Source organism: Pelodiscus sinensis, chromosome 25, assembly GCF_049634645.1.
Source record: "Pelodiscus sinensis isolate JC-2024 chromosome 25, ASM4963464v1, whole genome shotgun sequence".
Lineage (NCBI taxonomy): Eukaryota > Metazoa > Chordata > Testudines > Trionychidae > Pelodiscus > Pelodiscus sinensis.
Genome location: NC_134735.1, coordinates 12,119,425 through 12,255,072, shown reverse-complemented (window position 1 = coordinate 12,255,072; position 135,648 = coordinate 12,119,425). Strand labels below are relative to the sequence as shown.

The window sequence follows — 135,648 nt, the reverse complement described above, 5'->3', positions numbered from 1 at the left end:
TCCCCTCAACCACGTCTAGAAATCACGTGAGCCCCAACACTGGTGGTTTAACCCAAAACAATTACAACACAGTGTTGTTTAGTCAGTGCGTTTTGATTTTCCCTGCCGATTTTGATCCCTTTCCTGTGAAAGGGCACAAGCTTGTCTCTGACGCAAAGGTGTTTGTCTAATCCAGCCGGGTACAGTACTGCATGCTCTGTGAGCTGAAGCCTGGAACAGTGCCTGGAACTACTGTGGAATTGCTTCTGGTTTGTGTTCTGTGAAAGCAAACATTGCGGTTGTGTGGGGGGTCTGGGGGCCTGAGACTTCCCTGCACCACATTTGGCCTGATTTTCAGCCGAGGGGGGAAAGGAATGCAGCTGCAGGCAAGAATCACCTGACTGTGTAGGTGTCTCTGCTTCCAGGTGGGAGCAATTAGGACAGGGGTGGGCAAGAAGCTGCCAATGTAGACATAGCCTTAGTGTAAAAGAGATTCTCCATTCGATGTTAGCAATATAGGGCCTATGACATGCACCATAGCAGTTCCAGTCCCATTCAGAAGAGAGTGGTGTTAAAAGATCTGCACTCGCTTCCAGCCACCTTAGGAGTCTCAGCAGAGAGATCAGGAATGGCATGGGCCAGGAATAAATACTTTTAAATAAAATCATCTGGGGCTGCGTGGGACTGATGACAAAACACTGGGGTCATTGTTCTCAGCACCTGTCTTGGGATCAGCCTCTTAGTTTGCAGTCCCTTCCCCATTGCGTTGTGCCAGCCCCATGCATTGTGGGAACTGTAGTTGGAAGGCAGAAGCAGTTTTCCCTCATTCCAGGAGGTGTCAGGCCTAGGACTTCTGTCTTGCTTTTTGCTGTCTCCTGATGGTCGCTGAGGCTTGCAGCATTCGCCTGTGAGGCGTAATGACTGTAAAGACCAATGATTGATTTGTTGTGGCTGCTATGCGAGCCAGGCGGAGAGGACACAGCTTAAGAGCCCAGAGCGAACAATCTTCCTTTGCCTCGCTCAGTGCCACCATTCCCACCCATTCGGCTTTTAGCCTGGAGTCATTTCCAGCACTGGCTGCAGTTGGATTGCCAGAGCCATTCCTAGGAAGGAAAGAAACCCGCACCACAAGTCTGGGAGCCACTTTCCTTTCCTGCCTCACCACCGTCTGTTTCCCTGGAACAAAAGACAGGACTGTGCAGCACTTTAAAGACTAACAAGATGGTTGTTTATTAGGTGATGAGCTTTCGTGGGCCAGACCCACTTCCTCAGATCAAATTGTGGAAGAAAAGTGGCATGACCATATCTACCAAAGGGATACATTCAAAACAAGTCAACACGTATAAAATTGACAAATCAGATTTTAGAACAGAGAGAGGTTGTGGGGGGGAGGTTAGTGTCTATGAGATAATGATATTAGGGGTGATAATTGGAGAAGCTATCTTTGTAATGGGTAATATAATTAGCTTCTTTGTTAAGGCCCATTTGTAAAGTGTAAAATTTAAGCATGAATGTCTTTTGTGTCAGCAAGACCAGACTAACACAGCTACATCGCTATTACTATTTGTCGTACTTAAATAGACGCCTGTAACATGAAAACAGCAACAGGCCTGCAATTTAGGCCTGCCGACTCCATGTTACTGACCCTCAATTACTACACTATTTTACGGCTGTGTCTAGACTGGCCAGTTTTTCCGGAAAATCAGCCACTTTTCTGGAAAAACTTGCCAGCTGTCTACACTGGCCGATTGAATTTCCGCAAAAGCACTGACTTCCTACTGTAAGAAATCAGTGCTTCTTGCGGAAATACTATTCTGCTCCTGTTCAGGCAAAAGGGCCAGTGTAGACAGCTCAGATTTGTTTTCTGCAAAAAAGCCCCGATGGCGAAAATGGCGATCGGGGCTTTTTTTTTTGCAGAAAAACGTGTCTAGATTGGCACGGACGATTTCCCGCAAAAAGTGCTTTTGCAGAAAAGCGTCCGTGCCAATCTAGATGCTCTGTTCCACAAATGCTTCTAACGGAAAACTTTTCTGTTAAAAGCATTTCCGGAAAATCATGCCAGTCTAAACGCAGCCTCCATGTTTCCCTGAAGTGATTTGAACCAGATCCAGGAATCCCTTGTGTGAGAATAGAGCCCCCTAAATTACAGAGGTGCTGGGCAGCTGGAGGGCCGATCTACTGCATTTGGGGCACCTCTGAAAATCAGGGGTCCTCTCTGTTACTGCCCAATGCCCACAGGAACGTTATTGTACCCGGAGCTGCCTAACGTGGGTGGGTGTAACTAACAGGCGGTGATAGCAGAACACCTCGCTCTCTTTTCGCGTGTTTATTCTCACTGCTCCTCAGCAGTGGCGGGGGGAGGGCTCTGCTCTGGCGAACTCACTGGAGTGAAACAAAGAACCAAACATGGTTTTCCCACATCTTCAACTGGGGCTCTGCTCATGGGCCTATCACCTATTGTAGACGCAGCCTCCCCCCTCCTTTTCTTGGCACGTTCCCTCCCCAAGTGCTAAAGCCAGTTACAAACTACAGCCCAGACCAGGATATGCTGACGTCTGTTTTACTCCCTCCACACTGGAGCAAGGCTGCTGAAGGAGTCCAATGATCAACCCAGGGGCATTCACATTCCACTCACGCGGAAGGTTCTGCCTGAGCAAAACGGGAAACTGAATGGCTCCGGCATTTGGGCTGGTGTCTGTGCAGCAACCTCCCTGCAATGCACCTCCCTCCGGCTTGGAGGGTGGCACCCAGTCTCTGCACAGCTTGCTGCATGACAGGCCCTACAGAGGAAAGGTTAAATCCACTCCCCTGTGAAACTCTCATGCCCACAGAGAGCAGGCAGGTCCTTGGACTTTAGCCTCATTCCAAAAGACCCCTTCAAGCAGTTAACTTCGTGACACTGGGAGGAGGATAAAGTGATGAGCCTACTTTGCTGGGATTTGAATCAGTGGCTGTAGCATTTCCAACCTGATGCTAGAACAGCTAAGCCATTTCACAGGTGCAATGCTGCAAACTGGCCTGTTCTTGAAATGAGAGGGCCCAGAGCTCTTCAGTGCTCTGCAGTTTCCAGATGCCCTGGAGATCAGAGAGCTGTTTGCAGGAGGAGAACATCTCAGCGCCAATCTGGTTCTGTTTAACCCCCATGCTTCCCTGGGGGCTGCAAAGAGGGAAATTACCCCTGTGTCTCTACCGCCATCCTATCTAGGGACCACACACCAATCTCAGACAGTGGGCAGTGGATCTGTGTGCAGACTGCTCCTGTCCAGTGCCACCTTTCCCCCTTGTCGTTCTCGATAACTGCTCAGTTGAGGGCGCAGTCTGATCCTGAGCAGCGTGAGACCTCACCTTTGCTTTGCCACTCTGGCTCGCAGAAGTTTCATCTTTGGTACGTAAGAGCTTTGAAAATTAGGAGGACTCTGAATTCATAATCATAGAATCATATCATAATCATAGAGCTGGAAGAGACCTCAGGAGGGCATCAAGTCCAGCCCCCTGCCCAAGGCAGGACCAATCCCAACTAATTGGACCCAGAGATCCCTAGATACCCTTCTCCCAGCTAAATAAAAGGCACCTATGCCAGGAAGAACTTCCAGCTAACATGATGTATTGGGCAGCAGAAATGTCTCTTAGGAGGATTGTTACTTGGGCTTTTTTACAAGATTGGTCAAAACACAAAGGCTGTGTCTACATTGGCGCGATCTTGTGCCAAAGCGTCCGCTTATGTGCAAAAACATGCTGCCTGTCTACACTGGCGGGGAGTTCTTGCGCAAGAACACTGACGTTCTAATGTGTGAAATCAGTGCTCTTGCACAAGAACTATGATGCTCTTGCTGAGGAATAAGCCCTCTTGCGCAACTGTTCTTGCGTAAGACGCCAATATAGACAAGCAACATGAATTTCTTGCGCAAGAAAGCCCGATGGTTAAAATGGCCATTGGAGCTTTCTTGCACAAAAGAGCATCTACACTGGCACGGATGCTCTTGCGCAAAAGCACATCTCTTATGCAAAGGCACATGCCAGTGTAGAGTCTCTCTTGTGCAAATACGTTAATGCAAGAACTCTTGCATTAAAGAGTATTTGTGCAAGATCATGCCAATGTAGACACAGCCTAAAAATGTGGCATAGGGAAGAATCTTGAATTGGTTCCAGAGAGATGGGCTGTGGGGCTCTGAGAGTTCTTTTTGTTCTCTAGAGTCTATGATGAAGGTGGCATTAATAGGACCCAAGACTTTATAATGTATCGAGGGTGAAGCCATCTCTTTCCAGTTATTTCCCTAGCGCATGGTGACCTTTTATTCCCCTCTGACACGAATCAAGCAGCCACGCATTGTATCACAAATTACCTTTATTTTATGATTGTAAACAAGAATACAGTACTTTCCAAATCACATGGAACAAGAGTCTGTGCAACAATGCAGTGAGCTTTCAATTGTCTAAAGCGCGTACTCCGTTTGCGTCCTTTGCAGAGTCATGCAAACCTGAAGAATGTACAGTACACTGAATAGCTGTCCTCAGACTCCGAATTTTGAATTTGGCCAACACACAATCTATCTCCACTGAGACAGAAACTTTAGTTCATTGAAGAGTCTCTAGTAGTGCAATGGTTTAGAAAGCAATTCTGATCATCTGAGCCCTTGGGTTTTTATAGGCACAATCTAGTATTTCAGCTTCCCCTTTTCGCCTCCAGTCGTCTATGCATGATACATGATTCCCTTATTACCTAATACCACCCAGGGTACTCAACATGCAAAAGGAGCCTTCATTTTTATTTTTATTTTTTTTGTATTAAAACATAGTGAACACTAGAGGGCAGCAAATTACAGAGTTCCAAAAAATCTATTGTCTTGAAAAAGCTGGTCATAAATAAAAAATAAATTAATAAATAATGCATAAACATTTTTTTAAAAGCTGGTTTAGTTCTGGTCCACTGTTACATGGAAACAATGGACCTTTGATGTAGAAAATAATATCTGAAGATCTGAGGTAATTAACAAGGCTATATAAAAGCCAAAAGAACTAAAAGGCAGTGCCTCTCTTTTTAAAAAATGCACTGTAAGTATTGTCAAAGAAAATACTTATGGAGGATCTCTCTCACACACACCTATGTACACACACAACTATTCTTATTTATTATGGATAAAAATAAGTATTTTTTTCTTCCGTAAATTCTGAAAGTGGAAAAATAAAGGAAGAGAGCAGCTCATGCACACAAGGGAAGGGGAATCGGAGGAGACAGACTCTTTAAGAGCTCTCACAAAATCTCTGGGGTTGTGCAAAAAGGGGGAATGTCATGTGCAAATGGGTCTTTGGACCAAGGTCCGGTGAGTCAGACATCGCTTGGAGATCTGGACCTGAAAGGCATTGTGGAAGAGAAGCACCCACAGCATACAGTCCACAGCACTTTCTGGATCTCTTGGTTCCTGAAGGCATAGATAACAGGGTTAATCATGGAGTTGTAGGTAGCAGGGAGGATGGTCATGTAGGTATAGAGGGCTGGGTAGGTGTAATCCCCCAGGAGGCAGTAAATGGCAAAGGGCAGCCAGCAAGAAGCAAAAGTCCCCAAGATGACAGCTAAGGTGGAGATGCCTTTTCTGGTGGTGACGTAGTGCGAGGTGGCCAGAAAGTGCCTCTGCACAGCAATCTGGTGGGCGTGCCTGCAAACTATCTTGCAGATCTGTATGTAGAGCTGCAACATCACTGCAAAGACCATGAAGAAAGAGATGGAGAGGATGATGAGGTTGTTCTTGGTCAGGGGCTTCACGATGCTGCAGGTGGAGATGTCTTTCAAGCAGTTCCAGCCCATGACGGGCAGTAGCCCAAAGCAGATGGAAAAGCCCCATGTCAGGATCAGCATGATGTAAGTCCTGGTGACTGTCCTTTCTGAATAGTAAGTCAGTGCATTGTAGAGGGAAAGGTAGCGGTCTATAGTGATGGCCAGCAGGCTGCCCACGCTGGCAGTGAACGAGGTCACCAGCAGCCCTACAGTGATGAGGTTCAGCGCCTGCGACTGGATGCAATAGACGAAGGCAAAGTGGAATATCAGCCCCAAGCCGGCCAGGAAGTCAGCAGTGGCAAGGCTCCCGATGAGCAGGAACATTGGAGTCCGGAAGGCAGGGGTGTAAAATAGGATGGCTACCACAATGGCATTCTCACAGGAGATGATAGTCCCAGAAATGCAAAGCACCACATCCCAGGGATTCAGGGCAAGAGGTTGCCCCACAGAGTCCAAGTTCAAGGAGCTGCTGCTGTCATTGCTGGCTGCAAACCAGCCTTGTTGGCCTTCAGTGGAGTTGTGGGACATGTCCTTGTTCGGGACGTCCAGGCGTGACCTGCAGAGACATAGCATCAACTACCCTTTAGTGTGGTCCTGCACAGGCTCTGATGTGCAAACTGACTTGTACCTGTTAATTACACTTAGCCCTAATCAGTTTCCAGTCTCTTTTGGTGATGGACTTTGTGGGGGCACTCACCCACCTTGCTTCCCATTGGCCTTCTCCAAAAGCTAGTGCCCATCAAGGCTCACAAGCTACGCTACAGAGCAGCTACCCAGGAGTGCAGCATGCGCAGCATTTGCTCTTAGAGGGGATAATTTCTGCTCCTTTTTGCACTTTTCTCCTCTATTGAGCAGACAAAAAGGGAGGGGGGGAGAAGACAGAAAACCCCCTCCTCCACTTGTCCCCTTACCTGTTCCTGCTTCCACCCAGCTGCTTGCATTGCACAGTTTCAGTGGATAAATACTCTGTAGCTGGAGCTAGGTGTTTTCCCCTCACAGGGGCTTTTATGAACCTAGCCCTAAGTGCTGACTCTGTAAAGTGCACAGAGCAATCTCAGCAATCTCAGGGTGAGCACCGCATCCCTGTCCATTAGCCTAGCTACGTTTTTTTTTCTTTTCCCCTTTGAATGCTGCATCCCTTGCTTGGGCTCTAGCAGATCCTACCCCTGAGAGCTATCGCCTGCCAAAGAGCTTCTTTCTCACTCCTGCCTCTTGATGTGCATTAGTATTAGGGAAAACACTCAGTTACTGCTCCTTGGTGTCTGCTCCCCTACCCCTACCCCCGCCCCCCGCAGTGTCCTTTGAGTTGATACTGCAGTTCTCTACAGCGGCAAGCGGCTCCCTCCCATCCCAGTCTAACCAGTGGGGGGGGGGGGGGGATCTTCTGCTCCGGCTAATGGAGCAGGACTTTGCTTTACATTTAACCCCCCTTTACAATATCTCACCCTCAGCTGCTCTTCTGCCAGCTCCGCTGCACCCGTGGGTCCAGGGCGTCTGAGCCGGGGCTGGCTGCAGTGGAGGGGGATGCACCAAGGGCTCGCCCACCCCATGCAGAGGGGCGCCTCACCTGGGGTGGCGGGGCAGGGAAGTCCGCCCGGGTCCCTGCGGCGGCTCTGCGGATGCTCGGGTCCTGCGGGCAGGATGCAGGCGGAGGGCTCCGTTCCATGTGCTGCTGCAGTGAGACGGGGCTGGGGGAGACGCCGCGGAGTTATAGTCAATTTGCCCCTTTTGGGGGTGACTCACGCCCTGGGTTTTTTTTTTTTTTTTTTTTTTTTTTCCGCTGCCTGTGCCTGCGTCTCCTCCCGGCTCGCGGCTGGGTGACGTCAATGAGACGCGGGAGCCAATCACCTGTGGGGCCTGGCCCGGCGCGCGCCGCGCGGCATAGTAATCGGGTTCTCACAGGAGAATTCCATTCATAAAACCGTCCCTAGGGCTCGCCGGAGCGGTCAGATGCCTCCCGCCTCGCCTGGCAGCGCCCGCCGCTGCAGTGAAAGCAACGGGAGGGCGCGGAAGGGGCAGCCTCCGCCGTTGCTTTGCGCTCCCTCCACTTGGGGGTCCCTGCCCCGGCCCCCGCAGCCGTGGATTCCTGTTTGCTGCAAACTTGGCCTAAGAGGGGCTGGGCTGCCCGGGCAGGGGGGCAGGGACCCCAAAGCCTTCGGGGGGAGCATGGGCGGGAGAGGCCGGGGCAGAGCTGCTCTGTCCTGTGGCAGGGGCCAGCGCCCCAGGCGGTGCTGGGGAGGCAGGGGGGCGCGTTCCCGCCGTGGGCGGGGTTCGTGGGCGCATTCCTAGTGGGTTGAATTAGCTTCCGGGGCCCACAGCGCTGGGGTCTGCAACCAAGCCTGCCATGCTGCCCTCACATCCGGGGAGCCTGTGGTTGGGGGGGGGGGGAGCGAAGCACGCCCCTCCCCACCCCTTATGCCAGAGACAGAAGTGATCCTCTGCCCCCCCCTCCCCCGCTAGGGTTTCACAAGCAAGCGCTAAATAATTCATCTCCTGGAGAGCAAGTGATGCCAGCCTAGGGCTGGGAACCCGAGCTCCGGGCGGACCCCCCTTCCCGCTAGTGGCCTGGAGAGCCGAGAAACGCCCCGCGGCTGCAGGGAAGTGCGCCTCGGTCTCAGACACCCTTATGGGGGGATTCTCCTCTCCCTGTTGTGTGTGTGGGGGGGGCATCAATCAATTCGGGGGGAAGGGTCTTCACAGGAACCCCCGCCCCCGAGCGGAAGCAGGCTGGGTGCGCAGTGTGGGAATTGCACTCCCAGCCTGCTGTTGGGGGGGGGGGGGGCGGGTTCCTTGAATCGCTCTCCCTGCGGGAGCTCTTTACAGGCAGCTGCTGCTGCTGCGCTGGAATCCAGGCCTGGCTGCATCCGCTCAGTGCTATCGCCCCCCCCCCCCCCCCCGAGCTCCAGAGGGAGGGTGGGTGGGGAAATGAGATACATTCATTTTGAGGAGCAGGAGCTTTGTCGTCCCCCCCCCCACACACACATTTATTTGAAAAAAAACAAACCTTAAAAATAAGGAATAGTCTTGCAGCACCTGCCAGACTCACAACATTTGTAGGTGGTACCTTGTTAGTCTCTAAGGTGATTATTCCCATGCCTACTTCCTGTTAAGTTTTTCCAGTTACAGACTAACACGGTGTCATGGAGTGTGGGGGAGTCACTGAGCCCTGCACCCCCATCCGCAGTCACATGACTCTCAGCCCACAGGTAGACCAGAAGGTGTATTGGTTCACAGGGACACCGCCTAGCCCAGATTCATTGTTACAGGAACCAGGAGCATTCAGTACAAATCTCCTTGGGGAAAGAGGGGGCCTAGCACCCCAGCTATGGGCCCTGTCCCCACAGGCCAGCCAGCCTCCCTTCTCCCTCAGCCAGCCGAAAACTAACTCACACTCACAGCCACTGCTCACAGACCCCCTGGGAAGCCTGGTCTTTTGCTTTGTCCTGCTTCCAGGCCCAGGGTGATATTTGCTGTCACCTGGTCCTCAGGGCTTGAATGACTGACATACTTCCACAGTGAGTCATGGCCAGCCTTCCCTGCCTCATGCAGATAGTACTGCAGTGCCCAGGGAAACTGAGGCAGGCAGACACATGCACGCATGCACACACACAGAGTCACTGCACAGCCACATAGGACAGTAGGAATCACGCACAGCACAACAAAGCAAACAGTGAATGCAAAACCAGAGTGAACACAGTGGATTACAAGAGTGGACAAAATCCCCCCTACATCACACACGGCTCCCTCTCTGAAACTTTTGAACATGCAGGACACATTTAATTGTTCGGTGCTTCTGGGCTGTGGCCATGGCACAGGGCAGAGGACGCACAAACTGAGGATGGATCCATTCCCTTCCTCTCCTGCAGTTACACCTTAGCTCTAAAGCCCTGATCCAATGCCCAGTGTGTTAGATGGAGGGCAATGGTATATCAATGTACCTATGGGGATCAACACCCGCACCATGGGTCCAGCCCAGGCCTGCAACAACATGGGCTGTATCTCATTCAGTGCATCAGCTGGCCCAACCACTGCCTGGTGGGTGAAACCAGGCAATCTACCCATGCAAAGGAACTCATGGAGAAGAATGATAACAAACACCCTGTCACCTGTGGGCAAACCCTTCCACACAGCTGCCCCTCTATTTTGCATTGCTCCAGCCTTGCCCTTAAAGGAAACCTGCTCCAGATCTTAAAACCCCAAGCCTGAAATCCATAACTCCTAGAATTGGGGGCACTGATTTTATGGGCTACTGCAATCATGTGCAACACCCACTGCTGCTGGCCAGCTGACGGCTGCCCCCCACTTTGGAGATGTGAATGGCCTACTTCCTGTTAAGTAGTCTCCTGCTACTCCTGTGAACCCTTCTGCTTAACTATCTGCCCCACCTGGTATTCATCTTGGGCATTCCTCAGACCTGAAGAAGAGCCCAGAGCTTCTGTGATGATCAAAAGCTTGTTCCTACTAGCAGGGTAAGTTGGTGCATTGCAAGAGATCACCTCTCCTAAGACTGAAAGAACTGGGCTTGTTTAGTTCAGAAAAGAGAAGACTGAGAGGGGATGTGATTGTGGTTTTCAAGTATCTAAAAGTGTGTTATAAGGAGGAGGGAAAAAATTGTTCTCCTTGGCCTCTGAGGGTAGGACAAGAAGCAATTGGCTTAAATTGCAGCAAGGGAGGTTTAGGTTGGACATTAGGAAAAACTACCTAACTGGTTAAACACTGGAATCAATTGCCTAGGGAGATTGTGGAATTTCCATCACTAGAGATATTCAAGAGCAGGTTGTACAGACATCAGGGATGATCTAGAACAGTGGTCACCAGATTGGGATCTACCGGTAGATCTTGGAGCCTCTGACGTGATCCTGACCGGTTTGGCCAAGAGGCTGTCAAGTGCAGCACTTCAGCTGCCCCTCTCCCCCACTGCTGCACACCTCCTGCCCTTTGCCTTGGGAGTCTCCATGCCCTGGGAGCCTCCTGCTTTCTGTGCAGAGCAGGGAAGGGAAAGGAGGGGGTGTGGATGTCAAGGTGCCCCCTCTCCTACCCTGTATCCTATCATCACAGAATGGGGGAGGGGGCGGGACAACAGGGCTTGGGATGGAGGGAGTTTGCTGGCTGCTTTTGAGAGTGGGGCAGGGCCAGGGCAGGGGTGAGCCTGCCTTAGCCCCACTGCACCATCACCCAGGAGCCACCTGAGGTAAGCAGGGCCCAGCTGGAGCCAGCTCTGAACCCCTGCCCCAGTCATGAACCTCCTCTTACACTCCAAGCCCTGAGCCCCCTGGAGTCAAACTCCTTACAGAGCCTGTACCCTGGACCCCCTCCTGCATCCCAACTCCCTGCTGCAGGCTCAGCTGAGAGCCCCCCTCACATTCCCAAGACTAGAGCCTGCATCCCAACCCTTTGCCCTTGCCTGAGGAAAGGGAAGGAGAATGGGGGAGGGAGAGAGGGAGGATTGAGTGAGCAGAGGCAAGGCCTTGGAGAAGGGGCAGGAAGGAGGCCTGGCAAGAGTATTTGGGTTTTAGGTAGATCTTGGATTGCACTTACATTAAAAAAGTGACCTTGTGCTTAAAAAGGTTGGAGACCCCAATCTAGATGGTGCTTGGTCCTGCCATGGGGGCAGGATGACCTCTCGAGGTCCCTTCCAGTTCTGATTCTATGATCTCCCCAACCATGTGTCTCTTAGGCCAGCTCCACACTGACTGATGTTGCTGTAACTCCATTGCTCAGGAGAGTGAAAAATCCACAACCCATGTAGACAGACTGATCTAACCTCTGGTGTGGACAACTCTACATGTCCCATCAATAGAGCTAACACCTCTGGTGGAAGTTGATTAACTGCAACAATGGAAGCCCCTCTTCCTCCCCACCACATTGTAGCATCTTCACTACAGCAGACGCATGCCACACCTCTTCAGTGCAGTGCTGTCTGTGTAGACAAGCCCTTAGTAAGAGTTTGCAGTTGTGGCTGTCTAGCGGGCTTCCTCAGTGGCTTTTGGGCGCCTAGCGCCTGTTGAAATCTATCCCTGAGACTGAGATCAATGGGCATGAGGCATCTAACTTTTCTGAGGGGCTGGGCCAAAGGGCCTACACTTTAAAAAGGACCCTTCTTATTTCGCTTCCTTTCTATTCACATGGGGAGGCTACCTTGGGTGATTTGTTGCTCATAGGATGTGTCTACACTGGCCAGTTATTCTGGAAAATCAGCCGCTTTTCCGGAATAACTTGCCAGCTGTCTACACTGGCCGCTTGAATTTCCGGAAAAGCACTGACGATCTAATGTAAAATCATCAGTGCTTTTCCAGAAAAACTATGCTGCTCCCGTTCAGGCATAAGTCTTTTTCCGGAAAACTGTTCTGGAAAAGGTCCCGTGTAGACAGCAGAGATTTCTTTTCTGCAAAAAAGCCCAGATTGTGAAAATGACGATCGGGGCTTTTTTGGGGAAAAGCGCGTCTAGATTGGCATGGACGCTTTTCCGCAAAAAGTGTTTTTCTGGAAAAGCATCCTGCCAATCTAGACGCGCTTTTTCGGAAAATACTTTTAACAGAAAACTTTTCTGTTAAAAGCATTTCTGGAAAATCATGCCAGTGTAGACGCAGCTGGTTCACTGAGTTGGCTTTGTGGCTCTGGCGAATCGGGAAGGAAAGAAGGGGCCAAGTGGAAATGCAGGGGAGGCAGTGGGTCCCATCTGTCGGAGGAGGCTTAAAAGGCAACAAAGCGCCCAAACATTTGCTGCCGGGTTGACAGCGCTTCTAGTGCACTGGAAGGTGAGGATCTCAAAGCGCCTTACCCAGGGCAATGGAGCCTGAAGGACGTGGCCGGCCAGTGGCTCACTGTTTGTAAATCTGCAGGCAGCGCCTAGAAATTGGCTTCCCGGCCTCAGCGCTGGTCCCACGGCTGCCCGGTCGCTCACGTTGCCTCTTGGTGGTGCGTTTCTTGGGAAGGCTGCTGGGATTAAAGCGCGTGTGGGTTTTCCCACGGCGGGGGGGAAGCAATTAAAATACAAGGACGTCTCCTGGGGGGTGGGGAGGCAAACCCCGCCCCCCACCTCCAAGGAAACCCCACCTGCCCAAAAGACACCGCAGCGAGCGAAGGCGGCTGTTTCTCCCCCGTGCACGGCTGGACCAGCGAGCGGCCGGCGTCACATAATAGCCCAGGGCGAGTCACGGGTCTGAAATCGGACCCAGCCGGGCGAGCGGCGCTGGAAGGGGCCTCTTGGGAGGGCTTGGGGTGACCTCTTGGGTTGCAGCGGCTGGATAACGGATACCTAGGCCGGCAGGAAGACCAGGGAGGCGCATTTGATCCGGCCACAGGTGCCACCTCCAGGCTATGTGTGGGCCCGTTCGAGGTCAGGGCCGGGCTCGCGTTACCCCGGGGGGCGTTGAGCGAGGAGCTGTTGGTGGTGCTGAATCGCTCCTCCAGGCTCGCGTGTCTGCGGGCCGAGGCTGGCGCGAGAGCCCCGGCCCCCAGGAGTTGGGTCTGTCCCCCCCCTCCCAGGCCTCCCCGCCCCAGGGCGGCCCGTTCTCCGACAGGCTGTGTAGTGAGAGGCTCGCACGCGCTTGTGATCCTGGGCCGTGGCTCTCAGGTCCGCCGTCCGGCTGGCATGTGAGTCCCTGCGCCCCTGGGGGGGGTGGATGCACCCTTCCCCCCCGTCCAGCCTCTGCCCCGGCCCCGCCCCCGCTCCCCCCTCGCCCCCTTCCCACAAGCGTCCCTCGGGGATCACTGGTTAACCCCCCCTCCCCCCGCAGCGGTGGGAGCTGCCTCTGCTCTGCCACCGTCTCCCCGGCCAGCCCGTGGGAAGCCAAGTGCCCCAGCCCCGGTGTGGACTGGCGGGGGAGGTGGCAGCAGAGCGGGCGGCTGCGTGGCTCTGCTTCCCCCCACGGCTCCTGCCTCTGCGGTGAGCGCTGGAGGGGGGGGGGGGCTGCCGCAGGCTAACCTGGGCATGAGGGCCCGTCCCATCCATAGGACAGTTGGGAGCAGCCCCAGGAACCGCCCTCTGATGGTCCTCAGGACTTGAGTGACTGGCATACTACCACAGTGAGTCATGGCCAGCCTTCCCCTCCTCATGCAGATAGTGCTGCAGTGCCCAGGGAAACTGAGGCAGGCAGGTGCGCCCCTGTGCACCCCCCCCCCACACACACACACAGAGTCACTGCAGAGCCACATAGGACAGTAGGAATCACATACAGCACAACAAAGTAAACAGTGAATGCAAAACCAGAGTGAACACAGCTCCACACAGACCTCCCCCCAGGACACAGGGACATGGCAGCAATAGCACAGAGCCAGCACCAGGAGTCCCTGGGGGAGTTAAATTGCCTCAGAACAGCAGGCAGAGCTGGGAACACCTGGGGTGTGTGTGTGTGTGGCCTGGCAGGTAGGGGCAGGAGATGCATGGAGGAGAATGCATGGAGACACCCCTAACCCTGCCAGAGGCAGGACTGGCAGGCTACTGGCCCTAAGGCAAATTGAATTGGAGACACTGGTCTAGCGACACAGGGCTGCTGGTGGTTGGAGCTGCACCTTTGCAGATCTCTGCCCCGAAGATCTTACAGAGCGGTGGACCAGATGGGCAGGGGGGAGAACAAGAGTTAGACAGAAAGCTTGTGTGGGCTGTGAGCAAACCCTTACCAATGTCTACACTGCCCCCTCTTGTGCAAAAACACATGCAAATGAGGTGAAGCGTGGAATGTCACCACACCTCATTTGCATAATTAATGAGGCTCCGTTTTTGCACAAGAGGCTTTTGCGCAAAAAGGAGCCATCTACACAGATCCTTTTTGTGCAAAACCCCCCACTTGCGCAAGAGCTGTTCTTACACATTTTTTTCAGGAAGAATGGCTCTTGCCCAAAAGGGGGATTTTGCACAAAAATGGTGCCTCATTAATTATGCAAATGAGGCACAGCAATATCCCACACTTTGCCTCATCTGCATATTTTTTGCACAAAACGGGGACCACATAGACATAGCTGTAGTAAGTTGAGGGTCAGTAACATGGAGTCAGCAGGCCTAAGGCCTGTAACATGAAAACAGCAACAGGCCTGCAATCAAGTGAGCAAGACTTTGGTTCAGTAACTCAGATACTCATAACTGTGTAATTGTGTAAGTTAAGACAGGGAGGCACGGAGAACAGACTGTAAGCCGTAAGGGAGTAACAGAACATCTTAAGGAATGTCCTGGTACAAAAACCCCCTAAAATCGAATGCACATACCGACCTAGATTCAGGACCAGGTGAGAATTCACAGCATGAAGGATAGTAAGTAAGCCCCCCTCCTGTAGGGTGAGGGGTGGTATATAAGCAAGCGAGGGTGGTAACTTGTATGTAAAGAAATGATGCAAGTTGTTTGTATCTGTCTATAAAAGGACACCACAAAAGGTGCTCTCCGGCCGACCTGGGGGGGGGGGGTACTAGGCTCCTGAACAGCAGGTGTTATTGCCTAAACTTACAGAATGCACAGTAGCTTAACTTTGACTAACTGCTGTTAATATCTGATCTAGGGCAATAGGCCTGCCCGGTGTTGGTACCTTGTCATCGCGGGCCATAGTGCCCAGTGGTGTCACATTGTACTGATCTCTGTTACCGACTGGTAGAGCTTCGCATTTGAGCATGTGGGATGGTTTTAATTGTCCCTGCAGTTTGCACGTGGAAAAGAACCTGGGATGGTTTTCGTTGTCCCTGCCCTGCCTGCCATGTTGGGCTGAGTTCAGCTGGTGCCGCAGCTGCTGTCCCATCCCAGAGCTGGCTGCATTTCCAGGGAGAGAGTCACATGGGAGCAGTTTGTACAGGGGTGACACTTGCAAAACATCTTGGGAACCACCTCAAGGCCAGATGCTCTGGTAATGTAAGATCATTGACACCATTGGCTGGGGCTGTGCTCAGGGGCTTCTCTGAACCACTCCCTGTCACCCCAGGATCTCTGCTTTTACAGCAGTGTGAGATTTGTCAACGGCAGGGGGTATTTCAAGCTAAGTTGCCCTCTTCATGTGCCTTGGTAAGAGCTGCCTGTCGCACCAACATGGACAGACAGGCTACGTCTACACTGGCCCCTCTTCCGTAAGGGGCATGTAAATTTCAAGAGTCGTCGTAGGGAAATCCGCGGGGGATTTAAATATCCCCCGCGGCATTTAAATAAAAATGGCCGCCGCTTTTTTCCGGCTTTTAAAAAAGCCGGAAAAGAGCGTCTAGACTGGCCCCGATCCTCCGGAAAAAGCGCCCTTTTCCGGAGGGTCTTATTCTTACTTCAAAGTAAGAATAAGACCCTCCGGAAAAGGGCGCTTTTTCCGGAGGATCGGGGCCAGTCTAGACGCTCTTTTCCGGCTTTTTTAAAAGCCGGAAAAAAGCGGCGGCCATATTTATTTAAATGCCGCGGGGGATATTTAAATCCCCCGCGGATTTCCCTACGACGACTCTTGAAATTTACATGCCCCTTACGGAAGAGGGGCCAGTGTAGACGTAGCCACAGGCTGCTCTTTGATGAAGCTGTGGACTGGACTCAGGAGCTGTGGGTTCCATTCCCAGCTGGGCCATTGACGCTCAGCCACGTTACTTCCCCTTCCTGGGCCACCCAGCCTTTGTCAGGCCTGCCTGCATGGTTACTCTGGGGCTGAGCTGTCTCACTCAATATCCCTCCTTTCCTGGTTGTGCTGAGTTTTCCAGGTCGGAGTGTGGACCTTTTCCTGCCATCCCAGCAGCCTCCATCCCCAGCCTCCCGCCGGGCTGCCAGAGCTAACTCAATCCCAGGCCTTTGCGACGAGGCTTTTATCGTTTCCTTTGCATGTCACACGCATCTCTACAGAACCTCCCGCCTCCTCCCCCCGCCCACGTCTGTAATGGGATGCGCTCGGCATCAGTACATGGGTGTCTGGAGGCCGATGTGTGACTCTTTCTGCTCACGGGGATTGCATGCAGAGGCTGTGCAGCTGCTGACTGGTGAGGCAGGGCCCGATCCTGGGCCAAGCTGAGTGCAGGGGGGAGTTCTGTGGCGGTAGAAGGAGAGGGGATTCATCAGAACTCCTAAACTACAGCATCATCATGCAGCTGCTAGCGTAACGTCCATGCCTGCTTTCTCCAACCCTCTGCACTCAGCAGAGGGTTGGCTGCTGTGGGGTTGTGTAGCCAGGGGCCTGAGGGGGGGGTCCCTTATTTCCCCTGTTCCCACCCTCCCAGGAGGGCTGGGTTAAGGCAATCTGGCATCCTAGACATGCCATGACACAGGGTCTCCTCTGCCCCTGCCAGCATCATCACAACCCTCCCAACCCAGCAGGAACCCCCCTCCTTTGGGGGCAGCAAAGATTCCTCCCCATCCTTCCCCACCCCCCAAGGTAAAGAGCTGTACTTACCTCTGCAGTGCAGGGAGTGGCAGGGGGCTCGGCTCAGCTCCTCCCAGAATCAGACCCAAAGTGTCTAAAGTTGGGTACCCAAGAATGGCGGCCGGCCTACGTGACTGACCCCAGAGCCTGCTGGAAGCCAGGGAGGGAATGGAACCAAGGCCTGAGGCCGGGCTTGCTGCACCCATGTGTTAATTGCCCCATGGAGCATTCACAATTACCTGCTCCTAGGGAGGGGAAGTGGACCTGTGGGGATGTGAAGTAACTAAACCCTCATTGGCCAGTCTCTGGCCCCCGGTGACCATGGCAACAGGGTGGCCTGGAGATGGACATCCCCCGTCATCCCTACAGGGGATCCCAGCAGGGCAGGACTGAGGTGCATGGGCAAGACCGTGTGGGAGAAAGCAGCTCTGTCTTTGTGCTTACAGTGAGGAAGACGACTTTCAAGGCTGCCCATCCGGCCCTTTTCGGCAGCGCTGTGATCACCCTTCACCCACGGCTTCCCTGGAACTGCCCCCTCAGCTGCAGTTTGTATCGTGGACCAAAAAACCAGAGTCTTCTTGTCCTGTCCTTCGAGACATTCCAGGCAATTAAAATGCACTTGCTAGTCGATTCCCCCTCCCTCCTCCAGGGAGGGGGGGGGGCTGGAGAAGCCGCTCTGCCTACGTGTGGGTGTACGTAAGGCATCAGGCTGACCTTGGGAGACAGGATTCAATCTGATTGTCTTCCTCGCTCAATTGCCTCGGTGCTTGGCCACCCACACAGGCCCAGGGCAAAGATGGCCAGCTTGAACGGCTATGCTAGGAATTTGAAACGGCCCTGGGCTAAGGGGAGTGGGAAATGAATTGGAAGAGGACCCTGCTGCATGGCGCGAGGAAGGCCTGGATCCAGATACACACACCAAAACTGAACATGCAGCCTATGACAGCAGCACCGAGATGCTGTGTGATGAATCAACCTGCGTAGGATGCACCGGACTGGTGACTCACTTTGCTGCAGAGACAGTCATCTGCCGACGTGCCAGAGAGCAAAACAGCTTCCACACACAATCCACAGTGTGTTCTGCATCAGACGCTCCCCACACACCTTGTATCCCTCCTCCTAGGTGGGGCCAGGGGGGTGAAGAACAGTCTCTACTCCTTGGACAATATGATCAGGGGCTATTTGTCCTCCCACATTACCATTAAAAGCTTCAAGGTGGAGTTTGTGATGGATTCGCTCACAGGGATCCCCTTGTGACTGTCACCTGATGTGTTGAAATACCACTGAACTGGCCTTCCTGGGCAACCCCTTTATCTGGTATTGCAGAGCCAAGTGCTCTGGCCTCCTCCGGCACTGGCACAGTGATAGGGTCACAGCCCTCAGCAGCATACAGGCTGTCCTTGCTATAAGTCCAAGATCTGTTCCAAAAAACTTGGACTTATAGGCTACGTCTACATTGGCCCCTTTTCCGGAAGGGGCATGGTAATTTTTGAAATCACAATAGGGAGATGCGCGGGGGATTTAAATATCCCCCGTGGCATTTAAATAAAAATGTCCGCCGCTTTTTTCCGGCTTTTAGAAAAGCCGGAAAAGAGCATCTACACTGGCCCCGATCCTCCGGAAAAAGCGCCCTTTTCCGGAGGATCTTATTCCTACTTATTCCGGAATAAGATCCTCCGGAAAAGGGCGCTTTTTCCGGAGGATCGGGGCCAGTGTAGACGCTCTTTTCCGGCTTTTCTAAAAGCCGGAAAAAAGCGGCGGACATTTTTATTTAAATGCCGCGGGGGATATTTAAATCCCCCGCGCATCTCCCTATTGCGATTTCAAAAATTACCATGCCCCTTCCGGAAAAGGGGCCAATGTAGACAAGCCCATAGTGAAACAACTTAAAGTGGGGAATTTTTTCCCCATGGCTGACTTCCATTTGTGCAAATTGGTTTGGGGTTTTTTTTGCGCGTGGCTTAAGAGCGGGAAATGGGAAGATTTATAACGCATCAGTTCCTACAAGCGCCAACAACTTTAGTGCGGAATGGATGTATGCCAGGGCGACGGATAATGGGGATGCCCCGTAAGACAGACACCGAAACACTGAGATCAGCTCAGCTCTGGAAAGACAGCCTAAGGAACTTGCCTCAGGACCCAGGTGCATAGCCCCAGTAGGACCCAAACCCCAGATAAATCCTCCTTACTCTGTATAAAGTTTTATACATGTTAAGCGCACGGTGTTTTTCCCCTTTCCCACATAAAGCTAGCTATACACCGCTGCTTGCTCATCTCTCCCCAGGGGACAATTAATTACACTGGCTTTATTAATAAACAAAAGTGATTTTATTAAGTATAAAAAGTAGGATGTAAAGTGGTTACAAGTAATAGCACACAGAGTAAAGTCAGTTCCTAAGTGAAATAAAATGAAACATGCCAGCTTAGGTTTAATACACTAAGGAACTTGTTCCATGTAATGCCTTACCCTAACAATAGTTGAAATCACCTTCTGAATGTTCCATTTGTTGTGTCCAGCAGACCTCTTAGATCAGTGTTTCTTAAACTTTTTAAGACTGAGGGATACCAAACAATATTTTTTTTTAAATGAGGATTTTTTGTTGAGCAAAAAAAAAAAATTTCAGGGTGGGGGAGGGTTGCCTGCCCCTTTAAGGGTGGCCATTTTGAATTCCGGTGTTCCTCATGGCACACCAGTGTGCCGCGGAACACAGTTTAAGAAACACTGTCTCAGATGGCAAACGGGTGTTCTCAGGGCTTGCAGCCCCACTTGTAGGGGCTTTGCCCTTAAATAGTTGTGTAGGAAGCAGGAAGGCTTTGTTTGCTGGCAAACCTCCCCCCTCCCTCTGTGTGGAAAAATACCAAATTGGTGATGGACTCCCAGATCAAGTGACCTAAGCACATGTGCTTGTGAGGTCTTTGGGACCCTCCGATGGGCTGGATCATAGGAAAAACAAACCGATTCACAGATCATTGTCCTTATCAATGATATGATAAATTAAACTAAAGATTTGATAAATCAGGTTTCTGAAAAACCCTTAATGGCTCCTTCTTAGCATGTCTACATCAGTAACACAGGTTAATACTTCATACTCCTAACTTCAAATACAGGAACGGTGTACATACACCATAGAACAGACACAGTCAGTGAATTATAACTTTTCAGATGATACCTTACAAAAAGTATTTTGCATAAAGCGGTTTTGCATATTCATATTCATACGCATATTTCCATAAAGAATATGTCACAGAGTTAGTACACACTGGATAGATACATCTCCTACATTTGTCAGCAGGCTTTATAAGGCAGGGAAGCCAGGACGGGGCAGACTAGAACAGAAAGTATCATTGAACAGAAGGTTCAGTGAACTTGAACATCTAGTTAGCCATCAGAACTCGGGGATACAAGGTAATTATTGGCAGAAGCAGGTGAGCAGGGAAGGGATTAGTGAAGGGATTAGCTGTCAATGTCATTAATAAGAATCTCACCTAATGTGTCAGTGATGTGAGGCTATACATTGGTATCGGTTCTCATGCTCCAGCCAACTGCTGGGGTTAGAAAGAAAATTGTCAGGCCTTCGTTATTGCCAAATTGTCCATTTTGGGAATCTTGCACATTCATGAAGGAAATGCGTATGTGATCAGAGGCAGAATAGTGTCTTACATGGGTCCTCTGGGGTGCATTTCAGTGTAGTGTGGTGCAAAGCGCTTCCTGTAAAGTTTGTACCAGCACTTTGGGCTCTTTGGAGAACAGACTCTATGTAAAATGTTGGCTGGTAATTCACTGCATTAGGACAACAGCGTGCAGGCCCAAGAGATTTTGCTAGCGTGTTGTGTGGCTTTGGACAAGTGCCTGAGCTTATTCTGACTGGATACCATGAACCCTCCCATCCCACCCCCTGAAAATAAAGCAAAAAAAGAGGATAAGGTTTCTTAACATCCCTCGTGGGCTCCCTCCACTGACTTACAGCAAAAGACTGAACTGGGCAGCTGCATTAATCTCACCTCTGCAAAGCCTGTCTGGTTTCACTCACAATGCTTATACTTTGGCCATAAATGTTTGTTACGAGACTAATTTGGCACCAAAGGTCTCTGCCTAAAAACACTACAGAAGAGCTGGCTATCTGGATTCTACTGCTCCTCCCTGTCTATCTTCAGAGCAATCAGGTCGGCTGGTTTGAAGCTGGACTCTAGTTTGCAGGTGTTTTCAAGACAGACCTCCATTTGCTGAGTGATGTTGGATGCCTCCATTTTGGGATGCCTAGAGGAGGGATCTGGATTTTAGCCCTGGATTTTCAGGAAGCACTGAGCTCTCCCCTCCTCCCAAAGTCACATGTCACCTTTGAAAATGTAAGCCCCAGGATCCGACCTGATCTTTCTATAGCACTTTTCAGTTCGAACTCTTTGCAGGCATCTTTGTTAATGAGCCTTGAGCCTTCCCCTGTGGGGCAGTGTTGTACCACAGCGGAGAGGTGAAATGACTCCCCTAAAGCATCACTGAGCAGATTAGAGATGCACAGACAGAGAGGGATGCAGGACAGAAAGTGGCTGAGTGTAGAATGATCGTCAAGGTTGTGAAGGAGCATGGTCCCCGTTTTGAGCAGAAGGTCCAGGGCCTTGGCTGCCTTCCAACTGTGCCCATAAGCCTAACAACTCCCACAGTCAGCTGTTCTGCAGCCTGTGGGAGGTGCTGGGGGGCAGGGTTTGGGGCTGAGTAGGAGCCAAGCACCTCGGGTAAGGAGGAAGCCAGTGCCTGTGGGTGTATTTTGGCTGGAGCACCAAGGCTCAGAGAGACTATGACTGAGCTATGGTCACAGAGGAGATCTATGGTAGAGCAGGGCCTAGAACCTGGAGCTCTCGAACCCCTGGCCCCCACACTAACCACAGGACCAACCTTCCTCCCTGCATCACGGCCTCTGGGAAGCAGCTTGGGATGGGCCAATTAGTGCTGCTCCGCTGTGTGCAACCCTGTGGTTTGCCCTGGCTCACGGACCTCTCGCAACCTGCCCTCGGCACTTGCTCTCCGCCTGTCTCAGAAATGAGGGCTCAGCCGTCTGGTGGCCATGACGCCCTGCCCTGCATGGCATTTAGTGGAGCCGGAATGTGGGAATTTCCACCATGGAGCATCCCGCTGTGCTCTGACGCCACTTTGAGTGCCTAACGCACGTCGGTCTCCTCCATCCCTGCTGCCGCGGATTTGCCTTGCTCACGCTGAAGTTTCATCCCTGCGGTTGGCTTCCCTGTGATAGGTTTGCACTTGGCTTTGGCTGGGCATGGCTCACCCAGTCTGGGTCAGAGCCAGGGTTGTAAAAGAGCAGTCGATTAATCCAGTGGTGCTCAACCTCTTGTAATTCACGACCCTCAGGGCTAGGAACATTTTGGTTGAGCAAAAAAAAAAAAAAAGGCTGGCTGGAATATTTTGTTGCGGCCCTTTAATTTAAAGCACCGGTCCACTCCCCTGCCACTCCCCCTGCCCCCGCTGCATACGTTGGGCAACCCCCCAGGAAGACAGCCGCGACCCCGATCCATGGGTTGCGCACCACTGGATTAGTCGACTACCCAATAAGCCTAGGCATTCCCCTCCACCTTGCTGCCTCTATATCACAGGCATCAGGAGTAGGGGAGTAGAGGAGCCAGTGCTGGAGGGAGCCAGCTTAAAAGCTGCTTGCCCCCCTCCCCGCACTGCCTCCATCAGAGGCAGCAATACAGGGGACCAGGAAGGCTACTCTGGCAGCAGCCTCGGTCCACGGGAGCTGGGACCCCCCCACGGACAGGGGCTGCTGGCCCTGGCCTGAGCTGGGATTGAGTAAGTCTGGCTCAGTCCTGGCTCATGCCGGGTCCAGGAGCTAACCCCGCTGCAGCTCTGCAGCTTAAATGTAGTAGGAGCCGGGCTGCCTGCCCACCTGGCTTTTACTACATTTAAACTGCAGAGCCGCAGCCAGGGTAGCTCCTGAGCATCTTCCCCTCTCCACTAATCGTACAGTCGATCCAAATTGCATTGACTACACAATCACCCAGTTACCTGCCTCTTATCATCCTTAGTCAGAGGCATCCATCACCTCTGCAGGGGGCCCCCAGAGCCCTGAACCTGCCTGGCTGTGGAAAGCCTGTTTGCCCAGGTCTGCTGGGCTGACCAAGGGATGTGAGGTCTCTTAGCAACCAGGGAAGTGCCTTGCTGAGGCTGTGCTCTGAGGAGGAAGGCCTGTCTGCATCTCTGTCTATTGGACTTTTTCTCCCCTTGATTGATTCCCAACCCGTAGGCTGTCCTGGTTAAGCCCGTTCCAATGTCTAGGGATAATTGTGATATGTTAAGTACCAATTGGGTGTTAAGGCAGCTATTAAAATGTAGCCACCCTCTAATAAGTCTAATTACGCAGCCATTCAGCCTCCTCCAACAATGCCTTGCTTTTGATAATAATAAATAATAATTAGAGTTTCACTTTTACACAATGGCTGCTTCCCACCCTGGTGTGTTGTTTCACGCTGGTGAAAGGTGCCAGATTGGCAGCTCTGGTGACCATGGGTCTCTGTGTCGTGTGCTGTGGAGGAGCCGGGGGAGATCAGTGTCCGGGGAGGCTTTTCAGTCTTTGGCTTTGGAATTGGGAGTGTCATCCGGGGGGAGGGGTGGGAGGGAAGTTCCAGTTGTGATGCTGCGTGTTTTACGACTCTTTTGCTGTAGGGACTGGACTGAGGCCCAACAAACTCATTTCACACAGCAATGGCATTTAGGTGCCTACGTTCCTATGAGGCTCTGGGTCTAAGGAGCAGGGTGTGATCCGACAGCCTGGCTGGGAAAGCCATTCCCAATGGCCAATGCAGCCTGATCTCCAAAACTGATGGATGGAGCTGAAGGAACCCGGGTCACCAACATGCATCAAGTGCGGTTGGAAGCTCCCTTTGGGTATGTCTAGTTCGAACTAGCGGGGTAATGTAGGCATACCGCACTTGCAAATGAAGCCCGGGATTTGAATTTCCCAGGCTTCATTTGCATAAACTGGGTGCCACCATTTTTAAATCCCGGCTAGTTTGAACCCCGTGCCGCGCGGCTACACGCGGCACGGAGTAGCTAGTTCGGATTAGGCTTCCTAATCCGAACTAGCTTTACTCCTCATTCCACTCCTCATTCCACAAGGAGTACAGCTAGTTCAGATTAGAAGCCTAATCCGAACTAGCTACTCCGTGCCGCGTGTAGCCGCGCGGCACGGGGTTCAAACTAGCCGGGATTTAAAAATGGCGGCGCCCGGCTTATGCAAATGAAGCCCGAGAAATTCAAATCCCGGGCTTCATTTGCAAGTGCGGTATGCCTATATTACCCTCCTAGTTTGAATTAGGAGGGTAGTGTAGACATACCCTTTGTGTCCATCAGACGCGCCATTAAATCCAACCCTAATCCTGTGTCTGGCCCCAGCTCCGGTTCTCTCTTCAGGGCTCTGACACCGATGAGCCAGTGCTAGAGAGCACAGCAGCTGCGCGGCCAAGTCCCACACAGACCCAGCTGTGCAGGGTCTGGCTCTCTTGGGGCAGCGCCTTTGCCCATGGTTCATGCGGGCAGTGATCCCATGGGATTGTGGGTATGGGAGGGACTGATCCAGGCTGACTTGTCAGAGGTGCTGAGTGGCTCTCTTCTACGAAGGGTGACGGGAGTGGTGGGTGCTCAGCTCTAGGGAGAACGGGGACAGCAGGCTCTGGATGTGAATGGAGCCAGGGCCCTGGGAGTGGAAGGGGAGATACACTGGCCTGTCTGTTTCCTCCTCTGTCCTAGTGGTGTATGTGCCCCTGGGAGCTCTGCTGCACCCTCCAACACCTGCCACTCCAATGCCGAAAGTCAAACCAGGGAGTGGCCCACCTGGATGACCCTCCTTATGTTCCCTAGTTTTCTCCCCCTCAGGAGGCCGACGGGGGGAGGGAGAGGAAATCTCGAGATTAATCTCCGTCTCCACATGGCAGTGGCCTACGAAGTGTGAAGGGAGGCGGGAGAAGTTGAGGAAGGGTCCCTGTCACGCAGGGGTTTTCAAACAACAGGTCGCAACCCAGGACTGGGGGGTGGAATATCGGGCCCTGGGTCTCGTTGCTGCAGGGGGATCGGGTCACCAGTGGGGGAGCTAAGGCAGCTCCCTGCCTGTCCTGGCACTGCAGACTCCGCTGCGCCCCAGAAGCAGCCGAAGCAGGCCCGGCTCCTAGGTGAAGGTGGAGGGCAGAAAAGCGCACAGGATTCCATGCACTGCCCCTGCCCTGAGCTCTAGCTCTGCACTCCCATTGGCTGGCTGCTTCTGGGACGCTGCATGGTCTGCAGTGTCAGGAGAGGCAGGAAGCTGCCTTAGCCCCCCCTGCTGCACTACTGATCGGGAGCCACTGAGGTAAGTCCCTCCTGCCCCAGCCCTGACACCCCCAAAGCTGAGGCCCCCTCATACACCCTAAAGATCTAATCCTCAGCCCCTCTCCAGACCTCACCCTCTAGTTAAATTATGTTGGGTTGTGGGAATCAATGATTTTCTTTATCTGGCTCACAAGAAAAAAAGTTTGAAAACCACTGCTGTAATGACATGTTTATTTATTGTACCTTATTCAGCCATTAGGTGTCTCCATGTGCTGAATAAACTTCCAGGCAGATGATAGAGCCTGGTAAACAAGGGAGACAAAGCCTGGATTTAAGCTGTGTGGGAATCTCTTTGTATGTGGCTGCAGTTGTAGCTGCTTTCTTTCACAGATGCCTCCTGTGGTGCTATGTAACAGCACAGCCTCTTTCCTTGTTTAGTGACAGTGTCACAGGAGAAAGAAGAGGAAGAAAAAATCTCACTGTTTCTTTCTTTAGATCAAACCAGGCCAGCAGGGGCCACTAATGCATTGGCTCACTCTGCTGTTCCAACTCACCCTGAACAGCAAAATGAAAGGCAAGCGAGGCCAGGATCAGTCTGGGAGAGGCTGCTGCAATGCCTGCTTCCGTCTGTCATGACCAGCATCAGGCTCTGCCTTTCGCACACCTGGGGTTGTGCCCCACTCCGGAAGATGAGAGGTGGCTTTGTGAATGTCAGTCATCCCACCTTGACACAGGCTTGTCACTGCACAGAGAAAGCAGCAGCTTCTCCGATGCCCAGATTCCACCTTGAGGCCACTGGGGCCCCAAAGCGACCCAAGCTAGGAGTGCACAAGCTAGTCAGTGTGCCTAGTCCCGGACATGCTCCGTGCTGGGAGATAATGGGATGAGAGGAGGGGAGATCCTACCTACATAGCCGCTGCTACCCCCCTTCAATCCAGTGCTGGCAGCGGCTTAGACGGGAGAACATCCAACAGCACCTCCTGCTGGGAGAAGTGCCACTGGGACCTTACCTCCAATGAGATCTGCAGCGCCTCCTGCTGGCAGAAGCAGGGACAGCAGTAGCTGAGCACTACCCAAAGCCAGCCCTCCTGCCCCTCTCATGCATTGATTTCCCCTGAATTTCCAGTTATCTGTCTGCATCTCTCTTCCCTCCTAGCCCTGTCTCTTTACTCGGCCTCCCCAGCACACAGTAAAGGGACATGGCAGGGGTGTGATTCTTGCAGGCCCAGCCTCAGGCTGGCTCTGATTAGTATTCTGGGCAGCAGTTTCCCTTCCCTGCTGACGAGCTCTCAGAGCAGCATTAGCAGCCAGAAAAAGTCTGTGCTGGCCCTGCTTGCGGTAGGGGTTGCTTTCTTCCTGGGCCGGTGTCACCAGGGGCAGGTAGAACAGCCCCTGTGCCGTCAGCACCTCACTCCTGGGCTCACCAGCTAATTAAATGATTCTGGCTCCAGGTGACAGCCGGGTGTGCCCAGAAGCTGCAGCAGCCACCTGAGAGGGCAGCTGGTCCCAGCCTGGTAACAGTACCATGGTTCTGCCCCTAGGTGACAAATTCAAATGCAGCCCAGAGATCTTGATGGAAATACAATAGGCTGGATTCCGCTCTTCACCGGTGTCACTCCTCCGCCAGCCACACACACCCCAGCTGCAGTGGGGCTGCTCTGGACATACCACAGCCTCTGGGAGGGTAGGTGCTGCTGTCTTCTGGGCTGGTAGCATTTGGGTCCCATTTGTTTCCGTATCAACAAGGAACCAAAGGATCCAGACAACAGGGCGCTGTCTTTGTGCGCCAGAAGTGCCTGATTCCCCCACAAGCAATGCTCCCTTTTTCCCCCATCCACATGTGCAAGACATTTTGTTAGGCGCACCAATGCACGTGTGGATGTGCACCACCAATAGAAACACATGCCATTGGCTGTGGGAAGCTGTGGGTGCTCTGCTTATCAGCTGGGCAGCATTTGAATCTCTCCTGGGCAGCTGTCCAAGCGCTCTGCTTACAGGAACACTACTGGAGAGCAGTGGGAGGCACTGTCTATCTCAGGATGGAGCCGATACCACAGCATGCCACCTAGACCAGCTCTTCTCAACCTGGTTTGGACCTGAGGACCCAGGTGAAAACCCTGATGGCCTGTCACAACCCAGTAAATAGCCTCAGTGCCAAACACATCTGGTTTATGAAATATTTCTTCCTTGTGATCTATTCTAGGCCCGTTACTGTAATGAGTATGCCATGCGTGACAGACTAGCAGCCCCCGAGGTGCCTGTCCCATGGGGCTGGCTAGATTTGGCTCCCTGCTCTGGGCACTGCAAACCCCAGGGTCACAGTTCCACTCGGGTTTGAACCAGCTCCCCCAGTAGGAGATCAGGGAGGGGGGAGGAGGAATTTGTGTGAGTGGTGTTGTCTGGAGCGAGCGCTGAGCCCAGACGCTCCGGCTGCAGGGTGATGCTCCCGGGAGAGGTCTCCAATGCACCTGGGTCCCATGCTGGAACAAAGCGAGCCCAGTGCTGCAGAGAAGAGGCCTGCGAGGCTACCTCCTGCCCCGGAGAACTGGCTTGTGGGCTGCTATTCCCCTTGGTGGCAGTGATACGACAGAGCACCCTCATCAGAGGCTGCTTTCTGTGAGCAAAGAGCTGGGCTGCGGGGCCAAGCAGGATCTACTGATGCCAGTGGGGAGGGAGGGGGTCCAGCAACCCCCTCCCTCCTGCCCTGTGCCAGGGTTTAATGAGCCCAGCCATTGGGTGCCAGCTGGGGTGAGCATCTGTCAGCCATCTGGCTGCTGTGGGGAGGGGCCCTTATCCCTGCTTGGGGGATAAGCGGGAGGGTGTTTGTAACGCCCAGCATGTGACCAGGCTATGGAAGAAAATCAGCACTGGGCCATAAAGGGGAAAGGCCCCTTGGCATCAACAGGGCTATTGACACGCATGGAGCTTCGGGGAAATCAGGGAAATGTCTCCTCCTCCATCGCTCTGCCAATGCCCCTCAGTCCTGGCCCACAGCCCCCCGCTATCCCTGTTCAGAGCCTCTCCCGAGCGGCAGGGCCCGTCATGCCACGTTACGTGCTGGTTCAAGGCCAGCAGCGGACTTCCAGCAGGAGGCTGGTGCGCGAGAGGCCGGGATCTCCTGGCCTTGGCTGCGGGCGCAGTGGCTGGTGCAGCTGCTGGGACAGAAAGGGGCTTGGATTTGGGGTGGGGTGGGATGGGCTGCACCCCGACAAGGAGGCTGTCTCCCTGGCAACCTGGCAAGAGCCAATGGAGGTGGAGCATTTGGCCCGACTTTCCAGAGTTGCTCTCAGTCCTCTGGAAGCTGTGTCGCCATGGCAACGGTCCTTGAGTCTGGCTCTGCTCGCTGCAGATGGGTTGCCAGGGGCCTTATCGGCTGATCCAGCCGCGTTTCTCTCCAGCAGCCAATGTGCCTGGGTTACCTGAATAGGCAGCTCAGTGAAAATGCCCCCCTCTGCCCCGGCAAGGCTGCGCTTCCTGAAACCACAGTTTGGACGCTGGCCTGAATCTCTTGTGTGAGCCTCTGGGGGGGCACTGAGGGCCCATCTCCCTTGCTCATGGGCAGGAAGCAGCCTCCCGGGAGCGTTCCAGCAATGCTGGGGTTAGTTGTCTTGAGCTCAGCATTATACCGCACCAGACTTAGCTGGGTCAGCACTATGGAAACCGGCCTCTCTTCCCTCAGTTCTGCAGGTGCCCCTCAGCCCTGACCTGCGTCCCCTGCTTTTCTTGGGCTCCCCAAACCTCGTTCTGCCCATGTACCCCTGTGCTAGCCTGCAGCCCCCCAACAATGCAGCTCACACCTCACCTCTGGCATCTTTTACTATTCCAGCCCTGCAAATCCGCAGCTCCCCTGCTCCGCCTTCCCTCTCGCAGCCCATCAGTGCAACTCCGGGCATGTTGCGTGCAAATGCCCGCTTTCAGTTGCTGATCACGTTCTCAAAGCTACAATGCCCCCTGCTTGAGAAATCTTTGGGAATGGCTGGAGACGGGTCCTGCCGTGATTTATATTTTTCTGAATGAGCAGAGCAAGGAAATCAGGCAGGGAGGAAATGTGTTCCAAAGGGCTTCAAAGCAAAGTGTTTGCATGACTCAATTAAACACCAGCTTTGTTTTCAGAAATTCGCCCTTGGCCCAGATGAGGCCCTCGCCTTACCCTATGGGGAGGAGGGTACTTTGCCTGGCAACACAGCTACATTATGAGTGTTTGAAAACAGCCCTGCTCGAGGCTGGGCTAGCAACTGGGTGAGCTCTCAGGCCTCGATGTCTTACGAGTCTTCGGCAGGACGGATGCCCTCTTTCAGCATGTGCCAGCCACTGGAGGAGATAGGACATCGGGCTGCCCACTCCTGAGGTCCCAGCCTGCAGTTCCATCTGTCCTCTCTAATGGGATGAGCAGTGCTCAGCTGTCTGTTTCTCCAGCCAGGCCTGGCATTGGTCCAGGCTGATGTAGCGTGTCCCCTTGCAGATACCTGCTCAGGGTCTCAACAAGTGACAGGCCCTGAGGTACTCAAAACCCTCCTCCCAATGGATTAACTCATTGATTAACAGGAAAGTCAGAGCAGGACATAAATAAAACTTTCACCCCAACAGCACAGCTGGAGGGCCAGGTCGTTGTTAATCCATCTGAGCCCAGCGCTTGAGGCCTTTCTGGGTGAAGCCTCTTGCCCCCAACTGGAGTAAGTTCTTTCGGGAGTCCCAGGTCTGTGACTAATCCAGGGGCAGCCACTGATCCTTGCTAGGCCATGTTCCAGCCTTAGTCCGGGTTGGGATGTTAAAATATTGGTTAACTGAATAGTCAATTAACCTCATGAATTCTAAGCGGTTACTCAATTATTCTATAGTCAACAGGGGCTGGGCTGGCAGCGAGTGCGCTCTGGCCCCACTCCTGAGGAGCTCCCTGCCACTCTGCGCTGCTTCCTCTAATACAGATGCAGCAGTGTGGAGTAGCAGCAGCCCCTGTCCGGGGGGGATGGGTCTGATCTCCCGGACCCGGTGCGAGCTGAAACTGAGCCGCCCTGCCTACCCACCTGGCTCCTAATACACTTTAAATGCAGAGCCGTGGCGGGGGTAGGTCCTGGACCCGATGTGAGCCAGGATTGAGCTGGGCTGCTGGCCAGCCTGCTAAAAAATTTGGAAGGGAGGGGGGGAAAATGTGTATCGTCTAGAGCATTAACCTATACTCTTTTGCTTATCAGTTAATCGACTACACTATTACATCCCTAAGTCTGGGGCACCCTGGCTCAAACCAGTCCTGGTGAATTCCAGCTGCTGGCAGACCTCTATCTAGGAGGCTCCCTGCCTTAGGAGTACCTCTGACAGGCTCTTTACTCATAGACTCATAGGCTACGTCTACATTGGCCACCTATTACGGAATAGGCATGCTAATGTAGAACTTTGGAAGAGGCAAATGCGCGGGGGATTTAAATATCCCCCGCGGCATTTTCATTTTCATGGCTGCCGCTTTTTTCCGGCTTGGAGATAAGCCGGAGAAAAGCGTCCAGACTGGCGCGATCCTCCAAAATAAAGCCCTATTCCGGAGGATCTCTTATTCCTACTTAAATCCCCCGCGCATTTGCCTCTTCCAAAGTTCTACATTAGCATGCCTATTCCGTAATAGGGGCCAATGTAGACACAGCCCTAGACTTTAAGGTCAGAAGGGACCATTATGATCATCTAGTCTGACCCCCTGCACAATGCAGGTGGGTTCCCCAGCGAACTCACCCTCCAGACTCCCTGCTCCGCCCTCTGGCTCAGGCCTCTCCTGGGAGCTTCCTGTATCCCCCTCCAGTTCCCCTCTGACCAAATGCTTGTACTAATCAGCTACCCGGGACAATCTCATAGGCATGCACAGGGGTTGTGCCAGGTGGGCCCAGGCACACCCTAATGTCTAAAAAAAAAGTGGATTTGCATTTTAATTGAATCGCATGATATGCTCTTTTAAGTAAAGTTTAGTTGTTAATTTTTAAAAAATAAGTTTAGTTAAGTTTTAGTTTCTTTAGTTTGTTTGATGAATAAAAATAATGTCCTTTATGACTGAGTATTCCATAAATGTTGGCCTTTAAAAAAAAAATTCTCTGAGTGCACACCCTAATGAAATGTGCTGCGCATGCCTATGGACAGTCTATTACCCCCGGTGGGGTCTTCATATGGCAATCATGGGCAGCCTGGGCCCCAGCACCCCATAAAGGGGAGCGACCTTGTGACAAGCCCCCACTCCTCCAACTGGAGCCAGGTGAGCAGACCCCAGTGTGTGTATGCAGCCCCATGGACTGGCCCAGACCTAGGTGTAGTCTCCGGGCCTGGCTGTTCAACATGCCGCCTGCACAAGAGTGCGTAGGATTTCCAAGCCTCTTGCCTGCTTTGTCATACAGCCGGGTGGAAATACGTCAAACTGGGGCGCTGCTACCGCAGTGGAGCTGGTAAGGCAGCCTCAGCAAATCTCTGGTCAAGTGTGTTTGCCAGAGCCAAGCCCAGCAGGTTTGAATGTGGCATTGGCTTTGGAAAGCTAAGCCTGTAAAGAAGCCCAAGCAGGCAACTGCCATGGGGAGAACGGACCCACACACCAGATACTAGGACCTGAGCTGAGACCCCTTGAAAGGCCTGGAAGGCTCCATGGGGTTTGGGACAGACCCTGCTACCCCGTCGTCTTCAGCTGTTGCCTGTGGAATCCCGGGGACTGTATAGGGCTGGCCCTACCATGAGGCGAACTGAGGCGGCCGCCTCAGGTGCCAGACTGTGGGAGGATGCCACTAGGACCCAGAGTGTAGACGATTTGTGTCTGCTACTGGTGCATCTGCAGGGAGCAGAGCAGTCCCATGAGAGGAGTAGAACAGGAAGGAGGCAGAATTGAGACCTTTCAAAGTTTTGTCCCAAGCGAGGGGGCGTCATTTGAGCTCCCTGCCTCAGGTGCCAGAATGTTGTGGGCCGGCCCTGGGACCGTGTCTTGCTGGACTGGCTCTCTGCCGGGGAAGGCTAACCCGTCGCATGCTGCTTGCTCACTTGGGTACCTTCTCATAGTCCAGTGCCCCCCTCAGGAGGCGCCGTTATTCCCAGGCACAAGCATTTGCCAGTCAGGGCTGAGGAAAGAGCTTGGTGGAAGTGCGTGCTGAACTCAGCGGGGTTTGCTGAATGGGAGCCTTGTAGCGTAGTGCATGGCTCTGGAGCACAAGGGCGAGGGATCGAAAGAAGAGATTTTGCTCCGTGTGACACGAGGCCCCCCAGGAATAGAAAGTTGCTAGCTCCCAGACTCAAGCCCCCACTCCCCCCAGTATGTGCCGCAAGCTACTCAGCACCCTTCACAGAGAGCTCTGCCTGCGCTGCTTCACACGGCTCATATGAGGAGCAGGCTCAGCCCTGGATCACCACCCCAGGTACACCGGGCCCTGATCCTGGCCCTGTTCTCAGCCCAAGGAGGAACAGTTTGAGGTGGGGGAGGAGGCTCCATGTGACTGTTGTGGAGCATCAAACATTCTAGTGGAACTAAGTGGCGCTATTGTTTGTTCCTTTGTTTTATGTACCTCCTGAGCAAAGGGAAATTTAGCAACACCTCTCCCCTGGCTCTCAGTGGCTAGATTGCTGAGCCAGCTTTGGCACATCTCCAGACGCTTTTTATTTTCTCCCCTACGTGTCTTCCTTAAGCAAGAGCATGTAAAAGAGGTGTGTGTGCGTGCGTGTAAACAAAGTGACATTTGAATGGCACAAACATGGAGAGCTTGAGCACAGAAATAGACCTCCCATAAATTGCCTCACACTCTTGTGATTAACCAGGGGTGCGGTGATAAAATTGCAAAGGGGATAAGGTACCCTTGCATCATGGAAGAGCTGCCCCCCTTTTTCTGCGCGGCTCCTGGATTCATTCTTTGCAACTCCATTGTCCTGCAACCTATTGGCTGGATAAACGGCCCCTTTCTCTAGCCTCTGACTTTGCAGAGGTGGAATTTGGCATTTGCCGTATGGCCAATCCCATTCATGCAAAAATGATGAGGCTGGCCTTCAAAAACCGTGAGTAAAACGGAAACACAAGGCAGTTTGTGTTCGTTGTCTGCCCTCTGGGGTCACAGATTTATGCTTTCCTTGCACGCAGAGGCTAGCTATGTCCCATTTTTCATTGAACGAGGGCTGAGATTCTCGCCTAACCTGGTGATTCCAGGAGTTGAGGTTTAGGGGTGACACCAAAATGGTGCGAGCTGGCAATGCAGCAGTCCTGATTAGGGGACTGTCAGGCTGCAGTGGGTTTCCCCTGCCCAGCTGGGCAGGCTTCACGAGGGGTGTGGAAAGCGAAAAGTGAAGCATGCTGGGAGTGGCTGCCCACTCTCCCACAAGACGAGGGCTTAGGCGGCAGCAGAGAATTGTCCGGCCTTTAAGAATGTGTGATACACACTCCACTCCCTCCGTCCCTACAGTATCATGAAAGGCCCTCTTGTCACCCCAGAAGGGTGCAGGTTACAGCTGATTTGGAAGCACTGATTAGGTAAATAATGGGCACTTTAAAAAAAAATCTCATCCCTCCTGCTGTATAAACCAGGGACTTTGTATTGGACGGCTTGCTGTAATCTCCAGAGGGACCAGGAGGCGGCGTCCGGAGCTAATATTACATAGAGTCAGGCACAAGGCCCAGGACTGCCAAGGCTCAGTTTCTCACCCTTGTATTTAAACTTTTCTGTGCTGTGAAACAGGCACGTTTGCACTCAGCAAAGCAGCACCCACTGGGACCCAGCACAGGGGTATGTGTCCTATGGGCGTCACATTGACAGCTCTGTGGGCAAACGTATGTGCCACTCAGCCCCAGTCAGAGACAGAGAAACAGCTGGGTGGCTCTCCAGCCTGTACTTGTAAGATACAGGGGCGATATTTTAATGCAAGGTCTGCTCCCATAGGCAGTGGCTTCTCTTGGCCTTATGGGTCATCCTGGTTAGCTGCTCATTACAAAATACAAAAATCCTACCCTGTGGAAACAGCTTAAAGTGACTGGTAAAAAGGGGAGGGTCTGTCTCAATCTGGGAGCAGCAGCTCTGCAAGGCAGTGATTAAAGTGCACCCCTCGGGGACCTGGGTTGATCTAAATTCGGGGTGGGGAGGGTTGGTGGCCAAGTCTCTTAGCTCCCCCAACGCACCCTCACTTGAAGCACTGTGTATAAAATTACACAGCAGCTGGCTGGGACAGCAAACACAACTCAGGCTACAGCAGATGTTCTGACTGATTGGATGGTGGTGAGATCAGGGTTGTACTGCTCTGATCTGGCCTGCAATACTGGGGAAACCGGCACCACCCACAAATATGTTCTGAGCAGCTTTGGCATTTTCCCAGGAATAAAACAACACATATGAACAATAGGAATATGTCTCTGGTTATTGTCTGGACCCTTTTACAGTAGCCTCTGAGAGCCTCATAGCATAGGTGTTAGTGTATTTAGTCTCGCTACACCCTTATGAGGCAGTGATGTGACTTGAGGGGTACAGATGAGAAACTGAGGCACAGAGCTGCTAAATGAGATAGCCAAGGTCACAAAGGAGGACTGTGTCAGAAGTGGGAATTGAACCAGTCTCCAAGATGCAGCCTAGTGTTTTAACCAATGAGCCAACCTTCCTCTGCTATCCACCATGCCTGACTTACTAGAACCAGACAGCTCCATGGGAATCGGTATTGGCAGCTCTTGCAATTTTATTGGAAGTCTTGAGCTATTCTATGTTTTTCTTGAAAGTTCCCAGAGTCATGAGAATTTCAGATTTCATGGGAAAAAATTACATTTCTAGCTTTTATGGCTGCTGAGAAAAGTGTCAAAATGCTAAAAAAAAATAAAATAAAATAAGCCACGGTGAATAAAAAGAACCCAACTTTAATTGTTATTTCAAAGCTAATGATCTTTAATGATCTCATGATTTAGCCGGCTGACTCGGAAACTTTGAATGGTGGTGGTCAGTCTGCAACATGGAGGAGGAAATGTGGCTTTCTAATCTGCTCTTCCGACAGTGGCCAATGCTGGGTGCTTCCGAGGGAACGGACAGACCAGTCATCGAGATGATCCAAAACTATAGTTGAGTTCCAAGCAGACTGAGAAGGGCTACAAAAGGAGCTCATAAAACTGGTTGACTGGGGAACAAAATGGCAGATGAAATTCACTGTTGGTAAATGCAAAGTACTGCATGTTGCGGAAAACATAATCCCAACTATACTGCTATGTCTAGACTGGCATGATTTTCCGCAAATGCTTTTAACGGAAAAGTTTTTCCGTTAAAAGCATTTGCGGAAAAGAGCATCTAGATTGGCACGGATGCTTTTCCGCAAAAGCACTTTTTGCGGAAAAGCGTCCGTGCCAATCTAGACGCGGTTTTGCGCAAGAAAGCCCCGCTCGCCATTTTCGCCATCGGGGCTTTTTTGTGCAAAACAATACCGTGTTGTTTACACTGGCCCTCTTGCGCGAACGGGAGCAGCATAGCATTTCCACAAGAACACTGACAATCTTACATGAGTGTACTTGCAGAAATTCAAGCAGCCAGTGTAGACAGCTGGCAATTTTTTCCGCAAAAGCAATTGCTTTTGCAAAAAAAATCGCCAGTTTAGACACAGCCTACATGTAAAATGATGGGGTCTAAATTAGTTGTTACCACTCAAGAAAGAGCTCTTGGTGTCATTGTGGCTAGTTCTCTGAAAGCATCTACTGAATGTGCAGGGGCAGTAAAAAAAAAAAGCAAGCAGAATGCTGGGAATGATTCAGAAAAGGATAGAGAGGAAGACCGAAAATATCATATTACCTCTGTATAAATCTATGGTTTGCTCACATTTTGAATACTGCGGGCAGATCTGGTTGCCCCATCTCAAAAAATATTGGAATCAGAAAGGTACAAAAAAGGGTAACAAAAATGCTTAGGGGTATGGAAAAGCATCTGTATGAGGACAGATTAATAAGATTGGGACATTTCTGCTTGGAAAAGAGATAACTAAGGCAACATATGATAAAGTCATGACTGGTGTGGAGAAAGTAAATAAAAAACTGTTATTTACTCCTCTTAACACAAGAATTAGGGGGTCACCAATGAAATTAATAGGCAGTGGGTCTGAAAAAAAGAATTTATATTTCTTCACACAATGCACAGTCAACCTGTGGAACTCCTTGCTGGAGTATATTGTGAAAGTCAAGACTTAGAGAGTTCAAAAAAGAACTAAGCAAATTCTTGGAGGTTAGGTCTATCAATGGCTATTAGCCAGGATGGGCAGGGATGGTGTCGCTAGGCTCTGTTTTCTAGAAGCTGGGAATAGGGAACAGGGGAGGGATCACTTGAAGATCACCTGGGACTGGCTACTGTCAGAAGACAGGATACTGGGCAAAGACGGACCTTTGGTCTGACCCAGTATGGCTGTGCTTATGTTCTTACCCACGTGAGCTGCAAGTTGTTGGTGCAATAAACAATGAATATGAAGCAAAATGGGAAAGCAGGCAACACTGCCCACGTGTTCAAAGGACTGTTGTGAGCATCCTGATTTCTGCCCTGTCCATTTGGCCACAAGGCAGGGGTCAGCTTTCCTGGGGCTCCCAGGAAGGCCCTTATCAAAGACATGACGCTGAAGGCCAGATTCTTAGAGGTGCAAACGTGCAAATCGCTGGTGTTTGGAACCGGCGGGCAAAGGTTCGCTGGGCCCTTGTCACTCACAGTAGCCCCTTGGCTAAGCCCTTTGACACCCCTGCCAGAGCCTGGAGCTCTTTGGGGAGAAGCCATGGGAGAGAAAGGGCTTGCGTGGGCTTCCATGCCCTTAGCTGCACCCGGGAGACCTGCCTCTGCCCCAGATATGGTAGGTTCCATCTCGGGGTGCCCGGCTTGGGCTAAAGTGGGGGTCACCTGGGGACGCACCTGCGCCCTCTGGAGTCTGCAGCGGTAGCACCTGACGCAGCCCCCGGTTTGGGTGTGGCCGCACCTGGCTCCCGTGGGCGGGGCGGGGCCGCACCTGGCTGGTCCCCGCCCCCGGCCGGGCACGCCGCCTGTTCGCTCCCCGCCCCTGCGCGCATGAGCTAGCTCCGCTGGCTCCGCTCCGGCTGCTTCCCGAGCGTGACAAAGCGCCGGAGCCGGGGACGCACTCCTGCCCCCCGGAGACATGGGTGCGCCCCGCACCTGGGCGCTGCGCGCCGCGCTCGGCTGCGCGCTGCTCTGCGCGCTCTGGCTGCCTCTCAGCTGGGCAGGTAGGTGGGGTCCCGGGGGTGGCAGCTTCTCCCCCGCCCGGCGCCTCTGGAGCACCCAGCAGGACCGGGGAGTCCTCCCCCCGAGCTCGGACCCAGCTCCTAGGCTGGGCTGGTGGCTAAGGCAGCTTCCCCCCTCAATCCAGCTCAAGGAGGGTCTCTGTTCCCCCCTCCCTGCCTTGGCCTTTCCAGCGAACTGGCCTGCGCCAAGTTTGTTTTCAAAACCGTCCCTGCCTCATCCCAGGTGACCCTGCTGAGCCTCCAGGGAGGCTGTCCCCTACCAGAGAGGCTGCCACCTGTCCCTTACCAGGGAGGCAGCTGGGTCCTGGCCCAGGCTCTTCCCAAGTCATAGGGGATAGGGGGCCCTTTGCAGGACAGCAGATCCAGCCTGGGGCTTATGGCCAGCTGCTGCCCTGCTCACTGGCGTAAGGCAGAGTTAACCCCCTGCTTTGGCTGAACTAGCTTGGCTCATGGAGCGGCCCCACCCTCCGCTGTGACTCTGGCCAGTGGCCTCCCATCCTGAGTCACCCCAAGGCAGTGACCCTGTTCAGAGCGGATCTGTGCCCCTTGGTGCCCAGAGCAGCCCTTGTCCAAAATGCCCAGCGCTGGGGCAGACAGTGGATGCTTCCCAAATCCAGGCATAGCTGTGGGTTTCGCCTGAGACCAAAATGTGGTGCTCGGCTGGGGGCAGGGGAGTTGTGTTGCTTTAGGGGATGGGGACCCAATTGTGCAGGGTCCATTTCCTTGCTGAAACTTCTAGCTTAAACTGTGCACTTGTGTGTTGCTGCCTCCTTGGGGACTTGCGGGATCTTTTCTGTCTCCTCATGCAAATCCAGCACTTGTTTCATTTCCCAACGAAAATGCCTGGCAGAGATTTCGAGCTCAGAGCGGTGGCCGGACCACCAGAGACCAAGATAATTCCTCCCCGAGCTCACCTGACTGCCTCCCAGCATGGGAAGAGCAGCTGGCAGATTCGCTCACCTTTCTGCAGCTGGGACTTTGTTGCTAAGAACTGCTGAGAGGTGGATCCAGACCCTAGAGCACCACAAGCTGTTTCTCTCTCTCTCTCTCCAGTGGCCCAATCCCCAATGTAAAGTAGTGGAGCAGGCGACATTCAGCAAAATGTCTGCTTGTGTCTCTGTGCTGGGTGTGATAAAAATAACTTAAATAATAAACCTGCCCTAAACCCGGAGAACACAATGCTCCTCTCCCATTGGCTACTGTACAAACTGCTAGGCAAAGTGGAAGCACCAAAACGCTGTCTCCATGGCAATGTGCTATTCAGCTCTTAACTTAACACAAGAAGGTAATTGCCTAATTATTTTCGTTTCTGTTTTCGTGGCCGGTGCCAGCAGGACTGGCCTTGGGTCAGGCTCTGCCGGGCGGTTGTTGGCCTGTGGGTTTGAATGACCCTTTGTTTCACGTTGGACCCTACACCGCTCATTAGCAGTCACCAAATAACCCTTTGTGCTCCTGTAATGCCTCTCAGCCCAGCTTTTCCAAGGGCTCTGACGTGGGGGCACATTCCTCCCGATTGGCAAGGGTGGTAAACTGAGGTAAGGCGGTTGAGGTCCAGGGCCCAAACCTCCAGGGACTTCTCTGGGTGTGCTGGGATTTGCCTGCATGCACCTTGTTGAGGGAACAACGCCTAGATATTTTTTTCCAAGGTGGCTGCTAATTTTGGGTATTCAGCTGGTGGTCTGGGGTCTGATTCATGACTGTGTCGAGTGCCAAAAAAAAACCGAACAACAACCAAAAAACCACACCAGGAACGTTTGTTGAGCAAAACAAAAAGGGGGGAGGTGCGAGAGTTGTTAAGCCCAAAACAAAAAAAAAACCACCGTGGCCCCTTTAAAAACCACTTGGTGAGGCTTTTTGGCCCTAACAGGTTGCCGGTGGCCACCTGCCATCTTGCCTCCCTGTGCCGGGCTGGACAGCTCCCCTGCGGGACCTGGTAAGCACTAGGGTTGCAAGGCTGCCTCCATATTGAGCTGCACAGCCTGGGATTTTTGCCTCCTGGCTGGGAAAAAATCAGAACGTACCGGACACTTTAGGTGTCTGGTATTTTCTGAATTTTTTACCGGACAGGAGGTGAAAATACCAGACTGCCTGGTTCAATACCGGACACCTGGCAACCTTATGATTGCCCCCAATGCCGGCTGAAATCAGCCAGGGCTGCGGGCTCTGTGGCCCTTTGAACAGCAGGCCTCTTGTCTCAAATTGGACATCCCAAACTGGTGGTGCCTGGAGCGAATGACCCTCTCTAGAAAACTAAGTACCAAGGCCCCAGTGGTGGGCAACCTAGGCTAGTGAGCGGGCCGCTTGAGTGTCCCTCCTCCATCTCCGTGGGAGGCGAGATTGTTGTAACCCAGACAGGTCTCCTGCGCGTGTGTCCCTAGAACATGTGGGGTGTGCTGGCTGAATGGTAGCAGTGCTCTGATTGGCTGCAGAGGGCACAGGCGACTTTCCCCGTCAGCGGTGGCTGCCTTCAGCGCGCACACCTCGCTCCACGTGCTTGACCTGTGGGTCGCTGCAGTGATACCGGTAGGAAAAAACGACGCTGACGGAAACCAGCAGAATCCGGCAACCTTGTGTGTGAGCAACCGTGAACGAAGCATCTTGCGGGCCACACACGGTACCCGGAGGTGGCCCGCGGGCTGCCCACCAGTGCTTAGAATTCAGCCCACACCTCTGTGTCTGCAGCACGGGCGCGTTGGTGAGGCCAAAGGGCCTGATCTAACCACTAGGTCGTGCAGCTTCCCCTCTGCCCCGTCCTTAGTGGCTACCGTTGCCTCTGTTCCCAACAAATAACTCGGGGCAGGAGAGCTCTTATCTAACAATAAGAGGCCGGTTTGATACCCGGGTGACTCATTTTACTTCCCCATGGGCTATTTTTGAAATGCTGGGTGATTGAGTAAATGCGGGGGATTCCATGGGTGATAATGGTTAGACTTGCTAATACTGATCCAGGCGGGGGTGGGGAAGGCAGTGTTCCCAAGCTACTGAGGGAGGGCGGAGGCAGGGAGCAGACCCCTGCTGTAACCACGCCAGGCCTGGGAGGCACATGCTGGGGACCGCTAGGGTCACGTTGGGGCGTAGGCTGGGCTGTAACATTGTCATGCACTGGAAGCCAAGTTGTGGTTGTACGTCCTCCCAGGAGTGGCTCTCTCTGGCATGGATCCTGGCAGTTCCTTGGGTTCTGGCTGTTAGCTAGCGAGCCAGCCCACTTTGGGGGAATAGTCGGGCGGCACGAAGGCTGCTCTGTGTGTGATTATTTCTAGTGACCTAAACTGAGATCAGGGCTTACTGTGTGGACCAGTATCTGGATGGTCCCTGCCTCAAAGAGCTTACAGTCAAAGTGGGACACTGAGGCACTGGGCTATTTCCGTGACTTACCCAGCAGCAGAGCTCTGAGTCTTAGTGCAGGGCATTCGCCCAGAGACCAGCCTTCCTCTCAGCTGTAACTGATCCACCCAATATACCTCGGTGAATGGCTTTTCTGGGTCATTCCTGACAAGTGCTGATTGCCTCCTGTGCTGTTCTGAGCAGTCTAGGGATGTTCAATATCAGTTAATTGACTAGTCGATTAACCTCATGAATTGTTATTGGTTACTCGACTATTCTATAGTTTCCGGGGGTCGGGCCGGCAGCCAGTGCGCTCCAGCCCCACTTCCGAGGAGCCTCCTGCCACGCCGTGCTGCTGCCTCTGTATTGGAGGCAGCAGCGCGGGGTGCCAGGCAGGAGCTGGCCCACAAGGGGAGCCAGTTTAAAAACCAGCTCCCCTTGTGGACTGCCTGCCTGTCGCCCCGCACTGCTGGCTCTGGTTCAGAAGCAGCAGCCCTTGTCTGGGGAGGGGGGCTGGAGCTCCCGGAACCAGTGCAAATCAGAACTGAGCCAGGCTGCCTGCCCACCTGGCTTCTAATACCCCTGCTGCAGCGCTGCATTTAAAGTGTAAGTCCCAGACCCAGCGCAAGCTGGGATGGAGCCGGGCTGCTGACCAGCCTGCTAAAAATGTTCTGGCAAGTGGGGGGGAGGGAAGGTGTTAATGCGCGTAGTCTATAGCATTAGATTGGGACCCAGAGCTGCAGCGACTCCTTGGCTGGGCCTAGGCGCATCAGAAGTGGCTCTCCTGTGACCAGGCTTTGCAAGTGAAGCAGGCAGCAGGCCAGGGGAAGCAGGCTGCAGCCCCAGAATGTGAGGGCTGGGGACAGGAATCCAGTGAGGTCAACAAGCAAGTGAGCCATGCTGCAGGCCTGTCCTGGTGGCCGGAGGGGGCTGCCCAGGCGTAGCACAGGGAAGTTGACCCAAATAGTTTGGAGCATTCACAAAACAGCCGGAGGAGGAGGTGGTGACAGAACCACTGACCCATGCGGCCCTTCTCGTCCTTACTCTGGTGCTTCAGGCAGTCCCCTGGGATCTAGGGCACCCCAGGCCAATCCCTGCTCTGGAACAGCCCCAAAGAGACCTCTGCAAATCCCCAAAGCCCCCAATCAGTCCAACCTGAAGTGTATTGTTTCAGAACGGCCATGGGCCTGAAATGCTGCCGTCGGCCCAGGGCTGTGGATGGGTGCTCTGAACTCTGTAGTAGATGGGGCTAGGTTAGTGTCAGGAGCAGCCACTACTGCGATTCAAGCACAGGTGTGTTCCCTGCATCTCTGGCGAGAGCGTTCAGTGCTAGACCCCTCACCCCCACCCCAGCTCAGGGCCACAGCTGGGTGAGGTTTGTGAATGGTTGCTTTTAGAGGTGGAGAAACTGAGGTCCAGATCCTCAAAGGTATGTAGGCACCAAGGTGAGGTGACTTGCCTGAGGCCAGGGAGGCAGTAGGTGTCACAGAGCTCTGACTGTCCTGTGCTCAGATGACAGGACTCTGCCTGTCCTAGGTCTTACCCCACTCGAATGCACCTCATTTGGAAGAGGGGGGAGGGCTGGGATGTGTTTTGATTGCCAGGGCTGTGGTGTGCTGGGTCTGAGAGGTGTGGAGGGAAGCACCGTCCTGCAGGCCGTGAAACAGCGTCACCCTTGGGGAACGCGGGCCGGGCGCCCGAGAGGGCCCCTGCTCGAGTCAGAACTGAAGCTCTTTGCAGGCGGAGAACAGAGCTGGGGGCCCTCCTATGTCTGTGAAAGCTTCACTTACCAGATCTGAGGTGCCTTCTGCCGCCCCCCCCCCCCCCCCCCCGCCCTCCGGCTCTAATTCTCTCCCGTCGAGCAGGGGCTAGTTACCGGGCTGCTTGCTGGGACCTGACCTCGGGCATCCTCTGGCTTTGGCAGGAGAGTGCAAACAGCTGGAGTCCTGTGAGAAGTGCCTGGAAGGAGACGCGTCGCAGAACACCACGGGCTGCGTGTGGATGCGCTGCGGCGCTGCGGAGGAGCCAGGTACGCTGGGGGAGCCTCCAGCTCTCCTGCCTTAACCCTTGGCAGCCCTGCCCGGCGGGAGGTACAAAGCTGTGTTCAGCCCAGCGTCCATCCTCAGCCGGGATCTTCCATTCGGATCCCAAGCCCTACAGGTGGGGCGAGGCCTTGGCCCGGGTCTCTGGGAAGGGGCTGGAAACGGGCCCCAGAGTTGTTCTGCTGGCCGCTGGGATGAAGTGCCTGTGTCCGAAGTGTAAGAGCCGCAGGCCCTGTCCCTTTGGAACTGGTGTCAGGGGGAAATGGGGCCGTGTGCCCCGTGTGCTGCTCGGGCAAGTGGGAGCTGGCCGGCAGGGGCACTCGGCTGCGGAGGAAGGGTGGCTCCTGGGGGCTGCCGCTCTAAGCAGCAGGCAGGTGAAAGGGGCTGGCTAGGTGCGCTCCCCCACTGGTCTGGGATTGCCCCAGCCCTGAGTCTCCACTGGGGCCGTTAAGGGAGGGAGGAGGGGCTGAACTCCCCTCTCCGAGAGGCGTACCAGAGGCTGCTGGGTCCCCTTCCCGTTGGGGAGCGAGGGGAAAGGCACAGGCGGCCGTGTTCCTCTCCCTCTGAGGAGGACGGGGCAGGCGAGCGGTGCCTTTTCCTTCGCTCCCCGACAGAGGTGGGAAGGGACCAGCAGGCAGTGTCCTAGCATGCATCTCGGCAGGGTCCCTCCCCACACATCTCCCTACATACTCACCCCTGAGCCCTCCACACCCTCAGCGCCCTGCCTGGCTCCTGCACCCCTCCACACACCTCTGCCCTGAGCCCCTCACCTCAGCCCTGTCCTGAGCTCCTTCACACCTGGACACTCCCCACCCCTCTGCCTTGAGCCTCTCCCGCACTCCACCCCACACTTACATTTCTTACAGGTATTGTCGTATCAGGATCCCTCCCACAACCTCTGCCCTGAGGGCTCCCGGGGTGGGTTGCAATACCACAGGACTTGTAAGAAATTGAAGTTACTTTCCCCCCTGCCTAGTGTCTGCACAAGGGCCCAGCACCCCCACCCCGGTTTTCTGAGCTCTTGTCTGTAAACGTCGCACGGGGAGTTGCTGAACCATGTGCGCGCGCTCTGCCTGCAGCCGTGTCCCGGCAGGTCGTGCGCTGCGCCCATCACCGGGGCATCGGGGCTTCCCCACGAGATGTCCTGTTTTTCCCAGGGGCGCGTGAGCCCCCAGGCGGGCGCTGCTGCTTGCACTGGGCTCTGCTAGCCGGGCGCCGGGTTACTCTGGGCTGCACCCCGGCTGCTCCCTTTGGTGCTGGCAGCCGAATTCCAAGCTTTCCAAGCGACTCCTTGCGGGAAAGTTTCTCTTGCTCTCGGGACCGCCTCCTGCTTCCAGCTTGGAGAAATGGCCCTGTCTCTGAGGCTGAGCCAGTGGGGGGACGGGGAGGGGCACGGTAGAGGGGAATCCCAGCAGCCCTTCCCCACCTACCCCCGGCTCAGCCCCCTAGCGGAGGTTGGGCAGCGTGTTCCTCCTGGGACAGGCAGAGGGCGTGGAGTGGCCGTGGCCTGGTTTCCTTGGCTGTTGTCTGGCCACCTCTCCCCCTGCAGCGTCCGGCTCAAAAGTCAATGCTCAGGGCAGACCCCACAGCGTCGTCATGCACCTGGGAGGAGGGATCGGGCCCAGCCCAGAGAGCTGCTAAAACCTAGTGGAAAGGCAGCAGCTGGCCTGCTGTGCTCCAGTTAAGATGGCGGGGGAGGGGAGTCATTAGTGGGTCCTTCCCTCGTCACATCCCCTCCCCCCCCCCCAAATTACCCAACATCCCACATATTCACCTGCCAAAAATCCCATTATCCTCCCACCCTGTCCTGAGCCATCACCTCCCACGGCCCAGTGAATCACTCTCCCAGGTACCCAGTGCCACCCGCCCCCCGCTGCCTCAACTGGCAGGTACAGCCGGCTCCCTCGCCTCCCCCACCAGCGTTCCCTCCAGCCCCCGCACTGGCCCACAGCCGCTGTGCAGGCCTGGTGGTCAGTGCAGGCCTGGAGGGTCGCTAGCTCGGTCAGCCGGGGCGGGTGACGCTAAATGTGTGAAGCCAGGACTTCTGGGACTCGAGCAGCAACGGGCCTTGCGTGCTGGGCTGGGCCTTGCGCGCCTCCAGCGGCCGAGATGCTGGGGCTGAGCCCTGACAGCCCCAGGCACGAATTACGCTCTGCTGGCCTGGCAGCCCAGTTCCCTCAGGGAGCAAGAACAAAGTCAACTTGCAGGGTGCAGACACCAGCAGCACCACCCGTAAGCGCACGGTGGCCAGCAGAGCCACTTGCCCCTGCAGCTCCCCCGTGGCTTGTCTGGGGCACCCCTCGGGGCCGCGGGAGGGAAGGAGCAGACGGACGAGTGGGCGAGTCCCTGGCGCGGCGGTGTCGTTCCTTCCTTTGCTTCTGCCCTGCTACGCGGAGCTGCAAGAGCTTGCTGAGCGGCCAGTTTGCAGAGTCCCTGCTCTGTGACCCATGGGAGATGCTGGGACTCAGGGGGGCGGACTCTCTCTCCAGTCTCCACTGGTGCCTTAAAGCCCGGGCCCGGCCTGATCACAGCAGCACCTTTGTTTTCTGCCTGGGTGTTGAGTTTCCGAGTCGTGTTGCTTTGGAGGGCTGCTCTGGCGGCTGCGACCTTCAATAACAAGTGATGTCATCGGAGGAGGGGAGGCAGAGAGACTGGAATTGGCAGCCCTCCACTTCCCCATGGCGGCGGGAGAGGGGGGCGAGAACTGAGACCGAACGTGGGGCGAGAGGAAGACGAGGCTCCCGCGGGAGCGCTTGGACTGGCGGAAAAGCCAGGAGATGAAGAACACCCGCCACCTTGGGTCAACTCTTCTGGGAAGCCCCAGCTTGGCAGTAACCCGACACCATGTCGCCTGCTGGTGACATGCGGCCACCTCTGGGGTGAGATGTGTCCTTTTCTGCTTCGCTCGCAATTCAGCCCTGACCTCTGGCTCCTGAAGTGGCATCCGAATGGCAGGGGGCAGCTGCCTGCCTGTCCTACTATCCTGGTCCAGCCGCCATGGGCTGGGGTGGGCGCCTGCAAGGCCACCGAGGTCTGGAGCGAAGCTGCTTAAGACTCCGTAGCTGAAGCGGTAAAATAACCGGCTTTCCAAAGGAGATGAAGTGAATGCAGCTGAGCTGGGACTTGGCTTCGCCAGGATCCCAGCACTACAGGGGTGTCTGGATCCCGAATAGGCTGGTATTTATGTCCACGTGTGTAATGCTGGGGAGAGAATAATGGGAGATATGATCTCTGGAACGTCTCAAGGGGTGAGGGCCGGTCTCTCTCGGCCCATGATGGGGCTCTCCCTGGCCTTAGGGCTCCTACAAACCATGGGCCCTACTGGAAGCTGCATGGATCTGGTGGAGAGGGAGGTTTGTGGGTCATCTGACGAACGCTACCCTGGAGGGTGTCCCAGCAGGAGGCCGTGTTCCAGGTGCATGGGTGTGCTGCTGTGTGGGGCAGGGCCTGGGGTAGCTGAGGCTGCTGATGTCAGGTCTTTTGAATGGGCCAAACTTAAACCCAGATGGTCCTGGGCAGGTTTGGGCTTTGAGTCCTTAGCCTCTGCTTCCCCAGCGCATGCTCTAAATGCTGCTGTTGCTATTCTAAGCACATGGTCTCTCCTTGCCCCCCGCACCAGCCAGGCATCCCCCCACTCCCAGCCCCATCCATTCGGGGAATAGCAGGGGGGCTTGTTTGCTCAGGGGAGTTTGGTGAAAGGTTTTTCCTGTTTCCTTTAGGAGCTGGGGGCTGCATTGGGAAGGGAGAACCCACCAAGGAGACATGCACCATCTACAATGTCACGGCTGAGTGCCCAGGTATCTCACTGGCTCTGGCAGAGCAGCAGCATGGGCTATTGTGGAGCGCAGCATTGGGACAGCGGTTCCATGTCTGGCCCTGCCGCTGATCTATTTTCCCATCTGTAAAATGGGGATGATACGCGTCCGTCTCTGCGAGGCGCTGTGTGAGCCAGCAGCGTCTATGTAAGTCAGTGTTTCTTAAACTGTGTTCCATGAGTGGAGAACAGAGTTCAAAGTGGCCACCCTTAAAGGAACAGGAAACTTCCCCCCCCCCCCCAACAACTTCTCCCAACCTTTTTTTTTTTGTTGTTGTTGCTCAGTAACTTTCTCCCCAACCCTATGACTTTTTTTTTCTTAACAAAAGGTCCTTGATGTTCCTCATTTAAAAAAAAAAAAAAATTTGGTTTTAAAAAGTTTAAGAAACACTGATGTAAGTGCTGGGGGGTGGCTTGATTGATCTGCTTTTGTGCAAGTGAAGCCACGCTCCACGGAAGGAGCGACAGCTGTGAGACCAGCCTCAGCCACCCCTGCGGGAGGCGCTGTGCAAAACGCGGCCGGATCACTGGCTAGGAAGGCAGCTGCTAGCTACTCCAGTCAAGCTGCTTCCGGGATCACTGACTCAGTATGCTGGGGTCCCTCGCTGCCTTCAGCTGACCGCAGGGGTAGGGAATACGCAGGGTGCTCTCTCCTGGGAGAGAAAGGGGCAGTTTCATGGGCTCGGCCCACTGGGAGACTCGATATGTCTGACAGCCTGTTGATGTCCCAAGTTACACCAGCCCAAGCCGCTCCCAGCAGGGGGCGCTGTAGGGAATGGGGCAGCAGCGCTGGCTGATGGGGGAGATCCGGTCCCAGCCATGGTGCAAGTCAGAGAGGATCTCTTGCCTCTAAATGCCTCCTCTCGTTCTTCCACCCTTGCGCCCTCAGCACGGAAATCGCCCACCAAGGAGCCTCGGCGAGCGTCCACCAAGAAGCCAGAGATCCTCACGCCAGGCAAGTGGTGCCGTGTGGGAGTGGCAGGCCAGGGGTCTGGGGCGACGGGCAGTGGCAGGCTGGAGAAGGGGCAGGTTCTAATGTGTGAGTCTTGCCACGGGCTCAGGTCGGAGGGGAGAGGGTCTGGCGGGAATTGTTTTGGTGAGAACAGGTTCTTCCCTCCTGCCCCTCTCAGGAGTCCCGAGGGGCTGGGTGTCGAATGTCTCTGTGCTCTAGAATTGCTCCTGCAGAAAGAGGAGGGAAGCATGGGCAGTATTTAAAGCACAGGCCTGGCCCTCTGGACTCCTGGTTCTGCTGACAGCAGCTGGGCAGCACCAATTGGCTGCGTGACTTTTGGCACGACCCTAGCACCACCGCGCTCTGCCTCAGTTTCTCTATCTGCACCGAGGAGGGGAATCATGAAATTAATTTTCTTCCATTCCAGGGAGCGTGTGGAGGGTGGATAGTTACTGCCTGAGGTGCTTCTAGGTCCATGGCAGGTGCTGTACAAGAGCAGCAGTGTTGCCCAGGAAATAGCCCCAGTCTGGGGACCTCGGGGTAGTTGGTGAAAGCTGAGGCTGTACTCCAGCAGGGGTGGCTTCTCTGCATTCAGAGCTCCCGGTTCCGGGAGCAATGCCTTGCGTGCCATTTGCAACGTGGGCAGTGCACGGATTGTCTGAACGACAGGCCTGATTTTTTTTTTGTAAATGTGAGGGGGTGGGGCGAGTCATGCACAGTCAACTGATCTGTATGTGCAAACAAGGCAATTGCTCGTGCACAGTATCCGTTTTGCATGTGCATTTGTGGTCCAAATGGTCAGAAAAGCCAGAGAGGGAGAGACCTGGTATGAGAGGATCTCCAAGCATTGCTTTTCCTTCCCCCTCTTCCCCCCCGCCCACACACACACTGAAACAGCCAACTGGGTGGAGTGCCACAGGTTGCATGGCCTGGGAAGGGAAGACTGCGCCCTGTGGAATCTGCCTGGGGAAATGAAGGGAGGTGGGTGGAATTAGCATGGCCAGGTAGCAAGCAGGAAAATTGGGGGGGGGCCGCACACGGGAATGGGCACCTAGAGAAGACAAAGCCCCAAATATCAGGACATCTGGTGTGATGGGAGCAAATGCTCTTTCCGTTCTCTGGCTCCCCATGGGGTCTGGCTGCTGGGGCGGGCGGGCGCGGTGAGGAGGAGCCTTTTCCAGGAAGCAGGAGCAGGAATCGGAGAGCTCTCAGCTAATTAAAATGAGAAACTTCATCCTGGAGCTTTGTGAATTATTGATCCAGGCCAGGCGCTGATGGGCAGTTGCTCTGTCAGAGCTGCTGGTGGCTTCTCTTCCCAGTCGCCTGTTGCGCGGGGAGCTCTCGCCCTCTGGGTGCGGCAGCCGGTTCTCTCTCTGCTCCTGAACACACCCACCGATGGGTTTCGTTCCTCCTCGCCAGGCAGCAGGGGCTGCTGCATCGCCATCCCATTCAGTGCAGGAACAGCCATCTGGGCTGGGGAGAGCAGATAATAGGAACCCAGCATGCTGGCTGTGCCGGAATGCGGCCACCTCTGGGGAGGGCAGCCACCCACTTGTACTCTGCACCACAGGTTGGGGTGGGGAGGGAGGGGGAGAAAAGAAATGCTGCTGCCCAAAGAGATTGGGGGACATACTATAGGATCTTGAGTGACTCTCACCCCCCAACCAACCAGAACCTCAGCTTCATCTCTGGCGGCCAGTCCGGGCGTTGGCAGAGAGGGCAGTCTTCTCTCCAGCTGGGATGCCCCTCGAGAGCTTTGGGTGAGCCTAGTCCAGAGCCTGGGGCATCTTCCGTCTCTTCCTCCAGCCCCTTCCCTGGGGAGAGGCCTACAGCACCTTAGAGCGTGTCCCTCTTATCTGGGCTCAGGAGCCCGCTCGGGTGGCCAGGAGCTAGAGCGCAGGTGGCAATGCCAGGAGAGTGCGGCATGGCAGGGCTGGGCATGCAGTGTCAGGCCCCAGTGACGCTGTGGCTGCTTCCCCCCACCCAGGGACGACAGCCAGCCCCACGCTGACGGCTGCCCCGGAGTTCCGCCCGCCCGGCTTCGACTCGGCCAGCTTCGTGGGAGGCATCGTCCTCGTGCTCAGCGTCCAGGCCGTCTTCTACTTCATCATCAAGTTCCTCAAGTCAAAGGACAGCACCTACCAGACATTGTAAGCTCCCCCCTCCACATGCACCCCGGCTGCCTTGGCCAAGCGCGGCCCCGGGACCAGCTCTGCTCCCGAGCCCTGCCGCGTGGGCTGTGAGATGGGGCGTGGAGGGGGAGACACGGCCTGGGCCTGCTTGGCTGCTGCAGACCCATCCCTAGCTGGACATGGGGCAGCTGGTAGATCCACCCTGGGGGGGCAGGACGTAGCACTGTCCAGCTCCCATCTGCCCACCTGTGTGGACTGCGCTGACTGGTACCTGTCTACAGCCACCGTGGCCACGTCCCTCCCCCACTTAGCTACGCAGTCGTGCACAGCTGGGGCCTCGTGCACGCTCGCTGCACCCGCGTCCCTGAGCACGTCTGAGATCCTTGTGTGTCTGTCGCTGCAGCTGCATGTGGCGCCTTTTCCGGGCTCCTCTGGCTTGCTTGCGGCTGTGCATTGTTGATTCTTCGTGCTCGCTGTGTGAGCTTCGTGCTCAGGCCCCTGTCTGACCCTTCCTGCGTTCTCCCCCTCTCTCCACCCGTACGCAGTCTGCCCTTGCCCCTGTGCGGAGGCCCGGTCTCCCGCGTTCCCCGGGTTAGCTCACGCTCTCCCTGTGAGCAATAAACCCCAGCTCGCCCTCTGGTGGAGACTCTCGTCCCTATTTCTCGTCGGGTTGCTTCGCCTCCTGGCCCATCTGTCTGGTGGGTTTGTCTCTGGTGCCTGCCAGCTGGCTTCTCCCCTTCCCCGCATGGTTCTCCTCTCTCCTGCAGAGGCAGGATCCGGGGCCCCAGGTCCACCGGCTGCCAGATCCTGCCTTGTTTAAACCCCCCCGCTGATTGCAGCCGGGGGTGGGACGGAGCTGGGAAGCAGCTGTTTGCGAGAGGGGAGGCTGGGCTGGATTCACAGAAGCTGGGTGAGACGGGGACTCAAGCTGGGGTGGGGCATTTCCAGAGGGGCGGTTCAAGCCCCTGACACCCACGCTCCTCTGCGTGCCCCTCCCCCTGTTGGCCCATTGGAAGGTCATGGAGGCCAGAGGCTCTCTGGGCAGGGAGCTGGACTGGGACTGTCCAGGTCTAACGGTGGGGGCTGTCCTCTCTGTTTCCCTTGCACGCTGCCTGGCGCCAGGGAGGAGAACCAGTAGGTGCTGCTGTGTGTGCGCAATGCGGCGGGAAACGGGGCGCAGCAAGACAGAACTTCACCTTCTCCTGGAGCTGCCTGCCGCTGGGGGGGGGCTTAGGGCAGGAGACCTGTTAGCCCAGCCTGCACCCTCCCCACTGGGCACGGGGGCCATGCAGGCCTTCCTTGGCTGGTTTGCTTGGATCAAATCGCTGTCTCCTTGCCCCAAGGCTGGGCTGGGGGGGGGGAGCGGGCAGCAGGTATCCAAAGCCGGACATGCCCACATCGCGCCTCCCTAGCTATTTAAGGGGATGCCACCTGACTCCTGTCCACCACGGCCTCTGCTGTCCCAAGCCCCTTCTTGGATGGCATCTGGCCAGCTCCCCTCCTCCAGCCACACTCTGCTGTCACAGCCGTTCCCTGTCCCTACAAAGTGTCCTTAGCCTGGCTCCTGCTTGGCTGCGTGCAGCCAGGCAGCAGTGAAAGTGTGGGCCCGGGCCCTACCTGTGTGGCTGCCCTCTGCTCACATGAGCAGGGTGAGGGAGAATGTGGTTTAGTGGTGTTGGGGGGTGGGGTTGCCAGGTTCTGTTCCTGCCTGTGCCCCAGCTCCGTGCAGAACCTCCGTGCCTCAGTTTCCCCAGCTGTAGAGTAGTAAGGGCTACCTCTAACGTGCACTGGGGGCCTTGGCTAGAAGACACCAGGGATGTTACAGGGGTGGAGCTGCATGTCCTATAACAGTGAGAGGAGCCACAGCACCTGAGCTTTTGAAAGTGGTTGTGGAGAGTGTGGGTGTGCCCTCCTCCCCACCCCTGTGGCACAGTACTGCTGAGCCCGTCTCCCTGTGTGCAACCCCCCCCCCACACATGCAGAGCTGATGGGGCACGTGCCTGGGACACCTGAGTAAGATCAGGGCCCCCCCCCCCACTGTCAGGGGCTGTGCACAGGCAAAATGACACAGCCCCTGCCCCCAAGGGTTGGCTGTCTTCAATAGGTGGGGGAGGGGAAGGACTAGCCTGTTTCCTGGCACGGAAGCCCTGTGAGCCCCTCAACCAGGCTTTTCCACTGAGGCCAGCCCCTTGTAGTCTGCCCCCCCCCCGTTCCGCATGGACTCCACGGCATCCCCAGGTCTCCTGAATCCCAGCCCCAAGTATTCTCCCCAAGCCAGCAGCCGCCCCTACCTCTGGGAGAGCCGGCCCAGCTCTGAGCAGGTCTCCTCCCTCCTGCTGCTGGGGCTAGTCAGGGAGGCAGCGAGAGGCTGGCCCCTTGTGTCCTCCCCCACCTGCGCCACCCGAAACTTCCCCACGGTCCTGCCCCTTAATTTCTCCCTCGATTGCTGGATTCCCCGGGGGGGGGAGGCGGGGGGAGTTCTCTTCCTTCGCCCTCCTCCGACTTGCTCCCTGCCGGCCGGGCAGACAATGCTAAGGGCAAGGTGCTGCTGGCTCGCTGTGGGACTGGCTGCTGGCATGGCCTCAGCCTGCGGCTGCCTGGCTGATTGGTCTCTGCTAAAGAAACTGGCTCTGAGCCCTGGGCCCACAGCATGGCCGGCTGCGTCATTTCATCCCCCCTTTCCCAAGGCACTTGGGGAAGGGGGGGATGGGTAATAGGGTGTGGAGGGGTGCGTGCTTTTGCTGTGCTGTTGTGTTGCTGTGTGGGTCCCCGGGGCGGGGGCATGCTGTGTGCAGTGAGCCGACACCTTGTACGTGCAGTGCAGAATTAAAGATACCCACTCTGATTTCTCCAGGCTGGTGGGGCGGGGGGGCAAGATCCCAGCCTGGTCCTGCTCAAGGCATGAGGATCCCTTGGCAAAGCAACACATGGCCCCTAATGACATTACCCCTGTGGGGCCGGCGATGGACCGCCTGTCTCCCCGCCAGCCCTGGGATAGGGACGCAGGAAGATCCACAGCCAAGAGCTCCCTCGTGGTCCTTGCAGTGCTGCAGCTGTGATAGAAGTGTGGGGGGGTCTCTTCCTTGGCCACTTTCTCGCCCCCTAGCGCCGTGACCAAGTCGCTCTATGGCTGCATCTAGACTGGCAAGTTTTTCCCTAAACGCGGCTGCTTTTGCGCAAAAACTTGCCAGCTGTCTACACTGGCCGCTTGATTTTGCGCAAAAGCACTGACGATCTACTGTCCGAAATCAGTGCTGCTTGTGCAAATGCTTTGAGATTCCTGTTCGGGCAAAAGCCCTTTTCCGGAAATGTTTTTGCGCAAGAGGGCCAGCATAGATAGCTAAAAACTGTTTTGCGCAAAAAATCCCCGATGGTGAAAATGGTGATCGGGGCTTTCTTGTGCAAAACTGCGTCTAGATTGGCATGGACGCTTGTCCGCAAAAAGTGCTTTTGTGCAAAAGCGTCCGTGCCAATCTAGACTCTTTTCCGCAAATGCTTTTAATGGAAAAGTTTTTCCCTTAAAAGCATTTGCGGAAAATCATGCCGGTCTAGACGTAGCCCATGGCTGCTCGGCCCAGCTGGGCGCTGCGCTTTCACTGGGGCCCTCGGACACGGCCGCGCTGGGCTGGGATTGGAGCAGCAGCCTGGTCCTGGAGGGTTCCCTGTGGTGCTGCTGCCCCCCTGGAGCATCCAGCCCTGCCCAGGACTGCAGCTGGGGTGGGGGGTGGGTGTACTGGGGGGCAGGGACTGCAGGAGACCCCTACCCCCACTGGTGAGCTCTCCTTTGTCCCCTCGCATTAGGATCTGACGGCCGCTGCCCGGGGAGGTGTGTGGAAGTGGTTTTCCGTGGGAGGAGGAGGTCAGCGCTCCAGCAGCCCTGCTGGCGCTCTGCCGCACTGGGCCCCTCTCCCTGCGGCGAGGGCAGGAGGCGGATCTGCCCGGTTTCCACGCTGCGGAGCTATGCAAAGCGCTGCCAGGCCGGCTCTCCCGGGCTAGGAGCTGTGTCCGTTAGACTCTCCACGAGGAGGCCGCGCGAGGGGCTGGTCCCCGGGCCATGTGGGCTCCATCCTTGGGGCTGCACTCGGCCTCCCAGCTTAGCGCCCAGCAAGACTTAATCTCGCTGCTTCGTTTGTGAGGCTCGGGGGGCCCTCCTGGCCCCTCGCGCTCTGGGTGCCTGGCCCGCCAGGCCCGGACCACCTGTGCTGCACCTTCCACCGCCCGCTCTATGGTCAGTTCCTTTCGTTCCCTCACCGTGGTGGCGGCGAGCCCCCCTTTCCTGCTGCTGCTCCCCCGGGGCGGGGGGCGAAGCCGGACCTGCCGCTTCCCTGGGGTTGGCCATCCACTTGGCCTTCACTTTCTGTCTGGGGTGGGAATGTTGCCTCACCCACGCACAGGCCTTGCCCTCAGCTCCCCTCCTCTTCTCTCGCCCCCCCCCCCCCCCCCCGGCTCCTGTCCTCTAACTTTGTAGCTTCTCCGAGAGACCAGTCCTCAGCCAAAAGGGCTTTCCCAGGGTGGGGGAGGGGAGCCCCACGGGGAGCAAGGTCTAGGGCTTGGATGAGCTCCCTCGGGCTGTTCCTTCCCGCCATCTCCAGGGCCCCCTGGCTTGTTCCTGCTTGGAAGGTGCCCAGGGGCTGCTCCAAAGGGGCCTTCTCCCTGGTGCCTGCCAGCCACTGGCTTCTCCCCTCTGTGGTTGGGGGCTGCTTGTGTTACTCCCCAGGCCAGCTCCATTTCCCTGGGGCAGCCGTGCTGCTGGCATTCCGGGCTCCCGCGCCCCCCCCTCCCCCCACCCCGGCCCCTGCAGCCCTGCTGGGGGATGGGGTCACGGCCCGCAGAGGAAGGCAAATAAAAGCACTTTCTTTTTCTTGACTGTCGGATCTCTGGGTCGTGTGTGGGCGCGACAGGGGCTGCGTCACCCCGGGGGAGCTGCCAGCCCCCCTGCAGCCTGGCCTGTGAGTTTCCAGCAGGTGGCTGCCCCCCTGTGGGGGTGGGGGAGCTGGGCTGTGCATTACTGGGACTCAACTCCTGCCCAGGGCGTGTGGGGCGGGGACAGGGTGATGACTCCTTGCCCTAGGTCTGCTTATAACGGAGGGTGGCACCCCCTTTCCCCCGCTGCCCTTCTCCAGTGGCAGGGAGCCAGGCCTCCACTGCTGGCCCATGGCCTGGGGGGAGGGGGCTGTGAAGGGCTGAGGCTGGGGGCTGGGAATGTTCTGAGTGGGTGGTTTGTCTCTCCTCCTCCCCCGCCACCCCCAGCAGCACAAGATGCAGTCTGGGTTCCTATTACTCCTAGGAAGAGAAACCCAAGCACTTAGGCGGTGCCCTTTGGACCCGCAATAAACCCGGTGCTACGAAATGGCTGCCAATCCCTTTGTCTGGAGCTAGCCCCTGGCTTAGGAGGGGGGAGATCTGCACCCCCTGCAAGTGTTAGAATTGCCAGGGGCTCCTCAGCGGCCCTTGTTGGCCTCTCTTGGGCCCTGGCACCAGTAGCAATACTCCTCTGTGCCCCCAGACCAGCCTTCCCTGTGAGCTGGGTGCTTGTGTGGCCACTCAGGAGCAATTCCAGGGCCACCCAGCTGGTTAGCAGAGCGCCCACAGGAAGGTTTTTGTTTCTAATGGTGGTGCACATCTCTCACACACAAATTATTCTGCACATGGATGGAAAAAATTAGAGGGGACATTGGCCCCCAGTGCCAGCCAGCTTCCATGTTGCCCTCAGGAAATGAGATAAGAACGGCCATACTGGGTCAGACCAGAGGTCCACGTAGCCCAATATCCTGTCTGCCGACAGTGGCCAATACCAGATGCTCAAGAGGCAAGGAACACAACAGGTAATCCTCACCTGATCCCTCTTCTGACATCCATTTCCCGACAAAGAGAGGCTAGGTCTGTAATAGCCACTGATGGACCTAACTTCCATTAATCTATCTAGCTCCTTTTTGAACCCTGTTAAAGTCCTAGTCTTCACAACATCCTCTGGCAAGGAGTTCCGCCAGTTGGCTGTGTGCTGAGTGAAGAAAACTTCCTTTTTTGTTTCTTTTAAAGCTGCTGCCTATTCATTTCATTTGGTGACCCCAAGTTCTTATATTGTAGGGATAAGTAAATAACTTTTCCCTATTTGCTTTTTCCATTCCAGTCATGATTTTATAGACCTCTATCATATCCCTGCCCACCCCCTTAGTCTCCTCTTTTCTAAACTGAAAAGTCCACATCTTTTTAATCTCTCTTCATATATGTCCTGTTCCAAACCCCGCATCATTTTTGTAGCCCTTTTCTGAACCTTTTCCAATGCCAATATATCTTTTTTGAGACAAGGCGACCACATCTCTATGCAGTATTCAAGATACGGGCCTACCATGGTTTTATAGGGAGGCAATAGAGATGCAGGTGTCTTGAGCCCTCTCTGTGACCTTCACTTTGCTTTGGTCCAGCTTCTCCCTGGAATTAATTCCAACCCGCAGTGAACAAAACTGTTCAAGAAGAAACACGTGACCCAGGAGTGAATGGGGTCAACAGAAGTGCTTTATTGCCCCCACACGTTTACCTTGCACATTCAACACAACGGCCAAGTGGCAACAGCCTGACACCAATTACACCCTTTTATCTATTTGAGTATGTTAGTTCACACGTCTATCGCTGCTTTTTCTAAAACCTTATTTAGTAATGTTAACTCCCATAACATAAATATTAATAAGCAGGTGATGAATATTATTATACCCGCCCCTAATTATTATTTACAGAATTTCTAAGTAAAGCAACTTTTCTGTGCTGCAAACTTTCCAGAGCAGCAGGTCACAGAGATTACAAGAAAAGTAACCCTGAAATATTTATACAGCGCCAGTGAGGGTAGGTAAAAGATGCAACAAAGAGCAGCTGCATGCTTATCTAGTTTTCTCTAGGCTGCAAAAACAAAGGGACTAAGCAAAGGGAGGGCTTGCTCAGTGGTTTGAACATTGGCCTGCTAAACCCACAGTTGCGAGTTCAGTCCTTGAGGGGGGCTGTTTGCTGTGAGGGCAGGGGTTTGGATTCAATGATTTCTCAAGGTCCCTTCCAGTTGTACGCGATAGGTATATCTCCATATATTATTATTAATGCCGACAGTGGCTGAACTCCTTCCCACTACCCCAGACCCATAGTCATTTTACACATCCCAACAAAACCACATTGCCCCGGCCCAACCTTAGCGCCGGCTGCTAAGGAGTCTCTGGGTCTCTTCTCCCCGTCCCTGTAGAGAAGCCGTTCCCAGGAGCTGTGGGAAGGCCCCTTCCCAGCGTCTCAGGCCAGAGATGGGAGCCAGGACTCAGGGCTTACGAGCTGCGTGTGGAATGGTCACAGTGACAGCTTGGGGCGTTTGCATTTCACTGAAGCCATTTTCACACAAGCCCCCCTTGGGAGGAGTTTCCCCCCAGAAGGAGCCTGTCGGTGGGATGAGGAGGGGGGAGGCCCTGGACCTGCCCATGACGTTTCCCGCATTCTCCATGCGAAGGAGGCTGCCACGAGGGCGTGTTTCACAGAAAAGTGCCCATGAGGGGCGATGAAAATGCCTGAAACAAAGCTGCTAATGAGCTGGCGGGAAACACTGCCGCACCACGGCCGCTGCAGGTGCCTGGGTCAGTCAGCTGCAGCATGCACAGCTCTGAGAGCCTTCCGGGCAAAGGTACCGCATGGACGTAACAGGTCAGTCATTACAGCAAGGCAAGTGGCCAGATGGCCTAGCGGTTAGGGCACTAGCCTGGCTGTTCCCTGCTCTGCCCTAGACTCCATGGGTGCCCTGGGGTGAGGGACACTTCGTGCCACCCACTGGATAACCTCCCCCATGCATTTATCCCACACAATGCACTTTCTAGTCAGCAGCTGCTTTGCCTGCCCTAAGGGTGAGGGGGTTCTCCCCTTTTCACAGATGGGGAAACTGAGGCACACAACGGCAGGCAGCGTTCATTTCAGCACTGGGCACCCAACTTGTGACTTCCTAGCTCTCAGCCCTGTGTGTGGCTGCACTTCGCATTCACGCTCCAAAGCCTACCAGCCCAGTTCCCAGCATAGGTAGGCAGGACTGCGCCGGCTTCCATGTCTCCCCTCTGCAGGGCGTTGCTATGGCATGAGGCCTAGGACACACTGTGCTGTAGGAAGAGGGCTGACCCCACCTCCTCACATGGTCTCTGGGGCGGGGGGGGGGAATCAGTCTCTTAAGAGGGGAGCTCTTATGCCTTGGAACAATAGCAGGAAGCCACAGTTGACTTCCCAGGAAAAGTTTCCCACCAGGGCGTTGTTACATAAGTACAGAAGTTGCGAGGGAGTTGGGGTCACAGGTGAAGAGAGCGAAGATGTGTCCAGTCGGCCTGTGGAGCTTCGTTCCAGCCCTGCTTTGGCTCGTCACCTGGCCACTGGGATCTGGGGACCCCGGCACCTGCCCAGGTAGGAGAAACGCTGGTTTCCGGCGGTGAATGGAGACACCCTGTTGCCCTTCGATAGCAGGGCGAGTTTCCTAGCTGGCTCCTGCACTGCAGTAGCTGAGTCTTGGGCAGCTGAGGCCTGGGCCTGGGGTGTTGACCCCCTTGGGCGGGCTGGCTGGCTGCAGGGCTCCATCTGGGCCCTCCACGCAGGTGACGGGATGGTGCCGAGTGGGGGGGATGTCGGCTGGACCCCAGGGAGTGCCTATCATGGGGAGAGCTCAGCTGATCCCCCCCAAAGGTCCCATGTGCCAGGAAACCCAGGCTAGAGCTGTTTGTAAACGGGAGGTCACACGGCTGGTCCGGGATGGGCGGACTAGGGGTGGAAGCCCCCCAGTGACCCTCCCACCCACTTGATGTCTTGGGAAGCATTTATTTCCAAGGGCCCAGCCTAGTCCCCACACTCCCTAGACCATGTGAAGCCCATGCCCGAGCAGGCCCAGATGGTGGGTCAGGCCTCGCTTTAGTGGGGCTGGCGCTCCCTGAGAGCAGAGAGGCAAAACCACCATGCTAGTGGTAGGCTGCTGGGCCCCTCCATCTCCCCCGCTGGGCTGGGCCGACTTGTGAGAACAAGACAGGTCCCATCCAAGGGCCTCGCTCCATAGAGGCGCCCAAAGCCGAGGGGCCGGCGGTAATGTCCGGAGGGGCCCAGGAAAAGACTGAACACAGAGCAGGGCTGGGGCCGAGCCGCTGCCAGGCGCCGCGTCTCCCGTGTCTTTGTGTTTCCACAGAGGTGAAGGTGGTGGGTCTCTCCGGCGCTGACAAACTCACCATATTGCAGGGATGTCCCGGTATGCCTGGGGAAAAGGGGGCACCTGGACAATCTGGCCTGAAAGGTAAGAGAGGAGAGGGGATCGGGCTCCCATTGAATCTGTGGGGAGGTGGAGAACGCGGCGGTCACAAGAAGGGTATCAGACTTGGTCAGTTCCTGCGTACTCTGGGTCAAATCCCCTGCTGGTGCAAATTGGCAAAACGCCATTGAAATCAATGCACCGTTTGCACCAGAAGCAGCTGGGGCCTGATGTCTCAGGCTACGTCTACACGGCGGGTGTTTTGCAGAAGAGGAAATGCAAATGGTTGCTCATTTGCATATCTTGCATGCTCATTTGCATATCTTCTTCTGATCTTTTTTGCGGAAGAGGTTTTTGTGATAAAAAGCCCTGTGTAGGCGGGGCCATTTGTTGGGAAAAAAAACCTTTTGCGCAAGATCCCTTATTCTTCAAAAGAAAGAGGTTTACAGGCTCTTGTGCAAAAGGGTTTTTTTTTCTGACAAATGGCCACATCTACACAGGACTTTTTATTGCAAAAACCTCTTCCACAAAAAGGATCAGAAGAAGATATGCAAATGAGCACTCCATTTGCATTTCCTCTTCTGCAAAACACCCGGGCTACGCCTAGATTGCATCCCTTTTTCGTAAAAGGGATGCAAATTAGACGTATTGCAATTGCTAATGAAGCGGGGATTTAAATCTCCCCCGCTTCATTAGCATAAAAATGGCTGCCGCTTTTTTTTGGCACGGAGCTTTGCCGGAAAAAAGCGCCAGTCTAGACGCGGATCTTTTGGAAAATAAAGCCTTTTCCGAAAGATCCTTTATCCCTTATTTTAAGAGGGATAAGGGATCTTTCGGAAAAGGCTTTATTTTCCGAAAGATTTGCATCTAGACTGGTGCTTTTTTCTGGCAAAGCTCCGGGCCGAAAAAAAGCGGCAGCCATTTTTATGCTAATGAAGCGGGGGAGATTTAAATCCCTGCTTCATTAACAATTGCGATACATCTAATTTGCATCCCTTTTACGAAAAAGGAATGCAATGTAGACGTAGCCCCGCAGTGTAGACGTAGCCTCAGAGGTGTTGCTAGAGATGGTGAATCTCTGGCTATGGGTGCAAACCGCATATTTACCTGGGCACTTTGTTGGGCATGCCCAGTGCGACCCCCATCGGCCACGGTCACACTGGCTGGGGCATGGTCCTTAGCAGGCTACATGTGTTTGAAGGATCAGCCCCTCCTGACACGTTAATTAGTCCCTGATGGGCTGGGTGCCCTCCACTGGGGGAAGGACACAGCTTGTCTGCCAGAAACCAAAGCCCAGCCGCCCTGCTTTCTGGCAAATGCACACGACCCTGCCTCTAGTTCCTGTAGACAGGCTTCAACTGACCGGCCTGTTCAGAGCTGGGAAGGAGCCCTGCCCCCCACCTCCTCCAGGCTAGATGGCCGGGCATCTTCCACTGGGATTAGCTGGGCACTCCTCATGAGCTGCTCCATGTGGTTGCTATGGGAACGAGCAGTGATGAATCTGTGACAGGATCCCCAGGGTGCAGCCTGGGGCTGTAGGACCCCTGTGCTGCTGTTAGCTCTCCAGCCTGGGCTGTCTCCTGCGATGCTTTGCTAGTACCAAGCAGCAAAGCCCTCCAGGCCCTGTTATCACTCAGCATGTGGAGACCCCCACACCCAGCTAGACTGCACAAAGGTTCCCAGAGCCGCTCATGGTCACCCAACAAAAGGTACCAGGAGATTCCCCCCGCAGCTCCTAGCCCTGCACCTCAGGAATACACCACCTTGCTCTGCTCCAGACAAGCAGTACGTGTTGATTAACTGGTTCACCACTTCCTCTATGGCAAGTGGACACACACCAGCCTCTGTAAAACCCCAAGCAGATTTACTTCAGGCAAACTCACTGGCGAGGGTAAAATAGTAAAACAAGTTTACTGACTGCAAATGATAGAACTGGAGTGACTATAAGAGAGAGGCAAAAAATCAGCGTTAGTTACCCACAGATATAAAAAGTGAGTGTGCCGTCTAAACTCCCAGCTCTAGTAGACTGGCAACAGCTACATCAAGCAGTTTTTTTTCACCCTACTGGATATTGTCATCCTTAATTCAGCCTCTTCCCGACATACGAACCGATTACGGACCAAGCAATTGATTATAACTCGATTCGTTCGTACGTCGGACTCCATTGAGTTACACGCGACCGTGCTGTTCGGAAGATCGAATCACGTTCGTAACTCGGGGTCCGCCATTTATGACAGCTTTGGTCGTAACTGTGAATGGTCATAAGTCGACCATTCGCAACTCGGGGACAGGCTGTATCCAGGTTTGGCCCTCACATCTGGGCCAGTCTCCTCTGTTGGAGCCTTCATTGGCCTCCTCAGTGTCTTGTTGCATGCAGTATGGGTAGGGGCAGGAGAAAGGCCAGGCGTGGGGCTCTTGTGGTTGCTTTTATACCCACCCTCTATCCCATGTGCTTGGAGAACACAAGTCCCTGCATGTCTGGTGGGCATTGCTGAGTCCCCGGGCAAAGTTGAACAATTCCCTTGGTGTGGCCATATGCAGGTGAGCCATTGCAGTGTAGCTCCCTTGCTGGACACTGGCTATTGTTGGTTGCCTGACACTCACCCAAGTGGGGGTTATTTTCCTTGTTGTTGTCTCTGGGGAGCCACTATCTGGCTGATTCCCCAACTTACAGCATGTTTTAGTGATAACCAGTGTTCCCCATAACATTTTCTATCCTTGGACGGGTTGAATTTTCTTTTGGGTGGGTTGAAATTTCTTATGTGCAACACCAATATTGAGGTAGTGTGTGGATGTGCACTACCAACACACACACACGCACGCACACACACACACACACACGTACACGTACATATAGTTTAAGCAGTCCATATATGTGGAAGAACATATGTCTATTAAAACAAGACACCCATGTCTAGTTGCTGTCAGGTACCCTTAGTGACTGCAAAGACACTGTGCAAAAGTAGGGAATTAGCCTTCTTCCACTCGAGGAAGAGTAGAAGCCCCAAAACTAATTAATCTGTGGCTTCAGGGTTTGTAGACAGATGCATGTTTCAAAGAGCTTGCAAATAAGGTTTCATCCTACAAAACTAGCATCATAAAAGCCAGAACTCTACGACATAGCAAAGATCTGTCCTTAATGCAATGCAACTTACCATGTATTAAATAGTAACACAGGATTTAAAAAAAATCATTAAGTTCAGAATTGTAGATATTTGCAACACTAAAAAAAATCTGTTAAAAGAATTGTTTTCTTTATTATCTTAAGCCATTAACACCTATGTAAACTTTGTTTGAACTGCAATCATGCACATGTCCTCCTGGCATACAAACCCCGCATGCAGCTTGCTTTCCCATATCTCCAACCCAGCCAGCCAGAGAGGACTGACAGCAGCAAGTGAGTTAGGACACCCCAAACAAACTGCCCCCTGCCTCTGCCTCACTTCATAGATGCCAGCACACACACACATTCCCCTCTTTCCCCCACCTACCCCGTGCAGTCATAGAATCATAGAATCCTAGGGCTGGAAGAAACCTCAGGAGTCATCAAGTCCAGCTCCCTGCCCAAAGTAGGACCAACCCCAACTAAATCAACCCAGCCAGGGCTTTGTCAAGCTGAGACTTAAAAACCTCTAGGGATGAAGATTCCACCCCCTCCCTATGTAACGCATTTCAGTACTTCCCCACCCTCCTAATGAAATAGTTTTTCCTAACATCCAATCTAGACCTCCTCCACTGCAACTTGAGACCATTGCTCCTTGTTCTGCCATCTGTCACTACTGAGAACAGCCTCTCTCCAGCCTTCCCTTCAGGAAGCTAAAGGCTGCTATCAAATCCCCCCTCACTCTTCTCTTCTGCAGACTAAATAAGACCAAATCCTTTAGCCTCTCCTTGTAGGTCATGTGCTCCAGCCCCCTAATCATTTTGGTTGCCCTCTGCTGAACCCTCTCCAATGTATCCACATCCTTTCTGTAGCGGGGGGCCCAGAACTGGACACAATATTCCTGATGTGGTCTCACCAATGCTGAATAAAGGAGAATAATCACTTCTCTAGATCTGCTGGCAGTGCTCCTCCTAATGTACCCTAATATGCCATTAGCCGTCCTGGCTACAAGGGCATGCTGTTGGCTCATATCCAGCTTCTCATCCACTGTAACCCCCAGGTCCTTTTCTGCTGAACTGCTACTTATCCATAGCAGCACAGCTTAGAGGAAACTTAGGTGACAACCATACAACACAAGCTCATAATTTTATGTGCACTAACATACAGCCAATCATAACCTCTCCCTTGACACCTCACATGACATATTTTATATGCAAGTTCACAATTATATACAAAATGACGATCATGGGGGTTAGAAGGCACCTTCCCCCAAGGTATTGAGTGTCTCAGGACCATAAGAGCATCCCCTCTTTTTCCTCTGAGTCCATCCATTTGTCCTCCCTTTAAAACTGCCCCCATAAACACCCCCTGGACCATTTTCTGCTTCTTAGCTGCCCTCAAGCACTTGCCTGCATTCACCGTGTCTCTCCATCTTCTTGGGTTTTCAGGAGCTGCGGGACCACCCGGGAAAGCGGGACCGAAAGGGGAAAGAGGTAACTACGTGGCAATGCTCTTTGGGGGGCTGAGTGTGTAGATTACACACAATGGGGGGCTTCGTATTTGAGGCAGGGAATAGCCTTTGCTGTCAGGTTTCAAGAAGCATTGGTGGCAGGGCTGGGGCCTAGTCCTCTCTGCTCTGGCTCCAGCAGGGTTAATTTATCCTGCCGGAGTTCTCCTGGAGGGGTTCAAGAGGGGCTTCTGGGCTGAGTGCAATGGGAACTAGGTCCAGGCCCTCAGAGCCTGGGACAGCATGAAGCTTGTGCCAGCCAGCCAACCAGCCAGCCAGCCTCAGGGTGACAAGACAGCTCCCCAGATCGTGCCCCCGTGTGCGGGTGAGAAACAGGCTCTCTCTGGAGCATTTCCACCTCTTCTCACATCGCAGGGCCGGTCAGGGTCTCTGCGACAGGGAGCCTTCCAGAGAGCCAGTGGGGCTAGAATGTTGCACACACAGAAGCTGCACGGAGACATGCACCTTCTGCAGGGCACGCAGCCGGCCGCGGTTCCTCGAACGTTGCAGGGCAGGCAGCTGGTAATACACGTCCCTTTCCAACAAGAGATGTGGCTGGGAACCTGCAGGAAAAGCAGCCAACCACGAACCCTCCCCTGTTTATCCGACCAAGTTCTACAGGGCGGTGGTTGGGCTTTGCTTTCTAACTGTGTTTTGTTTCTCGCAATGGCAGGAGACCACCCCGACCCGTCTGTCCTCTGCCAGAACGGTGAGTTTGCTTCTTCCGTGCCTTAGCAGGGGCTGCGTTACAGTCGCATGTGGGAGATTCACGACCCCATCGTGCAAGGGGATGCACTGCCCGAGCGACAGACCAACCCCGCCCTGGCGGGCTTACAGCCACATAGCCAAGCCAGACCAAGGGGGCAGCCCTGGCTCATTCTACAGATGGAAAGCATAAGGGCTCAAGAGGGGTGTATGGGCGAAGAGGTTGGCACGGGGCAGCATAGAGTTGCACAGGTTACTCTACTTGTGTGAGACTCGCCCCACGGAGATCCAGTGACTGCGCAGGACACACAGGGAGTCTATGGCAGAGCTAGGGCTCCAGCACCACTAAATCTCCAGCCAATGCTGTAACCCAAAGACTCTCATTCCTGAGCGGTGACTCTTCCCCTTTCAGCCCCTAGCTACTCACCAGCTCCCGTTAGGCCTGGTCTGTTGCAGTTGCAGTGTGTTTGACGTCAAAGGAAGAAGCAGGCTAGTGTTTGCTTGTCTGCTTGCTTTAGAACAAGGGTGGGGAACCTTTTCTGGGTCGGAGGCCACGGATCCACCAAAAAAACCCAGTCGGGGGCCGCACAAAAGGGAGATGCAAAAAACAAAAAACCCAACTCACTCATGTGAGGCTCTGGGGTGGAGCCAAAAATTGAGAGTTCAGTGCATGGGAGAGGGTTGCTGGGACATGGGCTTGGGCTGTGGGGTCTGGGAGGGGGTGCAGGAGCGGGCTGGGGATTGGCGGGTCTGGGAGGGAGGTACAGTGCAGGAGTGGGCTGGGGGTGGGAAGGTTGGGCGGGAGGCAAGGTTCAGGAGTAGAGTGGCAGTGCAGAGTCTGGGCAGGAGAGGGTACAGATCTGGCCCCTGGGCTGTAGGTTCCCCACCGCTACTTTAGGAGGTTTAATTCTTTTTCTGATGGACAAGAACATGGTTCAGGAAAACAGGAAGGATAGTGCCCGGCATGCCAATTGCAGCTTTCCTCCATGGATCTCAAAGCACTGAGGTAGGGAAGCATTACCAGCCCCACATGGGGAAATCAAGGCACAGAGAGGGGATGTGACCTGCCTTAGGGCACACAGTGAATATAAGAACATAAGAACAGCCATACTGGGTCAGACCAAAGGTCCATCTAGCCCACTATCCTGTCTGCCAATTGTGGCCAATACCAGATGCCCAAAAGGGAGGGAACACAACAGATAATCTTCACGTGATCCCTTTCCTTTCATCCATCTCCAGGCTAGGGACACCATTCCTACCCAACCTTCATGAATCTATCTAGCTCTTTTTTGAGCTTAAACTCCTAGTCTTCACCACATCCTCTGGCAAGGAGTTCCACAGGTTGACTGTGCGCTGAGTGAAGAACAACTTCCGTTTGTTTGTTTTAAACCTGCTGCCTATTAATTTAATTTGGTGACCCCTCATTCTTATATTGTGGAAATAAGTAAATAACTTTTCCTTATTCACTATTTCCACACCAGTCATGATTTTATAGACCTCTATCATGTCCCCCCCTTAGTCTCTTCTTTTCTAAGCTTAGAAGTCCAAGTCTTCTTAATCTCTCTTCATATGGGACCCCTCATCATTTTTGTTGCCCTTTTCTGACTCTTTTCCAGCGCCAATATATCTTTTTTGAGATGAGGTGACCACAGTGAGTTAATGATGAACCCATGAGCACAGACCCCAGTTTCCCCTGCTCTAACCAATAGACCACACTTCCTCCTGGAGCTGGAGCTGGAGCAAGGATCCGGCTATCCTGATGGGCAGTTCCCTCCCATGAGCCCGGACACCCAGCTGCCCCTGCTCTGAGCACTGCATCAAGGTTAACCCCCCAGCACCACCTGAAATGACAATGAGCTTAAACCAGGTTCCTGGAGCCTGCGTGGCTGCTCACTTTTTGACGATGTGCCCACGGCCCCCTGTTACTGACCTCTGAGTCCATTGGAACCCACCCAGTCCCGGCCTGTCCCCACTTCCATCCTCCTCATTCTGGGATGAGAAGGGATCTCGGACGTGTTTCCCCAGCAACCAAATCCTGCCTTGATTTCAGGGCCAAGGAGCTGCAAGGAGCTTGTGGACCAAGGGGAGTTCCTGAGCGGCTGGCACACCATCTACCTGCCGGCCTGCCGGCCACTCAGGGTTTTCTGTGACATGGACACCGACGGCGGAGGCTGGCTGGTGAGTGCAGTATCCTAGAGCCAGAAAAGGGGGGTGGGCAGGAGCCGGAGAGCTTTACTCCCAGTGCGGGAGACTGAGGCGAGGGTAGCAGAGTGTGGCCAGGAAGTGAATCCTTCCTCCTCTCTCCCCCCTGCGTGCTTCACAACCCGCCTGCGGAGGAATCACGTCCCCCATCCCTGGATGGCAGCCACCTCTGGGGAGGGCTGGGGCAGCTGTTTGACAGTGCGCAGTGAAGCTACCGTGCAGGGCAGGAAGCACAGCAGCATGCTGTGTCTCCCTGAGCCAGCAGGAGGAGTCGAGGTGGGGGAAGTTAACCCAGCTCACTCTGCCGCCTGGGTTATCTGGCCACCAGCTAGCACAGTGGCGAGATTGCTGGAAGGCGACGCGTCTGTCTGACTGGCCTTTCCCTGATGGCTGGCGTGCCCTGCACACGAGTCTTTCACTGGCTGGTAAGGGTTCCCTCCTCTCCCCCAGGCATGGTGCGAGTCCCCAGGGGCTGGCCGTGTGCAAGGTGGACACCCTGGAAGGACGAAGGTGGGAGGGACACGCGATGTCCTGATTTTATAGCAACAGTCCCTATAGTCGAGGCTTTGTCTTATATAGGCACCTATTCCTCCTCCCCTGGCCCGACCTTTTGCACTTGCCACCTGGGACATGGACCAGGGTTCTGCCCCGACGGCTGAGCCAGACCTGCCTGGCTGCTGTGTGGCCGTGGGGGGAAGGAGAGTCAGCTCGGAGGCTATGGCAAAGGGATGACACAGGCTCTCACTGGCTTGGGAGAGGCTAACTGCCAGGGCTGAAAGTGCCAAGGCTGGATCCAAGCGGCAAACTCTGGGCCAGCCCTAGCTCAGTTCTTCCCCAGCAGGTGGGGGTGGAATTGGAGCCACCTCCAGGCAGATCGGTCTATCCTGTCTCCAGCCATAGCTACCGCTGGGTACTTTGGGGGGGGGAAGGCGGGGGAAAGGAAGGCACTAAAAACCCATGATGTATCCAGCGGTGCCACATTTTGCCCTAGTGGGGGAATTCCTTCCTGACCCCAGCTGGGGGACAGGCTCATGCCCTGAAGCCTGAGATTGGAGAGCCCCCTCTGATCTTTACTTCCAACCACTGTGCCCGTCGCTGCTCTTCTGGATCCTCCATAGAATCTTAGAATATCAGGACTGGAAGGGACCTCGAGAGCTCATCGAGTCCAGTCCCCTGCCCCCATGGCAGGACCAAATACTGTCTAGACCATCCCTGATAGACATTTATCTAACCTACTCTTCCATATCTCCACAGATGGGGATTCCACAACCTCCCCGGGCAATTTATTCCAGTGTTTGACCACCCTGACAGTTAGGAACTTTTTCCTTATGTCCAACCTAAACCTCCCTTGTTGCAGTTTAAGCCCATTGCTTCTTGTTCTATCCTCAGAGGCCAAGATGAATGAGTCTTCTCCCTCCTCCTTATGACACCCTTTTAGATACCTGAAAACCGCTATCATGTCCCCCCCCAATCTTCTCTTTTCTAAACTAAACAAACCCAATTCTTTCAGCCTTCCCTCATAGGTCCTGTTCTCTAGACCTTCAATCGTTCTTGTTGCTCTTCTCTGGAACCTCTCCAATTTCTCCACATCTTCCTTGAAATGCAGTGCCCAGAACTGGACACAATACTCCAGCTGAGGCCTAACCAGCGCAGAGTAGAGCAGAAGAATGACTCCTCGTGTCTTGCTCACAACACGGCTGCTAATGCCTCCCAGAATCATGTTGGCTTTTTTTGCAACAGCATCACACTGCTGACTCATGGTCCACTATGACCCCTAGACCCTCTCTGCCGTACTCCTTCCTAAACAGTCGCTTCCCATTCGGTATGTGTGAAACTGATTGTTCCTTTCTAAGTGGAGCACTTTGCATTTGTCTTTATTAAACTTCATCCTGATTTCCTCAGACCATTTTTCCAATTTGTCCTGATCATTTTGAATGATGGCCCTATCCTCCAGAGCTCGCAACCCTTCCCAGCTTGGTATCATCTGCCAACGTAATAAGCGTACTTTCTATGCCAATATCTAAATCGTTGATGAAGATATTGAACAGAGCCGGTCCATGGTCCAGCTTCATCTGGGCTGCGGCTGCTGGAGCATGAAGGCCGGTCCCAGCCCCCACTGTCTCTCTCTCACCCCCCCCCCCTCCAGGTGTTCCAGAAGCGCATGGACGGCTCCGTGGATTTCTACCGCCCCTGGAGCTCCTACAAGAAGGGCTTTGGGAGCCAGCTCTCCGAGTTCTGGCTGGGCAATGAGAACATCCACCTACTCACCCAAGAGGGTGAGGAAGCACAGCCTCTGGCCCGGGGGAACTCCAGCCTGCCCTGGGGGGCTGTTATTCCACAGGCCCTCCCCAGGGGGCAAAAGTGAGCAGCCATTTCCCATCAGAGGCCTTTTTGCCCCAGCCCCGGGTTCTGGAGAGTGCTGCCGAGGGGCTGGACATGGTGCAGTAGCAGTGGCCAGGCTGGGTGGGAATATCCCTGAGCCATGATCCTCTCCCTCTCCGGGACCCAGTTCCCACTGTCGGATGATCCCACACTAGTGCCACGCAGACGTGGCGTCGCTCCTGCGGAGGGAGTCACCCCATGGCGGTGCTAGCACTGGGGCGAGAAGCCCCGGCCCGGATCGCCGCCTGGAGGCAAGAGGGAGCCAAAACCTGCTCCTGGCTAATGCTGGGCGCTGTCCCTTTCCCCCAGGTGAGTTCCAGCTCCGTGTGGACCTGGTGGATTTTAACGGCAGCAGCTCCTTTGCCAGCTACCGGTCGTTCAAGCTCAAGGGGGAAGAGGACAAATACGAGCTTGTTCTGGGGACGTTTCTCGGCGGCTCTGCAGGTGAGGGGAGTGTGGCTGGCTGGCTGCCTCGCTGTGCCGCCCGGAGAGGTGGGCCGGAAGGGGCAGCCCCAGAGGAGGTGGGCAAAGGCACCTCTAAGCCATTTCATGCCCTCAGGAAGCTGGGCTGCTCCAGGGCCTGAAAGAGACCCCAGTGTAAATCAGAGCAGCCCCAGGGATGCTGTAGCAGCAAACTCCTGAGGGCTGCCCCCACCCAGTCCAGCCACTTAGAATCTCCATTGCATCGTATACTGGGGAGACACCCCTCCTGTCCCTGTGTCGGAGCTTCATGGAGGACTCTGGGCGGCTTATCAGGCTCCTTTGGGGTCTGCACTCAGAGGCCAAGCGGGGCAGAGAATCTGTCCCGGGAGGGGTGGGGGGAGAGCCCGCGCACGATCCACTTCTCCCTTCGCCCACAAAGAAATAGGCAGCCAAACTCCCAGCGCAATGAGGCAGCGAAGCACGAAATGGGTCTTCTCCCGGGTCGCCCAGCCATTCGTAATCAAAGGATAAGGACTGAGAACCATGAATGCTGATCACTCTGCGCCTCTCTGGTGCTTTGGGGCACTTTGCCAACAGCCATGGACTATGCCCTGAAAGCCTCTTGAGAGAGAGCTCAAGGATGGAGGGTGGATGGGGTGCCAGGCACCCAGCACTGAAATGCAGCTGTTTCTGGGGAGCAGGAATGCAGCCATGCTCTCCAGCCACTTCAGGCAGGCAGAACTGCGCCTCTGGCGCCGAAGATCCCATGGGGATTTAAGGAGGCCAAAGAGGGTGGGAAGTGGCAGGCCGGAGATGGGAAAGACAGATCTAGGTGATCAAAGGATCACTCGCACAAATACAAACTCTCAGCCTGGCTGCACCTCCCCGCTACCCCCCAAAGCACACATGGGCCATGGCGGGCACCAGGTCTACTGTCAAGCCTGTTGCCCTGGGCTGGAATTGGGACAGGACACTCAGCTGTTCAGCTCTGCCCTTTGCCCGCTGCAGTCAGTATAAGGCACTGGCTGGGGGGGGGGGGGGGGGGAGAAGGCGGGAGGAACCTGCCCTTCATCCACAGCCGGAAAGGAGGGATCCTTCCTTGTCTGTCTCCTTGCTGGGATCTCTACCAAAGGCCCGGCAGGGCTCAGGGGTGGCCATGGGTGCAGGGAGGGCTGCACAGCTCCGCCAGTGGCCTCCCCTCGTACATCAGCCTCTGGCTCCTGGCAGAGAAGATCTCACCCCCATGGGAAACCTGGCCTTCAAAACACCAGGCGGCCCCACCACAGTGGCCTGCGCTCGGCATCAGCCCCGCCCCTCCCTCCAAGCATTAACCCCATTTGCTGCCGAGGCCCCATGGGGGGCACCCGTGTTTGCTTGAGGGGTGGGGGGGATGCAGCAGGCGCAGGGACAGCCTGCTACAAACGGATCCGTGGAGCATTAGGGGTTAAAAAGCATTATAAACCAGCCCCCAGCAAAGCAGTGGAGGAGCAAAGCAACAGGACTATCTCTTCTGCAGGGCTCCTGCTGGCTCAGGATTCCCGGGCACTAAGGTGCCTTAATCCTTAGGCATCTGGGAATCCATTTCTTTGGCCAGAAAGATGCAGACACCCCCTACCTGGCTCTGCATGCATCCTCTGTGATTGTCGCTGGCAGGGAAAACCCGATTGCCATGCTTGCAGATTCAAGCCACAGCCCAGCTTCGCTGGTAACAACTCTTAGAATTTGCCCCTCTTCCAAGCACTTTACAGCCACTAACTAATTAATCTCAACATGGATTGACGAGAGGGTCGGACTCAGGGAACCCTGGGTTCTAACCGGGGTTCTGACACTACAGGGTTTTTTTCCGAAAAAAGTGGCCTTAAAAAAAAAACTTTACCTGCGTCTAGACTACCGCTGTGTTCTGTCGACGGTAAATCAAAAGAACGCGGCGGTTTTGTCGATGGCGGTAAACCTCATTCTACAAGGAATAACGCCTTTTTTCAAAAGTCATCTTTTGAAAAAAGGCGCTATTGCATGAAAACGGCTTTTTCGAAAGAGGGCATGTAGACTCTCGTTCGAAAAGGCGAGCCGCGTTTTCGAAAAATCTTGTTGTCTAGACTCTCTTTTTCGAAAGAGGCTTGCAGTCTAGATGTAGCCTCACTGCCTGACTTTTGCTGTGCCTCCATTTCCCCAGAATGTACTGACCTCCCACCTGGGATGGGTGAAGCTTCAGTATGTAACGTGCTATTGACATGCTAAGCATGTCTTGCCATCACCCCATTTCTCAGCTGGGGAAACTGAGGCAACGACACACAAGGCTCAGCTTTTCCACAGGGCTCAACACATCGGTCACATGCTGGATGCTGAACTGGGTGGAAAAAAATCTGGTCCTGATTGTGAGTGTTGAATCCTTGAAAACCCAGCCCCACTCCTTGGAAAATTCAGCAGTCGGGCAAAACCAGGACTCCCCCATTCATGGGTATCGAAGGCAAGAGGGACCCTGACGAGCCACGTAGATCTTGCTGGCTAGGGAGGTTCTCTGCGGCTCAAGGTTGGGCCCTGGCAAGGTGGTGTCCTTGTCTGACGCTACGGCCTCTTTTCTCCTGCAGGTGACTCCCTGAGCCTCCACAACGGGAGGCCTTTCTCCACCTATGACCACGACAACGACAGCGGGACGCAGAACTGCGCAGTCACTGTGCATGGGGCCTGGTGGTACACCAACTGTTACCGTGCCAACCTGAACGGGGGCTATGCAGTGGGGGAGCAGCAGAGGCAGAAATACAGCATCGACTGGGTGTCCGGCCAGGGTGTGGGGAACCCCTACAAGCGCACGGAAATGAAGATTCGCTAGATGGGGTTCCCTCCCAACCTGTGCATCTGGGGCACACCCCAGGCATCAGGACTGAGATGCCACATAGATCCTCTTGCTGCAAACCAGCTTCTTCTCCCCCTGCAGCAGCCTCTGTGTCTCCAACGATCCCACCCCCTCCCACCTCTGGAGGAATAAAAGGCACCTTCCTGGGACCACACAAGACCCCAATGCATCCCCAGGGTCCCACAAGGGCAGTCTGGGAAACTGGGGGTATGTCTACACTACCCTCCTAGTTCGAACTAGGAGGGTAATGTATGCATACCGCACTTGCTAATGAAGCCCGGGATTTGAATTTCCCGGGCTTCATTAGCATAAGCGGGGAGCCGCCATTTTTAAATCCCCGCTGCTTCGAACCCCGTGTAGCGCGGCTACACGGGGCTCGAACTAGGTAGTTCGGACTAGGGTGCCTATTCCGAACTACCGGTACACCTCGTTTCACGAGGAGTAACGGTAGTTCGGAATAGGACCCTAGTCCGAACTACCTAGTTCGAGCCCCGTGTAGCCGCGCTACACGGGGTTCGAAGCAGCGGGGATTTAAAAATGGCGGCTCCCCGCTTATGCTAATGAAGCCCGGGAAATTCAAATCCCGGGCTTCATTAGCAAGTGCGGTATGCATACATTACCCTCCTAGTTCGAACTAGGAGGGTAGTGTAGACATACCCTGGGAAGATCCTCACTCTCCTAACCTTGTCATCTGGCAGTGCACTGAGTTGTGTCCAGATTCACAGGAGGCTGCGTAGAGCCAACACCTGCTCAGAGGCAAATAGGCCAAGCTGAGCTTCAGGCATGTTCCCACACCGTGTGGCAGCATTTGATCCTTTGCAGGAACAGCTTTCCAATCAAGCTGCCCAGCTCAGGATTATAGAACTATAGGGTGTGTGTGTGTGTCCATACATATCATTGTGCATTTGTATGCATCACACGCCCATTTACACACATGCTGAGGGTTGCTCTGGTGTCTATTTCAGACGATACGCTGCTGCGTTCTGGGCACTCAATAAAAGCATTGCTCCTGGCTGATGGTTTGAAATCGCTCTCGTTGGAACATTCCCTGAGTGCGCTGCAGCTGCTTCTCTGCAGTGCCGTCTGAGTTTGCCCAGCTGTGGCAGTGGCTTTGATCCCAGGCTCACAGCCTCGGGAGGGCTCACCGTCTCTGCGGCCTGCTTTGTGTGCTCAAGCATGTTGGCGTGTCAGTTTCACGGGACCCTGACTGGTGGCCTGAAATGGCTGCCGCAAGGACAGTCAGTGCAGCTAGGCCTGGTCCACAGCCCAGGGAAGGGAGTGGGAAACTTCCCGCTGGCTGCAGGCTCGGGTTGTTAGCAAACATGGGCCCAGAGGAGTTGTCATCCCAGGATGGAGGGCAGAGCTTTTAACCAAATAAGCCCTATATTGCTCGTCCAGTGAGTCTGGTCTGATGCCACGTATAGTGCCCAGTACCTGCAGTAGGTGGGGACAGGGAAAATCCTCACTGGACCCCATAGAGTATTTGCACTTTTTGTGTGTTTTCCCTCCTGCGTCTGTGTGTCATTGTGGTTGTGCTATTTCATCTTTGTTCTTCTCTGTGACTCTGCCACAGCATCCTTCGCTCAGGGATCTCCAAGGGCTGCAGAATTAATCCAGCTTCCCCACACTCCCAGGACAGTAAATACAGTAATTCCTCATTTAATACGTGACCACTTAAAACGTTTTTGCAATAGCATGATTTTTTTAGGGGACTTTTTTGAATTACACGACTGTCCCCGGAATAACACGATTTCCCCAGCCAGCCCGTTGCCGGCAGCTGTGCGGGGCCTCCCTGCAAAGCGGCGGAGGGTTTGCTGCTCGCCGCGCCATTCCCCACTGACTCCCCCTCGCCGGATGCCTTGCCCCCACTTGCAGGCCGGCGGCTGGGCCCGTCGCCGGCGGCTGCACGGGTCTTCCCCCACCTCCCTGAAAAGTAACAGAGGGTTCGCTGCTCGCCGCACCATTCCCCGGCAACCCCCCTCACCAGACGCAGTGCAGGTTCTAGCAGACCCGCCACAGAGGCATACTCCCAACCCAATCCCCCTTCCCCTCTCCTCCCCTTCCCTTCCCCAGAGCCAAACACCTCCCCTCCCTGCTGTAACCCAGTCCCCTTTCTCCCCCAGCCTCATGTCCCAGGCCCAACAGACACCACCGCTTGAAACGCAACCCCCACCTTTTCCATTATTTTCAATGGGAAAATTGACCCCGCATAGCACGTTTTCACTTAACATGAACATTTTCTGAAACATCTCTCTAGTGTTAAATGAGGAATTACTGTAATATGTTCTTCCTTTGTACGGATGGGGGAGTCTACTGTCTGGCCCTCGCTTAATCGCAAATGGATCTGTCAAGACCCAGGCTGGGCCAGCAGCATCCTCCGTTGTCTTCAGCATATTTGTTTGGTCTTTTATAAAATGTCCTCTGAACCATGCCATGCCCTCTAGGACGGCTCGGAGCTCTCATTCCAAGCAGCCCCCATGCACCTGGCTACCTGTCTTAGCGCTAGGCACTTTGGTGCCGTTTGAAAGCTCCATGCAGCTTTCTATCTTACAGGCTTTGTTTCCTTTCCTACCCCTCTGCCCTTTATCTCAGCATGGGAGGAGACGGATGCTTAATCCTAAAATTAAAAACAAACAGTTGCTCCAGGAAAGCGGCCCTGAGCCAAGCATCTGGCCCATTACTACTCCAGGCCTGGCGCTCTATTCCCTGCAGAGGAACTAAATCTCTCTGAGCTTCAGAGGAAGACAGTGTCCTCTGTCTTCCATCCTCATAGCAGCCAACCCCTCTAAAGCCCAACAGCTCTGCGCTTGCTGCTTTTTGGAAGCACTAAGGGGGGGAACAAGGGGAGATAGACATTCTGCTTAAGGCGGGTACAGAAGGAAGTGGAGCCAATCAAAATAGCGTGTGATGTATGTGTGCAGCTTTTTGGAGCTGAAAGCGGAGTTTTTCCTGGTGGCTGGCCCGGGGTTGACCAGCTCACTTGCTTTCTCCATCTCTTTCACACACACACATATTCCTACCCCATTTTCCAGACCAGGGCGGGCAGTCAGCCATGTCATTTTGCTCCAGCCATCCCTAAAGCTGGACAAAGAAAACAACCCAAGCCCTCTGAAGAGAGCAAAAAATGGTTTGTCATCCTGCGACTGCGTGAAATCCGGAGGCCTGGGGGCAGAGCACGTCACAGCACAAGGTGAGGGCAGAGTGAATTCCTCTCTGCCTACTGCCTTCAAAGACTCTCCTGGGCTTTATAAAAGACTCTTGTGTTTGCTCCATGTACTCTGAAAGCCAGGCTTTGGCTAGACCCAGAATTAATTTTCCTCCACATCTCTCGTCATGGAAAACTGAACCGCAATTAACTGAAGCACCATTTGTCTGAGCCACCCGTTTTCCATTACAAGTTTGCCCTCCCTAAAGGGAGAGATTCCTCAGTGGTTTGAGCATTGGCCTGCTAAACACAGGGTTGTGAGTTCAAACCTTAAGGGGGCCATTTAGGGATCTGGGCAAATCTTTCAGGGATGGTACTTGGTCGGGCAAGGGGCTGGACTTGATGACCTCTTAAAGTCCCGTCCAGCTCTATGAGATGGGTATATCTCCAATCTGGGATATATATCCTGGAGATCTCATGTTATAAATGGATGTTGGTTGCACTGGCAAGTCTCTCAAAACTTCACTGACCCAAATGTATGATATTCAGATAATGAAGGTTCAACTGCACCTTAGTCTTTGCCTGGTATGTCTAGTTAATATGAGGCAGCTTGGAGTCTCCCTAGCTGCATCTGAGATTGCAGGCCACCACTTTGCAGTGCCTCCGGAAACGTGCTTGCAAAATTAATGGGGGGGGCCACCATGGCCTGTTAGCAGTGCCCAGGCCCCCTTGCTTGCCTAAGTGCACACAAACCTTTGCATGTGCACAAAAAGGCATTGGCAGTTGGGGCCCTGGCCCTCAAGAGCCAGAATCAACCATGGCAGGTCTGTGGTATTTTTTAGTTGCAACCATGCACTTTTGCACCCTGGGGCCACATTGCAGAATCGGGGCCTTCCCCGCCCTCCGAACACCGGGCCAGCTCTTTAGCCGGTGTCAATCCGCTGCACCATGCTCCTGGACCCCGGCTCTCAAGCCCTCCCACCGGCTCCCGGAGGCGGCGTACGCGCTGTTTGCAGCCCGCGGCTGGAGTGATTTTAAAGCCAAGGAGACAGGGAGGAGGGGAGGGCTCCCAGCTGGAGGGCCCCGCCAGGGTAGCGCTGGGGCGCTCTCCCGTTTCGCGATCCTGGAGAGCCCCCGGCGGCCCGTGGCGCGGAGCCCAGCCCAGCCCAGCCCAGCAAGGCGGGGGTGGGCGCGGGACACGCTCAGTCCCGCTCTCTCCGGAGCTCACCCAGGAAAAGTTTCGGTGGGTGGGGCTCCGCGGCCCCACGTGGGCGGCCGCGGCCCGAGCGGCTGCACTCGCCGGAGGGCAGCGGCGCACGGGGAAGGCGGAGGGGCCCGGCTGGGCGGGGATCCGCTGCACGTGCCGCCCTCCCCGGGGGCCAGCATGGCCGGGGAGCGCCGGCCGGCAGAGCGCGCCGGCAGCTACTGGCAGGACCCCCTGGCCATGGCGCTGGCCCCCTGCAAGCCGGAGTTCGGGGCCCCGGGCCCGCGGGGCGGCGGCGGCCGGAGCCGGGCGCTGAGCGTGGTCTGCGTCCTCAACGAGGGCTCGGGGGGTGCGGAGTCGCTGCCCCTGCGCTGCCTGCGGGAAGCCTGCCAGGAGGCGCGGGCGCAGCTGGAGGCGGTGCCCTTCGGCACGCTGGCGCTGGGGGACACGGCCACCCTGGACTGCTTCTACAACGCCGGTGAGTCGCCGCCGCTGCCATGAGTTGCGCCCGGGCTCAGCCAGCGGGGGCGGCGCCTCCGGCTCGGAGCCGTGGCGGGTGGGGCAGGCTTGAGGCTTGTGCTGGCAGCGAAAGCGGACGAACAGGTCGGGCGGCTTCTGCCAAGGCGAGGGAGGGCGGCAGCAGGCAGCGGGGAGGAGTTTAGTTTTAATCAGGGGCTGCAGGAAGGCACCGCCCCCCCGGCCTGCTGCCCAGGCTCCCTGGCGGATCTGGGTATTGGGGGGGGGGGGGAGGGGAGTCGCCCCTCATTTCTGTCTCTCGCCACGGCAGCTCCTCCCAAGTTGGGTACCAAGTGGGCATGGTCCCCCACCGTGGACACCTGCTGGCAAATGAAACCAAGCGTCTCCTTCTTTGGGGTCTTAACTCATTATTAGCTGGGATGTATGCTGCACCACTGACCTCTACTGGGTGGAGTGGGAACTGCTTGGCTGTGTGTCATAGTCCCTGCACTGCCAGGGGGGTGATTCTTCTTTAGCTCAAATGGCAGGAGCCTGTCCTGGAGCAGGGAGCTCCCCGCTCTATCCCAAATGTTACTGTGCAGTTCCCAGCTGATGCTGGCCATTGGGGAGAGTCTAGACCATGAGAGGCTCTGTGCGATGTTTGGTCCTTCCATTTCGAACTCTCAGGAACAGTCTTGCACTGTTAACGTGGGGGTTGTCTGGGTTCTGTTACCGTTGTTTCACAGGTAGCTGAACGTTTGCAGAAGTGCTTAAGTGACTTGCTCACATTTGTGTGAGCAGCAGCAGGATTAGAACCCTGTTCCCAGCATCCTGCTCAGTTGCTTCCTCCTGGTCCTGTTTTCTGTTTCCCTCTCATGCCGGGAAAGAAGAGTAAAACCTGCAGCTGTTTTTTTGCATGGGCTCCTGGCAGCTCCAATTGTTCTGGGCTCCGTGAGCAGCGCGGGATGGTGCTGCCAGTATCATACCCTGTGCCAGTGGGATTTGAGTTGCACCCAGCTGTGGTCACAGCCCAGGAGGGGAGCGTATGGGGATGGGAGAGGGCCGGTGAGAGGGTATTTTGCATCTTTATTTTTTTTCTTTTGGTGTATGAAAAGTCAGTGGTGACAAAAGGTCCCAGGACAGGTGCAACATAAACATCTGTAGTGCCAGCTTCCCCAGTGCTGACCAGGCAGGATGTACCACGAGGTGTAAGAAGTACAAAGAAGGGCCATTAGGATGATCTGAGGAATGGGAAACCTGTCTTATGAAAGGAGACTCAAGGAGCTTGGTTTGTTTACCTTAACCAAAAGAAGGCTGAGGGGGGACATGATTGCACTCTTTAAATACATTAGAGGGATAAATACCAGGGAGGGAGAGGAATTATTTAAGCTTAATACCAATGTGGACACAAGAACAAATGGATATAAGCTGGCTAGTAGGAAGTTTAGACTTGAGATTAGACGAAGGTTTCTAACCATTAGAGGAGTGAGGTTCTGGAACGGCCTTCCAAGGGAAGTAGTGGGGGCAAAAGATCTATCTGGCTTCAAGATTAAACTAGATGGCTGTGTCTAGACTGGCGAGCTTTTCCGCAAAATCATCTGCTTTTGTGGAAAAACTTGCTAGCTGTCTACACTGGCCACTTGAATTTCCGGAAAAGCACTGACGATCTCATGTAAGATTGTCAGTGCTTTTCCGGAAATACTATGCTGTTCCCGTTCGGGCAAAAGTCTTTTTCCGAAAGACTTTTGCGCAAAAGGGCCAGTGTAAACAGCATAGTACTGTTTTCTGCAAAAAAGCCCCGATCGGGAAAATGGCGATCGGGGCTTTTTTGCGGAAAAGCATCCTGCCAATCTAGACGCGCTTTTCCGAAAATGCTTTTAACAGAAAACTTTTCCGTTAAAAGCATTTTCGGAAAATCATGCCAGTCTAGACGTAGCCGATGGGTTCATGAAAGGGATGGTTTGATGAGATAACATGATCTTGGTAACTAATTGACCATTCATTATCAGTGGTAAATAGGCCAATGGAGGGATGATAGGAGTTACTATAGAGAACTTTCTGGGTGTCTTGCTGGTGAGTCTTGCCCACATGCTCAGGGTTTAGCTGATCACCATATTTGGGGCTGGGAAGGAATTTTCCTCCATGGTTGATTGGCAGAGGCCCTGGAGGTTTTTTGCCTTCCTCTGTAGCATGGGGTACAGATCACAGCTGGAGGATTCTCTGCATCTTGGGGTCTTCAAAGTATTTGAAGGCTTCAATATCTGAGATATAGGTGAGAGGATTATTCTAGGAGGGGTGGGCGAGATTCTGTGGCCTGCACTGTGCAGGGGGTCAGACTAGACGATCATAATGGTCCCTTCTGACCTTAAAGTCTATGAGTCTATGAGGGGCTCCAGCCTCAGTAGAAAGAGCTCTGCAGACCTGCGGCTGTCCACTGACCACACGTGCGGACTGTGGATGCAAAGTTTGTATCCGTGCGGGGCTCTGCCAACCAACTGATTGCTCCCTGGCCGCTCCGCTGTGCCTGTTGGCAGTGCTCCTTTCTCTGGGCAGTGGGTTTTTCTCTGGTGTCTGTTTTCACCTGTCCGGGAAGCTGCTGGAGCATCTCCCTTCACTGGCAACGTTGAAGTCCAGCTGGGTTGTTTTTCCCACCTGGAACCAACTCAGAGGTTCTCCAGCCTGTTGGGCAGGGAGTCAGCCTGGAGGATCACAGTAGTCGCTTCTGGCTTTATAATCTACGCCCGCTTCTTACATCCACCATGGGAAGAAGTCGTTCTGTTCTGCTCGCCCCCTGCTGGCCTGCTAGACTCCCCTGCCTTGCAAGGATGGCATGGTCTGTGTGTGCCGTTCAAGGACAAATCAAAAGCAAGAGCCTGGCCCTTTAAGGACTCCGGGACCAGAAGGATCTCAAAAGATGTGGAAATAACTCGTGCAGACTTCCTGTCAGTCTGAGGTTTCCTCACCCAACATCTGCGATGCTCCTGGTTCATCTGGAGCAGAGGAGGGACCTGCTTACTGCGGATCTTTGCCCTCTGCAGTGGCTTAGATTCCTCCCCTCCCCCCAGGAGAGGTTAGGCAGCGGGACGTCCCTTGCTTAACGTGATTTATTCCATTGGACCTGTCACATCTCACCTTCCGCCTCTGTCACTCTCTGTTCTGGCTCCCAGCCGGGTCCCGGGGGAGGAAACACACTGGTTTATCGATAATGCTGGGAGGCTGGCAGAGATCCCCAGTTGAGAGCCTGGCTAGAGCTATGGGCCAGTAGATTGTCAGATCTGGTGTGCCCCCTCCAGCCTCACGCTACTGCCAGAGCAGAGGGGCAGGGGACTTCAGAGTCCTGGGCTCTGTCCCAGGCTTGGGGATAAACCGTGTCGGGGCCTGAATTTTTCAAGAGCTGCTGAGCGCTTGAGATGCTTGAAGTCAATGGGAGGTTGACTCCTTGGTCCTGCAGGAAGTGGAGCCTTAGCCGCCCTGTGCCTCAGTTTCCCCTAGTGGCGCTATAATACTATAATGGAGCTCAGCGTGTGGGCAGGTTGCAAGGTTGGTTTTGGATCCCCCCTCGGAGGGTGACGTCCAAAGTGGGCTGTTGCATTGTCACTGGGGCTTCCAGACCTTGCTGTACCCGTGTTCCTCAGATCTGGCTCTGCTCCAGCTGGGGGGTCATGGAGACGGCTTGCTTTTCCTGCTCTGCTGCCGCACTCTGTGAAACGTGTCTGCACGTGGGTGTTGCAGTGATCGGACCCCCTCCCCCCCCACCTACCAGGAGGCGATGGGGCAGCGCCTTTGTGCAGCCTGCGGCGAGCTGGGTCCGCTCTGCTGTGCTGACTTGCCAGCCGCCATGGCAGACGGATGCAGGGTTGAATCAGTGATCGTGGCTGCCTGCAGGAGCCCTGCTGGGGATGCAGCCTCTGAAGGCCTGCTCCTGAGTGTGCTGAGTACCGGGGCGTGGCTGTCTGTGTGCAGCAGGCAGCCAGGTTCGCAGGCTCCATGTTGCAGGGCCCGGAGGGGAGCAGTGGAGCGGCACGAGGGGGGTCTCTGGCTGGCAGAAATAGAGACCAGGGTGGCCTGTGAGTGTGAGACGCAGCATCTGGGGCGAGGGCCAGGCCTGGCCATTGGCCCTGTGGGCTGGTGCTGCTCCAGGCCCCTGTATCCCCAACACTAGGACGTTCTAAGCCTGCAACGTGAGTCTCCCTGGGGCGGGAGGCCTGGGGGAGGGGATCGTGGGGGATTCCCCCAGCCCTGTCCTCATCCACATGCGGGTGCGTGAAAGGAGGCGAGCGGCGCAGGCGGGTGTCTGATGCTTCCCTTGCTGCTTCCCCGCAGATGTGGCCGTGGTGGAAGTGAGCAACTCCTTGTGCCAGCCCTCCCTTTTCTACCACCTGGGGGTGCGGGAGAGCTTCAGCATGACCAACAACGTCCTCCTGTGCTGCCACACCGACCTGCCGGACCTGCAGGCCCTCAAGGTGGGTGGGGACCGGGCCCCTCGGCTCCAAGCTCCGAGCCACCCCGGGGGCGAGAATGGCCCCGTGAGCCAGGAAGTGCCTTTGGCTACACACAGGAGATGGACGCCTTAGGGAGAAAAAGCCGGTGGTTAGAGTGGCAGACTGGGAGCCAGGTGGCCTCTCCCTGGCCTCCTCACATCGCCCCGTGCCTCAGTTTCCCAGTTTTAGGTGACTGCGGCGGCCTTAGTCCTTTGCAAAGCTGCTTGAAGCCTGAGCTCTCAGTACTCACCAGCAAATGGGAGCCCACAGAGATTCTTGGCTGCATAACCGCGTAGGAGGAGGCTGCAGCCCCTTTGCAAAGTCCTGTCACCCTTCCATCTCCTACGATAAGGAAATGCCTGGACATGGAATGTGGAGGAGGGAGGGAGGGGATTGGCAAGAGCGCGCTCAGCTGAGCCAAGAACTAGACTTAGTTACCTGGCCTCCGATTACTTGTTTTAGGGTAGCATGAGGCTCTAACTGAGATCAGGGCCTGATTGTGCTGGGCACGTACAGTAGCCTATGGTCCCTGCCCCACAATCTGACAACAGTGTGTGGGGTGGGGGGGATATTTTACCCCTTTTAACAGATGGGAAACAGGCCTAGCGAGACAAAGTGACTTTCCCAAGGTTCTCCTGAGTCAGTAGCAGAGCTAGGACCTGATCACAGGTCTTCCGAGTCCCAGTTCAGTGCCTTAATCCCAAGCCCATTTTTTCCTCTCCTGGCTTGAAATGCTGTCTGGAAGTAGGGATGTGAAAGATTAACTGGCTATCTGGTTAACCAGTAAGCATCACCCTTACAGGTGATGCTTACCAGTTCCGGTTAACCATCAACTGATGGGGACTGGAGCAGCTCCAGGAGGGGCTGCTTCAGCCCCATTGGGGGCCCATCATGAACTGGGGCTGCTCCGATCATCTGGAGCAGCCTCTGTCCACGGCAGGCCCAGGCACCCCGCTGCAGACAGAGGCTGCTCTGGAGTCTGGAGTAGCCCCTGCCAGAGGGGCACCCAGACCTGCAGCAAACTGGGCTGGACTGGAGCAACCCCCCTGTCCACATCACCTTTAATCGGTTAACTGGTTAAACACAATGTTTAACCCATTTAACCAATTACAGTGAAACCTTTGTTATCCGGCACTCTGTTAACCAGAAAACTTAGTTACCCGGCATTGCCCCCAGCCTCAGTACTGGCACATCTTTGTGCGCACAGGCCTGGCTTGGTTTACCATGATTGGCTTAACAATTTTTGATTTAAGAAGTACCAATCACACAATCATAGAGCTGGAAGAAACCTCAGAAGGTCATCAAGTCCAGCCCCCTGCCCAAGGCAGGACCAATCCCAACTAAATCAACCCAGCCAGGGCTTTGTCAAGCTGGGACTTAAAAACCTCCGCGGATGGAGATTCCACCCCCTCCCTAGGAACCCATCCCAGTGCTTCCCCACCCTCCTAGGGAAATAGTTTTTCCGAATATCCAACCTAGACCTCTCCCATTCATCTTTAACTCAAAATAGAAATGTGAGACCAACTGCCTCACACTACAAAACTACCATTATTAAACACTTGAATTTTACAATTATTGTCCATTGATTTTTCCTAGGTTCATGGGGACCCTCAGATAACCGGAATTTTTAGATAACCGGAACGCCTAATCCCCGAGCGTGCCAGATAACACAGGTTTTACTGTAATTAGATTTTACATTCCAGCTAATCTAAAGGGCAGCAAAACTAATGGGATGTTGAACAATGGTTAGCTGGATGCTGGGTGTCTAAGTGTTCTGTTTCTGATCATTGGTCAAGCGCGTCAGGAAGCATCCTAGTCCTGCATGCGTCTGTTCTGGGCCACTCCAGTGCACCTAACCCCAGCGGGCTCTCTGTTCCCAGTCCCAGGAACTGTTAGATAGGGACATTTGCCACTGCTCCATGCCCTGGAGCTTGGTCTTTCCACGGGATAAAGCCCCCATCTGCTCTGACCCTAGCGCGGTGAGCAGCAGTCTCCTGACAATAGACATAGGGTGCAGGACAGAATGCAAATGAGGCTCCCTTGGAGATAAGAACAAATCCTTTTTCCTTCTGGACATAAACCACTTAAGGGGGTGGGGGAGGCCAAGCTGCCCCTGCTTCAAATCTGAGGCACATGTTCTGAGTCACTTTTCCACTTTCACCCCGTCACCTTTCAGTACCTCTGCCCAGTGCTGGCAATTAGCCCTGCTGCTTTAGGGAAAACTGGACCTGGAATGTCAGCCTAGCAGAGCTTTTTGGCCTGGATCCAGGGTCCAAAGCCCACTGAAATTGATAGAAACACCCCCCCATGACCAATGAACTTTGGATCGGGCTCTAAATGAAGTAGCTGCTTGGGACTTTGCAAGCCCCCTCGGCCAGAAGTTTTCAAACTTTTTTTCTTGTGTCCCAGTTGGGAAAAACGGTTTATGCCCACGACTCCCTGGCAGCCACTGGGGAGCTCCCTGCTGGGGAACTCTCCCCATGGGGAGCTTCCCAGCGGTTGCTGACCCAGTACCCCACATCCTGTGTCCCAGTACTGGGTGGTGACCCATACTTTGGGAATTGCGGCTTTACACACTTCGGTCCTTTTAGGAAAAAAAGCACCACTAGCATGAATTCCTAAGCCCCACATACTCCCACCACCTCCCACCCATAGGCAGGACTGACCCATGCGCCGTGGTTTGGGTGCAGTTGTGACCCCTGCCAGGATTAAAGGGCACTCCAGTTCCAAGCCGCCAAGAAGGGGAGAAAGCATTCAGCAAATGGCTGTGCTGCTGCTTGGCTGTAAAATGCTGCCAGCCTCCTTTCCAAGCCCTCCACCCAGTGACCCGGCACTAGCAATGTATTAAAAGGGCTCGTTTTCCCCAGTGAAATGTTCCCAGCTAACGGCCTATTCCGGAAACAACCTCCGCTCCCAGCGTCCAGGCGGGGCTGGTAGAGGGAGAACATTCGAAGGCTGCAAGATCCCATCAGAAATAGATACGTTTTTCCAGTCCCCTGATCCCTGTTGCCATCCAGATGTTGGGGGTGGAGAGAGCTGAGAACGTCCATGCACAGGGCGGGTTGTGTAGTGAATTTCTCTCGGTGTGTTGTGCGGCCCATCCCCATGGTGTCTCACCGCCGAGCAGGTGAAATAATTCCCACCGTGGCTATTTGTCGCGGCTAACATGCTCCGTCTCGGTTGAATCGACAGCTAAATATCCCCCTTCCCTCTGTCTAGGAGGAGATCTGCCAGAAGAACTCAGTAAGTGCCGTTTACTTTCCGTGAATTGATTTTTTTTTTACCCTGCCTGTTTGTTCTCGTTTCTCCGCCCCATCAGCCCTGAGCCAGGGAGAGAGAAGGGAGGCGACATGGGCTAATTGCATCTCCTGAGCCCATCATCGCTGTGGTGGCTCTGGGGAAGCTTCCTGCCCATGCACCTCGGTCCTTCCCTTCAGCCCTCTCCCTGCTGGGCTCTCTGCACCGCCCGTTGTGCCAGCCTGGCATTTGCAAACGGCTGTGTCACTACAGATTAGTGCTGGTCTGTGCGCCCCCCGCCGCCCACCTGTTGTTCCGGCATGAGCAGAAACAGGCTGGGAAGACGAGAGAGTCCCCCACTTCGCCCTCCCCGATGCCCCAGGCTCGGTGGCAAGGAGCTGATCATGTGGGACAGGCCCAGCTGAATCTTACAGCGGGTCCTTGCTGTCTTCGCCCGGTTGGCTGCCCTGCCGATTGGGGGTGGGTGGGTAAAGCTGGCTGAAGCCTCCAACCACGTTTCTGAAAATCCACATTCAGCTGCTCCTTGGTCTCAAACCTGAGTGTGGCAGCTCTTTGGGAGAGCCAGGCACGCTAGGGTGTGGACACCTTCCTTCCCGTCTCTGCAGCAGTCCAGTGCCCCCAACTCCCCTAGGCCTGAGCGCTACAGACACCCCTGGGCCTGGCAAGGCCTTGTCCCCAAGGATCTGGCCTGGGGAGGAGGGGACCGGGCCTGGGGCAGATCTCTCGCCTGTTCAGGGTGGCAGCCCTTGGCCTTCTCATTGTGGTGGTAACTCTGGGGCTTCATGGCTGTTTGACTGCCAGGGTGGTTAACTCTCGCACCGCTGGCTGGAGCGTGCAGCAAAGGGAGTGGCACAGCTGGTATTAAAAAGGCCTGTGCAGGCTGCATGGCAAGTGACGTTGTATTTTGGCCTCCTGTGTGGGCAGGCTCTGCCTAGGGCTTGGGAGAGCTCCCCGCTTCCTTTCCTTGCTGTCTGGAGGGCGTTACGTGAAATGAGTTGGTGGGTCTCAGCACGGCAGCATCTCTGTCACCAATACCACCACCTTCATGGGGACCAAGACCCCTGGCTGGCCACTGGGGCTGAGGGCCCAGGGAACAACTGGGCTGTGGGAATGGAACTACCCTGCCCCCAGGGCTGCCTCAGAGCTGGGCTGAGGCCAGCCAGCCACGAGCGGTGAAGGATGCTGGCCCTGGGTAAAATCTATGGGGCTGCCTTTCTGAGGTGAGGGAGGACAGGCTTTGGGGGGGCGGGAGGAGACGGGGGAGAAGCCCTGACTCCTGACACCCCGTCTCTCCCCGGCAGGACCACAGCAGCAGCTACACCTTCATCCCCTACGTGGTGACGGCCCAGAACAAAGTCCTGTGCTGCGACGCCAGCACCATGAAGTGCCTGACCGAGCTCTTCCAGCCCAGCTTCGACGTGGAGGCCTTCTTCACCCCCCTGGCGGGGCGTCTCACCAAGCTGCTGGAGGGCACCCCCACCAGCTCCTGGTACCGCCCCGCTGGCCAGGCCTGCCGGGTGGGGGGGGTTTGGAGAGGGGCAGGGAGGGTGGGCGTGGTCCATTTGGAGCCTGAAGGGTTGAGTTGCTACCCCAAGTGCGGGAGCCTGAGAGGACAGGCCCTTACCTCCCGTGGTCGCTGCAGGGAGCCATCGCTGGGGTTGCCATGGAGCCCAGCTTGGGCTCAGCCTGCCCTTCTGCAGGGCACCTGGACTGTGGTGTGTGTAACTCCCAGGACGTGCCGGCGTGGCAGGGACCGATGGCACAAGGCGACTCTCCTGGGGCGAGTGGAATGAACGGCCAAGCCCAAGAGATTGGCCGCCTGGCCCTGGGGGGACAGGAACGCAGGGCGGGGGGCTGTGGGGGTAGGGCTGTGCCCCTGGCTGCGTCCTTGGCAGAAGAGATTGAATCGCTGGATCATAAGGCAGCTGCCTCTTCAGCCTGAGCTTGGAGGCAGCTGAGCACCCTGTGTACATATCCCAGCCACCCCCAGGGGACGCGGGGAAAGTAGGGGGTTGTAGCCCTGCCCTGAGCAGGCTAGTTCTGGCCGGGGAAGCACCTTCGGATGCCCCAGGTTTGATCCCCGCAGCTGATGACCTGCCCAGGCGCAGCCTTACAAGGAGTGGTCCGTACGGGGAGCTGGGCTGGGCAGATGAGCCTCCCAGGGCTGCAGGTCCAGGCGGGTTCTCCCCTCCCCAGCACCATTCTCGGCGAGCGGCCCCGTTGCCTCTGCTGCGACTCCCACTGAAAACAAGTGCCGCGTCCAGCAGCAAGGCCAAGGGCACGAGGCATCCCGCGGCGCCAACGCGCTGGCGTTCCCGGGGCGCTCTGCAGCCTGGGAAGTGGCTGCTTGGAGCAGGCTCCGTACAAGAGCCGGGTATGAGCACTCCAAGGAGCTCCGCATCCGGCCAAGGGGCTCGCCACGGCACACGTCAGCCCCTGCCCTGCCCGAGCCAGGAGCAAACCAGTGGGCCGTCGCGTCTCTCCCCTTTCTCTGTCCCCTGCACGGTGCAAAACCAGCACTTAGCAAACGCTTGCAGCCTGCGGTTCCCCACGCTTGTGTCCCGTTAAATAGCCTGGATGTTGGAGATTGGCTCCCTCGCCTTGCAGGGTGTCGACACTTCCAGGCCAGTCCCGCGAGCTGGGAGGAATGGGGAGGATGCCGGGAGGGGCTGAGCCGATCTAGTGTCGAGGGCAGCTCTGCCAAGCACCCCAGCTGTGAGTCTTGCGCCACACTGCTTTCCTGCAGCCTGGGGGGGGGGGGGGGGGGGGGTGCCTGCGCTGGAGCTGCAGCTCTGGACTGTGATGCAATGGCTCAGGCACTGCAATTTCCTGTCTTTGACAGATGGCTCAGGCTTCAGAGAGCAGGAAGGAAGCCTTCCCCCTCCTGCTGGGGAGATCTCAGTCATAGGAGTGCAGGCTGGGAGTGTGTGTGGGGAGGACAGTGTAGGCTGGGAGTGTGTGTGTTGGAGGGGGGCAGTGCAGGCTGGGAGTGTGTGTGGGGGGGGAAGTGCAGGCTGGGAGTGTGTGTGGGGGGGGGAAGTGCAGGCTGGGAGTGTGTGTGGGGGGGGAAGTGCAGGCTGGGAGTGTGTTTGGGGGGGGAGCTGTGGGTGATGTAGGGACGGCCCAGGCCTGGGAGAGGTTGCAGGGGAGCTTCCAAGCCAGTGGAATCTGCCTTCCCGCACTTGCGGGCTCTGCTGGCATATGGCCCTGCACTATGACCCTCCCGACAGCTGCTGTGGGTGCGGTGCACTCCCAGGGAACCAGCGCAGGGCTGTGTGGGACGATGGCAGAGGGGCCCAGGCTGGGGAAGCGGGGGGTGGGGGTAGCCCTGCAGTCATGCTCCGGATCTCCCAGGTCTCAGCGCTGGGCTGTGGGGTCTGCGGCTGTCTGAGCTCAAGGGTCCCCACCAGGGTTCCTTCTAAGAGTTTCCATCCGGGAGGGGAGTGAGTTTTGGCTTGTGCGCCCATCAGGGCCGGCCTTAGGCCGATTCCCCGGCGTGGGGCCCCGCGCCCAGGGAAACAGTGCGTGCGCCCGGGGGGGCCATGCATGCATTGTACTCCTGGGGCACTGCGCGTGCGTCGTGATATCCGGGACGCACGGCGCACGCGTCGTGGCTCCGGCACGTGACACATGTGCTGTGCTGCCCAGGGCCCCGCGCATGTGCGGCCCCACCCCCGGAATCGGGCCCTTCGCTCCGGAGAGCCGGCCCTGGCGCCCATATTGAGGTCACAGGCGCAGGTTCAGATGGATACCACCGCGGCATTCGTCAGTCGCGCTGCTCCCCGAGGAACTCTCCCAGTGCAGAGACTACAGGCTGGCCCACCCTTGCTGGGATCCAGAGCTCTGCTCACAGGCAGCGCCCCCCCCCCCCCCCCCCCCGTGCGGAGAAGGTGAGACGTGCTCCCCCCCCATTCCCCCCCAGGGAGCGCTGATCCCTGGGCCCCCTGTGTGCAGAGCAGGGGCTGTCTCAGGCTGCTCCTTGCAGGGCTGGCTGCAAGTTGCTGCCTGTGGCGGAGGGAAGCTACTGACAGTGCCCAGAGTTTGCAGGGAGTGGGATGCTGGGGGTGGGGCAGCGACATGTGAGGAGCCTGAGGGGAGGAAGCCAGCAGCAGACTGGGGGAGAGGGGGCGGAAGCAGGGGGCTCCGAGGGCAGTGAGGGGGGGGAGAGAGGTGTGGGAGGGAGGGAGGGAAAGGGCTGCAGGGGGCTCCAGCCCCAGGAGCAGCTGCACTGCAACCTGGAGGCCTCCCCTCCCCCAGCGAGCCCACCAGTGGCAGCTTACTTTCCAGGAGGGTGAGTGCTGCTGCACTGCCCTGCTGGGAAGGTGGGCGGGATTGAAATTCTTTGTGCGGACCCTAGAGCAGGGGTGGGTGATAATTTGGGGTGGGGGGGCACTCCAAGATTTTGGAAAGTGGTCAAGGGCCACACTTTTCTGTGGAGGAGGTGCGGGGTCTAGGATGGAGGCTGGGTACAAAAGGGCGCACCGGGTAAGGGACTGGGGTGGAGGAGAGGGTGTGAGGTCTGAGAGGGAGTTTGGTTGGAGGGAGGGGTTGTGACCTGGGTCAGGGGATTGGGGTGCAGGGTGTTTGGGTGCAGGAGAGGATTCTGGCCTGGGGGAGGAGTGGAGGAGGGAGTACAGGGTGTGGGAGGGAGTTGTGACTTGGGGCGGGGGATGCAGAGGGTTTGGATGGTGACCAGGGGTGAGAGTTGGGGTGCGGGAGGGGCAGGCTCTGGCTGGGAGGCGCTTACCTAAGCATCTCCTGGCCAGCACCCCCAAGGCAGGCTGGGCTTCCTGCCTGCTGCAGCCCCCAATCACTTTGATCTACAGGCTGTTCTTGCCATGTGGCTATCAGCTGGTGGAGGTGGGAAAGGCTTGCGGGGCGGGGCCATCCCCCAGGCCAATCTCTCAGCTCCTATTGGCTGGTTGTTTCCAGCCAATAGGAGCTGAAAGATTGGCTGGGGTCAATTCCTGTTGGCTGGTTCTTTCTGGCCAATAGGAGTTGTGGATTGGTCTGGGGGCGGGGAGATCACAAGAGATCCAGAGCAGAGAGCAGCTGGACTGCGCTTTAAACCCGCAGCAGCTGTGTGCCTGAGTCCCGGCAGGGTGGTCCATGGGCCGTATTTTGCCCAGCCCTGTCCTAGGGGGAACTTAGGCCCTCACCACAGCAGAGCGGGGGTGTAACGTAGTGGGGATTGTATCACTCTTGTAGGCGCTGTATTCACTGTGTATTTGTATTGGATGTGATTCTGCTGTCCTGGGCTGTTCTGTAGTAACCCTGTGTGTGTCTGCCTCAGTTTCCCTGGGGTCTCCAACACTATCTGGATGAGGCAGGGAAGGCTGGGCATGACTCACTGTGGAAGTATGTTCAGCCTCTCTTGAGGACCAGGTGACCGCTGATAACCGGGAATCTGAACAAAGGAGGGGGTGGGGCTGCTTGGAGGGCTGGGACCAGTTGCTGGGTGGCAAGAGTTTGTTTTCGGGTGGCTCATGGAGAAGGGAGTCTAGCTGAGGCCAGGGGCCGGTCAGGGGCCCAGTGCCCTGGCTCTGGGCTGCCCTCTCCTCAAGATGGATTGTACTGACTGCTCCTGGTTCCTGCAACGAGGAGTCTGTGCTGCGCTGTGTCCCAATAAACCTTCTGTTCTGCTTGTTGGCTGAGAGTCACATCTGGATGGGGGTGCAGGGCCCAGTGACTCCCCCATACTCCGTGACAGGGGGTTGCCCTCCCCTCACCCCCCCCATGGCGACATTTCCCATGCAGTTCCTGTCCCCTTGCCCTAGCGTGGCCTCTCTGGCCCCTCAGCAAAGAGGTGGGGGACTTCTCCGTATGTGGTGACTTCTTAGTTTGTGAGATCTGGGTCCAGAACTGGACAAGCCGGAGCCGGGCAGAGGCCCCTGTGATCCCTCCTGGGCACTGCTGGGGGTGGGCCAGGTCCCTGCCACCTGCTCTCCAGGGCTCTGGCCTGCCCATTGACTGCACCAGACAATGGGACTTTCACCCCTTTCCATGGAGAGGCAACTCCACCTCCCAGGAGACTTCACTGCCAGGTGAAGACCTTCCTGCTCTACCTTCTCCATAGCCCAGCTCTGCTCCTGCCGGGCTGTGGCGAACGCACCAACCTCGGTGAGAGGTTGTGCCCTTCTGTGACTTGGTCTCCCTTGTACCCTCTGGGTGGAGGGTTGCGTGGCCCACGGGAACTGCCTCTCACCTGGGATAGGTGAGATCTTGTCCGGCGGCTAAGCGGCATCCTCTGACCCCCATCAAGTGGGCTTCTTCTGCCACCGCCGAGTGCCCCCTGGGGCATGTGGGCGATCATCCAGCCCCGCCAGGCCTACGACCAGGAGCGGGCTGCACTCAGCGCTGCGCGTGGCTCTTTTCCAGCGGCTATTTCCGGGAGACGATCCGCCAGGACATCCGCAAGGCCCGGGAGATGTACAGCGGCGAGCAGCTGAGCCGGGAGCTGGCAAACATCCAGCAGCGCCTGGACAGCGTGGAGCTCCTCAGCCTGGACATCGTCATGAACCTCTTGCTGTCCTATCGGGATGTGCAGGTGAGCCGGGCCCGTCCCGCACCAAGCGCTGCTTTGGTGCCCGAGGTGGTGCCAGCATGTGGCTCTGAGGAGGTGACCGGCCCGGGGTCACGGACACAAGCTGGCACGAGGCTCCCCAAGGGAGAGCTGGACTCCATGGTGGGTTTCCGGATGTAGCGCTTGGTGAAGGCCCCATCCTCGGCCAGCGGAGTTGGAGCACTTGGGTGTGTCGCTGCGGCTGGCTGCCCAGTGGGCTTTGCTGTCACAGGCGGGGGGCAGCCCTGTTGGAAGAAGGGTGTCCTACAGGACACCGGAGCTCTGCAAGCCCCACCGCCAGCCCTGGCACAAGAGCAGTTTCCTTGGGTGCACCGGGACCGTGGGACGTGTGGCCAGCAGGAGCTGTGACCTGAGTGGCACGGTTTGCCCACCCCACTGCCGAGCCCCCCCGGCACATCGCCCTGCCCCCGGAAAACTCCCGGGGAATGCAGGCGGCAGCCTGCTCTCCCTAAGCCCTGGCGTCCCCCGCAGGATTACGATGCCATCATCGCGCTGGTAGAGACGCTGCAGGCCCTGCCCACCTGCGACGTGGCCGAGCAGCCCAACATCCGCTTCCACTACACCTTCGCCCTCGAAAGGTGAGACGCCGCCTCGGGGAGCAGCAGGCCCCGCTGCTGGCACCCCTGGCGCCGGGTCACCTGGCGGGGGCGGGGCGGGGTGCGCGGATGCCGGTGCTGGGATGACAGGATCAGAGTTCGAAATCCTCTGCACCAGGCAGGTGCCGACTGGGCTGCGTCAGGGCCAGCGAGCCCGGCCCTGCCCTGCCTGGGGGTAAAAGGGGAGATCAGTCCCCAGGACCTCCTCAGCCTGTCAGGAAGGCGGTGACCCCTGCTGGGCGACAGAGGAGCAGAGCTTGGCCCCGGCTCTCTCTGATGCGCCTCACTGTGCCATGGCTGAGTGCGTGCAATGTCTGGGCAGGCGGAACCAGCCCGGGGACCGGGATAAGGCCCTCTCCGTGCTCCTGCCAGTAGTGGAGCAGCCGGAAGGGGCAGCGCCCGACCTGTACTGCATGTGCGGCCGCATCTACAAGGACATGTTCATCAGCTCCGGCTTCACGGACACGGAGAAAAGGGACCGGGCTTATTACTGGTGAGAGCCAGGCCGGGGGACCTTCCAGCGGGGATGGGGTGGGAGGGTGGTGCTGGGGAGGCTGGGGCGGGGCCCTTGGGCCAGCGGGGTTCTGAGCACAGACACGTAGCTTGTTTGGGGGTGCAGTGGGCAGTGTGGATCTGTGGGTGTCTTTGGGCTTGACTGAGGTCTGGACACCCGAGTCCCCCACTTCGGTTCTTGGCAGGGACAGTGTGAGGCAGATAAACCAAATATATGGAGTCTTCCAGTGACCCTATTCGCGGCAAGTGGATTTTAGAAACCCTCCCCCATGGCACCTTGATTGTCCTAGCTCCCCTGGCTTTGGGATTATTGCCCTTTCCCTGCCACATATCACTTGTTTGCTGCCCACCACCCCAGAGGTGGCTGCATTTCAGCCGTGCTGCCTGAGATCCAGCCCGGGGAGTGTTTCGTCGCCGGCGGCTCAGCGTGTTTGAACTCCCCAGGTACATCAAGGCCTTTGACGCCGAGCCGAGCCTCCACTCTGGGATTAACGCTGCCGTCCTACTCATGGCAGCCGGGCACCAGTTTGAAAGCTCCGTGCAGCTCCGGCAGATAGGTGAGTGGCTCTTCCCCTGCCCTGGTGTGCGTGGAAAGCCCCGGGGCCTCCTGCGATTGTCACAGGCTCTCCCTGGGCTCCCGGCGATGGCCCCAGCAAGGGCTGGAGGGGACGTGGGGTTTGTGGGCTTGTCTCTCCTGCACAGTGTGGCCAGGAGATGAGGAACTGGGGGGGAACCTTTGGAATCTGGGGGGACGGGGCCCTGTCTGTCCCGGCTTCTCTCCCCTGCTCGGAGTCCTCAAGTGGCCAGGGAGGGGGAGTTTTGTTTGCTAGAGAGGGGGCCAGTTCTTTGTGTGGGTGGAGAGCCAGGTGTGCCTGGGGGTGGGGCAGTGGGGGGGACACTGTGCCACAGGGGTTTGGGCTGGGGCTGGGCAGTTGGTCAGCAGGATGGGGAAGGTGGATGGGGTGGGCCTGCCTTGCCTTCCGAGGTGGAGAGGAACCATCTCTTTCCCCCCCCCCCCTCCCTCCAGGTGTGAAGCTGAGCTGCTTGTTGGGCCAGAAGGGCAGCGTGGAGAAGATGGAGCACTACTGGGACGTGGGCTTCTACCTGGGCGCCTGGATCCTGGCCAACGACCCCAGCAAGGTCATCCGGGCCTCGGAGAAGCTCTACAAGCTCAATGCCCCCATCTGGTAGGGGGCAGAAATATCTCCGCCCGCTCAGCTGCAGTACCCAGGCCTGGGGCGAAGGGCTGTGCTCCAGGAGCGGGGCGGATCAGTGTCTGATGGACTCTCGGGCGGGGTTCAGCCTGGGCAGCTTATGGGGCAGAGATCTCCCATGGGGGCCCCTGCATGGGAGGGTTCGGGTGGGCCGTTGCCTGAGCAAGCTGAGCCGCCTTATGGATCTTTCCCAGGGAACCGCGGGAGAACTTGTCCATCTTGGGCATGTGGGCCACGGTGGGGCTCTGCTGGAGGCTCGTCAGCACCCAGACGCCATTTCCACGGTCGGGCGTGGGAGACAGTAGCACAGGCCGGTGCCCTCCTGCACCCTGCGATCGGTGTGCCGGGAGGTGTGATGGTTGCAGTGTTCCCTGTAAGCTGGGCATTTGTGCAGCCCAGTGCCCCCCCCCCCCAGCTGATTAGTAGAGTGCCCACAGTGAGGTGTTGTGTTTCTGTGTGGTGCACATGCCTCACTGAACAGCAAAAAAATTATTCCGCACGTGGATGGAAAAGATTAGAGAGAACTCTGGATGGTCCCCCTGTATAATGAGCAGCCCAGCATGTTACTTCCAGGCCTAAAGGAACTCCAAAAGAGACCCCACGTTTTGCCCCAGAGACCCTCCAGACTTCGGCAACCTTCCCCCACAGCACCGGACAGGCGGGGAGACAGGTGTGCTTCCATCTCTCTCTCCGCCCCGACTCTCGCTGCAGGTACTTGGCCTCTGTCATGGAGACCTTCCTCTTGTACAAACACTTCAAGACCTGCCTGGAGAGCACGGCGCCCAAGCAGGAGCAGGCTGACTTCTGGATGGGCTTCCTGCTGGCGTCCTGCCAGCCCTTCGTGTCCACGGAGCACTGCCCGGTGAGGAGCCCGCTGGTGCGCGGCACGGCTGTCTCGGTACAGTGGCTCCGCGCCGGGCGTCCCGCCGCACTGCTAGAGCGGCCCCTGGCCTGGTGTGTGCCGACAATAAGGGACAGTGCGGGCAGAGCTAGCCCATGTGTGGGGATGTCAAAATGCGGTTAAAAACGTAACCGTGTAACCGCTAAAAGTCCCAGCAGGCTCTGCAGCACACAGCATAAATAAGCTTTATAAGGCAGAGCCCGCTTTGAAGGAGGCTTTGCTGAGGGCTTTTGCCACTAAAGGAGCCCCCCAACCTCCCGGGCCCCCCGTTATCCCAAAGGTGCCAGGTCCAGGTTGGGTGAGGGTGGGGTTGAACCTACGACCTGTGGTTTCTGAGGTGGGAACTAATCTGAGCAGTCGATGGAATTTCCATCGAGTACTTGACCGGTCGATAAGGGGTGGGGTGGGGCTCGCTATCCCGGCTGCGCCTCTGCCTGCTTCAGTCCCCGCTCGCGCCGTTTCCCCGCTGCACCACTACTTCCCCTGCCCCCCTGTAGGTCCGGTGCCGGGGTGGGAGGGGACTGGCTTTTAAGCTGGCTCCCCACAGCACCGGCTCCTCCCCTCCCCCCCTTGCTGCCTTTCTCTGATAGTTGGGATGGGGAGGGGCTTGGGCCACACCTGAGGAAGAGTCCAGGTACCGCTGCCCCGTCACCATGGTAACAGACCAGACAGATGGGCAGGGTTTCGATCCCCAGTGCTGCTGAGGTGGGGGATGAAGAGGGCTCCTGGCAGTGGGGAAGGGCAGAGCCTGGGGCTGGCCCTTGGCAGGTTAAAACGTGCCCCAGGGCTGAGGGCAAAGGGGGTTTATCTGGGAGGGATACGGGGGGCTCCTGGGGAGGAAGCAGGATCCTCGTGCGACTGTCGACACTGATAGGGGCCCTTTCCCCCAGCCCTGCCATGGGGTCGCCCACCCTCAGTCCCTTGGGGGTGCAATGGAAGGGGGCAGAGACCCTGCACCAGCTGGGGGGGAGACGAGATCCCACGTCCCTGTCCTCCCAGAGCATCACAGGCTTCTCCCCCACCCTTCCTTTGAATCACCCAGCCCGGGCCCCTGTCGTAGGTAGCTGGGATCGCAGGCACCTCTGGCCTAGCGGCTCCCTGGTCTGCCAGGCATGGGACGGGCTGTGGGGGGAAGATGCCCTGGGCTTCCCTTCCCCCCATTGTGTAACTGCCTTATGCTTGCACCAAGGTGCCTCCCTGTGTCACCAGTGGTCTAGATCCAGTGCAGCCCCTGGTGCACAGCTGGGGCAGGGGGCAGGCTGGGCTGAGGCATCGGGGAGTGCCCTGCAGGAGCCGGCTCCCCCCTGTCCGGTTGTGGCACAGATTTGGGGGGCCCGGCGGGGGTCCATTCTCTCTGGCCATACCAGCCCTTCCACTGCCCTTGAGCTCTGGCCCAGGTGTCTCTGGATGGGCCCATGAGCTCAGCGAGCCTTTCCCAGAAAGCTAGGACATCTTCCACCCCTGATGCTGCGTCCAGGGAGGTCTACCCCTCCCATAACTCTCTCAGCAAGCCCGGGGGTCTATCCTTCAGCCTCCCTCTCCGCCTCCCTTCCAGGTGCTGATTCTGGAGCTGACCAAAGTCCTGCAGCCCGCCCAGCTGACCGTGTGCCACGGCCAGGCTGAAAAGTCGGTGACGCTGTGCCATGCCTGCCCCGTGGAGGAGGTAGGGCAGCACGGAGCCCCGGAAGCAAGCCCATCCCTTTGCTGTCCCCGAGCCTGATGAGTTCCCAGGCTCCGGTTGCTCGTGCCGTGTTTGATGGGGTTTATTTTCCCCCTAGAGAGGGATCTCCAGCTGGACCTTTCCGGCGTCCTCCATCCGTGGAATCAGGTGAGGAGTTCATCTCTTGGGGTAGCCTCTCCGTTGGCCTCAGCACTCCCTGGTTGGCCTGCGTCCACCTGGAAACCGTCTCTGCATCCCCTGGAGAGCCTTCTTCCCCGGCACCCTCTTTGCGCGGGTGAAGTATCCATCCTGGTTCTCATGCCCAGGGCTAGCGGGGAGCTCATGGGTAGGCCTGGCAGCGAGTAGACCATGCTCCCCCAGCTGACTGCCTGTCCCTGAGTGGGTCCCTTGGCAGGCGTTCCGACTCCCCAGCGGCAGATGGCTCGAGGGGCCTGCCCATAGGCAGGTGGTGGGCAGCTGGGGAGGTCCTGTGAGGGGGCCTGTGCCGAGCCATGGGGCGGAGCAGCCCTGGAGGGGGTTCCTGGGCTAGTTCCTCACTGTGGGGCCCGACCCCCCCCCTCTCCCCAGCATCTCCAAATGCGACGAGCGCTGCTGCTTCCTCTACGTGCTGCACACGGCTGAGGATTTCCAGCTGTACTTCCCCACCCAGCACCACTGCCGCTGGTGAGCTGGGGTGCAGGGGCGGGGGAGGGGCAGGGGCAGACACACCCTCCCCAACACCGTTGCCGCTGGTGGGGGAGGGGCAGAGACCCCCAACACCACTGCTGCTGAGTGGGGGTGCTGGGGTGTGTTGGAGGTCGGGTGGGGGGGAAGGATCCACCAATGCCGCTGGCGCTGGGGGGAAGGAGCAGAATGGGGAGGCAGAGGGGCCCCCTAGCAGCATGGTGCTGAGAGCCTCGAGGTTCTGTTCCCTTGCCAGGGGAGGAGGAGCAGCTGCTCTGGGCTGTGGCTGAAGGGCGGGCAGCCAGGCAGGGAGCTGCTGTGGGAGGCCGGAGCCGGAAGAGGGGCAGCTATCCGGTGATGCCCTCTCTGGCTTGGGCCCTGCCCCATACGTGGCATTGCTGCGTCTGCCTGGGGGCAGGTGCATGGCTCAGCACTCACCCTGGGAGCCCCCCCAGAGGGCCAGGCAGCGGGGCCGTGCCCAGGCAAGCTCTCCCTTCTCTGGCGGCAGGTTCTGCGAGCTGATTCACTCCTTCGTGGCAGAGCTGACACCGGGGGGCGAGGAGGTGGGTGCCAGCTTGGATGAGGAGCTGGAGGTGAGTGCCGGGCGGGCGTGGGCCCTCACTTCAAGTGCATCGCTGGTGGGACGGTGGGGAGCAGCCCTTTCCTCTTGCATCAGCCCCAGGGCGCGGTGCAGGGGGGCAGTGTGTGTAGCCAAGCGGGTTTGGGCGCGACCCCCAGCCTCAGGGCGCGGTGCAGGGGGGCAGTGTGTGTAGCCAAGCGGGTTTGGGCGCGACCCCCAGCCTCAGGGCGCGGTGCAGGGGGCAGCGTGCGTAGCCAAGCGGGTTTGGGTGCGACCCCCAGCCGCTCTGACAGTGCTGTGGTCCATGCAGTACGACTACGAGTACACGGAGACCGGCGACAGGGTCATCCTAGGCAAGGGGACCTATGGGATCGTCTACGCCGGGCGGGACCTCAGCAACCAGGTGCGCATCGCCATCAAGGAGATCCCGGAGCGGGACAGCAGGTAGGAGCCACGGGGGGGGTCCCTTTATCATGTTTTGGGGTTTAGCCACAGGCTGTCACCCTGAGCGCCCCATAGCTCCCAGCCAGCGGGCGAGCATGCCCCACATGTCTGTGTGTGGAGCAGCCCTGGGGCTGCCCCTCCAACATTTGCAGTCTGCTGGTTTCACCCCACTCTGGCCTGCCCCTGCCCTGGTTCCTATTAGCCAGAGACCCCAGCCCGGCCCACACTTCCCCCAAGCGTCCTTTCTCGGGAGCATGCAGAGGTGCCTCGCTCCTCCAAAGAGAAAAGCCCGGCAGCTGGCAGCTTTCACCGGGTTAATGATCCCTCCACGGCCAGCGCAGCACTTGGCTGATTTGGAGTAGCAGTGAAACAAGTGAGTGTTACCCAGAGTCTGGGGGCCTTTGCCCCCTTTTCTAGGCCAGGGACTTCGGCGATGCCGTCTCCTCCAAGTGCCCTGCTGCGCAGAAAGGCGCCAGGGAGTCATGGAGAAAGCTCCATGCTGCTTTCTTCTCTGCCAATGCTTCCCGTGATGCACACAGATCTGTCCTGTGATTGCCCCTGTCCGGAGACATTGGCTTTTCTTTTGTCAGGAAACAGCCTGTTTCCCCATCCCCAGCTGGGTCTGGTTTGAACTAGGGATGTCCGAGTGTAATACATGGGTAGCCAATAAGCACGAGCTTGTTCATTACCCAAGCGGTTACACGCGGCTCCCGGTCCAGCTCCCAGGGAGCCAGCTGCTGCCACTGTACCAGGGCGTTCAAGGGCATCCGCTGTATCCGAAGCAGCAACAGGGCGCAGCAGCCAGCTCGCCAGAAGTGGAGCAGCAGGTTGGAGACAGTACTCACCGGGAGCTGGCTTAAAAGCTGGCTCCCAGCACGTGCTGGCTCCCGGGGAGCTGGCTGCCGCTCCAGCCTGCAAGTGCGTGTGACCACTGAAATTTTTCAGCAATTACAGGGTTAGCCCATTACCCGTATTTTAACATCCCTTGTTCGAACATGTTTTAGTCCCATATTTCCTGCCCCTCTGGGTGTTTACCATACACTCCTCACGCAAGAATAACTGAAATCGGGGTGTTCCTGGTTTTCTGATGGCACCTCACACGACCCCCGTTGGGTACAAATCCCACATGCGTGTGCTGGGGTGTAGCTGAAGCTCCTTGCCCTCCAGGTCTCTAGGAAAGTCAGGGTCCCCAGCAGCATGGCGATCCAGTAGGGTTGCCAGATGCTTCCCAAACATGGAAAGAAATAGGTTGAGCAAAAAAAAAAAAAAAAAAAAAAAAAGGTTGCTGTGCCTTTAAAACTTGCTGCGTTCCTCGCTCTCCCTGCCCCCACCAGACGCGGCAGGAGAAGAATGTCCCCGCCGGCCTTCCGTCCAAGAAAAACAAAATACTGGATGTTTTACACGTCCGGTATTTAACCGGACATCTGGCAACCCCTTTGATCTGGGGGTGGGGCCGCTGGAGGTGGATGAGTGTGAACAGATGTGCACTCTTGGCGTGCAGGAGTCCCAGTGTGAGCGCACTAGTGTCAGGGTGAGGAGGCTCCTGCCTACTCCTTGGCGTGACTCTCGCGTGTCTTTCCCGTCCTGCTGGGAGCAGACGGCGTTGCGGACTGTGGGCCACTGCAGGCCCCCTGCCCAGCTCTGGAGCAGGAGCAGGCAGGTTTTCACTCCTCTACTGCCTCTGTCCAGGTACTCGCAGCCCCTGCACGAGGAGATCGCCCTGCACAAGCGCCTGCAGCACCGGAACATCGTCCAGTACCTGGGCTCCGTCAGCCAGGACGGCTTCATCAAGATCTTCATGGAGGAGGTGCCGGGAGGTAGGCGGGGCCAGCGCGTCTCCAGGCTGGGAGCTGAGCCTGGGGGTGCCAAGGAGAGAGGCAGGTGAACCAGTGTCCCCCAGACAGAGCAGGGCACCCCAGCAGGGGACACGCTGACATCCCCACGTCTCAGCTCAGCTGCCTCCTAGCCCTGGATTATGGCCCGGAGTCTGCTAGGGGGATCCTAATGGCCTTGCAGTGCTTCCCCAGACCTATGGTGGCACCTGCCCTGCCCGCGATGCCCCGTGCTGTGCCAGCTCTGGGACTGGGGAGGGGTGGGGCGGACAAGGCTCAGTGGGGTTGTGCCCTGGCATCCCCATCTCCTTCCCCTCCCCCGCAGGGAGCCTCTCGTCCCTCCTGCGCGCCAAGTGGGGGCCCCTGAAGGACAACGAGCCCACCATCGTGTTCTACACCAAGCAGATCCTGGAGGGGCTGCGCTACCTGCACGACAACCAGATCGTGCACCGGGACATCAAGGTGAGGGGGCCTGGGCTCGGCTGCTCTCCCACCCTGGAAAGTCGGGGGCTGGGCTGTTGCAAGCTGAAGTCGCAGGGGGGCCCTGCCTTAGGGGATCAAGCAGTCAGGGGTCCCCAGGCTGCACCCACCCTGCTTTACGGGGCCTTCCCCGGACTGGAGAGGGACGATGGGCTAACCCAGGGACCCCCAACATCCACCACCCCGGGCTGCTCATCTGTGCTGAGTCCCAGGATGGCTTCTAGCACCTCTGTGGTCCCCGTGGGCCGCCCTGCAGAGCTGCTGGTCCCAGGCAGAGCCCCGGGCCTGCCCCCTGCTCTGGGTGTTCGAGCACATCCAGTCCCCCCCTTGCCCCCTCCATCTCACCTTGCGCCGTGGCTGTGGGGTGGATCCGTGGCCCTGCCCCACTGCGGATCCACCCTCGACTCCAGATCGGGGCCACGGGAGTGAGGGGTGGGGGAGAGAACATCCCACCTCTAAGCACTCGGCCCTGGGGGGGTCTCTGCAGCTGGGGCCTGGTCTGATGTGTTGAGGTGGGGGGGGGGGTCCCTTTGACAGGGAGACAACGTCCTGATCAACACCTACAGCGGGGTGCTGAAGATCTCTGACTTCGGGACCTCCAAGAGGCTGGCTGGGATGAGCCCCAGCGCGGAGACCTTCACAGGTGTGAGGGCCCCCCCAGCCCTGTTGGGTTGCGGCAGGGAGCTCCCCAGGCTGGGCTGTGGGAAGGGCCATTCGCCATCTGCCCCGGCTGGAAGGCGCTGGGGCCTAGGGGCATCCTTAGGTCGTGGCCAGAGGAGAGGGAAGGGTCTGGGAAAGGCTCGCTGGCTGATCTGGGGAAGTGGGGGGGGGCTCTGGCTTTCCTCAGTCACTCTGGTCTTTTCCAGGCACCCTGCAGTACATGGCCCCGGAGATCATCGACCAGGGCCCGCGAGGCTACGGGAAGCCGGCCGATATCTGGTCCCTGGGCTGCACCCTCATTGAGATGGCCACGGGCAACCCCCCATTCTTCGAGCTGGGCAGCCCTCAGGCCGCCATGTTCAAGGTGACGATGGGGCTCGCTGGTGGCAGCGGGGGCGGGCTCCGCTCATCATGGGGCTGGCGGGGGAGGGGTTATGGCTCCCCCCACACAAAGGGGGCGAGTTTCGCTGCAGCTCCCAGTGGCCGGGGGGGACCATGCCCCAGTTTGGTTGCCATGGATACCGACTGGCTCCTCGTTGGCAGCCACAGCAGGGAGACCCAGGCCGGACTGCGCCGTGGGCCGAGGCCCGTTGGGTGAGGTGGGAGGTGGCTGCCCTGCAGCCTGTGGGGCTAACTCAGTCCTTGGGGTGTGAGCTAAGAGTCAGGCCCCATGCCCGGCTCGGTGGGGATGGGAAGCCAGGCCCCTTTGACGGTTCCCTCCCTTTCCAGGTGGGCATGTTCAAGATGCACCCCGAGGTGCCCGACTGCATGTCGGGGGCAGCCAAGGCCTTCATCCTCCGGTGCTTCGAGGCAGACCCAGACAAGCGGGCGCCCGCCACGGACCTGCTGCAGGATCCCTTCCTGACGGCCCCCGGCAGGAAGAAAGCCAGGAGTCAGCCTGTGCTAGCCGCAGAGGAAGGCACTCCGGGGACAGGTGAGCTGGGAGGGCAGGAGGAGATTAGGGATGGGGGGAACCCTGGGGGCAGGAGGAGGAGATGGGAGGAACCCAGGGGGTAGCAGAAGGAGGAAGACAGCTGGGGGAGGGGGCGGGAGGAGCCCTAGGGGTTAGGGGGCAGGACATGGTATCTTGCTGGGTGGGCTCTGTTCCCTGGAGGAGCTACAGTAACTTGCCCTGTCTCCCTGCAGCCAGCACCCCTGCCTCTGAGCGGGCCCCTGCAGCAGAGGGAGCCAGCGAGGCCAGGAGCCCCTCCTTGCCCTTACAGGCCTCCAGGACGGCTGCCAAGGCAGACAGTGGCCCACTGGCCCGCAGCTCCAGCGAGGTGGTGCAGAGACGCAGCTACCTGGGGTATGGCTTCCCTTCTGGGGCTCGGGAGGAGGCTGTGGGTCTCCGGCCAGGTGTGTAAGGAGGGCACAGGGGGACACTGCAGCCCGATGGCGGCGTTCCCCACTTGTGCCCCCTGGCCGCACCTTGTGGAGGGACAGCCTGGCAGCCCTGTGTCCTCCCCCTCCCCCCATTTATCTCGGGCTGGCTTTCCCCACCCCTCCTGGAGCGGGCCTGGTCTCGGCAGCTCTCCCACACTGGAAAGGCGGGGGCTGGGCTGTTGCATGCTGAAGTCGAAGGCGGGGGCCTGCCTTAGGGGATCAAGCAATCAGGGGGCCCCGGCTGCACCCAAGGCCTGCCCCAGCTCCCCCACATGTAGGGCCAGGCCTAATGGGGCAGTGGCCTGGGTTTGTAGGGCAGGGCTTGGGTGACACCTGGTGGCTCTCTGTTGTCACTGCAGCTGAGTGTTATGCAAGTGGGTTCACATCCAGGCAAGTGGGGAGCACAGACGCCCCTCTCCTGAGCACCCCACAGTCTGGTTACACTGGGGCGCCTGGCGGGCTCCTCCCTGGGTTCACCCGCTGGCCGCCGGAAGCTGCTGCTGTAGCCAACGGCAGAGGCCTTGGGAGAGAGGTGGCGTGGAAGGGTTTTACCTCGGGATGCTTGGTCTAGGGCGAGATGGATTGAATGACAAACCCCCGACTGCTCCCCATGATCCAGTGGCGACCCCCCCAACCCGGGCATCCCTTGCACCCCAGGAGAGGGGCTGCAGCGCACTGAGGGGGATGTCCCGAGTCTCCCTGTCGCACCAGCCCAAAGGGGCTGCAGTGCTGTGGGGCGGCTCCCCTCGGGCATGTGAATTCCTGGGGCCGGGGGTGAGAGGACTGGCCAAGCTGTTCATGGTTCCCCTCCTCCATCCCCCCAGCGCTCCGGAGGTGCGTATCGCAGGGGGCTCGGAAGGGCAGCGGAGCTGAGTGCCCCAGGAGCCCTGCCAGGGACGCCCCTTCCCACCCCAGGCTCCTCAGTCCTGGATCCTCCCCACATGCCCCAACTTCACTGCATGTCCTTGCTGGTCCTGTGTCCCCCCAGGGCTCCCGAGGAGCCAGCTGGCTTGGACGGCAGCAGCTCCCCCGTCCCGGAGGAGAGCAGCGGCATGTTCCTGCTGAAGAAGGACAGCGAGCGCAGGGCCACCCTGCACCAGATCCTGACGGAGGAGCAGCCCAGCATCGTGGCTGCCTTAGAGGAGGCCCAGAGCCAGGTCAGTGCTGGCCCCGCGAAGGCTCGGCGGCCAGTCTGAGCTGCAGCGTGTGGGCCTGGCCCCTCTCCTGGGTGGGGCAGACAGCACGCGGCTCAGATCTCTCCAGTGCAGGTCCGGATCTGTGCGCCCTGTGCTGGACTCCGGGTACTCACAGGGAGCAGAGACAGGCCTGGTGCCCCCAGCTACAGTGTAGCCTGGTCATGGAGTGGAGGCTCTCCAGGAACCTTGTGGCCTTTGTGCTTTTCCTGGGGCCTGTAATGTACGACCTCTGTCCGCCCTAGTGTGTCCGAGACTCCTCCGCCCATTCAGCCTTGCCCCGGGGTCACATGGCAGCTTCCTGAGCACGGCACGCTTGGGCCCCGGGCAGGCGTGGGAGCCGCTTTGCTCTGGCACCCGCGGATTGAGCCTTGCCCCCTCCCCGCTCAGAGCTGGGAAGGAGCCAGGCTGCCCTCGGAGCACATCGCCAAGCTGGTGTCCTGCCTCAGGAGCTACATCCGCTCCCCCAGCCGCCGGCAGCTCGGCCAGGACCTGCTGGAGCTCCAGGCCCTGCTGCAGGTGGACTGCCTGAGCCTTCACCACGTGCAGGTGCCGCTCTTCAGCTTCCAGGACACGGTGAGTGCTCAGCCCTTCCCAGGAGCTGCTGGGCTGGGCCACGTCTCCCTCCCCGCCCCACGTGCTGGGTGTCCGCTACCTTGAACTCCTCATTGCTGGCCTGGGCAAACCACTGGTGGGTGTGGCCAGTGAGCAGGGGGCGGGGCTCCTGTAATCCCACCGGGGAGTGGCCGCTCGGTGGGGCCTGCAGGGCAGGGTCTCAGGCTGGCTCCTTCCTCTCCCCTCCCGGCAGGTGAAGCAGCTTCTGCGGCGGCACCAGATCAAGCCACACTGGATGTTCGCCCTGGACAACCTCGTCGGCCAGGCCGTGCAAGCGGCTTTCACCATCCTGGTGACAGGTGCATCCCGGGAGGAGGGGCAGGGGATGGTTCGCTGGCCGCTGGCTCTGGTTCTGCTCGGATCCAGCCCATGGGGAATCGGGCCGACGGGGGGCGGCTGGGTTCCTAGTGGAGCGGCAATGGATTGGCGGTGGGGGGGACCAATCGGAGTCCTCTGGGATGCTGCTACGGTGGCTCTCGTCTATAGGGACGGAAGCAGGAGGCTCCTGGCCAGGCCCAGCGCTCTCCACCCCCCTCAGCTGGCAAGTCCCATGGAGCTCTGTGCCTGAGGCTGCCGGGCATGGCCCTCTCTGGCTGCAGCGGGGAGACTTGCCCCAGGAAGCCAGGGGCACCTGCCTGGGCACAAGGGCATATAGCCCCAGGGGAAGAGAGGCAGCCAGATGCTTCTGCTCGTCCCAGTGCCGCTGCCTTCCCCACAGGGCAGCTGGGGGGCAGCACAGACCCCTGGGGTCCCAGTGCCTGCAGGCAGCCCTCGTGCTCGCTGCCCTCTGCCCGCCATCCCTATCCCAGGGCAGCCACCTCCCCGCTCACCTTGCTTCTCCTGGCACGCCCAGAACTCCGGGTGAAGCCGCAGCAGCGCCTGAGCCAAGCCCACGAAGGGGGCAGCGAAGAGGAGGAGGAGGAAGAGCCGGAGGCACAGGGAACGTCTCCTTCCCAGAGCCAGCCCAGTGTGGGGAGGGGCAGCGAGGAGACCTCAAGCTCTGGTATCGGCACCAGCACCCAGCAGGGCTTCCATCCCCCCCTGGCGAACTCCCTGCCACTCCTGGTGGAGCTCAGCCACCTCCGCGCAGAGACGGGCAGGTAGGAGCGCCCAGCTGCTCGGCCGGGTGGAAGGGAGCCAGCTGGGCCCAAGTGGTCAGCCTGGTACCCCCCAGGTACCAAGAGGGCACCCCCCACAGCCGCTCTCCCGGCTGGATCCGCACACCAGGTGAGGCCACGTCCCCAGGCCCACGGCGTTTGGATATTAGGATCCACGCTCTCAGCCGTGGCTCTGTAGGATGGCTGCCCAAGCTGGGGGGCAGGAGTGTGGGGATACAGCAAGGGCCCTCCCCCAGCGTGGCCCTCCATTCCCAGCCCCTCTGCCTTGTCCCCCCTGTGCGTGGCAGGCTGCTGGCGGTGCTGCTGGAGAAGGAACAGGAGTGGCAGAGGCAGCTGCACAGGGCGCTCCGAGCCATGGAACGGGATGCCAGGGTTCTGCGAGGATCCAAGCCCCTAGGTGAGTGGGGCTGGGGCTGGGGCTGGCCGGGAAGGGCAGGGCTAGAGGGAGATGGGCGTCTCTCCTTGGGTGCAGAGGGATCTCCCTCCCAGCTGACCACACCTCTGTGTCGGGGAGGGGCTGGGTTTGTCTCCCTTGGGCCACGTGGGCGGAGCCCTGAGAGGCGGGGGCGGGGGGCACAGCAGGTCCTGGAGCAGAAAGTGCCCAGAGCGGAGCTGGCTGTGAACCCTTCTGTCTGCACAGCCTTGGCCGCCCACCCCCAAGGGCCGCAGCAGGGGGCGGTGGACGTCCTCCTCGTTGACTGGTTACGGAGCCACGGAGCCGATGAGGATGCAACCCAGACGGTATGTCCCCTGGGCCATGTGGGCTGCCACGTCACCGCTCGGCCCAGGGGCCTGGGGCCAGCCCTGCGCCCCGACGATGGGTTCAGGGCTGCCGCAGGCTGGCTCCAGCAGGACGGCTCCTGCCCTTCTCCTCCGGCTCCAGCTCATTCCCCGGCGCTGGGGAAACTGGCTTCTGCAGGGTCCTGCTCTCCAGTGTCAAACCTGCCTCCATTTTCCCTCCCTTCCCCTTGGAGCCAACAGGCCGGCCCCCTCCTGCCTCTGCTTGCAGCTTCCCTCGCTGACCAGCTCCACCGCCTCCTTTCTCCCCCAGCTCCTGCAGCACGGCTTCACCCTGCCCGACCTGCTGACCTGTGCCACCCGTGACGACCTGCTCTACACCGGCCTCCGGTACGGCCAGGCTGCTGCCCAGCCCTCTTCCCCGGCCCCGAGGGCCTGTCCCTCCCAGCATAGGCGTGGGGGGGGGGGGGGGCTCTTCCATTCTCACCATGAGCCTGAGCTCACTGCCCTGGGCAGATTTCGCAGCAGCATGGCCGGGAAAGGCCCTGCGCTGAGGGGCTGGGGCGCTTCAAGACTGTCCCCTGGGCCCCAGATGGGGGGAGGCCACCTTGAGGGTGTTTGCAGCCAGTGCAACGCGGGGCCGGAGCTGGGGGCCTGTCTCACTCCTCTCTGTCTCCCCCTGCCAGAGGGGGGCTGGTGTGCAGGCTATGGGGAGCCATCCAGGAGCACCGGGACTCCCTCGCCCAGTCGGCGCAGCGGGAAGCCGAGTGAGAGACGGGCCAGCCGGAGCTTCCCTGGAGGATCAACCTCACCCTGTCACACCGGGCGGCCGAGCTCAGCTGGAACTGACCGGTGGGCTGCCCCCTTCGCTCTCAGCCCCCTGGCTGCACCGCCTCTGCCCTCAGGTGGCTCCTGCCATCGCTCTGCTGGGCACGGTGACCCGGAGCAGCCTCACGCCCACAGCTCTGCCTGACCCTGGGCCCACGGCTCATAGCAATGGGGGCAAAGGGGACCGTCGAGCCTGCCCATTGCGCTCGTGAGCCCCCCCCAGGAGGGGCCCAGGCCGGCTTTGCAGGACAGAGAGGAGAATGCTGCAGCAGGGCCCTGGGGCTTTGCTAACAGGACGGCCTGACTCCCAGCCGCTCACCTACAGCAGGCAGAGGAGTCCCCAACGCCACAATAAACAGCCTCCCAGCTGTGCCTCCGGCTGCTTCCTCTTTTGGGCAAGATAGGGGGAGCCCCTGTAAATGGAATTAAGTTCCCTCCACTCTCTGGGGTAGCAGGGCAGGCTGGGGCCCAGCTCAGGCTGGTGTCCTGCTCCCTCGGCCAGGGAGGCAGCACCCCCCTTGGGCTGCCTAACCCCTTTTCCCCCAGTGGCCAGCTCTGCTTCTGGCAGCCCCTGCCCTGTGCCCAGGGCAAGGGCAGAAGGCGGATGTGTGCCCCTCCTGGCACCCTACTCAAATCCAACTCAGCCCCATCAGCACGACTCTCCCCCAGCCCGGCCACTCGCGCCCGGGGTTTATTTTCTGTACAGTCTCTCAGGCCGAGGCCTGGCCCAGCGGCTCCGTTCCCCTCCAGGCAGCAATCCGCCCAGGCCCAGCAGTTCGGCAGCTGCCCCATGGACCGGTGGGCTCACAGTCCCCAGGGGCCCGAGTTCAGCCAGCGCCGGGGGAGGGGGTGCGTGTGCTAAGTCCGAGGAGTGAGGTTCGTCCGCAAGGGCAGCAGGGCCTCCACCCACTGCAGGGGCTGCTCCAGCAGGCTCTCCCAGACGTGCCGCTCCTCCTCCGTGGAGTCCATCCACGCCACTGGGAGCCTGTAGCTGCTTCCTGTGGGATGACAAAGCGGCTCCGTGAGGGGCTGGGCGGGGCAGGGGCTGTCACATCCTCCCCTAACCTACCAGCCTCCCTGCGCTAGGGGACGGCCTCCCCCCTCCTCACGCTGCTTCTTCCAGCCCTCTCCAGGGGCTAGGCCTAGCCTGGGCGACTGACTGGGCAGAGAGAACAGTGACGGGCCTGGGCTGGGCTGTTCTGCCAATACCGGCCCCTGGGAAAGCCCCTGAAGTGTTGGAAGGGGGTGAGGGCTTTAGGGAAGCAGCAATGGCTATAGGATGGGGACACCCCAAAGGGCAGGGTCCTGCCAGTACCCCCCTCAGGCCTCCCTCCCCTGCCTGGCAGGACCCACCTGCCCCCTGGGTATGGGGGGCCCCCTGCCATGGGCCGTGTGAGGCATTGGCGGCCCGGCGCCTGCTCACCTGTGCCCAGGCTGAGCCGGATGCCGCCTAGCTGCTGCTTGGCGAAGGTCTCGTGCTCCCAGAGGGTGAACTCGGCGCAGGCCTCGCGCAGGTCCTTGGCCTGGAAGCCGTCGTACACCATGGTGTGGTTGAACACGGGGCTCAGGCTCCGCTTCACCACCCGCGTCTTCTGGCAGCTCGTCTTGCTGTCGTCGGGCAGCACGTAGCTGAGGGGGAAGCGCAGCCTGAGGCAGGTGCAGCCGGCGGGGGGGAGACTGTGGGGTTGTTCCCTGGCACCAGAGCCAGGGGGGCAGGATGAAAGCACCAGGCTGCAGAGCTGGGGGGGACGGAAGGCGCTCGGCTGCTCTGCCCTGTGGCCCCAGAGCTGTTGGCAGGAGCCCAGCTGGGGGATGGGGTGGCTGAGGGGCTGGCGTGACATGGGAGCGGACAGCAGCAACCCATAGACCTATCCCATGGTTTCTGCAGCAGCCAGCCGGGGCCTCCCCTTCCGCCCTTTACAGTGGGGCTCTGGCACGCCCCTGCCAGCCTGTCTCCCTCTGCCCCCTGGGCACAGAGCCTGCCCCCCCTTACCATTGAATGAAGGAATCCATGGTGCCGCTCCGGATGGGAATGAGGCTCTGAGCTGCCTTCACCCAGATGTGCAGCTCCCCTGTGGGAGGGAGCCCATCCCCTGCAAGAGAGACAGGGGGTGCTTGGAGGGAGCGGGGCAGAAGTACCCCCATGGGGGGGGGACAACACCGCTGGGGCAGTGAGGAGTGCCTTGGGCCCCTGGGCTGGGGGGGGGGGGAGCCCCAGCTCCATACAGGCCCGGGTGAGAGATGACAGCACCTCTGGCCCTGGGGCTGCAGAGGGAGAGGCAGTTCCTCTGACCCGGGTGGGGCAGGGCCTAGAAAGGGCCCCTTGAAAAGTGGCCAGATGTTTCCTTGGGTCTGCAGTGACCCTTCCCCAGGGCCCCGGGCTGCCGCCCACAGCAGAGGGGTGCAAGGCCCAGCGCAGGTGTGAGCAGGGTTCCCGCGCGGGGCTGGCCCAGGGACGCAGCTGCCACTTGCTTCACAGTCCCCCCCCCCCCAGTGCTCCAGTGGGGGGGACAACGGCCTGCAGAGGTTGGGGAGGGGCGGGTAGGATGCCCAGATCTCACCTTCAGCGCCAGGGGGGATAAACTTCAGCGCGAAGTGCAGTTGGCCTCTGCTGGCCAGAACGTCCGGCGAGACCCGCGTCTGGGGGCAGGAGCAGAAGCAAAGTCAGACGGGGAGGCCTCTGGGGAGCGGAAGGGGGGGGGGGGGCACAGGGAAAGACCTTTAGATGCACCTGTTGGGGGAGGGGGGGCTTAACGACCAGCTGGTGTTGGTCCCAGCCAGGTTCCAGGGGCTGGCAGGCTCGCTTGGCAGGTCACATGGTAACGCCAGCGCATGCACGAGGACACAGTCCATGGCAGGAGCCTGCTGGCTGGGGGAGGGGGAATATGCCTCCTGGCCGGACGTGGCTGGGGGAGAGGGGCTGGTGCTGCTGGCGGAGGGGGAATAGGGTGCTTGCTGGAGGCCCCTCACCCTGGGCTGCAGGTTGAACCATGCTGGGCCTGTGTTGCTCCAGTCCCAGGTGCTGAGTGCCAGCTCCACCTCCCCCATGAAGAGGTTACGTCCCAAGGAGTCGTGGTGCCAGACCGACAGGTTCAGGATCCGGCCCTGGAGATCCACCTTCTCGATCTTGTACTGCCGGGCGAGAGAGGATGCTGGGAACAGCGGTTCCTAGTGGGCAGCGCTAAGGTGTCCCCTGGCCCCAGCCCTCCACTGTGCTAAGCAGATTCCCTTATGGGGGTGTACACCTCACCCCCGACTCCCAGGCCAGCTCAGCCCCCAGCTGCTGCCCCCCTGGAGCGGCTCACAGTGAGCCACTGCCCAAGGGACCAAACCTCCAGCAGCTACCGGGGCCAGGCCCTTCGTAAGCGTAACCCCCCCCCCCACTCACACTTCCCCAGCCTCCCACACCATCCACCTCCCCTCGCTGCCCCTTCTCCAGGGGTGATGGAGAATCCCTAAGACCAGCGATGCCAGCTGCTCTTGGCCAAGTCCCTAGGTTCCCATGGGCCCCTCCACCCATAAGCCTGCCCCACTCCCAGCCCCCTGCTCACCTTGAGTGCCTCGTTGAAGACGGGGTCCAGGCTCCGCTTTTTGACAGCCGTTTTGCGCTTGCTGTGGTTGGACTTGTCGGGCAGGAGGTAGCTCTTGACGTACCTGGGGCAGGGAGCATACGCTGATGTCGGGGGCGGGGGGGACACACCAGGGCTCTGCCAGTGTAGCTATGGCCGTTAGGGGTTGGCTCCTTGCTACTGATCCAGTTAGCCGAGGGCACCCGCGTATGGTCGCAGGGCTGAGTCGAGTGGAGCCCTGCGGCTGGCCAGCTGCTCGGCCAAGCGGTGGCGGGCATTCCCTGGGAACTCCTGATGGGGGGGTAGGGCGAAGATAGGCCCACTTCTCATGGCAGGGATCCCACCTACAGCTGGGGTGCTGGGGCCTGATGCAAGTTATGGAAGGATCAGCGCTAGCAGAGAGTTAGGCCACTGGCTAGAGAATCACAGACCTGGAAGGACCCTCGCGCGGGCTCCTAGGCCAGCCCCCTGCCTCACAGCAGGACCAAGCACCATCTAGCCAGCGGTGCCCAACCGTCTCAAGCGTATGGACCCCTTTTCACTTATTAAAATTTCACTGAGCCCCCCCCCCCTTCCTGGGGGAGAAAAAAAAGAAAAGGAAAGAAAGGAAACGAAAAGGATCGGGCCCACGTTCCTTATTTTTAAACTTTCCACGCCCCCCCCCCCCCCCCCCCGCAGTACCATTGCAGACCACTAGGGGGTCCAGGGACCATCGCTTGGGAACCACTGATTTAGACCATCCCTGACAGGTGTGTGGCTAAGCTGCGCTTAAAAATGTCTTATGATGCCAAGTCCACACTCTCCCTAGGTCATTTATTCCAGGGGTTAACCACCCTGACAGGTAGGACGTTTCTCCTAGTGTCCAACCTAACCCTCCCTTGCTGTAATTTGTGCCCATTGGCTCTCGGCCGATCCTAGAGGTTAAAGAGACGATTTTTTTCTCCCGCTTCCTTGTAAAATCCTTTAGTTACTTGAAAGCAGTGATGTCCCCTCTCAGGCTTCTGTTTTCCAGACTAAACAAATCCAATTCTTTCACGCTTCCCTCGTCTATCTATAGCTAGAGCCATAAGAGTGTTTGTGCATCTGTCTGTCTGTCCATGAGGCCTTTCGTCTGCGAGTGCATGTGTTCAAGAACGCCTCCTAAAAGGTAAGAGCTAGGCCCACCAAATTTGGGCTGCAGCTTCCTCTTTAGCCTAGGCTATGTCGAGACTGGCATGATTTTACGCAAATGCTTTTAATGGAAACGTTTTTCCGTTAAAAGCAGTTGCGGAAAAGAGCGTCAAGATTGGCACGGATGATTTGCCGCAAAAGCACTTGTTGTGGAAAAGCATCCGTGCCCCTCTAGACGTGGTTTTGTGCAAGAAAGCCCCGATCGCCATCTTCGCCATCAGGGCTTTTTTGCGCAAAACAGTTTTCAGCTGTCTACACTGGCCCTCTTGTGCAAAAGCATTTCTGGAAAAGGGCTTTTGCCTGAATGGGAATGTCAAAGCATTTGCGCAAGAAGCACTGATTTCGGACAGTAGAACATCAGTGCTTTTGCGCAAAATCAAGCGGCCAGTGTAGACAGCTGGCAAGTTTTTCTGCAAAAGCGACTGCTTTTGTGGAAAAACTTGCCAGTCTAGACGCAGCCCTAATGTCATGCAAGGTCAGGGTTTGCAAGCTCAGTGGTCATATGCTCTTCAATGACCTCTAGGGGCCTCCAGCACAGGGGACTGTTGCTCTGCAGAGTGACCAGCAGGGGGCAGTCGCACCAAGACGAGAGCGGCCAGCTAGGGCCAATGTTGCTGGCCACAAGTGGCCCCCCCTTGCCCCAAACCCTTCCTCCCTGGCCCTCAGCCCCAGTGCCAGATTGTGGAGGAGCCCTGCTGCTCACTGGCCCCGCCACAGCCCCCTCCGCCCCCCAGAAGTACTGCTGGGGCTGGTGAGCACAGCCTCCCTCCCCCTGAGGAGCTGCTGGGGCCAGCCCAGCCCCCCTGAGAAACCTCCCCTGAGGAGCGGCTAGGTGGTACAGGTCTGCCCCCCTCCCCTCAAGAGCTGCCTCCTGGAAGAGCCCCCCAGACCTGGCAGCCTCCTGCCCTGAATCCTGCACTCCCCATGCCCTGAGCTCCCTAACACCTCACCACCTGTCCTGAGCCTCCCACACGCCCCCGCCCGCTGCCCGGGCTCCTGCACCCTCCACACCACCAGCCCCTGCCTGAAGAACCAGAGCACGGCCGCCTAAGCCGCCTACTAGCTCATGTTTTCTAGCCCTTTCATCATTTGTACAGCGCTTCTCTGTACTTGAGCCAATTTGTCCATAGGATCCTAGGGCTGGAAGAGACCTCATGAGTCATCAAGTCCAGCCCCCTGCCCAAGGCAGGACCAATCCCAACTAAATCAACCCGGCCAGGGCTTTGTCAAACTGAGACTTAAACACCTCTAGGGTGGAGACTCCATCCTCTCCCTAGGGACCCATCCCAGTGCTTCCCCACCCTCCTAGGGAAATAGTGCTAGAAATGTAGCCGTGTTAGTCTGGGGTAGCTGAAATAAAAAACAGAGGACTATCTAGGGAAATCGTTTTTCCTAATATCCAACCTAGACCTCCCTCACTGTAACTTGAGCCCATTGCTCCTCGTTCTGCCATCCCTCACTACTGAGAACAGCCTCTCTCCAGCCTCTTTGGAACCCCCCTTCCGGAAGTTCACATCTTTCCTGAACTGTGGTGCCCAGAGCTGGACACAACGCTGCAGCTGAGGCCTAGCCAGCGCAGAGCAGCGCGGAAGAATGACGCCTCGTGTCTTGCTCACAATTCTCCTCTTAATGCATCTCAGGGTCGTGTCTGCTTTTTTTTTTTTTGCACCAGTGCCACACGGCTGACTCATATTTAGCGTGTGGGCCACAGTGACCCCTAATTCCCTTTCTGCCGTGCTCCCGCCTCAGCTGCCTTTTCCCATTCTGTACGTGTGCCCGGGGGGGGGGCCCTCCCTCAGGGGAGTTCTTTGCATGTGTCCTTGAATTTCCTCCCATTTACCTTTGACCCTTTCTCTGGTTTGTCCAGATCACTTGGCATCTCCAGCCTTCCCCTCCAAAGCACTTGCAACCCCTCCCAGCCTGATACCATCTCTGCATCATCATCTAAACCACCGTTGTCGGCTCTGCGAAGGCCAGCTGCGGGGGCAGGGCAGGCAGTGAGCCCTGGTCTCTGCCAGGGCGGGTAACAGGCAGCAAAGAGAGACCTGGTCCCCAGTCTGCAGGGAGAGCTAGGACAGAGCCCCGATCCCGCAGAGGAGGGGGGAAGGTTTCAGGCTAAAGCCACATGGGCCCCAGCGGTGGCGTCCCTGCTGGGGCTGTGAGGGGCGCGCCATGGGGCGGGCAGGCTGGCCAACAGAGGATGAGCAGAAACCCGGCAGCCCCTCCCACCTGGCAGGGCCATCCGGGCCCAGTCACATCAGGCCGGGCGAGCCGACCCCCGTCCCCCTCCCCTGCCGCAGCACTCACGGGTCCGATCTCTGCTTCTTGGCCGCAGCCAGGTCCCGGCACTGGATGACCTGGATCTGCAGCTCCTTCTTCCTGGCCTCGTACTGCAGGGAGAACTGGATGCAGCCCTGCACCTCCACCTGCCCCACGTCGCTGTCGCTGTACAGGCTCATCATGCTGCCGCTCAGCTGCAGGCAGGGACGGGCAGGGGGGTGGGAGAGAGATGGTCAGACTGAGCGGGTGGGGAGGGTGCCCCAGAGACAGAGAGAGGGTGAAACGTGAGCAGAGACAGGAGGGAGGGAGGGGTCCAAGACATGCTGGGGGGGGGTCCAAACTGGAACCATGTTAAGGACCCACTGACACTCAGGCAAAATCCTGCATCACTCCTGACCTATCAGCTGCAGGGCCCCTCGCACAGTCAAGGGACTATCAGATGTCATGGCAGCGGCCCTGCCCTCTACCTCAGTAGGCTTCAGAGTACACAGGGGCCCAATACCCACCCCTCTCCCGCAACTGCCAACCACTGATTGGTCGAAACAGCTTTTCAGCCAATCCTCTGCCCCAATGGCCAACAGCCTTTCTCCTTGGCCCTCGTCTGCACCCCGGCCCTCAGCCCCACCCCCACTCCCAGCCCTCACCTCCACCTCCTGCCCTCAGCCCCATCCCCAGCCTTCAGCCCCACCCGTGGCCTTCAGCTCCACCTCTAACCCCACCCCCGGGCCTTGGCCCCCCCCCCCCCCCCCGCTTGGCCATACCGTGGATGAGCTGAGGCTGGACACAGAGGAGCTCATCAGTTTATTCCCGGGGCCCGCACTGTTGTTCTTCAGGGGTGACCCCTCACTGGCTTCCTGGCTGTTCTGCCGGGCCCCGTTAGTCTGGGGAACACAAAGCAAACCAGGCCCCAGTGAGACGTGAGCCGGGAACCGCCCTGCTCCACACCAGCCCCAGCCAACGCGGGGCCCAGTGAGCCCAGGGAGTGGGGCCAAGCTAGCGCAATGGCCCAGCCAGTCCGGCTGCCCACCTCCACCACCTCCTCAGGATGTTTCGGGAGCGGGCGTGCGCCCTGAGGAGCACCCGATGGGACGTTGGTTAGTAGCTCACGGGGTCCTGCCTGACCCAGCCCGTGCCTGGCAGCAATACGGCCGGGAGCTTTGCCCACCCTGGTGCTGGGTCTGTTCTGGTTTGGAGCCGCACGGAGCTCTTTGCCGAGCAGGCTCTAGCACACTGTGACGGGCCGGCGGTGGCCCGCACGCCGAACGGCCAGAGCCGCCGGGAGACGAGCGGCGCCGCAGCTAGAACCCCCCCGCGCAGGGGGCCGCCGGAGAACGGCTGCGGGGCCGGAACCTGCTGCCACGCCTGCAGCAGAGGGGCCATTGCGGGGAGCGACAGCCGGGACGTGGCTGGGGAAGCCGCCACGTCACCAGAGGGGTGGGGCCTCCGGGTCGCATCCAGCCCGGCGGGCCATTTCAAAAGGGCCTGCCGGCAGAGAGGGAGGGGGCAGCCTCCTCTTAGGGAGGCAGAGGTGAACCAGGGCCCAGGACGGACCGGGTGCGTAATCGAGACCGGCAGGCGGCCTGTCCCTGTCCCAGGGGCTCCGGGGACGGCCCCTGCAGCCGACGGTCGACCAGTCCCTGGTCGGAGGACGACCAGGACAGGCCCCACCCGCCCCGGAAGGAATGATTCGGCCAGGACAAGGTCCGCGGGAACAGACCAGCCCGTGGGACTTCTGCGGCGCCATCCCGGACCCCAGAATCCCGGTAGGCATTGGGGAACAACAGGGGTGCCGGAGGGGCCAGGGGAAGGGAGGAAGCAGCCCGGGGCAGGGGCCTTCTGGCGACCGTGGGCAGACGTGTTACGAGAGGAAACACCCCCCCGTCTGCCGTGCAGCCCCTGTACTTAGGGCCCCGGGCTGGGACCCGGAGAGAGGGTGGGCCCGGGTCCCCCTCCCCACTTTCCCTGAGCACCCAACCCCTTTCAGAACAACAACGCACGCAAGTGTGCGACCTACCATGGCCAGACGACAGGGCCGGCTCGGGTACCACCCTCTGAGGGGCAAGACTTGGGGTGCAAGCCCCCTCCCTGCCCGCTAAGGCAGGGGATAGACACGGGGTCCGCTGAACCCCCCTCTCTTGCTCAGCCGGGAGGGGGTGATTGCACCCTACTGACGGGACGTACGATGAGGAATCCCGACCGGGGGCCCGGTCGGAGGACGAAGGGGTTCGCCGAGCCCCCCCTGCTCTCCCAGTAGGGGGTAATCGCACCCCACGAATTGTCCACACACACACTTGCCCGCACAGATCCAGGCAGGTGCATTTCCCCTGCGTCCTGCCACCTTCCCCCACGGGGGGCGGGGGAGGGTCCGCTGAAAGCTCAGAACCAGCCGACTGGCCTGGCTCCTGCGTGGCTTACGCTCTGCTACCAAAAGGTCCATTTGGCCAAGGAGTGCTGTGGACGGGGGAGCCTGGCTTGCCTTGAGGCCGCAGATCGGGGTACCCTGCGGGTGTGCAGAGGGCAAGGAACAGGGGTCTGAATTTCCAGCCTGCAGTGGGAAAACGGGAGCAGGGCGCCTGTGCTGCCAGCCGCCGGTGGCTGGGCAGTGAGTCCCCTCGCGGGCGCAGACAGGGCTCCCACTGGCTGTACCGCGGCGATTCCCCCGACATCTCAGGTAGCCCTAAAAAATGTCCCGCAGGCACATCTGCAGCTGCCTCCCCGGCCAGCCCCTACCCCCCCGGGTTGTAGTACGAGCTGGCTGTAAAATAAGGGGTTCAGAGCCATTTTCAGTGGCCTGGCTGCCCTGTGTAGTGTCAGCCACTCCGCCCCAGGCAGCCAGGGCAAGGGGCGGTAGGACTCCTGGGGTTTTTCCCAGGTGTGAGATGGGGAGAATGTGCAGAGGGGAGACTCCGGCCAGGACTGGCCCTGTCGTGACGTGGAGGCGGGTTGGGGGACGAGGGTTTCTGGATAGGGGTTTGTCTGGGTCAGGACATAAAATGCCCAAGCCAACCCCAAGCACCTTCTTACCTGTCCTGTGAGCACCAGGGCTGGGGATGGATCAGCAGCCACCTCTTCTTCCTCTCCACTTGATGGGTTGGTGCTCTCTGGGCAACAGAGAGATGCATTAGGGTTGGTCTCTGGGGCAATTGGTCTGGACACATGAGGGCATATGTATCCTACAGGGTGGCAGGTTCTAGTCCCAGACCCCCCCCCCTCCACTGCCAGCAAGTGGCGAGATAAAGGGCGCCCTGAGAGTAAGGTGGTGGGGCAGGTTCCAGTGTGGCCTAGGGGACAGGGTGTTCACCTAGGGAGGGCAGGTTCTAGTCCCAACCTGCACGTGGGGCATTGGGCTGAGATACCCCAGGGCACACAGCCTCCACAAGGGACACTGGCCGGGGTACCCCAGGGCACACAGCCTCCACAAGGGGCACTGGCCGGGGTGCCCCAGGGCACACAGCCTCCACGAGGGGCACTGGCCGGGGTACCCCAGGGCACACAGCCTCCACGAGGGGCACTGGCCGGGGTACCCCAGGGCACACAGCCTCCACGAGGGGCACTGGCCGGGGTGCCCCAGGGCACACAGCCTCCACGAGGGGCACTGGCCGGGGTGCCCCAGGGCACACAGCCTCCACGAGGGACACTGGCCGGGGTACCCCAGGGCACACAGCCTCCACGAGGGGCACTGGCCGGGGTACCCCAGGGCACACAGCCTCCACGAGGGGCACTGGCCGGGGTGCCCCAGGGCACACGGCCTCCACGAGGGACACTGGCCGGGGTGCCCCAGGGCGCACGGCCTCCACGAGGGGCACTGGCCGGGGTGCCCCAGGGCGCACGGCCTCCATGAGGGGCACTGGCCGGGGTGCCCCAGGGCGCACGGCCTCCACGAGGGGCACTGGCCGGGGTGCCCCAGGGCACACAGCCTCCACAAGGGGCACTGGCCGGGGTACCCCAGGGCGCACGGCCTGCATGTGGGGCTGGAATAATTTTTGGGGACAGTGCCGAACTGTGCCCCTCTTGCCTCTTGTCAGTCCCCCCTTGGTGCCCCAGGCTGGGGCTATGGTTCAGGGTGGCTGCCGGTGGCCAGGACCCTGGGCAGCCTTAGCGCCTGGGGCTGGTGCCAGAAGCGGAGCCACCAGGGCTGGTGGCCAGGAGCCTGGGAGGCAGCAGGGGCAACAGCTGGACCTCAGATGGCAGAGGAGACCCTGGGTGGCAGCAGCAGCCGGGACCCGGAGCCATGTTGCAGCCTTATTCCCCTATACAGGCCACTGGGCCATTTACCTGGCTTGCTCTCAGGCGCCTGCTCACTAGACTGGCTTGTGTCCTGCAGAGACAAGAGAGCTGGTTAAAGAGACACCAATCAGGCCAACTCTCCTTCTTGGGGAAATGCATTCTAATTGAACTCATTTGCATATGCAAATCACATTAATTACTGATTGCTGATTTGCTGAATGCAAATCACATGAATTATTGTCCAAGATCTTCAGACTGTGATGTCACAGAACTAGGAAATTCGCCAAGTAATGACGGCAGAAGCAAAAAAGCAAAACACTCCCCCTCTTTCCATAGCATTTGTATATTCAACACAGCTGCTTTGTACATTTAAATTATGCAAATAAGCACGTGTATCCTTTGCAGGCTGAGGAAGGTTTGCTCTGCACTGGAGGTGGAGTCTATATTCTTCCAAGAAGTGGTCCCCAAACTTTTCCCGGTCATGGTCCCCCCTCCCCCCGTTTTGTCTTTGCACACACACATACACACGCACACACCCAAGAGCCTAGCTCGGGGAGGGGCGGAAGGGGATCGAGTCTGGGGTAAGGCTGGAGGGGAGCTTCATGGCTCCAGCCCTGCCCCTCCTGGCGGTTGGCCTGGGGCTGCCACCCCCCCCCCCCCCCCACAGCTGGGGAACCTCTGCTTTAAAGGAAGGCGGTTGGGATTTTCCAGGGTTGTGCGTTTCAGCACAGTAAATAGAGCCTCAGACAGACCTAGGGTTGCCAGATGGTTTCAACAAAAATACCCAACACACTTGACATTCCATCATGCTCTCCATTGCATCTTATTTAGAAAATACCGGCCAGTTCTATCTTTTCAATTTGTTTCCCGAACAGAAAGTTCAAATACTGGACGGTCTGGTTCAAAACCGGACACCTGGCAACCCCAGACAGACCCAAACTGGGACCCCAAACTGGAAGAGCGGTGAGCTGTTTGCAGCCCCTGCCAGGGTCCCGGGACTGGCCTCTGTTTGAGGAACGCCACCGCCCACTGGAATGCCGGCCTGCTGCCCGTGCAGCGCCTGTCCCTGCTCACGGCGTTTGGTGGGGGAGGAGCGGCGGAAACGCAGTGCAAACCCCCTTGTTCCCATCAAGGAGTCTCGCGAAGGGCTGGAAAGAGTCTGAAAGCGACAAGTGCAGGCCCATCCCGCCGGGAACGGTGACGCCAGCGGGTGTGGGGGCTGCTGCAGAAAGCCGGGAGCCTGCTTTTCGGGTTCAACGTGCTGCGTCGTGTGCTGCTTCCACACGGCCGGGCCTCCCGGCTTCTGCATTTCCCAGCCGCTCGCGACTGACGCCAGCGTCAGGGCTTCGGCCTTTCACAGCAAACGCAGGCCCAGGTGCCTGCACGCCGCCCCGGGCTGCCAATGCAGCACCCGCACTAGGCAAGGCCCGGTCTGAACCAGGGTGGGGACCGGGCCTTCCTGTGACGGCACCGCTCTGGCCCCCATGTCACCGGGCTCGACTGACCTGAGTCTCGCTGGGCGGGGGTAGCTGAGGAACAGCCTCTTGGCAAAGCCTGCGGGAGGAGAAACAATGAGTCCTTCTGGACCAGTGCCCAGGCTGTGAAGGGGTCTGGCTTCCCCTGCTGGTCATAGCCCCTTCTTTGGGGCGTGGGGGACATGGCGCTGCCCCTTGGGCTCAGCCACCAGCTGGGTCTGTCCGTCCGCCTCTCCCCGCCCCATCGCTGGCTTCCCCCCTATTTATCTCCTCCTGTTTCTGCTTCTTTCCCACAATCAGCCCCCCATCCGCCCCGTCCATTTCTCCCCAGGCTGGAAGGAAACAGCCACCTTTACGGTCAGAGGATGTCGGCCGTGGAGACCCTCCCTCACTCTGCTCCCAGCCCCTCGAGTTCTCCTTCACCTCCCCAACCCTTCCTAAGCCCTGCTGACGAGCCCCTTCCGCTCTCCTGTCTCTGGACCCCGAGCCCCTGCCAGCAGCCGTTCCCCGTCGCCGCCACGCCGCTCGCACGGCCTCAGGAAATGGACTCCCGTCAATGCACACTCCTTCCCTCGCACAAGCAGAAAGAGGCGCACGTGTGCGTGCACGCACACCGCACACACACACACCTGTCCACCCCCCCACCTCCTCCTCTCTCCACTTTGGCCTTGAAGCCAAAAAGCTTCTCACCTGTCGGCATCTGGCACCTCCAATGGGCCCTCCCCCTCGGATACCGGCTCACTGATCGCCTCCAGGTCCCCCGCGCTGGCGCTGCGCTTCTGCTCCCACTCACCTGCTCACAGGGCAGAGCGAAAGGGACTGAAGCGACATCTCTTCCCCCCACCCCCGCCCGGTCCCATCCCGTAGAACCCTCCGCCGGCCTTGGCTTCCTGGCTCTCTGAAACGGGGGCGTGTGGGGAGGGGGTGCCCTTGGCCATGCTCTCTGCGAGCTGCAGACACTAGATGCCGGCTGGCCCACAACGGGAAGCCCATCGGGATGCAGCCGTGACAGTCAGGAGACCCGGCTGCCCTGCTAGACCCGCAGCGCCCCTGACAGGCCCATGGATTTAGGGCTGACCAAGGATGTGGGGCTGGGCAGCTACACAGAGGTCGGATGCAGAAGCCTTTCTAGGATCCCGAGCAGTTTCCAAAACTGCCACGGGGGGGGGGGGGGGGGGGACTGCAAGGAGGGCCCCTGAAAACTGGACCAGCGGGGCCCCCCATTTAGTGCTGGGTCCTTCTCTGCCATCAGTCACCCAGCAGAAGCTCCCAGCTGGGTCACCGGTCCCACCAGCCATGCCTTCTCCCCGCTCGTACCTTTGGGTTTCTTCTTCCTGCGGATGGAGGCCCGAACGATATCAGACCCAAAGTGATTGTGCCGGTGCCGCTTGGCACGGACGTCGCAGAACCAGGCCCCGGTCAGGATCTTCAGCTGGTTGGGATCAGAAACGGACTCGCGCAGTTTGCTGGGGGTGAGCAGAGGGGGAAGGTTTGAGCCACGTCCCAGAACCATCGCGGCACCCAGCAGGGACCAGTCACCCCAGACCACGGCTGGAGTCCCGCCTGCTTGTGGGCTCCCATTCCCCCGAGCGAGCCCGGCTGTTCCACCCATCCCCTGCTGGCTAGGACACGCTCAGCAAGTAGCAAGGCCTGAATTCAGCTACAAGCACGTTAGCTGCCAGCCCCAGGTTCCCTGTCTCCCCCAAGGCCTGACCCAACACACCCTGCAGGTGAATGGCACAAACCTCCAGAGAGGGCAGGCGGCAGAGTCTGAGCAGCTGTAAGAAACACAGCAAAACCCTTCCTACTTTGCAAGCCCCTTTCTATGGTAAGTGTGATACGCCCAGCACTGGCATCTGCTGATCCCCTGCACCCCAATGCTGGCACCCCCGGTACCCCAAACCTGAACACTGATCCCCTGCATCCCAACGCTGGCACTCCCTCTATCCCAAACTCCAGTGCTGTTCTCCCTGCACCCCAATGCTGGCACCCCCCTTTACCTCAAACCTGAACACTGACCCTCTGCACCCCAATGCTGGCACTCCCTCTATCCCAAACTCCAATGCTGTTCTTCCTGAACCCCAATGTTGGCATCCCTGGTATCCCAAACCCCAACACTGATCCTCTGAACTCCAATGCTGGTACCCCCTCAAAGACACCCCCCATGCTGATCCCCTGCATCCCGATGCTGGCACTCCCACTATCCCAGACTCCAGTGCTGGTCTCCCTGCATCCCGATGCTGGCACCCCCTGTACCGCAAACTCCCATGCTGATCCCTTGTACCCCAGTGCTGACCCCTGGCACCCCAAGCCATGGCACTGATCTGCTGTACCCCAAAACACCCACCACCAAACAACAAAACCAAAAAACCCAGAAAACGAATCTTTAAAAAAAAAAAAAAAAAGCCCCTTCAAGTCCTCCCCCAAGCAGAGTTTATCCTGTAGATCGCGGGGAGCCTGTCTCCATGAAATCCACAAAGGCCTCTCTGCCCCTGGCCCGGGTGCTCAGACTGATGGGCAACAGGCGAAAACCTTACGGGAGCAAGGCCCTGTCTGCACTTGGGCCGCAGTTACAGCTTTCAGGTGCGCTTGCCCCTCGCAGGCTACCCTAAGAATGAACCTTTGACCCTCGCTCTGCGGTGACTGACGCAGAGAACGTGCCAGGGGACACGGGGCTCCCCCCCAGAGAAGGCTGAGCGAGGAGCCTTGCATCATTGCTCCCCTCCGCTCAGCCTTGCTGCAACGAGAGGCGGGTTCTTACAGCCCGAGCGACGGCTCAGGGCAGACACCGAGTGGCACCCAGAGGCTGTCCATTGTACCTCCATGGAGCTACCTGAGGTGAGGGTCTAGGGCTGCCCTGGACTTGGCAGGGTGGACTAGTGGTGAGAGCACCAGACTGGATTTATTCCTGGCTCTGCTGCTGGGAGGCCATAGGCGAGTCATGTCCCTGCTCCATGCCTCAGTTTCCCCATCTCTACAAAACCGGATAATGCTGCTGATGCCCTTTGTACACAGCTTTGAGCTCTGCTGATGGTATCACACACGAGACTAGTGTCTCAGTGCAGCTCCAGCAGGCTACTTGAAACCCGCCCGGCACCAGCAGCCGTGCGGCCACCCTGGTTCCCGCTGGCTCGGCTCTAGCTTAAGCCAGCTAGGGACAAGGTGAAGCTAGAGCAGTGTTTCTTAAACTTTTTAAGACTGAGGAACACCAAACAATAATTTTATGAGGAACACCAAGGATTTTTTTGTTGAGCAAAAAAAAAAGGGGGGGGGGGGGTTGAGGGAAAGTTATTAGCAAAAAAAAAAAAAAAAGTTGCCTGCCCCTTTAAGGGTGGCCATTTTGAACTCTGTTGTTCTCTGTTGTTCTCCGCGGCACATCTCCAACTGCCTCGTGGAACACAGTTTAAGAAACACTGAGCCAGAGAGAAACAAGCTGCTTGGCCTGGTGTGAAAGCCTCCTGCTGGGGCCTGTGCATGGACAAAGTGGGGACCCGGCTGCATCTCCTGGGCTCACCTGATGCGTCCCTCCTCCTGCACCCGGAGCCGCGAGTCCCTCCTCAGCACCTCCACGATGGCCTCCTGCTCCTCCTCCGTCAGGAAGCTGAGGTCCAGCAGCGCCTCAGTGTCTATGTCCTGGGCCATGGTGGGCTGCAGCGGGCGGTGCCCAGGGAGCAGACCGGTCTGTCCGGGGCAGAGCAGCGCCTCCCAAGGTCCTCCCGATGCACAGCAAGGCCAGGAACAAGCACCGAGGCCAGCCCGGTCCCAGGTGCCTTCACCCGGTCACTCCCCACCGCAGAACCAGGGGGACGACGGGCAGCCGTGAGCTAGAGCCATCCTGCCACGGCAGTGCAGCGTGCCCGCTGCAGGGCGGGAGAGCAGGCGGCAGCCCTCAGCACTGAGCCACGTTGCTCCGTGGGCCCGCAAGGCGGTCACCTTCCATCCCGACGGCCTGCAGGGACAAGGCCAGAAGAGCTGAGCACAACCCTAGACCCCCTCTCGATGCAGGGAAGGAAAGGGCCCGAGGTCCAGCCTCCACCCTTGGCCAGAACCAATCTCAGCATCTGCGGACCCGGCACCAGAACCGGGCAAGCCCAGAGGCCGGGCACGCTCAGGCCGTGTCTCCCAGGACGGAGGGGTGGGACTTGCACCGGAGGCTGGGGGGGTGGGGCGTGTGCTAAATCCTCCTGCCAGCAGCGAACGCCGTTCTCCTTTAGCTCGGCTGCCCGCCGCCAGCACCGCTGGAGCTGCAGGGCGCCTCTGGGGCGGGTGGCTCAGATACAGCCCCTGGCATCCTGGCCCCAGCCATCGCTCGCCTGCAGGGTTTGCCCTAAGACAAGCCCTTGCCCACACCCCAGGGCACAGCTCCAGGTCCTCACGCCCCCGGGCTCCACCTCCCCTCCTCGCATTGCCAACCCTCCAGGATTGGCCTGGAGTCTCCAGGTTCCTCCTGTCATCTCCAGCAATACCTCCAACCCAGCCTGGAACCCTGAGAACGGGACTCCTGGAGCCCTTGATGGGCACCCGGCAGCCTGCCGGGCTCTGCCAAGGGGGCACCCCTCCACCAGGCACCCCTGCTAGCAGAGAAAGGGAGGAGCGGGTTGCCCCAGGTGGTGTCAGCGCTGGGATCAGGCTGCAGGAAATCCAGGCTCCACCCCAGGATGCCCTTTGCCAGGGCAGGCCAGCCAGAGCGCGCTCAGTCAAAGCCAGGGAAGCCTGGAGCATTGCCAAGATCACCCTGCACAAGCCAGGGACGGCGGGGGGGGAGAGACAGCCCCCTCCTGGGGAGGGCCAGACATGCCAGGAGGGAAGTGCCTCTGGTAGCTTCTTAACCATCCCTCCCGGCAGATCTCACAGCAGCAAGCTGAGTCCTTCCTGCCTGATGCAATTGGCCCCCCCGCCCGCCCCCACCCCACCCACACCCACAGCGCTGGTTTCCTCATCACTGCCTGCAACAAACGCCCCAAAGAGACATCCGGGGTTGTTGCAACCACCAGCTCCTCCGCTGCCCGGCAGGAGGCAACGGGCGGTGGGGGGAGGCGCATTGGCCAGCAAGACAGAAAGCGCAGCCATTCCGGCTCTGCTCTCTTCCAGCAGGAGGCGCTAATGGGGATGGTAGGGAGGTGCTGGCTGCAGGGCAGGCTCACAGCTATTTTGGGACTCTGGCAAAGCAAGCAGGGATGGACTGTCCAGCCCCCTGGGGCTAGAACGAGGGCAGCCACAAATCCGAAGGGAGGAATAATAATAAAATGTCTGGCATTTGGGAGCAAAGCCTCGCTGGTGTGGGAAACTGAGGCACAGACACAGTTTGCTCCAGAGCATCAGTGGCAGAGCCAAGGTCAGAACCTAGATCTCCTGGGTTACTCGCTGTCTGCTTAGCCATACGCAGCTGCATCCCTACAGTGCTGTCCTCACCCAGCTTTCTCCGGACACTTGTAATAGGCTGCAGCATGCCACTGGTGCACTGGACTAGACTCAGCCCTGGAGGTAGGGGCTGTGATTCTCCCCCTTGTCAGTAGGAGTCGCCCCCGCTTCACAAGGGCTTTATGGAGCCCAAACAGCAAAGCCGGGCACTTAAAGGGTACGTCTCCACAGCAGCGTTATTTCAGAAGAACGTCCATCGTTCCGAAATAACGATGCGAGCGTCTACACAGCTGGCCCGTTATTTCAGAATAATTTCAAAATCACGGGTGGCTTATCTCGGCCTTTGTAAACCTCGTTCCACGCGGAATCACGCCTCTTCCGGAATAGCGATTTCGGAATAGCTGTGGCGTGGACGCTCCACTGCTGCTAATTCGAAATAGCTTCTCCCCAGGGCCATTCAGAGTAATTACTCCTGGGGCTTCCTGGGGCTGTAAATGGAGGTAACGCGTCCACATTAGGGGAGCCTGTCTCGGGCTAATTTCCAGGCTTCCCTGTAGTGTAGCTGCGCTATTTCGAAATAAGCTATTTCAGAGTCGTTCTTCCGGACTAGCTTATTCCAAAATAATCATGCAGTGTAGGCAGAGCCACAAGTAGCACCCTGGAGTCCTGGCCAGCCACACGGGTGAGAGGTCCCAGCGCCCGGCGACCCCGTCAGCCTGCTCCTTGGTCCCTACGAAAACCAGCGGCACCCATCCCCAGCTCTGGGCCTGCTGTGTGGTGAGCTCTGCAGCGTCCGTGTTTGCCCAGGGCGTTGGCTCAGAGCTAGCACTGCCCATGTCAGGGCGGCGCCCTGTGAGGGGTGATGGCCCGGACAGTGCTTAGGGCTGCCAGTCACCCGCGGGATTTTCCAGGAAGGGGAACCTTTCCTGGAGCATTAACACGTCTTAGGGCCCCTGTACGGGCTGGCGCATTCCCTGGGTGCACTGCGGCATAGTGGTGTGACAGGAAGGAGAAAGACTTTTCAAAGGGGCAGCGAAGGGCTAGAGGTGCCCCGGGGGGGTGGGGCAGAGGGGCATTCAGTCCTCTGCCAAGTGCCCAAACAGGCGCTAGCCAGTGGCAGATGCAGGGGCGGCTTCTGGGGGGAGGACACTGCCCAGCGGAGTCTGGCCTGAGACCTGGCAAACTCACCTCACAGAGCATCAAGCGCTGAGCCCTGACTGGAGCTGCCGCCGCGCTTTGACGGTTGCCGCACCGCAGGCGGCGGGAGCTGGGCAGAGCTCGCCCTGCCGCCCGCATTGGGAAAGAGCTTGACAAGGCCGGCGAGAGCGCGGTTGCATCAGACACAGCCCAGGGGGGCCATGGGGCATCCTCCAGCCTGCGGCCTGCCAGGGAGCGGAGCAATGAGGAGACACGGAGGTGGGAAAGGGGCTGCAGTGGGCGCTTGAAACCCAGGCAGGGGGGCAGGCTGGGGGGGGGGGCAGGCTGCCCGAGGGGTCCTGACCAGGCTGGGATTTAACGGGACAGCTGGCGGGGGAGGGGAATCAGAAGCAGCGCCCCTCCCAGAAGGCAAACATTTGCAGAGTCCAGGGAGCAGCCCTTGCCACGCAGAAAGCGACGGGGGCGGGCGGCTCCGGGCCCCACCAGGGCACTGAAATGTGCCGATGCCAGCCCCACAGCCAACTTACTCGGGGCAAGGACAGGCCCCCTCCTCTGGCCTAGGGGGTTTGGGCACTGAGCCAGTACACGAGGAGCAGGGCTGGAATCCAGTCCAGACTAGGGATCCAGTGCGGGATTTACCTGCCACTGTCCCAGGAGAGCAAGGTAGGGCTCAGCGCCAGGCAGGGAGGGGCAGTCAGGGCTGGCTCACCTGCAGGGGGCAGGACCCGGGAGCTGGCATCCCCCCCTGTAGCTGTGCATGGCCCACCTGCACTCCCTGCACCTCCTGCCTCTCCAGCTGGCCCACGTGGCCAGCTGCCAGGGATCTCCCGGCCCCTTGCCCCACTGCACAGGAGAGGGGCTGGACAAGGGAAGCAGGAAGCCAGCAGCAGGTCCCAACCTGCCATCCCCACCCCGTGCAGGCCCAGGCTGGATGGCACCAGACGTGCCAGCTCCACCCTCCCTCCAGCAGTAGGGCAGCAGGGCAGGGCGGAGGCCATCACGTCCCGCAGCCCCACTGCAGGCAGGGGGTCCCCATGGCCGGGCCTGAAGGGGCCTCCCTCTTACAGGGTCATGTCCCCCAGCTCCGAGGCAGAGCTGGCTTTGATTCTCCTGCTGCGCCCCGCGCCCTCGGCAGGGGCACACAGAGCTGTCCCTCGGGATTCCCTGCCAGCCCCCTCCTGGCTGCGGGCTACATCACCTGGGGGCCCTAGCTCCAGGGGGCCTGTCCCAGCAGGGAGGTTCCCCTCCACTCTACACAGCTCCCCAGGCCTCCGGGCTGTGCAGCTTCCACCCGTCTCACGTCCCTGTGCCCTCAGCGCAGACTGCACTGCGGCCTGCCAGGGAGAATGGACCAAGGAGCCCCCCCCAGAACAGGGGCCTGTCTCCCGACCCCTCCCCTGCCCCACAGGCCCTGCTCACAGCACGCAGCCCCCGGCCTCCCATCACACAGTCGCCAGCCCCCAGCTCTCCAGTCCCTGCCGCTGCTCTCGCTGCACCCCCCTCGGAGCCCAGGTTCTATGGAGCGACTGTCCTGGGGGCTGCCGTCCCTCCGGTGCTGAGACAGGCCAGCGTTGCCCCTGCACAGCGTTCCTGGGCGCGGGGACGTGGTGAGACAGGTGACGGCAAAGCCCACCACAGAGAGGAGTGGCTGCCCCCGGCCCAGCCCACCGCTAGACCTGCTACGGGTGGGATGGCTCAGTGGGCTGAGGCAGGGCTAACATACCAACCCATGGGGGAGCAGAGCTCTGCCTTGTGGTCGTGCCAGCTCCAAAGGCAAAGTGGAAGCTCATAAGAGCGGCCAGACTGGGTCAGACCAAAGGTCCATCTAGCCCAGTATCCTGTCTGCCGACAGTGGCCAGCACCAGGTGCCCCAGAGGGGTGGACCAAAGACAATGATCGAGCGATTTGTCTCCTGCCATCTCTCTCCAGCCTCTGACAAACAGAGGCCAGGGACACCATTTTATCCCCTGGCTAATAGCCTTTTATGGACCTAACCTCCATGAATGTATCCAGCTCTTTTTAAAACTCTGTTATAGTCCTAGCCTTCACAGCCTCCTCTGGCAAGGAGTTCCACAGGTTGACTGTGCACTGTGTGAAGAAAAACTTTCTTTTATTAGTTTTAAACCTGCTACCCATTAATTTTATTTGGTGACCCCTAATTCTTTAGTTCTGGGAAGAGAGGGAACTCACCAACTATGCTCTCCGGCCTTCCAGCATTCCTAAAAAGGGTGTGTGTGTGGGGGGGGGGACATGGGCCACTGTGCTTGGCTGAGCCTGGCTCCCCCACCCCACAGGTGGCTGCGTTTCAGCAATGGATGAAGCAGTTGGGACCAGGGCTTGGGGGGGGGGGGGGGCAGGCAGGGGACTGGAAGCCCCGCCTGAAGGAGGTTCCCACTGTCTTGTTCATGCCACATGGCTCCCTGCCTCTGTGGGCTTCAAACCCGGCTCCACCACAGGCAGCATCCTGTTTACCGGCTGCTGTGCACGAAGCCCACGGGCCTCTCTGCCCACCACACCAGGGATGAAAACAGAGGCTGCGGGCTGAGCGGCCTGCTGGAGATGCGCTCGCTGCGGCCGGGACACCAGTGGGCGGCACACGTGGGTCCGGGGGTGGGGGACGCCAGCTCTGTTTGTTTATGAAGGCGATGTCGTCTGGTGCCCAAATTAAAACCGGCTGAACCAGGGAGCGCCAGCCCTCCAGTGACACACACACATGCCCACGCACGCGGCTCTGTCCCCGTGCACCGACACCCTCGGCAAACCCAGCGCACGCCCCGTGCAAACGCCCTCCCTTCCCTCCAGAGAGCTGCCCCATGAGCATGACCCCAAATTCACCCAAAGCGCCTCCTGAGCCCCAGTGCCTCCCAGCCGTACACCCAGCTGCATGGCCAGCGCTGCAATGCAGCCACCTCTGGGGGGCAACGCGGTGGCTGTTTGGCAGCACATACCACTCGGTGCACAGAAAGGTGCATGTCCCAGCTTCCCAGCCCGTTCCCTGGCTCTTTGTTTTCCACGAGTGAGACTCTGGTTTCAGCTCAGGACCTGGTGCCCACACGGCCCCCAGGACGAGCCTCCGGGGTAGCACCCGCAGTGCAGCAGCCGCACTGGCTCCTGCAGCGCCCAGCACAAATCCAGCCCCCACAGCACAAGTGGAGCCTTTGGGTGCAGGGACCCCATCCTGTGACTGGATCCCCACCCCCCAACTGGGTGCTAACACATTCGCCCGGTGAGACCAGGGCTGGCCCCCTGGCAGTGCCAGGCAGGAAGGAAGGAAGATGGATGGGAACCCCTGCCATGTGGCAGAGCCCCCCAACCCCCCCTTCTTCAAAGCTTTCCCAAGAGCCCCCCTCCCCCTCCAGGCACTCGTGTCTGACCAAAACCCAGGAGGGAAAAGATCTGCCAGCTGGCACTTGGCAGGCAGCTCAAGGCTCTGCCACCCCACTGGGACCAGGGGGCCCCTCTGCAGGGAAGGGGCCAGCTACCAGGCCTGCAGCAGGGCATTCAGGGAGGGGTGGCTGCCTCGCACCCCTGCAGGGTCAGGCTCCTTTGATGCCCCACCCCCACCCCTCCAACCTTTGCAGCAGGTGGGGCGCCCGGGGAGGGGGAGGCGCTTACCTGTGCAGGTGGGTGCCTGCGCGGAGGGAAAGGAAGGCAGCAGGGTGAGCGGGGTCCTCGCAGACACCTCCCCGCGGGCCCTGAGCCGCCTCTGGAGGAGCAGAAGTTTGCTCTCTTCCGACCCCCCCAGCCCTGCTTGTGTTTGCAAAGCTACCCAGCAGCAGCCTCAGCAGGAGACCTAAGGCTGAGTCAACCGCACGGGGAGGAAACACCTCCCCACAGAGCGGGGAGGAAACTCGGGCCTGGAGCAAGAGCCGCCCGCTGGACCGGACTAGAGGGCCCACACCTGGGGGTGGGACAGCCTGAGAGCCCCCCAGGTACACCCTGGCGAGCCTGAGACCTGCCTGGACTGGGAGCTCTTCAGGGCCGGATCCTGGCTGCCCACGCACAGCAGCCAGCCTGAGGGGGCCTGAGCCTGACGGGGAGGTCCTGGGTACCAGCGCTACACAGGGACCCCCCATCCCTTCCCTGCTGAATTGGCTGCTCACCCGCCCCCTGGAGCACCCGGGGGGCACAGCACAGCGCCGTCACTGGCAGAGAGAAACCGAGCCGAGCCCGTGTCCCGACTGCTCTGCTGCCCCCTATGTGCCCCCTCTGGCACCGCCACCTGGGAACCTTTGCCACCCCAGCACGAGGGTGGGGTATCGATGAGCCAGACTCCCTCAGTGCCACAGGCCGGAGCATCATGCACGGAAGCTCGTGTGAGTCGCCTCGACACGCAGCTGGTCTCCTTGCAGGCTGCTCTCTCGCCCTCCAGCTATAGGGGGACGCAGCCCCACTGGTGTCTGCACTTGGGGTTTTCACCCCCTCGTGAAACCCCAAGACACGGGGGCTGCGCCTGACTGAGGGACTCCAGGAGGAGAGTTCTGCCCACTCTCGGCACATGGCTCCAGGAGCGGCAGAAATGAAGAGCCTGGATTCTGTCTCACTGGTTTGAAGGTGAGTAGCCTGGTCCCATGGCAGGGGGCAGGATCCAGGAGCCCCTAACGCTAGCGGTCAGCATCTCTCCCTAACGGAGCCATTAATCGTCTCCAGCAACGGGCCTCCTGCTGGCTCCCACTGGATGTGAGGGGCAAGGACCAGAATCACAGGGGCTGCATCTACACTGCAGGCTTTTTGCGCAAGAACTGTTCTTGCGTTAAAAACTTGCCGGGTGTCTACACTGCACGCACGTTCTTGCGCAAGTAAATTTACAGTAACGCGTCGGAAAGCAGGGCTTCTTCCGGAAGAGTTATTCCTCTCCCCACGAGGAATAAGCCCTCTTGTGCAAGAACTTTTTCACAAGAAGGCAGTGTAGGCAGGCAACATGATTTTCTTGCGCAAGAAACCTCTATGGCTAAAATGGCAAAAGCACATCTCTTGAGCAAAAGCACATGGCAGTGTGGACCTGCTCTTGTGCAAGACCTTTTGCACAAGAACACTTGTGCAAAACAGTTCTTGCACAAGAAGCCTGCAGTGTAGACGTAACCAGGGTGTGTCTACACCACAGAGTTTTTCTGGAAAAACAATACTTACGTCCACACTGCTATTGTGTTCTTTCAAACAGAAAGTTGAAAGAACAGAGGGGTTTTTCTGACGGTGGTAAACTTCATTCTATGAGGAAGAAGGCTTCTTCCAAAAAAGCTTTCTTGGAAAAAGGCATGTGTGGACGCAGAAGAGAGTGTTTTTTTGAAAGAAGAGGCCTCCAGGAAAAAGCACAGGTGCCCTGGTGATAGAAATGTTGCCGTGTTAGTCTGGTGTATCCTGCATCCTGCTTCAAAAGCCTTTTAAGACTGCACTTGAAAGAGAATCCTCTGAACTGTTATTCATGCTTAAATTCGACACTTTACACCTGAGTCTGAATAAAGGATCTAATTATCTTACCCATTACAAAGATAGCTTCCCCAATTATCACCTCTAATATCATTAGCTCACAGACATTTACCTTCCCCCCCCCCCATCCTTCTGTTCTGAAATTTGATTTGTCTTTTTCATATGTGTTCATTTTTTTTTTAATTGTATCTTTTGGTATATATGGTTGTGACAATTTTCTTCCACTATTTGATCTGAGGAAGTGGGTCTGGCCCACGAAAGCTCATCACCTAATAAACCATCTTGTTAGTCTTTAAAGTGCTACATAATCCTGTATTTTGTTTCAGGTGCCCTGGTGGCCACTCCATCCACAGTAATCACAGCTTATATGCAAGATAGCGTCCAATCAGTGTGGATGCTCTCTTTCGAAAAAGCACATGGCTTTTTTGTTGCACTTTTGCTGTGTAGACGCTATCTTTTGAAAGACGTTTTTCCGCAAGATCTGTTCTAGAAAAGCTTCTTCCGAAAGAAGCCTGCAGTCTAGACATAGCCACAGATAGCCCCCAGCAGGGCTCTGGGGCAGGAGTTAGGGCCAGATTCCTGTGGAGGGCTGGGGCACCTCCCTTCCTGGAAGCCAGGACCTGGGCTTTTAAAGCCTTGTTCTCTTCCTTCCAGTGCATGTACACACACACACACACACATGTACACACGCGCACGCACGCTTGCACAAACACAGAGGCTGGCTCTGGGGAGGGGACAGGGCTAGCAGGAATTCCAGAACAAGTTTCCTGGTGACCACAGCAGGAAGAGACCTCAGAGCATCATCCCCAAAAAGCATCAGTGGCTCTTTCACGAGCCTGCTCAGATCCTGCATCCTCCCCAGGATACCAGCCTCTCCCTGGACCTGGGTCACTTTCTGCCGCTAGGCCAGGCCACAGGGACACACTGAGGTGGCCACAAACCAACCCGCCCAACCTACCCAGGAAAGGCCTCACCACTCAGCCATTGGGCTCCAGCCACTATGGGTGGTAAGGGGGCACCTTTGAGCTCTCCTCACTAGGCCCACCAGCCTGACTGCACCTGAGTCTCTCCTGCTCCACCTGCCGCCCTCCTGCCCTGGAGAGTCATGGGGAGATGCCAGACAGGATCAGTGCATCGAGGGACCCCTAGCAGGGTTCCCGCTAAGATTTTCCATCCATGAGTGGAGTGAGTTTTGTCTTGTGCACCAATTAGGTCATGTGCGCTTGTTCAGATAGGTGCCACTGTGGCGCACACCACCCCCCGTGGCACTGCTCCCCAGTGCTATGAAATTTGTGGTTTTACCACAGAGTAACTAACATGCATGGTAAAAACATAGTGGAGACAGGACATTGTACTTTCACCCAAAGGCAAAGCAGGGGAGGGAGTCATTCATTTTTAAAACATCAGCAGCGCAAAGGGGTGATCATTTTAAAAACATCTTTGATTTTGGCAGCACAAACCAGTCAACGTATTGGGATAAAGATCATCACTGAAATGTACCATAAACATATGTAGAATACAACAGTGTATAAAATTAAAAGGAAAAAAGATGTATGCAACAAATGGAGTAATAAAGGATGCGTTTCAATGTTTGCAGGCTGAGAAATTACTTACACAAGCAAGAATCTGTAACCGATTTTCAATTGGTAGGGGTGTGGGTGTTACTAGAAGTCCAAAGTATTATAGAAATGTACTTGTATATGGATTCTTTGGGAGAGGGAACAGTACGTGCATGTAACTAGTGCACCCTACAGGCTCAGAAAGAAAGCAAGAACCACCCAAAATGTACTTCATGACTTTCAGGTGCATAACACGTTCTCTTTTCATTCTTGTAGCTGTCGGTCCTGGCTGCGTATTTATGTTTAGTAAAAAGTAGAGTAGAAATTTGCCTTTGCAAAGGGTTCCATAGAAGATCACATACTATCCTTAGGCCAGATTTTTAAAAGTATTTAGGTAACTAGTGGGATGTTCAAAAGCATCTAGGTCAAGGGGACCTGTGGCTCTTGAGCCACATGCGGCTGTTTGCTCACAGAAATGCGGCTCTCAGGGTTACAGCTCGTTCAGAGCCGCATGCCCGCTTTGTGCTTGCGCCCCAGGTCCTGGAGGGAGAAGTGCGTGGCTGGGGTGGTGGCAGCTCCAGTGAGACCTGGCATTGGGTTAGAATGGGAAGGGTCTGGGGGTGCCTGGCTCTGGGGGAGGGAGAGGGCATTGGGTTAGAGTGAGGGGAGCTGGGGGTGCCTGGCTCTGGGGGAGGGAGAGGGCATTGGGTTAGAGTGAGGGGAGCTGGGGGTGCCTGGCTCTGGGGGAGGGCATTGGGTTAGAGTGAGGGGAGCTGGGGGTGCCTGGCTCTGGGGGAGGGGGAGGGCATTGGGTTAGAGTGAGGGAAGCTGGGGGGTCCTGGCTCTGGGGGAGGGCATTGGGTTGGGGGAACTGGGGGGACCTGGCTCTGGGGGAGGGGGAGAGCATTGTTAGAGTGAGGGGATCTGGGGGGGACCTGGCTCGGGGGGGGCATTGGGTTGGGGGGCAGGGAACCTGGTTCTGGGGGAGGGGTGTGTGGCTCTTTGTACTACTCTCCATGGCTCTTTTGGCTCTTTGAGTCTAACTGGCCAACCACCCCGATCTAGGTGCTTTCAACCTGGTCTTTAGTGAATAGTTACATACACAAGTGGTAACATATGAAAAAGCACTAAAGTGCTGCCCAAGTGAATCAAAATAAATTCACACAGGACATCTCTCGTTGTCAGATCAAAGGAAACTGAAGTAAATGTTGACACCCATCCAGAAAGTCAGTCAGCCTTTAAATCAAATCATCCTAAAATGATAGAAAAACAAAAATGGAGACTCAACTTTATCATTACAAAATCACAATAAAAACCGGAAGAGCTTATATTAGAAACATATGTTCAATGATTATTCACTATTAAAATCTAAGGTAAATAGCACTCAGTCCTCCATCTGCACGGTGTTTACAAATGTAAATGATGAAGGGCAAAGACTCGTAAGAGCATCCTTTGAAGAGGTAAATTAAGGAGACCCTAGTGGGGGTTTCCTTGTCATCAGGAGAACAGAAGGCCCAAGTCTGTCGATTGCCATGAGGCTGTAGGCAGCCCTAGCCCCAGACGGTGGATTGTTTTTAACACTACAACGAACAAGGCCAGGCCAGGGGGGATCTGTACGACATTTACCCAACCTGGTCCCTTTGCAGCTCAGTGCAGAACTGCAGCCAGAGCGGAACTGCCCTGCCAGGCTGGTCCCTCTGCCTCGCCTCTCTCCCTTCCCCGGGCCAGAATGCCACTGGGACTCTCCCTTGAAGGAGTCCTGGGGGTGGGCAGTCGCTGCCTGGCTGGGACTCCCCTGGGGACGCCCCATTCCGGTCTGGTCTGGCCTGTGGCAGAGCAGAGCCCGAGGAGCAGTAGAAAGTCGACCCCAGCATGAGGGGAAAAGGCTGCGCAGCCGCTCAGGTGTCTGCAGCCGGCTCCTGCTCTCACCTAGCAACAGGGCCTGGCCCCTCCCCACTCAGTCTGGGGCACCTGGCACGGCACTGCGGCCCCGCCCAGCGCTGGCCACCTCTGGAGCAGCTGCGAGCCACCCACGCTTGCTCCGGCTCTGGCCCAGCCCCCTTCACTGCCGGAGCAGCCGCGGGCCACCTGTCACACGTGCTCCGGCTCTGGCCCCAGCCGCTGAAGCTAAGGCCAGGCCCAGCCAAGGGTTCGCAGGGCCCAAGGCAGGATGCTGGGAGCGGAGCCCTGGGCCTGGCCGGCGGATGCTCAGCAGCATTGGGCCCCAGGCATTTGCCTTGCGTCCCCAGCTCTAGGGCCGGGCCTGGGCTACATGGTGACTGCCCTGCTGCTGGAGCAGCTGAGCCAGAGTGCAGTTCTGCTGCACAGGTGGGCGAGCCTCAAATTCTTGGTGTGTGGCCCCACCCCACCCCACCCCTTGGGGGGAACTCTGACCCCTACGCAATGGGATCCTCCACTTCTCCCAGCCTCTGACAGGAAAGGGGGGAGTTTCACTGCAGTGGGGAGGTGAGGGGCCCCCTTCCGGAAGATGCCAGGGTTGCTGCATGACTCCCTCTCCCCCCACCAGCCCAGCCTGCAGTGCACTTGCAACGGCATCGCCTCCACTGTGCAAGTTTCCTCCCAGCAGCACCCCAGCAAGAGCATTCAGGACTCCAGCTGTGGGAG

At 57.5% G+C, this 135,648-nt stretch overlaps 5 protein-coding genes across 11 annotated transcripts; 3 read left to right on the top strand and 2 right to left on the bottom strand.

The window, feature by feature from the left end:
• Positions 1–4,923: 4,923 nt before the first annotated feature.
• Positions 4,924–7,450, bottom strand: GPR3 (G protein-coupled receptor 3). Its single transcript, XM_075908858.1, has 2 exons — positions 7,320–7,450; positions 4,924–6,308 (listed from the first exon to the last, which is right to left on the bottom strand). The coding sequence occupies exon 2, from the start codon at positions 6,278–6,280 to the stop codon at positions 5,306–5,308; it is 975 nt and encodes a 324-aa protein (XP_075764973.1). The 5' UTR covers positions 6,281–6,308; positions 7,320–7,450; the 3' UTR covers positions 4,924–5,305.
• A 29,898-nt stretch (positions 7,451–37,348) lies between these two features.
• On the top strand, positions 37,349–54,686 carry CD164L2 (CD164 molecule like 2). The gene is made up of 6 exons (XM_075908542.1): positions 37,349–37,538; positions 42,805–42,909; positions 46,642–46,719; positions 47,626–47,691; positions 49,676–49,838; positions 53,622–54,686. Exons 1-6 carry the CDS (start codon positions 37,454–37,456, stop codon positions 53,626–53,628), a joined length of 504 nt encoding a protein of 167 aa, XP_075764657.1. The 5' UTR covers positions 37,349–37,453; the 3' UTR covers positions 53,629–54,686.
• Positions 54,687–54,842: 156 nt separating this feature from the next.
• FCN3 (ficolin 3) lies at positions 54,843–72,431 on the top strand. Of its 2 annotated transcripts, XM_006115510.4 has the most exons (10): positions 54,843–55,645; positions 57,301–57,491; positions 58,077–58,229; positions 58,996–59,100; positions 63,607–63,651; positions 64,339–64,374; positions 66,421–66,548; positions 68,719–68,848; positions 69,264–69,398; positions 71,966–72,431. In XM_006115510.4, the coding sequence occupies exons 2-10, from the start codon at positions 57,479–57,481 to the stop codon at positions 72,205–72,207; spliced, it is 987 nt and encodes a 328-aa protein (XP_006115572.3). In that variant the 5' UTR covers positions 54,843–55,645; positions 57,301–57,478; the 3' UTR covers positions 72,208–72,431. The 2 variants fall into 2 exon arrangements, with proteins under 2 accessions (XP_006115572.3, XP_075764656.1); XM_075908541.1 differs by having other exon boundaries at positions 54,843–57,491.
• Positions 72,432–76,551: 4,120 nt separating this feature from the next.
• MAP3K6 (mitogen-activated protein kinase kinase kinase 6) lies at positions 76,552–107,169 on the top strand. 4 transcript variants are annotated; one of them, XM_075909166.1, is made up of 29 exons: positions 76,552–77,058; positions 81,360–81,499; positions 84,737–84,760; positions 86,077–86,264; positions 91,154–91,322; positions 91,830–91,936; positions 92,277–92,447; positions 92,912–93,024; positions 93,495–93,654; positions 94,393–94,579; positions 96,138–96,245; positions 96,361–96,410; positions 96,831–96,926; positions 97,435–97,519; positions 97,817–97,950; positions 99,640–99,767; positions 100,108–100,244; positions 100,800–100,905; positions 101,129–101,286; positions 101,652–101,856; positions 102,069–102,228; positions 103,294–103,462; positions 103,889–104,074; positions 104,307–104,412; positions 104,967–105,213; positions 105,519–105,628; positions 105,872–105,972; positions 106,283–106,359; positions 106,656–107,169. In XM_075909166.1, the coding sequence occupies exons 1-29, from the start codon at positions 76,761–76,763 to the stop codon at positions 106,738–106,740; spliced, it is 4,005 nt and encodes a 1,334-aa protein (XP_075765281.1). In that variant the 5' UTR covers positions 76,552–76,760; the 3' UTR covers positions 106,741–107,169. The 4 variants fall into 4 exon arrangements, with proteins under 4 accessions (XP_075765281.1, XP_075765279.1, XP_075765280.1 ...); XM_075909164.1 differs by having other exon boundaries at positions 76,568–77,058; positions 106,213–106,359; XM_075909162.1 differs by having other exon boundaries at positions 76,573–77,058; positions 94,393–94,543.
• Positions 107,170–107,293: 124 nt separating this feature from the next.
• On the bottom strand, positions 107,294–130,199 carry SYTL1 (synaptotagmin like 1). Of its 3 annotated transcripts, XM_075909168.1 has the most exons (16): positions 129,653–130,199; positions 123,285–123,467; positions 123,033–123,249; positions 120,836–120,984; positions 120,209–120,311; positions 119,549–119,597; positions 118,092–118,134; positions 116,841–116,917; positions 114,578–114,697; positions 113,844–114,010; positions 110,349–110,451; positions 109,768–109,929; positions 109,359–109,437; positions 108,791–108,890; positions 108,221–108,426; positions 107,294–107,795 (listed from the first exon to the last, which is right to left on the bottom strand). In XM_075909168.1, exons 3-16 carry the CDS (start codon positions 123,158–123,160, stop codon positions 107,656–107,658), a joined length of 1,626 nt encoding a protein of 541 aa, XP_075765283.1. In that variant the 5' UTR covers positions 123,161–123,249; positions 123,285–123,467; positions 129,653–130,199; the 3' UTR covers positions 107,294–107,655. The 3 variants fall into 3 exon arrangements, with proteins under 3 accessions (XP_075765283.1, XP_075765282.1, XP_075765284.1); XM_075909167.1 differs by having other exon boundaries at positions 123,033–123,467; positions 129,653–130,198; XM_075909169.1 differs by lacking the exon at positions 129,653–130,199 and adding an exon at positions 126,068–126,306 and having other exon boundaries at positions 123,033–123,467.
• Positions 130,200–135,648: the final 5,449 nt, after the last annotated feature.

Excerpts from the sequence above, each read along its gene's own strand:
- CD164L2 (XM_075908542.1), top strand. The coding sequence starts at position 37,454 with ATGGGTGCGCCCCGCACCTGGGCGCTGCGCGCCGCGCTCGGCTGCGCG. Across the intron at positions 46,720-47,625 it reads TGTCACGGCTGAGTGCCCAG|CACGGAAATCGCCCACCAAG; the intron begins GTATCTCACTGG and ends TTGCGCCCTCAG. Across the intron at positions 47,692-49,675 it reads GCCAGAGATCCTCACGCCAG|GGACGACAGCCAGCCCCACG; the intron begins GCAAGTGGTGCC and ends CCCCCCACCCAG.
- GPR3 (XM_075908858.1), bottom strand. The coding sequence starts at position 6,280 with ATGTCCCACAACTCCACTGAAGGCCAACAAGGCTGGTTTGCAGCCAGC.
- SYTL1 (XM_075909168.1), bottom strand. The coding sequence starts at position 123,160 with ATGGCCCAGGACATAGACACTGAGGCGCTGCTGGACCTCAGCTTCCTG. Across the intron at positions 110,452-113,843 it reads AAGAAGCAGAGATCGGACCC|GTACGTCAAGAGCTACCTCC; the intron begins GTGAGTGCTGCG and ends TCCCTGCCCCAG. Across the intron at positions 107,796-108,220 it reads CCGGCTCAGCCTGGGCACAG|GAAGCAGCTACAGGCTCCCA; the intron begins GTGAGCAGGCGC and ends GTCATCCCACAG.
- FCN3 (XM_006115510.4), top strand. Across the intron at positions 63,652-64,338 it reads GGGACCGAAAGGGGAAAGAG|GAGACCACCCCGACCCGTCT; the intron begins GTAACTACGTGG and ends TCGCAATGGCAG. Across the intron at positions 64,375-66,420 it reads GTCTGTCCTCTGCCAGAACG|GGCCAAGGAGCTGCAAGGAG; the intron begins GTGAGTTTGCTT and ends CCTTGATTTCAG.
- MAP3K6 (XM_075909166.1), top strand. The coding sequence starts at position 76,761 with ATGGCCGGGGAGCGCCGGCCGGCAGAGCGCGCCGGCAGCTACTGGCAG. Across the intron at positions 91,323-91,829 it reads TGTCCTATCGGGATGTGCAG|GATTACGATGCCATCATCGC; the intron begins GTGAGCCGGGCC and ends CGTCCCCCGCAG. Across the intron at positions 100,245-100,799 it reads TCGTGCACCGGGACATCAAG|GGAGACAACGTCCTGATCAA; the intron begins GTGAGGGGGCCT and ends TCCCTTTGACAG.